Source organism: Cavia porcellus, unplaced genomic scaffold (genome assembly GCF_034190915.1).
Source record: "Cavia porcellus strain 051 isolate PalLab524CR breed Dunkin Hartley unplaced genomic scaffold, mCavPor4.1 scaffold_23, whole genome shotgun sequence".
In the NCBI taxonomy this organism is placed as follows: Eukaryota; Metazoa; Chordata; class Mammalia; order Rodentia; family Caviidae; genus Cavia; species Cavia porcellus.
In genome coordinates this window covers 42,942,191-43,083,621 of record NW_026947506.1, presented here as the reverse complement: position 1 = coordinate 43,083,621, position 141,431 = coordinate 42,942,191, and the positions used below count along the sequence as shown (strand labels likewise).

The following is a 141,431-nucleotide window of genomic DNA, read 5'->3' as shown; positions in this document are numbered from 1 at the left end:
TCAGAACAGAACAATGTAAGCAACACACTTCACCACAAGACAACCAGATATTAACAGTAGCTACCATAATGTCTCTTTCTTTGAAACAGTTGAACATACTTTCACATACAATAGTATCAAACATAACAAAATAGTATAAAAACATTCAAGAGAATAAAAATATTACAGGGCATTCAGAACCAAATAACAGAAAATAAACAATGGCTACTATAATATCTCCTTTTCCATAAAAAATTTGTTTATACTATCACACATATTAAAATCCAATGAAATATAACATGATAGAACCAATGGAAACAGAAGAACAAAAGCATGGTACAACTTCAAAGCAAGATGATATTAAATCAGCAATGGCTGTCACAATGTCTTGTTTTCTTCACAATAGCTGTTCATACCATCACACATAATAAAATCAAGCAAACCAGAATAAAACCATTCCAACTAATAAATGAAAACATTATAAGGCTTCAAAGCAATGTAATGGGGAATCATGATTACCATAAAATCTTATGTACTGTTAATATTTCTTGCACTATGGAGACTTTTTAATAGGCTAACAGCAATTAATAATATGACTTTCTTAATTGTTTTGTGTATTATATATATGTTTGTGTATATTAATTGATAATGATATGTCATATATATTAAATTATTTTTCTTTCTCTCTTCCTTATTTCTTTTTTTTAATTTTATTTAAGAGGAAAAAGAGAAAAACACAAAACAAAACAAAGCGGTGTAAGGGTACACGTAATACAGAACTACAAAAAAAAATAAATAACAGTAAGAAATCACCTGTTAATAGATTACATATTATGATCTTGAAAATAGTTGCTCAAATCACAGTATCAAAGAATACAAGGTGGACATTCAAACAGGGAGACTGCAAACAGCTGTGTTCAATGATCCAAAAACATTGATATAGTCAGCTACTTAACACCCCTAAACACACTTGCTGTTATATCCGTTAGAGCTCTTTTTTTCCCCCCTCTCTTTTTTACAACAAAATTTACACATTTTGGATTTTATTACTCCTTAGTTCTTATTACTTTTTGGGGAGGGGAGAGAATACAGTCAAATATGGCAAAACAAAGCTGTCAGTCAAAACCAAGGATAGACATAGCACATGGTGTAGAACAGAGTACAAGGTTATCAACAATGGTTATCAACGTTGTCTCTTGTTTCCTTAAAAAGAATTGTCTATCTCATTAGATATTATAAAGTTGGACAAAACAGTAGAGAACAAGACCAATAAAACTTAGGCATTGTAAACATTACAGGACTCTTCCTTATTTCTGCTTTCGCCTATCCCAGGTGCTCTTTGCTTTTGCATAGTTCCTTCTTGCATCACAGTAACATTCGTACATTTTCAATGTTACTTATTTTTTCAGCTGCTTACACTAGGGACACAGTATGATGATTATGCATGCAAGCCTGATTTACTTCACTTATGATTATGGTCTCCAGTTCATTAATTTCTGTACAAATTACCATTCTTTTTAGCTTAGTAATACTCCATTGTATAAAAATACCACTTCTTTTTTTATTCATTCCTTGGTCCATGAGCGGTTTTGGTTGTTTCCAAAATTTATCTAACACAAAAATTGTGATGCTATAAACATGAGGGGACATAGGTTGCTGTGATATGATGCTTATATTTGGAGGGGGGGGGGGAAATACCCAGAAGGGGAATAGCTTGGTTGAATGGGACCTCTCATCCTAGTTTTTTGAGAAATCTCCATACAGATTCACATAGTGACTGCACCGGTCCACATTGCCTCCAAAAGTGGAAAATGGTTTCTTGCCATCCACAGTTCCTCGGGTATTTATTATTGATTGATTTCTTGATGATAATTATTCTTACAGAGGTGACATAGACCCCAGTGTTTTTTCATTTTCATCTGTTGAATGACCGATGACTTTGAACATGTTTCCTTGTATTTATTTGACATTTGTATTTATTCATCTGAGAATTTTATCTTCATTTCAGCCACCCATTTTGGATTGTGCCTTAGAATTTGTGGAGTCTGAGTTTTTCTTGTTATTCTTTATACGTTCAAGATAGAACTGTTTTGTCTGAGGGACACTTGGCTAAAACATTTTCCAACCCTGTGAGTTGTCTTACCATTGAGTTGGTGATATCTATTGAAGTGCATAAGAGTTTAATAAGGTGAGTTTCCAGGTTCAGATTCTTTGAAATGTTTTCCTTACTATTTTGGTTTTGCTCATGAAGTATTTGCCTACCAATATGTTTCAAGATTTTTACCTATTTGTCTTCCAGTAGATTTAGTGTTTCTGTTTTAATATTTAGATCCTTGACCTATTTTGACTTTAATTTAGTGCATGGTGATAGACATAGGTCTAGTTTTATTCTTCAGCATGTAGTGAGCCAATTTTTCTATCACAATTTATTAAAGAGGCTATCATTCTATCATACTTTCAGTGAAAATATTGGTTGTTTTGTTCAAGCTAATGTGGCTGAGTATATCTGAAGTTGTGTGTGCATTTTCTTATCTGTTCTACTGGTCCTTAGGTTGGTTGTTTGCCAGTACCATTCTATTTTACAATAGCTTTGTAGTATAATTTAAGGTCCAGAATTGTGTTGCCTTCTGCCTTGCCTTTGTTGCCCAGGATTTGCTGAGCTATTCCAGTTCTCTTCTGATTCCAGATAAACCTTAGGAATGTTTTCTCTAAGTCTCTGAGGTATGTTAATGGTTCATTGATCAGAAATGCATTAAATTTGTATAACAATTTTGTGAGTGAGGCAATTTTCAAAATGTTTTTTACTCTCCATGAGCAAGGGGTCTTTTAATTTTCTGATCTCCTCTTCCATCTCTTTTTTAATACTATTGCAATTTTCAATATATAGTTTCTTCACTTTCTGCATTAGAATGATTCCTAAGTATTTTACTTTGTGGATGCTATTCTGAAGGATGAGGCTTCCCTAATTTCTCCCTCAGTGAGTTTGTTGTTTGTGTGCAATAATGCTATTGATTTTTGAGTGTTGACTTTGTATCCAATTATGCAGATGAATTTCTTTACTAAATCTAGGAGTCTTTTGGTGGAGGTTTGAGGGTCTTTTATGCAAAATATCATGTCATTGGCAAAAATGATAGTTCAACTTCTTCCTTTCTTATATGTATATTCTTTAATTTCTCTCTCTTGTCTAACTGCTCTGGCAAATATTTCCAGAACTATATTGAAGAGGAGTGGTAATATGGACATCCTTATCTTGTTCCTAATTTTAAAGTGACAGCTGTTAGTTTTTTCATTTAGTATGATGTTGGCTGTTGGTTTATTATAGATGGCTTTTATCAGGTTGAGGTAAATGCCATTTATTCTGATTTTCTGTTGGTTTTTTTTTATCATGAAAGAGTGATGGTCTTTATCAAAGCTTTTCTACATCTATTAAAATGATCATGTGATTTTGGTCTTTGATGTTGATATCATATGCTACATTTATAGACTTACATATGTTGAGTCTTTCTTGCATTCCTTGGACAAATTCTATTTTGTCATTGTCTATAATCTGTTTGATGATTTGCTTAATTCTTTTTGCTAGTATCTATTGAGAATTTTTCATTTATGATCTTTAGGGAGACTTCTTATAGTACTCTTTTTTGTTTGGGTCTTTTTCTGGTTCTGTTATCAGGGTAATATTTGACTCCACGATTGAGTTTGGGGTATTGCATTCCTTTGATTTCATTAAAGAGTTTGAGCAGTTTGAGCATTAAATCTTGTCTATATTTCATGTAGAATACAGTAGGGAGTCCATCAGAACAGGAACTTTCTTTGATGGTAAAGTTTCTATTACATTTTCAATCTCATTAACTGATAACAGGTTATTCAAAAATTTTATAACTTCTTGGTTCAGATTTGGCAATTCATAAGTATCTATGAATCTGTCCATTTTTCTTCTGTACTTTTCACCCCATGAGAGTAAAGATTTTTGATGTAGGTACTGATGAGCTCCTGAATTTCCACAGGATCCCTAATGATCTCCCCCTTTTCATCCTTCAGTAGTGAACTTGAGTCTTACTTAGTCTTTGCTCTTTATGATGAGGTTGGCTAAGGGCTTATCAATTTTATTTATCCTTTCAAAAAACCAGCTCTTTGATTCATTAATACTTTTTGGGTTAGGGTTAGGGTTAGGGTTAGGGTTAGGATTTTAGGCTTCAGGGTCACATTTCAGTGCTTCAAGCGAGCGTCTGTGTTGCCAAGAAGGACGGATGTGTCGCGGTTCACCCTAAAAACATCCACAGGCCCAGTTCCCCAATCTCACCCTAAAACACACACACATGCCCTGTTCTCCAGGCTCATCCAAAAAGTACACACATGCCCTTTTCCAGAGGCTCACCCTAAAAACACCTACATGCCCGGGTCCCCATCTTCGCACTAAAACACACACAAACCCTTATTCACATTCTCTCCCTAAAAACACACACATGCCTCATTCCCCGTCTTCAGCCCAAAAGACACACACATGCCCTCTAATCCACACTCACCCTAAAAATGCACACGTGTCCTGTTCTTCTAAAAAATCCTACATACACCATTCCCCAACTTCACCCTAACACACACACACAAGCGCTGTACACCATGCTCACCCTAAAAACAGAAATGTGTCCTGTTTCCAAGTCTCACCCTGAAAACACACACAAGCCCTGTTTCCCACACTCACCCTAGTAAGGCACACATGCCCTGGTCTCCAGGCTCACCCTAAGCTTTCACACATGCCCTGTTCTTCATGATCTCCCTGAAAGCACACAGAGTCCCTGTTCCCCAACTTCACTCTAAAAACACTCACAGAAGCCCTCTTTGCCATGCTCACCCTAAAAACAGACTCCTGTGCTCTCCCCCCAGCTCACCCTAAAGTCACACATGTGCCCTGTTACACAGGCTTACCCTAAAAATTCCTAAATGCCCCAGTCTCCAATTTCACTCTATAGCACACACAAGCTCTTTTTCCCATGCTCACCTTAATAACACACTTGTGCCCTGTTCCCTCAGCTCATCCTAAAACCACACACATGCCCCATTCCCCGACTTCACACTGAAACACACACACATGCCCTGATCCCCAGCTTACCCTAAAAACACACACACACACACACACACTTGCTGTTTTACCCATGCTCATCCTAAAAAACACTCCTGCCCTGTTCCCCTGGCTCACCTTAGAAACACACACATGCACGTTTTTCACAAGCTCACCCTAAAAACACCTACATGCCCCATTCTCCAACCTCACAGTAAAACACACACATACATACATATACATACACACACATACATGTGTCACATTTACCAGCCTCATCCTGATAGACACACACACACATTTCCTATTCCTTACCCTAACCGACACATGCCACCCCAAATATTGATGCAAGACTCTCTCCCTCTCTCTCAATCTTTCGTGACAGCATGTCTGTTTGTCTGTCTTTTTCTGGCCGTTCTGGGTGCAAAAAGCTTTGTGAAACATGGAAGAGCCACACTCAGTGAGGGAGGGAGAGAGGGTCTACGTTCCATGAGAAAAGCAGAATGAGCCTTAACCACACGCAGGAGAGAAAAATCAACCCACTCACTCCACCAAGGAAGCGGGAGATAGACAGAATTCAGTGTCAGACTCTCACTGAAACTTTCCCAGTGGGACATCTTGCCTTTTGGGGGTTCGCTGTCTGTTCAAAATCTTTGTGATTTTTTTTTTCTTTTCCTGGGCCAGGGCCAGCCACTCTCTGAGATTTTTGAAACCAGTGATCCAAGTGAGTGGTGGTCACTCAGCCCAGGTCAACTCAGCTCAGCTCAGCTCACTGGACTGCAAATGCATCCATCCTGCTGCTCAGATTCCTCTGTGTGTCTGTCATTCACCAACTCACTTCGGTCCCTGTGCCTCTTTTTTGCTCTCTGGCCCATGTTGTAGCTTGGCATAACTGACACCATCAATACTGAGCCCAGCATTTCATTTTACTAGTGCCCTGCCTTTGACCCGGGAGAATGGAAGATGACTCAGGGTACAAGTCCCATGATAAAAGCAGAATGATCTGTAGTACCTACAGATTGAGGGAAAAAATGGAAACCTGCTCACCCAAAGAAGCAGGATTCAAGTGTCAGTCAACTGAAAATGACTAAAAGATTCGAGCCAAATTGTTGCTAACAAGATGTCTTTTGTGATTCTCCCTTTTAAAGTCTCTGTCACTTTCCAGTTCACTCTGATGCTGCCACCGCCGCCTGTTCCACATTTTGGCCACCAGAGGGCGCAGCTTGCTAACCCAGCCACAGTGGAAGATTCAGAAGTCGACAGAGAGATAGAAGAGAAAGACATCACAGACACGCCCGGCATGTGACACATTCGTTCTGGGATGGACCTGTCCCGTGTTGGAAGGGGCACAGAAGGAAGGAGGGCACCCCCTTTGGGAAGGTTAGGCTTAGCTTAGGCTCAGAATTAGGGTTTTTAGGTTGTGGAAGCTAGGGAAGGTGCTCTGAACACCGCCTTCTCTGGGGACCAACCAGCATCTTCCCAGGATTGCCCGTGGCCTTGCATCCGAGGCCAATGTTTCTTCCTTGTCTCTCTTTTCAGCTGTAAGAGGCTGGAGCTAGCTGCCCAGAATGCTATCTACCCCAAGGATCACATCACCACTTTTCCTCCGGTGCCCAAGGCTCGTGATGTCTTGTGCTGCCGTATGCAACAAGTTCCGTGAAATGTTAATCACTGCCCTGCAAACAGGAACCTTGAGTGCTCGGCAGCCCTGGCTCGATATGCCCGGCTATACAGCACAGCACAGCACAGCCCTCCCTCCACTGCAGAAGTCACCTTCCCTAGGTATTGTCGTGCCCTCTGGGAGTCGGCAGGCTGGGAGGGGCTCCTTGGGGTTGTCAGAGAACCTGGATCCTGGCAGTGCCTCTGGGGATTATGTGCATGTCCCCTTTAGCCACCAGGGGGCGCTGTCTCGTTCGAGCAGAACAGGATGATGTGCGTGTCCCCTTTAGCCACCAGGAGGCGCTGTCTCATCCAGGCAGCAGAATGCCAGGGAGGGAAGCCGATGGCCTGGTAGTGAGGGCTCTCTCCCTTTTGCTGACGACCACTTGGTATAGCAATCAGTGCAGACCACGAGCATCTGTCGGCTCAGATCGAGGAGTGTATGCTTTGTGCAGGGAGGGCTTCCCACGTGGGGCTGAGGCTTCGGTTGGAGTCTGGAGGCCACTAGGCTCGGTTCCAACATCTGGTGGCTGCTGCTGAACACCAGTACCCTCTGAGGTGCCAGTACCCTCGGTTGGCTATAGATATGTATCCTGCCCATTTCTAGGGTGCACATGTTTGCGTGTGTGAGGGGGATGTTTTGCCCCAGCAGGGCTTTCCTCCATGGATGGGCCAAGGGATCAGGAGATCTGTAAGGAAGGCTGTGACCAAGGAAGGAGCCCATCCAGGAGCACCAGGTGGCACCCGCACGGGTGGCACACAGATGGACAGAGGGTCACCTGTCTGGCAAGTGAAGAAAGAAGAACTGTAGCGACACACTGACAGGCAAGTTGTCCTGGGGCCCGTGTCTTTGGAACCTGCAGCCCTGTCCCCATCTGTCTGTCTATCTGTCTGGCCAGGAGGGAGCCACCCTGATACCTGCTGCCAAGGGTGCCAGAGCACCCTTGCTGATGGACATGGGAAAGGTGGTGGAAAGTGCTTTCTGCTGTCTCTCTCTTTGGGCTGTAGGTGAATCAGGGTTGTGTGTGCACAGGGCTGGGTCAGCATCGAGTGTTTCCCGGGAACAGCCTCGGTCCTTCTGAAAAGGAGGCACAGCCCCTGGAATCCTGCTGTCAGTGGTTTGTCCTCCCTCCATGGGTTCTCCACGGTTGGGATTCTCTTTCCTGGACCCTTACCTTCAGTCTGGCCTCTGAGTGTATCCTTCAGGCTCATACAAGAGTCTGCATTGTGCCCACTACCGTTAAGGGCCAAGGCAGGGGTCAGCAAGAAGCCTGATATCCGATCCTCCCCTGAGGTTCAGGAGGGAGCAGGGCCAGTACTGCCCAGAGGGACTGACCCTCTCTCTGGAGCAAGCCTAGTGTGACCCTTTTGCCACCAGCTTTCGGGGGGGGGGGGGGAGGTACAGACTTCCGATGAGCCCATGACCAGTCAATGTCAGATGCTAGCTAATTCATTTCCAGCGGGACCGGACCTTTGGAGCCAGGCAAGGTGTTGTTTGTGAGGGTTAGGGGAGTGCTGGATGAGGGCAGGGGAGTGGACCCCAGAAGTTGGTTAGGCTTAGGTCTGGCATAGGGTGATGGTTAGCATAGGGGATGGGGTTAGCCAGCCAGTGGCTCAGAGAAGCCCAAGGCTATCCCTGTCAACTCCCCAAAAAGAATGTCAGCTCTGATGCGGGATTAGATGGCCCCCACCGGGGAGGAAGTTGCTCCGTCTGTTCGACCAAAAAAACAACTCGAGACTCTGGTTGAATTTTTCCTATGGAAAGGTTTATGCGTTTCTCTGTTCCAAAGGTGGCACCATGAAGCACAGAAAAATGGCTCACTCGTGGTAGAGTCCCAAGAGAGAAGCAGAACCAGCCCACGAGCGAGCGGGGTGAGCCATGCACCCTCTCCCCCACGTACACGCACAGGAGTGAAAAATCAACCCTCTCCATTCCCCAAAGGAGGTGCGAGGAGACGGTGTCTGTCAGTATGTCTGATGCTGAGTGAAAATCAATGTCAGACTCTAGCCGAATCTCATTTCTAGCGGGACATCTGTCTGTCTGGGCTGGTGGTTTTCGGATCCAGAACTCTGTGGAAAAACGGAAAGTGTTGAGGTTCGGCTCCTTGGCTTCCCAGCCTCCAGGACTCCCACTGGGCACCGTTCAGTGCAGGTTCACGACACACACACACGTGCTCCCCCATCCACCTGCACCCTGACTCTGACAACACACGCAGATGCCCGCATCATCACCCATAACCGTAGCTCAGGTGCCTGGGCTCTGCCTGCCTCGGCTCACTGAACTCCGAATGTTTCTCTCCATTTGGGGCCCCTTGGGCTGCCTCCCAGATCCTTCACCAGCCCACTTGAGTCCCTTTGCCTCTTTCTGCTCTCTCTCTCTCTCTCTCTCTCTCTCTCTCTCTCTCTCTCTGTTTCTCTCTGTCTGTCTCTCTCTGTGTCTCTGTCTCTCTGTCTCTGTCTCTCTCTGTCTCTGTCTCTCTCTCTGTCTCTCTGTCTCTCTCTGTGTCTCTCTGTCTGTCTCTCTCTGTCTCTCTCTGTTTCTCTCTCTGTCTCTCTGTCTCTCTCTCTGTCTCTCTGTCTCTGCCTCTCTCTGTCTCTCTGTCTCTGCCTCTCTCTGTCTCTCTGTCTCTTTATCTCTTTTTTTAAATTTTTTTTAAAATTTTATTTAAGGAGAAAAAAGAAAAAAAACAGAAAAAGGGTACAAGTTATACAGAATTTCAGAAAAAATAAACAGTAGGAAATCACTAGTTAATTACATATTGTCATCTTAGAAATAGTTGTTGAAGTTACAAAATTAAAGCATATAAAGTGGACTTTCAAACAGTGAGACTGCAAACAGCTTTGTTCAATGATCCAACAAAACTCAGTAATATGGTTATCTATCTTATACACTTAAATATATATGCAGTTATATCTTTTAGAGAACTTTCTTTTCCTTTCTTTTGTACAATGACAATTACACATTTGGGGTTTTATTACTCCCATAGTTCTTATTACTTTTTTTTCTGAAGAAAGTAAAACCAAATATGACATACCAGGACAGAGTCAGTCAAATCAAAAGGATGGACATAATACATACTGTAAAAACAAAATACAAGGTGATCAACAATGGTTACCATAATGCCTCTTGTTATCTTAAAAAGAATTGCCTATATCATCAGTTATAATAAAATTGAACAAAACAGTAAAGAACAAGACCAATAAAACCAAAACATTGGAGACATTAGAGGACTTCAAAAGAAGATAATGGTCAACCAGAATGGGAGTCACAATGAATCTTATTGTCTTCATAGTTGTTGCCTATACTTTCAAACTTGGTACTATCAAGCATAACAGAATAGAGGAAAAATCAGTCAAAACAAGATGGTGAGTCTGTCTATCTCTCTCTGTGTCTCTCTGTCTCTCTGTCTCTCTCTCTGTCTCTCTCTGTCTCTGTCTCTCTCTCTGTCTCTCTCTGTCTGACTGTCTTTCTCTGTCTCTCTGTCTCTCTCTGTGTCTCTCTCTCTGTCTGTCTCTGTCTCTGTTTCTGTCTCTCTCTGTCTCTGTCTCTCTCTCTCTGTCTCTCTCTCTCTCCGTCTGTCTCCTGCTTTTCTCGGGACCTTTGCCTACTTTCTGTTCTCTCTGCTTTTGTGCCCTCTCTCGGCTTGTCTCCGTCCCCTTGGCCTCTTTTCACTCGCTCTCTCTGTGCTTTTTGTCATGCAACGGGCCCTCGCTTTTAGCTGTGTCTCAGCTGTTTGGTGGCCCACTGTCTCTTTTCACTGTCTCCCTCCCCGCTTTTTCTCTGACCCTAACAACACACACACACACACACACACACACACACGCACGCACGCACGCACACACACACACACACACACACACACACACACACACACGCCTGCCCTGATCCTCACCCACGAGCCTAACACACACAGCTCAGCCCAGCTCAGCTCAGCTCAGCGGATTCCTAGCGCAGGCTCCTTCAGCACAGTGAGAATCACAAGAACTCTGAAAGAATTTCTTTCTAAGCGGGTTTTCAAGTTAGAATGTTTCCAATCGTAGGAGTGTGGGAATTGCCATCCCTCTGTGAGTTTTATGGGGAAAGTGTTAGCACAGGCTCTATGAGATAGTTGGCTTACCTTCCTAGTGCAAACTCTTCCAGTACCTAGAGAATCACGAGAACTGGGAAGGAATGTCACGTTAGCGGGTTTTCTATGTATTATATTTCCAGGCGTAAGTATGTGGGCCGAGGCTCTACTTTGTAGGTAAGCACTTAATTCCATCATTAATTTCACCAATGGAAATTGGGTTATTCAGCACTTTTACATCTTCCTGACCCAGCTTTGGTACTTCATATGTCTCTAGGAATCTATCTATTTCTTCTGTGTTATCAAACCTATGAGAGTAGAGGTTTTCGAAATAGGCGTTCATCATCTTCTGTATTTCTCCAGAGTCTGTAGTGATTTCACCTTTTTCATTCCCTATTGCATGAATTTCAGCTTTTTCTTCACTTTTTTTAATAAAGTTGGCTAGGGGCTTATCGATTTTATTTATTCTTTCAAAGAACCAACTCATTGATTCATTGATTCTTTGGATTGTTTTCTTAGTGCTTATTGCATTAATTTCTGCTCTGATGTTCATAATTTCCTTCCTTCTTTTGGTTTGAGCTTGACTTGCTCTTTGTTTTCTAAATTTTTTTTATTTAAAAAATTATTTAAAAGAAAGAGATTAAGATACAAGAGGACATAACAACATAACAACACAGGTCAGAACAGAACAATTTAAGCAACATAGTATTTCAAGATACTATGGGTTATTACAAGATAACCCGAAATAACAGTAGCTACCATAGTGTTTCTTTCCTTGAAATATTTAAGTATAACTTCATATATTATAGCATCAAAAATAACATGACAGTGTAAAACCATTCAACAGAATGAAAATATTACAGGGTATTCAGACCCAGCTAACAGAAAATGAAAAATGGTTACTATATTATCTCCTTGCCTATAAAAATTTTGTTTATACTATCACATACAATAAAATCCAGTAAAATACAGCATGATAAACCGATGGAGACAGAAGAACAAAACCTTGATGGGACTTCAAAACAAGATGGTATCAAGTAAGGACTAGCTATTATAATGTCTTGTTTTCTTCCAAATAGCTGTTCATACCATCACAGACAATAAAATCAAACAACCCAGAATAAAACCATTCCAGTTAATGAATGAAAACATTATAAGTCTTCAAAACAATATAATGGGGAATCATGTTTACCACATATTTTATGCATTCTTACCATTTCTGACAATAGGGAAACTATTCAGTATTGATACATGTGAGTTTGATTTATTTCACTTATGTGTATGGCCTCAAGCTGTATCCATTTATTTATAAATATGTCAATGTGATCATTCTTTATAGCTGAATAGCACTCCATTGTATAAAAACACCACATCTTTTTTATCCATTCCTCAGTTGATGGACACTTAGGTTGTTTCTAAGATCTGACTATTACAAATTGTGCTGTTATAAACATGGGTGCACATATATCACTGTGGTATGTTTTCAGTTCTTCTGAGAATATGCCTAGAAGTAGAATAGCTACGTCAAATGGGACTTCCAATACCAGCTTGTTCAGAAATCTCCAAACTGACCTCCACAGTGGTTGCACCAGTCTACACTCCCACCAAAAGTGCAGGAGAGTTCCTTTTTCCCCACAGCCTCTACAGCATTTATGGTTGATGGTTTTCTTGATCCCGGCCATTCTTTCAGGAGTGAGATGGAATCTCAGTGTGGTTTTCATTTGCATTTCTCTAATGACTAATGATGATGAACATTTTTTCATGTGTTTATTTGCCATTTGTATTTCTTCATCTGAGAATTGTGTATTCATCTCAGATGCCCACTTAGGGTTTGGATCTTTGAATTTTGGGGGTCTGATTTTTTTTTAATTCTTTATATGTTTTAGACAGAAGTCCTCTGTCTAAGGGCAGTTCACTAAGATTTTTTTTCCCAGTTTGTGGATTTTCTTTTCACTATACTGGAGATTTCTTTTGACGTGCAGAAACTTTTTAATAAGAGGTGATCCCAGTTATTGATTCTGGGAAGTATATCTCGTGCGGTTTGATTCCTGTTCATGAATTCTTTACCTACCCCTATGTCTTCAAGGTTTTTACCCAATTTGTCTTCCAATAGATTTAGTGTTTATGTTTTAATATTCAGATCTTTGATCCATTTAGATTTTAATTTAGTACATGGTGATTGGCATGTGTCTAGTTTGAGTTTTCGGCATATGGAGAGCCAGTTTTTCCAACACCATTTGTTAAAGAGACTGTGGTTCTTGCAGTGATTATGTTTGGCCCCTGTATCAAAGATAAGGTGGTTGAGTGTGTTTGTAGTTGTGGTTGTATCTTCTAATCTATTCCATTGATCTTCAGCTCTGTTTTTGTTCCAGTACCATGTTGATTTTACTACAGTTGTTTTGTAGTATAACTTCAAGTCAGATTGTGATGCCTCCTGCCTTGCCTTTGCTGCCTAGAACTCTTTGCTATTCTAGGTCTCTTCCAGTTCCAGATGAATTTTAGGAGTGATTTCTCTATATCATTGAGGTATGTTGATGGTATTTTTATTGGGATTGCATTGAATCTATATAACAGTTTTGGGAGAATGCCCATTTTCACAATATTTATTCTCCCTTTCCATGAGCAAGGGATGTCTTTCCATTTTCTGAGATCATCTTCAATTTCTTTTTTCAGTGTATTATAATTTTCCCTATATAGGTCTTTCACTTCTTTTGTGAGAATAATTGCTAGTGTGAAAGGTGTGGCTTCTCTTATTTCTCTCTCTGTGGTTTTGTTGTTAGTATATAGAAATGCTATTGATTTTTGAGTACTGATTTTGTATCCAGCTACATTGCTGAATTTATTTATTATATCTAGGAGTCTTTCAATGGAGTTTTGGGGTCTTCTATGTATAGTATCATGTCATCTGCAAATAATGATAATTTAACTTCTTTTCTTCCTATCTTTACCCCTTTTATTTCTCTCTCTTGTTGAATTGCTCTGGCTATAGTATTTCCAGTACTTTATCAAATAGGAGCAGTAATAAGGGACATCCTTGTCTTGTGCCTGATTTTAAAGTAAAGGCCTTCTAATTTTTGGCCATTTAGTATGATACTGGATGTTGGTTTGTCATAGATGGCATTTATTACATTGAGGTAAAGACCATCTATTCCAATTTTTTATAAGGTTCTTATCATAAATGAATGTTGGACCTTATCAAAAGCTTTTTCTGCATCTATAGAAATGATTGTGTAATTCTTACTTTTGGATTTATTGATATCGTGGATTACATTTATTGATTTATATATATTGAACCATCCCTGCATGCCTAGGATGAATCCCACTTGGTCATGGTGTATAATCTTCTTGATGATTTGCTGCATCCTATTTGCCAATATTTTATTGAGGATTTTTGCATCTGTGAGATTGGCCTGTAGTTCTCTTTTTTTGTTGGGTCTTTCTCAGGTTTTGGTACTAGAGTAATATTTGCTTCCAGGAATGACTTAGGAAGGATTGCTTCTCTTTAAATTTCATTGAAAAGTTTGAGGAGTGTCGGCATTAAGTCTTCTTTGCATTTCTTGTAGAATTCTGCAGTGAATCCATCTGGGCCTGGGCTCTTCTTTGTAGGTAAGCACTTAATTACATTATCAATTTCTTTTTTTTTATTTAAGGAGAAAAGAAAAAAAAGTGAAAGGGTACAAGTTATACAGATTTACAGAAGAAAAAAATGAACAGTAGGAAATCACTAGTTAATGGATTACATATTGCCATCTTAAAAATAATTGTTCAAGTCACAAAATTAAAGCTTGTAGAGTGGACATTCCAACAATGATACTGCAAACAGTTCTGTTCAATGATCCAATAAAACTCTGTGATATCATTTTCTATCTTATACACTTAAATATACATGCAGTTATATAGTTTAGAGCACTTTCTTTTCCTCTCTTTTGTACAATGACTATTACACATTTTGGGTTTCATTGCTCCCACGGTTCTTATTGCTTTTTTGGAAGAGAGTAAAACCAAATGAGACATAACAGGACAGAATCGGTCAAGTCAAAAGGGTGGATATAATAGATAATATAAAAACATAATACAAGGTGATCAACAATGGTTACCATAATGCCTCCCGCTATCTCTAATAAAATTGCCTATATCATTAGTTATAATACAATTGAACAAAATAGTAAAGAACAAAACCGACAAAACCAAAACATTGGAGACATTGTAGGTCTTCAAAAGTAGATAAAGGTCAACGAGAATGGGCGTTATAATGAATCTCATTATCTTCTCAGCTGATGCCTAAACTTTCGAACCTGATACTATCCATCAAAACAGAATAGGGGAACATCAGTCAAAAACAAGATGGTGAGAGTAATACAGGGCTTCAAATCGAGATAATAGAAAGTCAAAGTGGGTTACTATATTATATCCTGCTATTTTTTTCCCTTTAATTAAACGGATAAAAATAAAAAAGTAAATAATGGAGTGGAGATTGAGAAAAAAGAGGGCATAACAGCAAAACAGCGCAGATCAAAACATAACCATTTAAGCAGAATAGTGTTTCACCACCAGATAATTCCGATCTAAAAGTAGTTACCATATTGACTCTTTCCTTGAAGTCCTTGAGTACAACTTCATATACTGTAGCATGAAGTATATCAAAACAATGAAAAACCATTTAAGAGAATGACAGCATTACAGAGTATTTAGAATCGACTAACAGAAAATGAACAATGGTTTCTGTATAATCTCCTTGTCTTTGAAAGGTTTTTGCTTATACTATCGTACATAATAAAATCCAATAAGATACAACCTGTTTAGACCATTGGAGACAGAAGAACAAAAGCTAGATGAGACTTCAAAACAAGATGATACTAAATCAGTATTACCTATTAAGATGTCATTTTCTCTAAAATAGCTGTTCCTATCATCCAATCTTCTCTGTCTCATTTCTGTTGAGCTCTTTTTCTGTCAGTAGCTGTCAGTTTGTCTTCTTCATTTTGTTCTCTGCTCCATTCGTTGTGGCCTCCCCGCCACCATTTCTGGGTTCTTTGTATTTTTCTTTTTTTAGAATATTCTGCAATATTTTCTGTAGGGTTGAATTGGTGGTTGCAAATTCCCCCAGTTCCTCTTTATCCTGAAAGAACCTTGTTTTTCCATCAATTTCCAGGGACAGTTGTGCAGGATATCTCAATCTTGGCTGGAGATTATTATCTTTCAAAGCTTGAATTATTTCCCCCCATGCTCTTCGTGATTTGATGGTTTGTGCTGAGAAGTCTGCTGTAATTCTGATGGGTGTTCCCTTGTAAGTGGTCTGTTTCTTGTCTCTTACAGCTTTTAATATTCTGTTCTTGTATTGAATTTCTGGAATTTTTATTATTATATGCCTGGGTGTTTCTCTGTTAGGGTTGTAGGTATCTGGGGTCCTGTATGCCTCGTACGTCTGAGTATCTTTACCTTTTGCTAAATTAGGAAAATTCTCCTGGATTATTTCTGTGAGTAGCTTTTGTAGTTCACTTGTTTGTGTCCCTACTTCTTCTTTTATGTTCTTAATCCTTAAGTTATGGCTTCTCTTATCATCTTCTTGTCTTTGTATTATTGCTGTTTGTTTCTTTGTTATTTTTAAGAAGTTTTTCATTTCATTCTCCCATATTACAAGTCTGCCCTCCAGCTCAGATAGTCTGTCCTTAGTTTCTTTCAAGCTGTTATGCCAGTCTTGGATAGACTTCTTAATTTCTTGATAGTCCCTTTGAACCTGCTTCATGTACTCTATGCTTTCTCTGTTTTCTCCATCAAACAATTCTCCCCTCTTTTTCTGTTCTTCCATTCCACCATCTGTTTTTTCCTGGGGTGCTTAGCATTTCTCTCACTATTCTGCATACTTCTAGCTTCAGGTCGTTGATAACTTCATTCCTGAATTGGTCTATGAGGCTCTCTATATGGCACTTAATGTCTATTGGTGCAGTGTCTGCTATTGCCTGTTTCTCAGAATTGGGGGCCGAGGAGCCTTTCTTGTTGCTTCCCTTCCCCATTTTCTCCGTTCCTTATAAAATGCAAGCTTACATAGGAGGCCCAGCTTCCCTGCCTGTCAGCCACAGCCTGATCAAATTGCACTGGCTAGGTGTTCCCGCCCACCGCTGCGCACCAGGGAGTTACGGACTAGGCAGCCTACACGGGAGTCACCCCTCCGGGCCACCGTCAGGCTCTGGGATCTGGGTTAGACCAGCCTACCAAGTCCGCCCTCAGCATCACGCAGGCCAGGCACTTTTCACCAATCCCGTCCGAGAGGGGAATGTGTGGCTGGAGTCGCCACCGCGCGCTGCTCTTACAGGACTGCCCGAGCCCAGAAAGTCCTCCGCTGGAGTCAAACTGTGGTGAAGTGTCAGTTTCTCTCACTCACCTCACCACCAGTCAGTGTATGCCTCCTTGTCCGTCCTGTTTTTGACTCCGTTCGCAGACTCCCATTCCCAGAGCTTCTGTGTGTCTCTCCTTGCCGAGCCGCTGTGGAGGCAGTCAGCCGCCGAGCGGCGGGAAATCCAAACCGCGGTTTCCAATGGCACGGGGTCCAGCCTCCACACTGAGACTTTTCTGTTCCTATTTTAGCACCAGGACTGCATTCCAAGTTGGTTTCTCTCAGCCCAGTTCGTTTCTGAGTCAGCAGAGCATATCTCTACCGGCTCATGACTCCTTAGTCCGCATCATTCCTGATTTCTGAGCCGAGCCTTTCAGAGAGCCTCCGGTAGTTGCTGTTAACTATCCGCCATGTTCTCCCGGAAGTCTACATTATCAATTTCATCAATAGAAATTGGGTTATTCAGTGCTTTTACATCTTCTTGACCCAGCTTTGGTACATCATATGTTTCTAGGAATCTATCTATTTCTTCTGTGTTATCAAACCTATGAGAGTAGAAATTTTCAAAATAGGTGTTGACGATCTTCTGTATTTCTACAGAGTCTGTAGTGATTTCACCTTTTTCATTCCTTATTGCATGAATTTCAGCTTTTTCTTCACTTTTTAATAAGGTTGACTAGGGGTTTATCAATTTTATTTGTTCTTTCAAAGAAACAACTCTTTGATTCATTGATTCTTTGGACTGTTTTCTTCATCTCTATTGCATTAATTTCTTCTCTGATTTTTATAATTCCTTCCCTTCTTTTGGCTTTGAGCTTGACTTGCTCTTCTTTTTCTAGATGTTTGAGGTGTAGCATCAGGTTACTTATTTGTATTCACTCTCTTTTCCTGATGTGGGAACTCAGTGCAATATATTTTCCTCTGAGGAGAGCTTTCATTGCATCCCACAGATTCCCGTAAGTTGTATTTGTATTTTTGTTTGCTTGTAGGTATTGTTTAATTTCTTCTTTAATTTCCCCTGTGACCCACTGATTACTCAAGATTGTGTTATTCAGTTGCCATGTGTTTGTGGGATTTTTGCTGGATCTTCTATCATTAATTTCTAATTTTATGGTGCTATTATCCAATAACATTCAAGGGATAATTTCAACTCTTTTGCATTTATTTAAATATGTCCTGTGAGTTATTATATGGTCTATTTTAGAGAATGTCCCATGTACTGCTGAGAAGAATGTTCTGATGTTGTTGGATGGAACACTCAGTATATATCTATCAAGTCCATTTGTTCACAGTTGTGATTCAGTTCTGTAATTCCTTGCTGATTTTCTGTCTGGTTGATCTGTCCCTTGGTGGCAATGGTGTGTCAAGGTCTCCTGTTGTAATTGTGTTATTGCTAATTTGGTTTTTCATTTCTGTTAATACTTGTTTTATACAACTGGGTGCTCTGGAATTCAGTGCATATATATTTAAGATTGTTATTTCTTCCTCTTGAAGTTTTCCCCTAACCTGTATGTAATGACCTTCTTTATCTCTTCTGATCATTCTTGGTTTGAAGTTCACATTGTCTGCAAACAGAATAGCTACCCCCGCTTTTTGGGGGGGTTCCTGTTGCATGAAGTATTGTTTTCCTTCCTTACACTTTCAGTCTGTGAGTATCCTTTTGGGTTAGATGGGTTTCTTGTAGACAGCATATGGTTGGATGTTGTTTCTTGATCCATTTTGCCAGTCTGTTTCTTTTAATTGGTGCATTGAGACCATTTATATTAATGGTTATAACTGTTTTATATTGGTTTATTGTTGACATGTTATCTTTCTGCTGTTGCATCTTTGTCTTTCCATTCTGTTTAATTTTCTGCTTTGCTTAGTGGTTTTTTCCTCAGTGTATCTAATCTGTCTTTCAGTATTCTTTGCAGGGTTGGCTTGGTAATCATGAAGTTCTTGGGCTGTTGTTTGTCATAGAAGTATCTTTTTTCTCCATCCATTTTGAAGGACAGTTTTTCAGGGTACATCAGCCTACGTTGGAAATCATTTTCCTTCAGGATCTGAAATACTTCACTCCATGCTCTTCTTGACTTTATTGTTTGTGCTGAGAAGTCTGCTCAATTCTGATAGGTTTTTCTTTATATGTGATCTGTGTTTTCTCTCTGACAGATTTTAATATTCTCTTTTTATGTTGGATTTCTGGGATGGTGATTATTGTCTGTCTGGGTGTAGTTTTATTTTGGTTATGGATATTTGGAGTTCTATAAGCTTCAGTCTACCTGATGTCAGTTTCCATTCTCTTGTTTTGGAAATTTTCAACTATTGCTTATCTAAATATCCTCTTGACATCCTTTATATTGTCCCCTTCTGTTTCATTTATGCCTATCAATTTTATGTTGTTATTCTTTGCATCATCCTGCAGGTGTTGAATTGTTATTTCCTGATTGCTTGTTATTTTTAAAAGATCTTTCCTTTCCTGTTCACTAGCTGCAGTCTTGTCTTTGAGGCCTGAAATTCTATCTTCACTTTCATTTAGGCAGTTTTGACAACTTTCAGTGGAAGCTGTTAGAAACAAGAAACAGATCACCTATAAAGGAAGGCCCATCAGAATAACAGCAGACTTCTCAACACAAACCATCAAGTCAAGAAGAGCCTGGAGCAAAATATTCCAAGCCCTGAAAGAAAATAACTTCCAGCTCAGATTGATATACCCTGCTAAACTGTCTCTAGAAATTAATGGAGAAACAAGATGCTTCCAAGACAAAGAGGAACTGGGGAAATTCACAAGCACCAATCCAACTTTACAGAGAATACTGCAGGGAATTCTAGAGAGAAAGAAAAGTACTAGGACTCCAGGAACAGTGGCAGAAAGGCCTCAATGAATGGAGCAGAAAACAGAATGAAGAAGATAAGCAGACAACTGATGGCAAAAAAAAGAGCATAACAGAAATGAGACAGAGAAGGTTGGCTGTAACCTCTAATATAGATGGCCTTGATACACTAAATTTAAAAAAAAAACCACACATGGAGTAGATCAGGAGGAAGGGTCCACTGAGATGCTATTTATAGGAAATATAATTAATGTGAAAAAGAGTACATGGACTGAAAATCAAATATGAGAAAACAATGCTCTATGTGACAGAGAACTAGAGAGTAATAGGGGCAGTATTTGTGGATAGGCTGGAAAGACAGGCTTTAATAGGTAAAGGAATACAATTAGAGATCAAGGCCAGGAGAGAGGTTTGGAACCACTTAGGTAAATAGCAGGTTGACTCACCAATTTAAAACCAAGGTTCTTCATCAGAACCAAAAATGCACAGTGTACCCTGGGGAAGTGAAAGGGGAGGACGAGTCTTAAAAAAGATGGCAGAAGATATTGTTAATAGTATATCAGGATTTAAAACCCACATTACTCGCACCACTCTGCTTTGATAGATTTTATTCTTTTTATTGATAGATATTATTCTGTCCCAGTTGTCTACTTGCATTAGATTTGAGGACACAGACAGCTATCCCAAAAACATCAGGATGTAGCACAGTAATCATCTTTAATTTCATATTATCTTAATCTAGAGCCCTGTATGACTTATACTGTTCTATTATGACTGATCTTAGTTAAATCTGGTTTGTTTGATTGCTGTTTGGTATCAACAGATTTTATTCAAAACTGATGATTGATAGTATCAAGTCTGAGAGTATAGGCAATTACACTGAAGATTACAAGACTCTATGATACACATTCTGATTTGATAACTGCCTGCTTTTGAAGTTTTATACTATATACAAAGTTCTGTTTTTATTAATACTGTTATGTACTGATATATTCAATTATACTATGATGATATAGCCAATTCTATTGAAGATAACAAGAGACAACACAAGAACTATGGTAGAACACCTTGTACAACGGTCTTATATGTCTTTTTCATTTCATGTGTTTATAGGAATATGTTTTGTTTTGTCTTGCTTTGGTTTTTTTCTCCCTTTAATATAGAAAGCATAGAAATGCATGTTAAGACTCATGCAAGTATACAATCTATAAACAGTTTATGAGAACTGATCTTATGACACATGATGAAATGAACAGATACTTTGAATAAAAAGAGACACTAAAGTACCCAGTGCTGATCCTGGAGCATCATAATGTGAAACCCAGAAATAGTACTATTCTTTGTTCAGAGTGATATTAAACTGCTTTGGTTTGTTCAATCTCAACATAATTGAAGATACATATAACTGCATGTATGTTTAAGTGTATAGGATTGATAACCATATTTCTAAGTTTTTGTTGGATAGTTGAACAGAATTGGTTGCAGTCTCACTGTTTGAATCCCCACTTTATATGCTCCACTTTAGCATTTTGAATAACTATTTGTAAGAGGACAATCTGTAACCATAAACTAGTGATTTCTTACTGTTTATTTTTTTCTTTGAAAGTATGTATTATTTCTACCTGTTTTCTGTTTTTTTAGGCTTTCTTTAAATAAAAATTTTTTTAAAAAGACACTACAGTACCCAGGGCTGATCCTGGAGTGTCATAATGTGAAATGCAGCAATACTCTTATTCTTTGTTCAGAATGACTTTAGCCTACTTTAGTTTGTTTAATCCCAACATAAATGAAGATATGGATAACTGCATGTATGTTTAAGTGTGTAGGATTGACAACCATATTACTAAGATTTTGTTGGAAAGTTGAACAGAACTATTTGCAGTCTCGCTGTTTGGATTCCCACTTTATATGTTCCACTTTTGTATCTTGAACAACTATTTGTAAAAGGACAGTATGTAAACATTAGTGATTTCTTACTGTTTATTTTTTCTCTAAACGTATATATTATTTCTACCCATTTTCTGTTTTGTTTAGTCTTTCTTTTATAAAAATTTTTTTAAAAAGAGTAGGAATCAGGGGCTGGGGATTTAGCTCAGCAGCATAAGCACCTGCCTTGCAAGCAGGCAGTTGTGAGTTCGATCCCCAGAATTTCCTCACTCCCCATAGAAATCATAAATAGAAGCCTATATTAAGACACTTATTTATGTAAACTCCTAAGGTTATAGCAGTGAAATGCTTTTAGAGCTCTTGTGGTTCTCACTGTGCTGAAAGAACCTGCAGGAGGAATTGATTGATTCCTGTCTCCTAGAACTTGGGTTTCCTCATTCACCAAAGAAATTGTAAATGGAAGTCAATTGAACACACTTATGCATGTAAACTCTCAATCATAGAAAACCCACTTTGGGCTACATGAGCTTACAGTTCATGTGATTCTCACTGTCCTGAAAAAGCCTGCAGAAAAAATTGCTGATTGCTCTCTCCTAGAACCTGGGTTTCCCCATTACCTCATTACATAAATTATAAATTGCAAGCCTGTGGCAAATTACTTCTTCAAGTAAACTGTTAAGTGCAGAAAACCCACTTTGGCAAAAAGGTCTCTACAGTTCTTTTGATTCTCACTGTACTGAAATCACCAGTGGGAATGAGCCTGATATCTCCAATATCCTGTGTTTACTCATTTTGAATTGAAAGAATGACTATAACCCAATTTCCAGACAATTATGCTTGTAACCTGTTGAGAGTAGAAAACCCACTGTGGGAAAAATTCTTTTATAGTTCTTGTGATTCTCATTGTGCTGAAAGACACTACAGTAGAACTGGATGCCTTCTGTCTCTTAGACCCTAGGTTTTCTCCTTCCCCATAGAAGTAAAAAATAGAAGCCAATGTAAAGACAGTTAGACATGTAAACTCTTAGAGTAGAAAACACATTTGGGTGAAATGTCAGTGGTTCTCACTGTGCTGAAAGAGCATACAATAGCAATGGATGCCTGCTCTCTCCTAGAACCTGGGTTTCCTCATTCTACACATTAATCATAAATGGAAGCCTATAGCAAGTCACTTATGCATGTAAACACTGAAGTGTAGAAAACCTCCTTTGGGTGAAATTCCAAGTTCTTTTGATTCTCACTGTGCTGAAGGAGCTTGCAGTAGCATTGGATGCCTGCAATCTCCTAAAAACTGAATTTCCTCATTACCCATGGAAATTGTCAATGGAATCCAATGGCAAGACTCTTATGCATGTAAATTCTTAAGTATAGAATATCCACTTTGGGCAAAACGGATTTACAGTTCTTGTGTTCTCACTGTGCTAAAAGAGCCTAGAGTAGTAATGGATCCCTGCTGTCTCCTAGAACCTGGGTTCTCATTCTCCATAGAAATCTTAAATAGAAGCCAATGTTAAGACACTTATACATGGAAACTCCTAAGTGTAGAAAACCAATTTTGGGTGAAATGCCTTAGAGCTATTGTGAATCTCACTGTGCCGAAAGAGACTGCCATACGAATGTATTCCTGCTGTCCCCTAGAACCTGAGATTCCTCATTCCCCATAGAAATTGTAAATGGTGGCCAATGCAGACACTTATGCATGTAAACTCTTAATCATAGAATACCCTGTTTGGGTGAAATGCCCTTACATTTCATGTGATGCTCATTGTGCTGTAAGAGCCTGCAGTAGAAATGGATGCCTGCTCTCAAATACAACCTGGGTTTCCTCATTCCTCACATAAATCATAAGTGCAAGCCTAGGTCAAGTCACTTACACATGTGAACTCTTAAGTGTAGAAAACCACCTTTAAGTGAAATGTCTTTACAATGCTAGTTATTCTCAGATGGCTTAAAGAGCATGCAGTAGGAATGGATGCCTGCTGTCACCTAGAACCAGGCTTTTCTCATTCGCCACAGAAATCATAAAAGGAAGCCAATGGCCAGACACTTATGCGTGTAAACTCCTAAGAGTAGAAAATCTGCTTTGGGTGAAATGCCTTTACTTTTTAAAAAATTTTTTTATTTTAAAGAGATTAAGACAAAAGAGGACATAACATAGCAGATCAGAACAGAGCAATGTAAGCAACACAGTACTTCATGACAAGACAACCGGACATTAATAGTAGCTACCATAATGTCTCATTCTTTGAAATAGTTGAGCATACCTTCACATACAATAGTATCAAACAACAAAATAGTATAAAACCGTTCAAGGGAATGAAAGTATTACAGGGTATTCAGAACCAAATAACTGAAAATGAACAATGGCAACTATATTATCTCATTTTCCATAAAAAATTTGTTTATAACATCATGCATAATAAAATCCAGTAAAAGATACAACATGATAGAACCAATGGAAACAGAAGAAAGAAAGCATGGTAGGACTTCAAAGCAAGATGATATTAACTCAGTAATGGCTATCATAATGTCTTGTTTTCTTCAAAATAACTGTTCATACCGTTACAGATAATAAAATCAAACAAACTAGAATAAAACTATTTCAACTAATGAGTGAAAACATTATAAGGCTTCAAAGCAATGTAATGGGGAATCATGATTACCATAACATCTTATATACTCTTACCATTTCTTACACTAGGGAGATTATATGGTATTTATACATGTGAGTTTGATTTATTTCACTTTTTTTTATCTTTTTTGAGACAGGGTCTCGCTATGCAGTTCAGGCTGGCCTTGAGCTCACTTTGTAGCCCAGGCTGGTCTCGAACTCGCAACGATCCTCCCACCTCAGCCTCCCGAGTGCTGGGATTACAGGCATGAGCCACCACACCCGACTCTCTGTGGTACTGGGGATTGAACTCACAACCTCATGCTTGCCAGGCAGGTGCTTATGCTTCTGAGCTAAGTCCCCAGCCCCAATTTATTTCACTTTTTAGTGAAATAAAGTTGTGTCCATTTATTTATAAATATCTCAATATGATCATTCTTTACAGCTGAGTAGTACTCCATTGTATAAAAATACCACAAATTTTTTATCTATTCCTCAGTTGATGGACACTTAGGTTGTTTGCAAGATCTGGCTATTACAAATAGTGCTACTATAAACATGGGTGCACATATATCACTGTGGTATGATGTTTTCAGTTCTTTTGGGAATATGCCTAGAAGTGGAATAGCAGGGTCAAATGGGACTTCCAATCCCAGCTTTTTGAGAAATCCCCAGACTGACCTCCACAATGGTTGCACCAGCCTACACTCCCACCAACAGTTCAGGAGAGTTCCTTTTTCCCCACAGCCTCTCGAGCATTTGTTGTTGGAAGTTTTCTTGATCCTGGCCATTCTTTCAGGAGTGAGATGGAATCTTAGTGTGGTTTTAATTTGCATTTCTCTAATGAGTAATGATGATGAACATTTTTTCATGTATTTGCCATTTATATTTCTTCATCTGAAAATTGTTTATTCGTCTCAGATGCCCAATTTTGGATTGGGTCTTTGAATTTTGGGGGTCTGATTTTTTTAATTCTTTATATGTTTTAGACAGAAGTCCTTTGTCTGAGGGAAAGTTCATTAAGATTTTTTCCCAGTTTGTGGATTTTCTTTTCACTATGCTGGAGATTTCTTTCAATATGCATAAATTCTTTAATAAGACATGATAACAGTTATTGATTCTGGGAAGTATTTCCCATGTGGTTTGATACCTATTCATGAGTTCTCTACCTACCACTATGTCTTCAAGATTTTTGCCTAATTTGTCTTCCAACAGATTTAGTGTTTCTGTTCTAACATGTAGATTGCCTTTACAGTTCTTGTGAATCTGATTGCACTGAAAGAGCCTGCAGTAGGAATGGAGGCCTGGGTATACTCAAATATTTCAAAGAAAGAGACATTATGGTAGCTACTGTTATGTCAGGTTGTCTTGTGAAACACTATGTTGCTTAAATTGTTCTGTTCTGACCTGTGTTGTTACATCCTCTTGTATCTTAATCTCTTTTTTTAAAAAAAGGAATGGAGGCCTGCTTTCTCCTAAAACCTGGGTTTGCTCATTCCCCATAGAAAAAATGAATGGGAGCCAATGCCCGCACAGTTACATGTATAAACTCGAAGAGTAGAGAACCCACTTTGGGTGAAATGCCTGTATGAATGTAGGCCTGCTCTCTCATAGAACCTGGTTTCCCATTCCCCTTAAAAAGAATGAATGTAGTCTAATCCCAAGACATTTATGTGTGTAAACTCTGAAGAACGGAGACCCATATTGGGTGAAATAGCTTTATAGTTCTTGTGATTCTTACTGTGCTTAAGGAGCCTGCAGTAGGAATGGAGGCCTGATATCTCCTAGATCCTGGGTTTCCTCATTCCTCACAGAAACAATGAATGGAAGCCAATGCCAAGACACTTCTGCATGTAAACTGTGAAGAATAGGAAACCAGCTTTGGGCAAAACGCCTTTACAGTTCTCGTGATTCTCTCTGTGCTGAAAAAGACTGCAGCAGGAACGGAGGCCTGCTCTCTCCTAGAAGCTGCCTTTCCTCATTCCCTATAGAAAGAATGAATGAAAGTCTAGGTAGCATTACCCAAGTCATAGTGGATGCTGGAACACCTTGCATAACTTTAAGCGTAACAGTCGCTGAGAGAAATAAACATGTCTGTGCACTGAGAACTGTGTGTGTATGGAACAAGTGAAGATCCGAGCTTTTTGCCTGTGAATTGCAGTTTGCTTCTAGAGGCCCCAGGCTGCCTTTGGCACTGAAACAAATTGCCATGTGTTCCCATACTCAGAACTCCTGTGGAGCAGTGGAACACCATGTCCACAATGCTTCTGTTCTAAAGGCAGAGGCATGGGATATGCCATAAGTGCTGCTTCAGAATTACCTTTAGGAATGAATGGCAGGACACATGTCTGTAACCTATGAGAGTGTGAAGCCCCAGAACTTGACTCCTTTGGTATAAGTTCAGAGCAGAGACTTAAAGCTCACTGAACACTTTGACAGGAGTTCCTTGGTAAAGGTCCCGGAGGCACACATTGTATTTCTCACATCGCTATGGTAAAAGATGGTTTCCACATGCTGGGGGATGGAACCAGCTTAGGCTAAATGCCTTTTCATTTCTTGTGACTTTCCACAGAAGACTGCAGAGAGAAGTGTAACTTACTGTGCTGAAAGAGCCTGCAAGGAATGGAGGTCTGCTCTCTCCTAGAACCTGGGTTTCCTCATTCCTCATAGAAAGAATGAATGGAAGCCAATGTAGCGTTGCCCTGTTTGTAGTTGGAACTAAAACACCTTGCTCAACTTTGTGCATAAGAGTAGCCCAGAGAACTAAATATATCTGTGCACTGAGAACTTGGGCTTGTGGAGTGAATGGAGAGGTGAGGTTTCATTTCTTCCAGCATTTTCCTGGGAAATGCAGTTTGCTCATAGAGGCCTAAGGCCGCCTTTGGGAAAGAAACAAGTTGCAGTGTGTTTCCGTACTCAGCACTCCCAACAAAAAGTAGAACTCCACACCCACAGTGAATCTGCTCTAGGGACAGAGACGTGGAATCCACAATAAGTGCTGCTTGAGAATTTGCCATAGGGGTGAATGTCAGGATATGTACCACAGCACCTTGTCAGAATGAAAAGCTCCACACCTTGGATACCTTTGCTGTAAGTTCAGAGTAGAGGCTGAAACCAACTGAGCACTTTGACAGGAATTCTTCTGTTAAGGCCCCCGTGTTACACATTGTGTTTCTCATGTCGTTATGCTGAAAGGCAGTTTACATGTGTATGGTGACGGAACCCACATGGGGTGAAAGCCCTGTCCTTTCTTGTCAATTTTCCTCAGAAGACTTCATAGGAAGAGCACAACTCACTGTAACAAAAGATCCCTTGGTGGGAATGAAAGCTTACACTCTGCTAGAGCCTGGACTTCCTCCTTCTCAACAAAAATGAATAGAAGTCAATGTACCCATTGCCCTGTTCATAGTGGATGCTGGTGCATCTCGGTCAACTTTGTGAGAAAAGGAGCTCAGAGAACTAATCCTATCTGTGTACTGAGGACTGTGTCCTTGTAGAGCATACGGAGAGGCACAGGTTTTACTTTTCCCTGATTGTTTCCTGCAGAAGGCAGTTTGGTCACAGAGGCTTAGGGCCGCTTTTGTAAAAGAAGCAAGTTGTGGTGTATTTGAGTACTCAGAACTCCCCGGGAGAAGTGGAACTTCATGTCCACAATGATCCTGTTCTAAGACTGAAGCGTGTAGTATACAGTACATGCTGCTTGAGAACTGCACACAGGAGAGAATGGCATGACATGAACCATGGTACCTGGTCACATGAAAAGCTCCACAGCTTGGGCCCCTTTATTATAAGTTCAATGCAGAGACTGAAAGCTAACAGAGCACTTTGCTACAAGTCCCTCTGTAAAGGTTCAAGGTACATAATGTGTTTCTTAGCTTGCTATGTAGACAGGCAGTTGGCATGTGTACAGTGATGGAAGCCACTTACAGTGAAAGCCCCTGTTATTTCTTGTGAGTTTCTCTCAGAAGATTTCATAGGAGAAGCATAACTGACGGTCCTGAAAGAGACAATGGTAGGAATAGAAGCCTGCTATCTCCTAGAACCTGGGCTTCCTCCTTCCCCATAATAATGAATGGAAGCCAATATAGCCATTTCCCAGTTTATAGTGGATATTTGTGCAGCTAGGTCAACTTTGGCAAAAGAGCAGCTCAGGGAACTAAACATATCTGAACACTGAGGACTTTGTGCTTGTGGAGTGAATAGAGATGAGGTTCATTTCTCCCAGTTTTTGCCTGTGAAAGTCAGATTGCGCATAGCAGCTTAAGTCTACCTTTGGACAGAAACAGGTTGCAGTGTGTTTTAATCCACAGAACTGCCATGGAGAAGTAGAATGTCACATTCACAATGATCCTTCTCTATGGACAGAGGTGTGGAATCCACAATAAGTGTTACATGACAATTCCCCATTAAAATGAATGGCAGAACATGTACCACTGTACACTAGCAGGGTAAAAATTTCCACTGCATGGACCCCTTCTGTATAAGTTAAGAGAAGAGCCTGAAAGCTAACTGAGCACTTTGACAGGTGTTTTTCTGTGAAGGCCCCAGTGGCACACGTTGTGTTTCTCAGGTTGCTATGGTGAAAGGCAGTTTGCATGTGTAATGCAATGGAAACCCCATGGAGTGAAAGCTCCTGTAATTCCTTGCTAGTCTCCCTCAGAAGACTTCATAGGAGAAACTTCTATTCCTGCTCTCTCCTAGAAGCTGGGCTTCCTCCTTCCCCATAAGAATGAATGGAAGAAGGAAAAGGGGATTTTTGGCCTGCCTGTACCCTCAATTCTGGAAATTGGGCAGCCCGAGGTGTGTGTCCCCGCACCATCCCAAGCCCCGGGAATTTAAGACCATTGCTCCCACAGGCCAAGGAAATTCACAGTTTCCTGCCAACACTCCACTGGCTCCGCAGGTTTGGGGCCTGCCTGCACCATGCCCAGTGACCCTCTCTCACTCTGGGGAACTGGATGGCCAGAGTCCCAAGAGCTAAGAGGATTTCCAGAAGGCCCAGGGGAAGCATTGGAATAACACTTGAAACAAGAAAATACAGGAAAATGACAAAATGAAAGACCAAAATACAATCTCAAACCTCCAGCCCATCCCAAGAAACCCTAGGAGCTATGTACACAGAAGAAAACATATGCCATATATCTGAAATACCTGACATAACAGCAACTGAAATGAAGAAGCAACTTTGGGAAGCTTTAAGGCAATTCAAATTAGAAATAATATGCCAGATAAAAGAAGAAATGATAAAAGAAATTAAAGAGATGCTGAACATATCTAAAGAAGACACAGTTAAAAAATTGGACAAACGAAACAAAAAGGTAGAATCCCTGGTTAACAATATAAGAAACAAGAAGAATATATAAAGTAGATGCAAAGAGATATACAAGAAATAAAAAATTTCATTGAAAGTTGTCAAAACTGCCTAAATGAAAGTGAAGATAGAATTTCAGGCCTCAAAGACAAGACTGCAGCTAGTGAACAGGAAAGTAAAGATCTTTTAAAAATAACAAGGAATCAGGAAATAATTCAACAGCTGCAAGATATTGCAAAGAAAACCAACATAAGATTCATAAGCATAAATGAAAAAGAAGGGGACAACATAAAGGATATCAAGATGATATTTAGATAAGCAATAGCTGAAAATTTCCCAAACATAAGAATGGAAACTGACATCAGGATCAGTGAAGTATATAGAACTCCAAATAGCCATAACCAAAACCAAACTACACCCAGACATATAATAATCACCATCCCAGAAATCCAATATAAGAATAAAATATTAAAAGCTGTCAGAGATAAAAGACAAATCACCCATAAAGGAAAACCTATCAGAATTGAGCAGACTTCTCAGCACAAACAATTAGGTCAAGAAGAGAATGGAGTAAAGTATTCCAGATCCTAAAGGAAAATGATTTCCAACCCAGGCTGATGTACCCTGCAAAACTGTCCTTCAAAATTTTTGGAGAAATAAGATACTTCCATGACAAAGAACAGCTGAAGAACTTCATGATCACCAAGCCAACCCCACAGAGAATACTGAAAGACAGATTAGATATACTTAGGAAAAAAATCACTAAGCAAAGCAGAAAATTAAATGGAATGGAAAGATAAAGATGCAACAGCAGAAAGATAACATAAACAACAAACCAACATATAACAGTTATAGCCATTAGTGTAAATGGTCTCAATGCACCAATTAAAAGAAACAGACTGGCAGAATGGATCAAGAAACAACATCTAACCATATGCTGTCTACAAGAAACCCATCTAACACAAAAGGATACTCACAGACTGAAAGTCTAAGGATGGAAAACAATACTACATGCAATAGGAACCCAAAAAAAAGCAGGGGTAGCTATTCAGTTTGCAGACAATGTGAACTTCAAATCAATAATGATCAGAAGAGATAAAGAAGGTCATTACATACTGGTTAGGGGAAAACTTCAAAAGGAAGAGATAACAGTCTTAAAGATATATGTACCAAATTCCAGAGCACCCAGTTAGATAAAGCAAGTATTAATAGAAATGAAAAATCAAATTTGCAATAATACAACTATAACAGGGAACCTTAACATACCACTGACACCAAGGGATAGATCGACCAGACAGAAAATCAGCCAAGAACAGAACTGAATCACAACTGTGAACAAACGGACTTGATAGACATATACAGTGTTCCATCCAACAACATCAGAATACACATTCTTTTCAGCCGTACATAGATCATTCTCTAAAATAGACCATATATTAGCCCACAGAACATATGAACATATGAAATATGAACATATGAAATAAATGCAAAAGAGTTGAAATTATCCAATGCATGTTTTCGGATCATAGTGCCATGAAACTAGAAATTAATGATAAAAGAAACCGCAGAAACACACGGAAATTGAATAATACACTCTTGAATAATCAGTGGGTCACAGGAAAAACTAAAGAAGAAACTAAACAATGTCGATGTCCGCTCCCGGCCGGCAGGAAGGACACACGACAAAGTCTGGTAGTGGACAACCTTTTCTTTTTATTTTCCTTCTCCGTACAGCCTGCCCTGGGTTCTCCCAGCTGAAGCCTCCTCTGGTCCGCTCCCCGCGGCTCCTTTTGTGCTTCAGTCTGCCCCAAAGCCTCTACCGGTCCGCTCTCCGCGGCTCCTTTTGGGCTTTTACTTCTGGGCTTCTACCTGGCTTCTTCTTCCGCCCAGGGGTGGCACCGGTATATATACGGGTACAGTGTCCAATCATGTTAAAGTAAGCAAGGCAAGCTGATTGGCTAACATCATCAGTTGCCAGGCAGACTATATTGTTGAGCGGGTTGCTTACGCGGTAAGCAGGAAACTAACGTGCTCGATGGGAGGGGCAATCTACCTCAGGCTTCACTCTTTACTACAGGCCTCACGTCCGCCAAGTGAGGCGACCGGGCTCGGGGCTGTGGCTCCCAACATCTCCCCCTTTTTTATTTTTTATGAATGTGCGCATCGTAGCCCTTTCTGGACTGGGTGCAGAGGCTTATGCCCTATGCGTAGGCCCACCGTAGGTCCTTGGCTTAGACCCTGGTCGGCCGTCCCATGGTCCGCCAAGGCCCTGAGGCCCTCGTCCTTTTTCTAGGGCCAGGCACAAACTGGACGGAACCTGGATGCACACAAGCTTGCACTCATTTCCTCTCCGTAAAGAAATCCCCTCGGAGAGAAATTTAGACCTGGGCAGCATCTAACAGTCCAGCGGCTTACGTGCAGGATGGGGTAGGGCCTGGCTTAGGTCGAGTCGTGCTGGGGAGGCACGCTCTTACCCGTCATTGACTCACCTACCCTGCTGTGTATTGTCACCTTATGGAGGAGAATGAGGGATGCCCGCCATATCTAGACTCGGTCGTGGGCCAATTGAGCAAGCCATGCATATGCCTGAGGATCTTCTTGTCCATTTCGGGCTACCGCTATTTCTATTCATCTTATTGGTTGGTCTGTGATGGATCTCCAGTAGGGCAGGTCTGATCTTCAGTCGAGGGCTTTGTTGCCCGTGTCAGTCTCTCCGGTATCCACAGTGGTTCTCGTCCCGGTTCCTGTGGGAAAACACAAACCGCGCCTCGGTTCCAGCTGACCACTGGATCCGGGCCCATCCATTGTCATGCCATAGATAACCGCGCCTTTGGAGGCAGGCCTTGGCTTACTCCCCCTTTTTGTTTTTTATTTTTTATTTTTTATTTTTATCTTTTTCGTTTTTTTTTTTGTTTTTTTTTTTTTTTTTTTATTGGTACCAGGGATCGAACTGGCGATTGCCTGCTTACAAGGCAGGCGCTTATGCCGCTAAGCTAAATCCCCAGCTCCCATTTCCTCGACCGGCGTTTTTCTCAGCCTGCTCGGCAGAGAACTCTGCGTACCAGGCTCGCCAATCCAGGTAACTGCCCGAGGGCAGACACGCCTTTGCCAGCTGAATCCAGTCCGCGGGGGTGAGGGGCCCAGAAGACAGATTCTCCAGCATGGCAATGGTGTAAGGCGCAGTCGGCCCAAAGGTTGTAACTGCATTTTTAAGTTCTCTAATCTGCTTTATCTCAAAAGGCTCCCATACATTGCGTCCCTGGCCCATAGCTACTTGTACAGGAAATATCTCGTAGGGGCCACTATCTATCCCAGGTGGATGTACCTCATGAGACAAGCGTCCCCCCTGCCAAAGCCGCCTGTAAAAATACCGACCCGCCGGCGGCGGAGCATAAGACGGCGGCCGTGATTGGGCGGAAAATGGGGGCCCGTGCATCACTTCCTGTTCTGGCGAAAGGGGAGGGAGCTCCCAGGCGGCCGCCTCGTGGCGAGGGACCGCCTCCCTCTCGCGCCGGGGCGCACTCAGGAGCTCTCTACTCCTCCGCAGACCAGGTTGAGCAGAGCGCAATTCGCGGCGTGACGCTGGAAAAGAACCCTGCGACTCCTTATTGAGCGACTTAGGCTCCTGACAGCTGGTCTCTTTGGCCTCCTTGCCATTCAACTTTCCCTCGTCCTCGGAGTCAGACGACTCCGAGGCTAGAGCCCCGTCCTCCTCCTTAGCATCCTTGTTCCCCTTGACGGACCCCTCTCGGGAGCTCCCCGACTGGGCCTGCTCAGATACCCTGCGTACTTTTGTAAGCTCTTGAGAGCTTTCTCCACAACCACCCTCGCTCTTAGTGCCGCTACCTAGCATGTTTCCCATTTTTTAATATGTTACTCACCGCGTGAGGCCCAAGGAATCCGCCACTTACGCGTGAGCCTGAGGGGAGTCTAAAAGCCCTGTAGGTGCGCGCCACCCAGAGCCCAGGCTTATCCCCAACTCACCTGTCTCGCAGCTCTGTACTGGAGCGTTGTCCACTTCCACGTCGCGGGGGTGATCAGTCCCCGGGCGGGCCTCCAAATGTCGATGTCCGCTCCCGGCCGGCAGGAAGGACACACGACAAAGTCTGGTAGTGGACAACCTTTTCTTTTTATTTTCCTTCTCTGTACAGCCTGCCCTGGGTTCTCCCAGCTGAAGCCTCCTCTGGTCCGCTCCCCGCGGCTCCTTTTGTGCTTCAGTCTGCCCCAAAGCCTCTACCGGTCCACTCTCCGCGGCTCCTTTTGGGCTTTTACTTCTGGGCTTCTACCTGGCTTCTTCTTCCGCCCAGGGGTGGCACCGGTATATATACGGGTACAGTGTCCAATCATGTTAAAGTAAGCAAGGCAAGCTGATTGGCTAACATCATCAGTTGCCAGGCAGACTATATTGTTGAGCGGGTTGCTTACGCGGTAAGCAGGAAACTAACGTGCTCGATGGGAGGGGCAATCTACCTCAGGCTTCACTCTTTACTACAGGCCTCACGTCCGCCAAGTGAGGCGACCGGGCTCGGGGCTGTGGCTCCCAACAAAACAATACCTACAAGCAAATGAAAATACAAATGCAACTTACCGGAACCTGTGGGATGCAATGAAAGCCGTCCTCAGAGGAAAATTTATTGCACTGAATTCCCAATTAGGAAAACAGAATGAATACAAATAAACAACCTTATGCTACATCTCAAACATCTAGAAAAAATGTATATAATACACTGAAAAAAGAAATTGAAGAGGATCTCAGAAAATGGAAAGACATCCTTTGCTCATGGATAAAAGAATAAATATTGTGAAAATTGCCATTCTCGCAAAATTGTTATACAGATTCAATGCAGTCCCAATAAAAATACCATCAACATACCTCATAGATCTCAAGAAATCACTCCTAAAATTCATCTGGATAGAAGAGACCTAGAATAGCAAAGACATTCCTAAGCAGTAAAGGCAAGGCAGGAGGCATCACAATCTCTGACTTTAAGTTATACTACAAAGCAACTGTAGTAAAATCAACGTGGTACTGGAATAAAAACAGAGCCAAAGAGCAATGGAATAGATTAGAAGATACAACCACAACTACAAACACACTCAACCACCTTATCTTTGATACAGGGGCCAAACATAATCACTGCAAGAACCACAGTCTCTTTAACAAATGGTGTTGGAAAAACTGGCTCTCCATATGCCAAAAACTCAAACTAGACACATGCCTATCATCATGTACTAAATTAAAATCTAAATGGATCAAAGATCTGAATATTAAAACAGAAACACAATCTATTAGAAGACAAATTGGGTAAAAACCTTGAAGACATAGGGGTAGGTAGAGAATTCATGAACAGGACTCAAACTGCACAGGAAATACTTCCCAGAATCAATAACTGGGATCACCTCTTATTAAAAAGTTTCTGCACATTAAAAGAAATCTCCAGCATAGTGAAAAGAAAATCCACAAACTGGGAAAAAATCTTAGTGAACTGTCCCTCAGACAAAGGATTTCTGTCTAAAACATATAAACAATTTTTAAAAATCAGACCCCCAAAATTCAAAGATCCAATCCAAAAGTGGGCATCTGAGATGAATATACAGTTCTCAGATGAACAAATACAAATGGCAAATAAATACATGAAAAAATGTTCATCATCATTACTCATAAGAGAAATACAAATTAAAACCACACTGAGATTCCATCTCACTCCTGAAAGAATGGCCAGGATCAAGAAAACTTCCAACAACAAATGCTCGAGAGGCTGTGGGGAAAAAGGAACTCTCCTGAACTGTTGGTGGGAGTGTAGACTGGTGCAGCCATTGTGGAGGTCAGACTAGAGATTTCTCAAAAAGCTGGGGTTGGAATCCCATTTGTTCCAGCTATTCCACTTCTAAGCATATTCCCAAGAGAACTGAAAGCATCATACCACAGTGATATATGTGCACCCATGTTTATAACAGCACAATTTGTAATAGCCAGATCTTGGAAACAACCTAAGTGTCCATCAACTGAGGAATAGATAAAAAAGATGTGGTATTTTTATACAAGGGAGTGCTACTCAGTTATAAAGAATGATCACATTGAGATATTTATAAATAAACGGATGCAGCTTGAGACCATACTCATAAGCGAAATAAATCAAACTCACATGTATAAATATTGAATAGTTTCCCTAGTGTCAGAAATGGTAAGAATACATAAAAGTATATGGTGATCATGATTCCCCATTATATTGTTTTGAAGTCTTATAAAAATGTTTTCATTCATTAGTTGGAATGGTTTTATTCTGGGTTTTTTATTTTATTGTCTGTGATGGTATGAACAGCTGTTTGGAAGGAAATAAGACATTATAATAGCTAGTCCTGATTTGATATCATCTTGTTTTGAAGTCCCACCAAGCTTTTGTTTTTCTGCCTCCATCGGTTTTATCGTGTTGTATCTTCTTGGATTTTATTGTGTATGATAGTATAAACAAATCATCTATGCAAAATGAGACAATATATTAGCCATTGTTTGTTTTCTGTTATTTGGTTCTGAATGCCCTGTAATACTTTCATTCTCTTGAATGGTTTTATACTATTTTGTTATGTTTGATACTGTTGTATATGAAGTTATGCTCAACTATCTCAAAACAAGAGCCCTTATCGTACTTACTGTTAATTATGGGTTGTCTTATGGTAAAATGCTGTGTTGCTTACATTGTTCTGATCTGATCTGCTTTGTTATGTCCTCTATTGTCTTAATCTCTTTAAAATAAAAATAAATAAATAAAAAGATCTATTAAGTAAAAATTACAGTAATCTGAAAAAAGAAATTAAAGAGCATCTTAGAAAATGGAAAGACATTCCTTGTTCATGGACAGGAAGAACAAACATTATGCAAATGTCCATTCTCAGAGCCAAGGATTTAGCTCAGTAGCATAAGTGCTTGTTTAGCAAGCACAAGGTCATGAGTTTGATCCCTGGCATCAAAAAAAAAGGCCATTCTCCCAAAATTGTTATACAGATTTAATTTAATTCCAATCAAAATACCATTTGCACTCATCACAGATCAGAGAAATCACCCCCAAAATTCATCTGGAACCAGAGGAGACTCAGAATACCAAAGGTAATCCTGGCCAACAAAGGCAAGGCAGGAGGCATCACATCATAATATGACTTGAAGTTATATTACAAAGCTTCTGTAATAAAATCAGCATGGTACTGGAATAAAAACAGACCTGAAGATCAATAGAATGGATTAGAAGATACAACCACAAAAACACACTCAGCCACCTTATTTCACACAAAGGGACCAAACATGTTCACTGAAAGAAAGATAGCCTCTTTAATAAGTGGTGCTGGGGAAACTGGCTTTCCGTATGCCAAAAACTAAAACTAAACCCATGCCTATCGCCAAATACTAAACTAAAGTCAGAATGGATCAGAGATGTAAATATTAAAACAAAAACACTAAATCTGCTGGATACAAAATAGGTAGAAATCTTGAAGACATAAGAATTGGCAGAGAATTCATGAACAAAAATCAAGCTGCACAGGAAATACTTCCCAGAATCAATAACTGGGGTCTCAACTTATTAAAAAGTTTTTGCATGTCAAAAGAAATCTTTAACAGAGTGAAAGGAAGACTCACAAGTTGGAAAAAAATCTTAGTCAACTGTCCCTCAGACAAAGGACTTTTATATCAAAAATATAAAGAATTTTTTAAAAATTGGAGCCCTGAAATTCAAAGACCCATTCCAAAAATGGGGATCTGAGATGAATACACAGTTCTCAACTGAAGAAATACAAATGGCAAATGAATACATGAAAAAATGTTCAATATCATTGGTCATTAGAGAAATGCAAATTAATGCATTTGTGTGTACACTGAACCGCACTGAGATTTTATCTCATTCCAGAAAGAATAGCCAGGATCATGAAAACCAACAACAACAAATGCTGCAGGGAAAAAGGAACTCTCCTGCACCGTTGGTGGGAGTGTTAGACTGATGCAACCACTGTGGAAATCAGCGTGTAGGTTTCTCAAAAAGCTGGGATGGGAGGTCCCATTTGACCCAGCTATTACACTTCTGGGAATATCTGAGAAGAATTGAAAACATCATTCCACAGTGCTATATGTGCACTCATGTGTATAGTAGCACAATTTTTAGTAGCTAAATTTTTTTTTTTTTTTGTCTTTTTCATTTTTATCGGTACCGGGGATCGAACTCACGACCGCCTGCTTGCAAGGCAGGTGCTTATGCCGCTGAGCTAAATCTCCAGCCCCAGTAGCTAAATTTTGGAAACAACCTAAATGCCCATCAACTGAGGAATGGATAAAAAAGATATCGTACTTTGATACAATGGAGTACTACTCAGTTATAAAGAAGGATCACACTGAGGCTTTTACAGGTAAATGGAAGCTACTTGAGACTATATTCATAAGTGAGGTAAATCAAATTCACATGTGTAAATACCATATTGTCTCCCTAGTGGAAGAAACCATCAGAGTAAATAAGATACAAAATCCTCAATAAATATTGTGAAAGGGTAAGAAGCTGCTCAAAAGGGGGAAAAGATAACTCGGGGAAAAGGAGAGGAAAAAAGAAAAATATATAAATGTGTATTTACACAGTTAAGATAGCTAGAATAATTGTGCTACTAATTCTATTAGGTCTTGGAACAAAACAGTTAACATTCATAGAATCTATAGAGCAAATTTGCGTGTTTGTATTTGGTAATCTGAGGAACTCTTTTGAAGATTGCTATGCAAAATAACAACCTTAATTATGTTCCTACCACCTTGTTTTGAAAGCCTATACTGTCTTTGTTTTGGGCTCTTTGTTATAGTTATTGATTTGTCTTCTTTGTTTCTCATTTTTCTAGTAATTTGCTTTGTTTTGTTTTGTTGTGGATAGATGTACATGTAGAGGCTTATATATGCCTCTGAAGAGTTTACTCTAAGAGTTCCTTCTAAAGAGGTTTCAAGAATTGATTGTATTATGCAAGGTGATATGAACAGCTACTTTGAAGAAAAAAGAGGCTATTATGATAGCCACTGCTGATTTCCTATCATCATGTTGTACAGTCCAGTAAAGCTTCTATTCTATGTTTAGATCAGTTTCAGTCTATTTTGTATGATTTAATTTCAGAATATATGAAGATATGGACAGCTACTTTGAAAAGAACAAATGGCATAGTAGCCATTTTCCTACTGTCTGGTTTTGAAGGCCCGTAACACTTTCAATCTTTTGTGATCAATTTTGTACTGTCTTGTTTTGTTTGAATTCATTGTGTGTAAAGATATGGACAATTAATTTCAAAGAAAACAAGACACATTATGGGGGCTGGGGATTTAGCTCAGCGGTGTAAGCACCTGCCTTGCAAGCAGGCAGTCGTGAGTTCGATCCCTGGTACCGATAAAAACGAAAAAGACAAAAAAAAAAAAAAAAGACTTAAGACACATTATGGTAGCCACTATTGATCTCTTGTCGTGTTGCTTTGAGATCCTGTGTCATTTGCATTGTTTTGTTCTGATTGGCTTTGTTCTGTTTTGTTCTACTCAGAGAGAGAGAGAAGAGCTCAATGTTCTGAATGACCCTGCTATAGGAATTCAGGCCTGAAATGTACTATGAGTGGTGCCTTATACTTCTCCATATGAATGAATGGACACATAAATGATGTGCTACATGATGATGGAAGGTTGCATACCTGAGTAAAGTTCAGAATAAGTTTAACTGAGCAAATCCATCATTCGTGGAGACTTTGGGATGTGTGCTTCCATGCATAACTGAAATGTAATGTTCTCATTTCTTGATTTTTGCTGATAAAAGGCAATTTTTGAATAAAATGTTTTGCAGCCCTGGTGAAAAGAAGCAGCTGGTTGTGTGTTTTGCTAAGAACTCCAGAGGAGAAGTGTACATCCATGACCAAAATTATCCTGCTCTACAGAGAGGCCTGGAGCCTACAATAAATGGTGCCTCCAAATTCCCCCTTAGAAGTGAATGGAAAGCAATATACAGTGTCAGCACTGTGGCTGAAGCTTTCCCAACTTAGCTTTGCTATAAGTTCGGAACAGAGTTCTGAACCTAAATGTATCCTTTGGTTTGTCACCTTCTGCAAGTAACTGAATGGCACAGTTTGTGATGGTCCAAGGCATACGTATGGCTATGCACCCTCATGGAATGAAACACCTTGCAGCTGGTGTGTTTCCCTGATAATAGCCCTCAGAGAAGAGTACCTCAAAGTCCTGCATGACTCTACTGTAGGAGTTTGTGTCTGGGATGAGTATAAATGGTACCTTATATTTCCACAAATGAATGAATGGATGGTTAGATATCATTTTGCATATCACCATGGAAGGTGCACCACCTCAGTCAAGTTCAGGAAAAGTCTAAGTGAGCAAAGCCATCACTTGTGAAGTCTCTGGGGTGTGTTCTGGAATATATAACTTAGATAACAATGTTCTTATTTCTTAGTTTTTCTGGTAAAAGGCAGTTTGTGAATAAAAGGCATTGCAGCTCTGGGGAAAATAAACAGTCTGCACCTTGTTGTGTATTTCTCTGAGAACTCCAATGGACAATTGTACATTCATAACCAAAATGATCCTGTTCTACAAACAGAAGCCTGGAACCTACCATAAATGGTGCTTCCGAAGTCCCCCATAGAAGTGATTAGAAAGGGGATATACAGCTGTAGTGCTGTGGCAGGGAATCTTCACCAGCCTAGTTAGCTTCCCTCTAATCAGAACATGAACAGAATCTAACTGTATCCTTTGGTTTATGAGCTTCTACAAGGAACCGAGATGCGCACTTTGAATCTCACAGTTTGTTATGGTTCAAGGCTGTTAGCATGTGTATGGTTATTCACCCTTGTGAAAGTAACCACCCTGCAGCTTGTTATGTGTGTTTCCCTGATGATAGCCCCCGGGACAAGAGCACCACAAAGCCCTGAATGTCTCTGCTGTGGAATCTCAGGCCTGGAATGTAGTATGAGTGGTCCCTTATATTTCCCCATAAGAATGAATGGATGGATACGTATCATTGTGCCTCATCACCATGGAAGATGCCCCCAGCTGAGCCAAGCGCAGAATAAGTCTGTGAGAGTGAAGCCACCACCTGTGAAGACTTTGGGGTGTGTGCTTCAACATATAACTGGGACATAAGTTTGTCATTTCTTGGTTTTTGCTGGTAAAAGGCAGTTCGTGATTAAACAGCTTTGCAGACCTGGTGAAAAGAAACAGCCTGCAATTCATGTTTCCCTGAGAACTCCAGTGGAGAAATGTACATCCACAACCACAATCACCCTGCTCTACAAACTGAGGCCTGGAACCTACAATACACTGTGCTTTACAATTCCCCGATAGGGCTGAACGAAAGGTGATATATATTGTCAGCACTGTGTTAGGGTTGTTTCTCCCACTTAGTCAGTTTCAAATTATGTTCAGCATAGAAAACAAAGCCTGTCTCCTTTCATTTATGTGCCTCTGCAAAGAACTGAGATGTGCACATTGAGTCTCTCAGTTTTTTATGGGGAAAGGTAGTTTGCGTAAGTATGGTTAGCAGTCCTTGTGTAATGAAACTCCCTAAAGCTTATTGTGTTTAACTAATAAGGCCCAGGGGAGAAATGTAACTCTACGTCTTCAATGATCCTGTTTTAGGGAAGGCAGACTGTAAACTAGTGTAAATGTTGATTTATAGTTCCCCATAAGAATAAATGGATGAAGGGCATTGTAACTTATCAACATGGAAGGTGTCCCAGCTGAGTGAATTTCAGGATAAGTTTAAGGGAGAGAACCGTTGATTTGTGAAGTCACTGGAGTGTGTGGTTCTGTCAATAACCGAGACAGGCACATTTTATTTCTCAGTTTTTTGCTGGTGAAAGGCAGTTTGCAAATAGAGAGAGAGGTATGCAGCCCTGCAATAAAGTAACACCCTGCAACTCCTAATGTGTTTGCCTAAGAACTCCAATGGAGAAATGTAAATCAATGACCAGAATGATCCTGCTCTAGGCAAATATGCATGCATACTTCAATAAGCGGTGCTCCCAAATTCCTCATTTTAGTGACTAAGAAGGGGATAATAATTTGCACCAAGTGGCTAGAGATTTAGCTCAACGGAGTAAGTGCCTGCCTGGCAAGCACAAGGTCATGATTTTAATCTCTAGTACCAAAAAATAAGCAAACAAATTTGCACCAATTCGGCATGGAATGCTTCACAGCTTCTCCACACTGGGTATGAGTTAACAGCAGAGAACCCAAGCTACCTGAACGCTTTGGAGTGTGTGCCTCTGTGAATAACTGAGAAGCAAGCTTGGGTTTCTCAGTTTCTTACCCTGAAAGACACTTTGCTTATGCGTGGTTATGCAGAGCTCATGCAAATAAACACCCTACATCGTTCTCACAAGAACCCCCGTAGAGAAGCATAACTCAATATCCAGAATGAGCCAGCTCTAAGAGCAGAGCCAAGGAAGCTACAATAAGTGGTGCTTCACCACAGGAGTGAATGGAAGGCAATCTACAATTGTATCATATCTTCATGGAAGGGTCCACAGCACAGCCAACTTCAGTATAAGTTCAGAGCATAGGAAGCTTCCACAGCTTCAACAACTTCAGAATGAGTCCAAATCAGTTAACCAAACATATCTGGAGACTTTTAGAGTGTACTTTTCTAAAAAATTGAGATTTGCACGTTTAACTGTCACTATATCCTGGTGAAAGGCAGTTTGCATATAGATGGCTATGCAGATACAGGGCAAAGAAACATCCTGTAACTTCCTCACCTTCACCAAAGTTAGTATAAGTCTAGATCTGGGGACCCAACACATGTGAACACTTTGCTTGCAATGTGTGCTTCTGTAAATAACTAAGATGTGCACGTTTAATTACTCAGGAAGTCCTGGTCAGAGACAGTTTGCACATAGATTGTTATTCAGCACAGAGCAAAGAAAAATCCTGAAACTTATTTTGTGCTTCCCTAATAAAAACTCTATGAAAGCAGTATAACTCACTGTCCAGAGCGATCCTACTCTATGTATAGAGGGTTGCAAATGATTGCATAGTGCCCCTTAAAGCAGGGGTAGCTATTCTACTTGCAGATAAATTGAATTTTAAGGTAAGAGTGATTAATGGGGACAAAGAAGGTCACTACATCCTCGTAAAGGAAACAATCCAAGAGGAAGAGATAATAATCATAAATATATATGCAACAAATATCGATGCACCCAATCATATAAAACAATTACTAACAGACCTGAAAAATCAAATAAGCCCTAATACAATTGTATTGGGAGAACTCAGTACATCACTGTCACAAAAAGACAGATCAACTAGACAAAAATCAATAATGAAACATTAGAACTGAATCAAACTTTTGAACAAATGGACTTAGTAGATGTCTAAAGAATGTTCTACCCTACATCATCAGAATACAATTTCTTCTCAGTTGCACATGAAACGTTCTCCAAAATGCATAACATACTGTCTTATAGAACATGCTTAAGTAAATGCAAAGGAATTGAAATTTTCCCAGACATACTATCAGACCACAGTGCAACAAAATTGGAAACCCATACAGTGGAAATCACAAGAATTTCATAAACACGTGGAAATTAAATAGCACCCTACTCAACAATCAGGGGGTCTCAGATGAAATTAAAGAAGAAATTAGACAGTTTTATAGTTAAAGTATAATGACAATACAACATACTAGAACTTGTGGGACACAATGAAATCAGTCTTAAAAGGGAAATTTGTAGCAGTAAGTGCCCACATCAGGCACTTACAAGTGTGTAAACACATAAACAACTTAATGTTGAACTTTAAACTTTTAGAAAAAAAGAGCAGGCCAAGCCAAAAGCTCAGATAAGGGAGGAAATTATAAAGATCAAAATAGAATTTAACACACTGGAGACTAAAAAAGAACAATACAAAGAATCAATGAAGAGTTGGTTCTTTGAAAGATTAAATAAAATTGACAAACCCTCGGCCAACCTTATCAAAAAAAAAAAAAAAAAGGAAACAAAAGACTCAAATCCAGGCAATTAGGAATGTAAAGGAGGAAAAACTCCCAAGAGTGGAGAACCAGTGCTCCTGAGATCCGGCCATGGTGGGACTCAGGCAGCTTATTCGCCCGCCCTCTTGGTAGGCACCCCTGGCATGGGCCAGGAGAACCAGTGGCTCCCTTGGGCCTACCGGCACGCAGGCTGAGAATCAAACACCTCCCACCCCCGCCATAGCTACTGGGGATAGATGTCTCACACCTCTTGGGAGGATGATCATACGCAATATAGCAAATATGGGGCATTTCCTTCTACCTTCTGTTTGAAGGCAAAGGTTGTTTTCATTGTTTTGTTGTGTTGCTCTATTCAGTACTCTCAAGTGGTTTTATAATGTTCTGGTTTTGGTTTGACTTCACTATACCTAATTGACTGGACAACTATTGTGAAGATAACGAGATATACCCTAGTACCTATTACTACCATCCCAGTACCCTGCTGTGAAGTCCTGTACCACTTTTGCTGCATTGTCCCGATTGACTTTGTTCTGTCTTGTTCTGTTGTATTTTTACTACTTGAAAATAAAATCAAAAAAAGAAAACTCCAAAAGAAAAAAAGGAATGAAAAGGAAAAAATCACAACAAACCCTGCAGAAATCTAGAAAATCACCTGTATCTACTATGAAAACTTATATTCCAATAAGATGCAAACTACAAAAAAACTAGATTCCTAGATACATACAAATTACCAAAGCTGAATCAAGATTTTAAAATCCTAAATAACCCAATATCAACAAATGAAACTGAAGATGTAATTAAAAACTCATCAACATAGAAAAGCCAAGTCCTGACTAATTCACTGATGAATGTTACAAGACATTTAGAGAAGACCTAACACCACTACTTCTCAAACTCTTTAATGAAATTGAAAGGGAACAATACTTCCAAATTCATTCCTGGAAGCAAGTATTACCCTGATACCAAAAGGACCTACCTAAGACAGAATTACGGGCCAATTTCCCTAATGAACATTGATGCAAAAATCCTAAGTAAGATAATGACAGACTGCAGCAAATCATCAAGAAGATTATACATCATGATCAAGTGGGATTCATCCCAGGGATGTAGGGATGGTTCAACATACACAAATCAATAAATGTAATCCACCATATTAACAGAGCTAAGGACAAAAATCATACGATCATTTCAATAGATGCAAAAAAAAGCTTTTGACAAAATCCAGCACCCATTCATGATAAAAACTCTACAGGAAATTGGAATAGATGGTCCTTATCTGATAAAAGCTATCTATGACAAACCAACAGCCAACATCATACTAAATGGACAAAAATTGAAAGCTTTCACTTTAAAATCAGGAACCAGACAAAGATGTTCACAGTCTCCACTCCTATTCACAGTCCTCGAAACTTTAGCTGGAGCAATTAGACAAGAGAAAGAAATAAAAGGAATAAAGACAAGAAAGAAAGAAATTAAACTATCGGGCTGAGGATTTAGCTCAGTGGCATAAGCGCTTGCCTTGTAAGTGTGCAGTTGTGAGTTCGATCACCGATATCAAAAACAAAAAAAAAAAAAAAAAAAAAAGAAAAAGAACTTAAACTATCATTATTTGCAGGTGATATGATACTCAGAAGACCCAAAAACTCCACCAAAGGACTACAGGATTTAATAAGCAAGTTCAGTAATGTAGCTGGTTACAAAGTCAACATTCAAAAATCAATAGCCTTCCTATACATGAATAACAAACTCACTGAGAGAGAAATCAGGAAAATAATACCTTTCACAGTAGCATCCAAAAAAATGAAATACCTAGGAATCAATCTAACAAAGGATGTAACAGACCTCTATATTGAAAACTACAATACTCTGAAAAAGAAGATTGAAGGGGATATTAGAAAATGGAGAGGGGGCCAGGGGTTTAGCTCAGCGGCATAAGTGCCTGCTTGGTAAACTTGAAGTCGTGAGTTCGATTCCCAGTACAAAAAAAAAAAAAAAAATGGAGAGATAGCCTGTGCTTTTGCATAGGAAAAACCAATAGTGTGAAAGTGGCCATACTTCCAAAACTGTTATACAGATTCAATGCAATCCCAATAAAAATTCCAATAGTGTATCTCACAGAATTAGAGAAAAAAGTCATAAAACTCATCTGGAAGCAGAAGAGACCTAGAATAGCAAAGGCAATTTTGAGCAACAAAGACAAGACAGGGGCCATCACAATCCCTGACTTGAAATTATACTACAAAGCTACTGTAACAAAAACAGTTTGGCATTGGCAAAAAGGAAAAAAACCTCAAAAATCAATGGAACAGATTAGAAGATACAGAAACAACTGTAAACACACTAAACCACCTTACCTTTGACAAAGGTGCCAAACAGATTCACTAGGAAAGAGAGGCTTTTCTATAAATGCTGCCAGAAAAAATGGCTCTACACATGCCAAAGATTAAAACTGGATCCATATCTTTCACCATGTACCAAGCTAAAATCAGAATGGATAAAAGATCTTAATATTACAACAGAAACATTAAATCTGCTGGAAGATAGAATAAATAAAACTCTTCAAGACATTGGAGTAGGCAAAGACTTTATGAACAAAACTCCAACTGCACAGGAACTATCATAAAGAATCAACAACTGGACTCTCACCCTACTGAAAAGCTCTTGCACAGCAAAAGAAACCAACAACACAGTGAAGAGACAACCTACAATGTGGGAGAAAATGTTTGCCAGCTGTACCTAAGGCAAGGGTTACTATTAAAAACATAAAGAACTCAAAAAACTCAGTCCTCCCAGAGTTAAAAATGGGCATCTGAGAAATACATACTTCTCAGATGAACAAATATGAACAGCAATAAAGTGCATTTAAAAATGTTCAACGGGACTGGTCATTCAAGAGATGCAAATTAAAACAACACTGAGATTCCACCTCACCCCAGAAAGAATGGTTATTATCAAGAAATCAACCAATAACAAATGTCGGAGGGGCTGTGGGGAAAAAAGAAACCTTCACTATTGGTGGGAATGCAGACTGGTACAACCCACTGTGGAAATCAGTGTATAGATTCCTCAGGAAACTAGGACTAGAGGTCCCATTTGACTCAGCTATTCTCCTTCTGGGTATCTTCCCAAAAGAATCAAAAACATCATATATGAACCCATGTTTAGATGAGCACAGTTTGTAATAGCCAGATCTTGGAAACAATCTACCTAAATGCCCATCAACTGAGGAATGGACAAAAAAGATGTGGTATTTTTATACAATGGAGTACCACTCAGCCATAAAGAAGGATAAAGCGGAGACTTTTATAGCTAAATGGATGCAACTTGAGACAGTACTCATTAGTGAAATAAATAAGATGCATATGTAAACACCACACTGTCTCACTAGTTTAAGAAGCTGAAAGTAACAACATATGTATGTGTGTGTGGATCTATATAAAATAGTTAAGATAGTTATACTACTGATTTCTCTGAGCTCAGTGAAGAGAAAAATTTGTGCTGGTATTGCTCAGACAATTATAGATATGTCATGCTCTGGGTGAATGATTTGGGGATGGCAATGTGCAATGTATGTACCGTTGTTGCCCCCGATTGATGTGTTTTGAGATTTTTAGATTTTTCTTCTTCTCCTTCTCCTTTTTCTTTGAAATAAAATGGATTTGGGGGGGGGGGGATCCCCTTTGGTTGTAATTTAGCTTTCTGTCTTATTGCCTCATCTCAAGGCTGGGGCAGGCAGTATATGAGGTGTGATCAAACCTACATAAATATTTAAACTAGAAACTTATAGAAAGGACACATTGCCATGGATTCTCCCTCAGAATATCCCCCTCACGTCCAGTGAACTCAGTCTTGTTTTCTGAAGCAATTCTGAAGTCATCTTTAGTGAGGGTCTGTAGTTTCACTGTCATGAACCGATTTCGAACATTTCCTTCTCAGGGTCATTTTGAGTCACACACAGCTAGGTCCAGCGATCGAGTGGAGGAGGACACGGTGCTGGTTTTACAAGCCTGCCTCCCATCGGACGGCACTGGGCTGCAGCAGTGCCTGTATTTGTGGTCACACATTGTGAAGACCCTCCTGAAAGAGCACTTCCCCACCTGCTTCAGAAAGCGGCAGGAACTGTGGGAGTCCGTGTGCTCAGAGAGGGGGGAGCGTAGAGCTACAGGGGGGTTCAAGGCAATGTGTCTTTCACTATAATTAATTTTGGCTTAAACATTCATTGTATTGTTTACTCACATCTCACACAAGATGAGTCTGGCCACCGTGCCAAAAAGTAAGGAAGTGCCCCAAAAACAAAACGCTGCCACTCAACCTGGGCAACGAGAACTGTGTCTCAAAATAAAACTTTAAAATATTTTAAAGACTATAGGTGCCTAAAAAAAAAAAACTATAGATGCCTCAGCCTCCCTGTGCCTCGAGACCCGGCCCGTGTCACTTAACCCAGTACCGAGGTCCTGGTCACACGCTGACCCGAGGCCCGTCCTGGGTCAGCACTCCGCGCGTTCTGAGCTGTCCTTTCCACCCCCGCTCAGCCTCATGGGGAACCGGAGAAATGGTGTGGCCACCAACTGTCACGGACTAGAGGTGACCAACGTGAAAGGATGGGAAAGAGGGGAAACTGGACCAAAAAAGACGTTTGTGGATAGACAAGAGAGCGGCATCCGAGTGAAATCCACACAGCGGGATGCAGAGGTCATGTTCTCATCTGACGCTTGTCCGCTGGTTAGGCAAGATTGTGCCGCTAGGGGGAGCCAGCGAGGAGAACGGGACCGCCCGTCCTAGAGGCCAGCAGTCTCCTGCGGATCAGAAAGGGCAGCCCCCGGGCTCTTTCAGCTTCCAGTGCTGGAGTTCCGGTGTTTGCTTTGTTCTGCTGTACCGGAGATTGAACCCAGGGCCTTCCCACTGAGCTGCATTCTCAGCCCTTTTTACTTTTTGGAATAGGATCTTTTAGAGCTAAACTGCCCGGACTATGCTCAAATTTGCCATCCTCCTGCCTCAGCCTCCCAGAGTGTTGAGCTCACCGATGTGCCCTTCTACGCAGGGCTCACAAGGCCAGACTTGCTGTTTCAGATGAGAAACGGAGGCAGGAAAGGGGAGTGGGGCAGCGTGCTTCAGCCCATAGCTGCCAGCTGCCTGGCTGGACTGAGCGTGTCTAGACCCTAAGCTCCCTGGGGAGCAGTGCTGAGCCCGGACTTGGTCCCCAGGGCACCTCTGGAGGGCACAGCTCGTGCCCTCAGCTCCCAAGGCCCCGTCCTGTCTACCCATATCTGCCTGCACTTCCTGTGTGCCCAGCCTGGGCAGCTGAGCACTTGGGCAGCTGCTTCCTGGGCTGAAGGCCCTCTGCCCACCCCAGCCTCAGCAGCTGCCTGAACCAGCCCTAGGCTCTGGCATGCACCCAAAGCTACCGGGGTCTCCTTCACTGTCCCTGCCAGACCATACCTGCTCCTCTTCCTCTTCCTCCAACACCAGCAAAACAAACACTCGAGGGTCAAACTCAACATCTGTATCTACTAGAAAAGTGCTCTGCCACTGAGCTCTACCTGCAGAACTTTGGAAATTATTTGATTTTGAGACATGTTCAAGGCCTCGTTCCCCAGACTGGCCTCAAACATGTAATCCTCCTGCCTCAGCTTCCCGAGTACCTGAGATTACAGGGGCGCGCCTATTGGCAGATCTTTGGATTTCAAAGTGCTGGTTGGTAAAAATTAAGCCTGAAAGAGCAGACAGTTTGCAGGTTTAGTTTCCTCGCTGATGGCTCATGATGGAGACAGCAATGACAACCCTCACCTGGACCTGCTCCAGACCACTGTCCTGGGCCACGTAGGGCTGACTCCTGGCTCCTGCAGGCTCTCCTGGCATGGTGTCCTCTGGAGGTGAGCATCAGGAAGGCTAGGGGAGAGGCCAGCATTTGCCCCTCGGCACCCTCCTTGCAAGCCACACTGCTGCCAGGACCTCTGTGTGACAGGTGTAATCCCAGCTAGCCAGGAGGCTGAGATAGGATAACTGCAAGTTTGAGCCCAGCCTGGGCAACTTACAGATCCTGTCTCAAATCGCACAAACAAAAAACAAGCCTTGTACCGACTCCTACACAGGCAGCCAGCCTTGAGACTGGGAACACACACAGCCTGCTGAGCCTTTACCGTTCATGAGCCCCATGGGAGCCAGGCTCGCTGTAGCAGCCGGAGTCAACTCCGGAAGATGTAAACGTTTTCAATGAGCTCCACTGTGTACCAGCAGATCTGCCCCATTTTGTATCAGGGTAATTTATTTCCCCCAAGGTCCAACTGCACCCCTAACAGATTCAAGTGCAAAGCCCAAGTGTCCTCGGCATCTCTCCTGCCTCTAACAGTCATTCTGTTTGTAAATTTTGAGACAAGGTCCCAACAAGTCACTAAGTTGCCCGGGCTGGGCTCAATCTTGTAATCTGCCTGCCTATCTTCCAAGTGCTGGGGTTTCAGGCATGCAACACCGCACCCATCTGTCCCATCGCTGATTCTCTGCTGAGAATCCTCTCACAGGCTTCAGTGCTCATTCCTCTCAGGCTCTCATCTCTCATTAGGTAAAAGTGGTCAGTGGATTTAAAGACAACTCCTTTGGAAATGATTTGATTTTGAGACAAGTTCATGCTTAGTTCCCCAGACTGGCCTTGAACATGTAATCCTCCTGCCTCAGCTTCCCGAGTAGCTGAGGTTACAGGGGTGCAGAGATTACATGGGACAGAAGTTCCTTGGAAGCCCAAAGCATTACAGAGAGCAGCACCAACTGCAGGAGTCCTGCACCTCAGTCACAAGCTTTATTGTCCCGAGCACGGACTCGCCACACTTCCACAATTCCACTGGGGGGAGGGAAAGGGTTGGGATGGGGAAGGCGCACGCGGGGTGCAGATGCTGCTGCTGGGGAAATGGCTTCATGTGTCCCTGGCGCCTATGAGGGGTCCCCGCTGTGGGGCCTTGGGCTATGAGCTGTCCTCAGTGCCCCAGAAGGGGCAGCACTGACTAGATTAGGCCACTAAAGCAACATTTCTAGGATGCTGTTAATAGACCCACATGCGAGAGCTGCTAGCTGCAGGCTCGGGGAGGCAGATTGACAAAATGGGGCCACACCACCAGTCCCCTGGTGGCACTCACAGCAGTGGCCCGGGCACACCTGTCCCCTGCATTCCAGGAGCCCCCTCCAAGTCACAGAGGATGGACATCAAGTCCTGCACCACTCGGACCCAGGGGCAGGGTGCCCGGGACACAGGGTGCGGCCTGCTCAACCCTGCCACCTACAGGGCTCCCCTGCTGAGGACACAGTACAAGCTCTGCGGGTGTGTCAGCGTCCCCGGAATCGCCATAATCGGCAAACACGTGGCGCATTCCAAGTCTGCAAGAACGCTGGGGACCGGAGCAGGAAGGCCTGAGCCTGAGTCTTGGCCCTGGGGACACAGTCCCGGCCGCAGTGCCAACCCTGGGGCTCCGACCCTGCCTGTCACCCTCAGGCCAGCGATGGCAGCAGTGTAAGGGGGTCATGGTGGGCCACAGAGGTCACGGTCCCCTCACACCTTAGAGCCTGGTCGTCTCCCGGCCGCAGGCGGAGGGGAGCTCGTACTGCTGCATAGAGGTTCAGCAAGCAGGACAGCAGCCTGGGGCCCACCGTGGCCTGCAGGGGACCCTGGGCTCTGCTCTGGTCCCCCCGGGGTCTACAGGGGACCTGGAAAGGGAGGACAGGAAGGGTTCAGGGCACCTGGCCAATCATGGGCACGGCTGGTTCCAGTCTCCGCCAGCAGCAGGTGCAGACCCCAGAGTGGTCCCGGATAAGCGCGTCCCCGGCCAGGCCACTGCACCACCCCCCACGCGGAGGAAGGCTGTGTAGAGGACGCCTCAGCAGGGCTCCGGAAGGGGGATTGTCCGCGGTGGTCAGTTCCGTTACTGTAGCAGTCTCCAAAGTGACAGTTCCGGCCCCTGCCTGGAAGGGGCGCGGCCACGCAGCCTGGCAGGGCTCTGGTGTGAAGGGCAGCTCCACAGTGTCCCTGGGATCAGTGCTTGTCCTGGGAGAGCAAGGGTCTCATCAGCCATGAGGGATGGGTAGGAAGAGGGGAGCTGGGGGCGGGGGAGAACCATGTACAAAGGCCCAGGGGCAGGGAAGCTATCTTGGTCATCTCAGGGCAGAAGGGCTACTGGTGGTGTTTTATTTGTATTGCTTCTAGAAGCTTCCTCACAGGCATGTATTGCTTTACAGTGTACCAGGGGAAAGAAACAAGATTGAGAAGGTCAAAGAGCGCACTGGCACTCTTCTTGGCTCTTGTGCATTTTAAGCGATGTTTCGAGGTTCTCCTGCTCCCCTCCCTCCCCAGAGCACCCTCACCTCTTGCTTATGAGCCTTGTCCTGCTGGTGGATGCCGTTGGGGGAGGCGGAGCTGCCCACGGTCTGCGAGGTGCAGAGGAAAGGGGCTGAGGCGGTTACACGAGGCCACAGTCCCACAGGCGACCACTAGGTGGCGAGCACGCCCCGCGGGTCCACCCCGCCTCCCGCAGTGGGATCCCGCACCCAGGAACGCGCACACCCCAACCCAGGCGGCCCGGCGCGCTCACCTGTGCCCCGCCGCTCCGCAGCGCCTCCACCAGCGCCTCCACGCGCTGCGCCTGCTCCAGCGCCGCCCGCAGCGCGTCCTCAGTGCCCGCCAGCTGGCGCTGCAGCCGCAGCATCTCCTGCGGAGCCGCTGCCGCAGGGTCAAAGAGTGAGTGGCGCCGCTGCTCCAGGCCCTTGTCCTTGTCTTTGTCTTTGTCCTGGGGGAGGTGGGAGTCAGTGCATCTGTTGTGCGTCCCTGTGCACGCCTCCCTCTCCCACCTGCCTCACCCAGACAGATAAAAGGACCGTGCCTAACTTCCCAGCTCCACCTTGGCCAGTCCCCAAATCCAGGACCTACCACCCTGGAGACGCCTGTGACTCCTCGGGGTCACGGCCTTGAAGGTGGAGCTGGTGGTTTCCCGTTGATTATTTCCCTGCATCGTTGGCCCAGCCGGTTATGAACAGGTCACACCATAGGGAAGTTCCCCTGCACGCTGCACAGCCCCAACCACGTACCAGCCCCATCAGCTTCTCACGCAGGCCCCGTATATCATCCTTGAGTTTCTGCTCCTTGAGCCGCCACTCAGCCTTGTGCACTTCACGGCTCAGGTCGCGCTCAGACCCCTGCGAGTGTCGGTTGGCTTCCAGCAGCAGCACACGCAACTCGTTCAGGCTCCTGGGGGTTGGGGAACAGGGCATCAGCTCCCCTGGGTCCCACAGTGCAGGGACACCACCGAGGAGACACTGGCCGCTTGTGTGTGAGCCACAAGAGCCGGGGTAGAAACAAGAGGCAGGGATGTGTGGGACACAGTCTCGGCGTGGCATACATTTTTACTGGTCTAATTTACTGTTTGAGGAACACCCCGAGTCCTCACCAAAGCACCCTAGCTGACCGCCCAGCTGGTCATGACTGCAGTGGGGTCCACTGTGGCCTTCAGCAATCAAGAAAGGCTATCAAGACAGGCACCCCCAGGGAATCTGGATTTCTTTCTTTCTTTTCTTTCTTGGGGCTGGGGACTGAACTCAGAGCTTTGTGCTTGCTAGGCAAAGCTCTACCACTGAGCTATAGCCCTAGCCCCTGGATTTGACTAAAACAACATTCAAGACATTTGCAAAAATATAAATGACGCCAATCTTCTTACTAAACATCTTCTGTTTCAGAAAACATTTACTTTTTACCAAAAGCGTATTCTCTGCATTACACACGACTGGCTTATTATTTTTGTTTTGTTTTGTTTTTTGAGACAGGATCTTACCATGTAGTCCAGGCAGGGCTCAAACTCACTATGTATCCCAGGTTAGCTTTGAACTAGAGACAATCCTCCTGCTTCAGCCTTCCAACTGCTGGGATTACAGAGGTATACCACCATACCCAGTTGGCTTATTATTTTTAAATGGGTTCAGAAATACTGTAAAAGTTCTCATTGTAAATTTCTAACATGATCAGCGCAGACTGGACAAGAGCTCCTTTCAGAAACAATAATTTTTATATGAAATCAAAAGGGCTCTCTGAGACCACAAGGTTCCAGGCCCACACCTGTCATCGCAGCTAATCAGGAAGCTGAGGCAGGCAGACTGCAAGTCCCAGCCCAATCTGGGCAACTTACCAACTTAGTAAGACCCTATCTCAAAATAAAAGTAAGAGCTAGAGGTGGAGCTCAGGGGCCAAGCACCCCCGGGTTCAGGCAAGGCTTGGGGAGGGGACACCCAGCCACCTGTCTCGGGGTCTGGGGACTCTGCACTTGCTCACCGCTCCTTGCGCAGCAGCTCCTGGCTGATGAGCAGCAGCTGTCCCGAGGCATCATGCGTCTTGCGGGACACAGCCTCCAGCTCGGCCTCCAGGCGCCGCTTCTCCTTCAGCAGGGCATCCGCCTTCTTCTCCCCCGACTTGCACTTGCTCTCCAGCGCTGGGCAGGGCAGGAAGCTCAGGGTTTGGGAGCCGCCTGCTGCCACCAGGGGCCCGGGCTGGCTTTGCCAAGTGTGTGACAGCAACACACTCGATCATGTCCCTCCCTTCACTCTCCCTCTGTCTTTTTTGAAACAGGGTCTTAATATATAGTCCAAGCAATCCTTTCTGTGTCAGCCTCCTCAGGGCTGGGACTACAAGCTTCAGGGGTGTCTGTGGTCCTTAGGGACAACCCAAGCACAAAAAATGCCCACAGCCAGCATTGGGTCCTGGAGATGGGGACAAGGTATCCACACTGGTGGCTGGACCAGAAGGAGCCTCATCTGCCGTGGCCCTAGGGGGTGAGGGCCTCTGACCCTTGCTGGGCCTTCAGGCCATAGAGTATGACAGAAGAGAGCAGTGGCACCCCGGGGAGGATGCCATCTCGAGGACACCACGGCAGGCCTCTGGCAGACAGAAGCAGGGCTGGTTTGTCTCACAGTCACTCACCACAATCCGTGCCTCTCCCCAGATGTCCAAATTGGTGACCGCTCTGGGCCGTGGTTGGTGCCCATCCCCAATTCTGCAGTCCCTCACCCAGGTGGGTGGCAGATATAGAGTGTCCAAGTAGCCTGGCAGAGCTAGGTGTGATGCTGCACACCTATAATCCCAGCACTCCAGGAGACTGAGGCAGGAGGATCGCAAATTTGTGCCCAACCTGGGCAATTTAGGACTTATGCAGACCTTGTCTCAAAAAAAAAAAAAGTGGTCCAAGAGAAAACAGACTTCAGAACCTGGGCTGGGACCTCTGGTCCAGGGACTCAGTGGGTGACTGTGGGGACGGACCAGGGACACCTCTTGTGGCCCCACAAGGGAGACTTACCACTTACTTGGGCCCTGAGCGCCTCGGTCTGGGACGTCAAGGCTGTCACCTCTTTGTCCCTCTTGTTCAGCTTGTCCTGCAGGCCTGGGGGTTGGGGAGAATCCATCAAGACTCCAGCCCCAGTCGTGGGGACCCTGCTGCAGGAGCCCTCGCAGGGGCACCTGCTCAGCCCCCAGGGTCTCTGTCCTTCCTCCTGCCAGCTCTGAGCAGCCACCCTGGGGCTGGGGACTCGGCCTGCATGGTCTTGGGAAACTTGACTGTCGTCTTCAAGTGCTAGAAAGAGGATTCTGATAAAGGTGCCTGTTGAGTATGGTGGCACATGCCTGTCATCCCAGCACCCTAAGAGGCAGGAAGACTTCAAGTCTGAGCCCAGCCTGGACAACTAAGCCACAAAGATCACCTATGAGTTCAACAACAGTGCCTCCATAGTGAGTTCAAGGCCAGCCTGAACTCAGTGAGATTCTGTCTCAACAACAACAACAAAAAAAAGGAAGTGTGGAACTGATCCTTCACTGTAGGCCCTTTGAGGCATTTGACTTTTAAACCTAGCATTTATTTGTATTTTCATTTTGTTTTTGTGGTGCTGAGGACTCAAACTCAGGGCCTTGTGTAAAGGCAAGAACTTTTACCACTGAGCCACATCCCCAGTCCCTACACCTAGTTTATAACTAAAAAATAAGTAGCCTCTGGCTACTCCATCCTGCTTGGCTTTTTTGTGGTTCTGGGAACTGAGCCTATGGCTACCACACTGAGCTACATCCCCAACCCTTGCTGAAAATTATTTTTTGAGACAGGGTCTCGCTAAGTCACCAAGTTGTCCAGGCCGGGATTGAATTAATGATCTTCCTGACTCAGCCTCCCACAGTGCTGGGATGGCAGGCGTGGGCTGCCTCTGTCTTTCTTTATTCCCATCCCCTTTCTCACTCCCAGGCCATGGCCTGGGCTTCTCCCCTGGATGTTCTGCATGGGGATGAGAAGAGGCCCTCCTGCAACACCTATGGGCTCTGCTCAGGGCTGCACTGTCTCCCTGTCTGCCTATGGTGCCTGACTGGTCCCCAAGCCCAGGAGGTGGCCCTTGCAGCAGCTCAGCCTCACCTCCTTCAGGTTGCAAGCATCAGCATGCATCCTTTCTGCGTGCCTACAACCAGCTCTGGGTATTAGGCTCCCTCTCGGAGAGTCTAGCCCTTGGTTCCATCACGGCCCCTGCAGGGACCTGACAGCTGCCCAGGACAGGCAACTGCAACAGCCAGATGTGCCCCAGATCCCACCACTCACCCTCCACCGTCTCCTTCACCCTGATCTTCTCCTCCGAGAGGTCATCTGAGTCAATCACCTGCAAGGACAGCCCTGTGAGAGCCAGGTCGTCTTGGCCCACACACCTGCCCATCCCAACAGGGACCAGGGCCAGGTGGTCCCTGGCCTCACCTCCTTGGCCAGAGGGGCCCCAGACTCCCAAAGGCCACATGTGAGGAACTGGTCACCTGGCCCTCTTCCCTCTGCTGAAAACACTTCCTGCATGACACCAATGTCCCTGCCCTGCTGCCATGGCTGGACAGGACTACTGGCCTTGGTTCCCACTAGTGAGGTCAGTGCCAAAGCTCTGAGCCACCGGTGTGTGCCCACACCCAGTGCCACCCCATAGCAGCTCCGGTAAATGCCCAGCACTGCTGGGTACAAGCCCAGAAGCCAATGACAGGAGAGTCCGGCAAACATCACTGTAAGTGCAAAGGCAGCCAGCAGACTCCTCACTCTCCTGGCGGGAGCTCCTGAGACCACCTTCAGAGCCTGCAGGCTGCCGCCTAACCATGTGCACCATAGGGCAGCACCAAGCTCAGCAAGTAGTCACCTGCACTGTCCTGCCCCTCATACTTCTGTTCATATATTCCAAGCCCCATTATCGTCTTAATATTTTGGCAATTAACAAAGCCTCCTAGCTGGGCATGGTGGCACACTCCTGTAATCCCAGCACTCGGGAGACTGAGGCAGGAGGATTATTGTAAGTTCGAGACCAGCCTAGGCTACAAAGTGAGCTCAAGGCCAGCCTGAATTGCATAGCAAAACCCTGTCTCAAAAAGATGAGGAAAAAAAAAGAAAAAGCCTCCTTGTTCTTATACATAGTGCAGTGATGAGGAGAGACACAAAAAAGGGAAAGAGATTAAACTCTCGTATTATAGCAAGACTTTGAAAAGTCCAGTTATCCCTCAACCTAGGCTTCTCAATCTGGGGGATGTGTGGGTCTACACGGGGGCCCCAGGGTGTGTGGGAATCAAGGCCTGGGCCTTCACGGGTGGCTACATACTCCTTGCCCAGGAGCACCCAAGAAGGGACGTGCTCATGACCCTGGCCAACAGAACTGAGGTCCAGGATACAGATGCCAGCTGCATGAGCAGCTTCAGGGCCACAGCTGGGCTGGGCCTCCTGCTATTCCTCCTCTGCCAGGGCCTGGAAGGAGGGAACTCAAGGCCAGCACAGGCTGGCTCACATACTTCTTGTCCCAAGACTCTGGGAGGCTGAAGCAGGAGGATCACAAGTTCCAGCCCAATCTAGGCATTTAATAAGACCTGTCTCAAGATGAAATATAAATTTAAAGAGGGATGGGGACGTGGCTCAGTATACTCAATCCCCAGTACTAGGAAATAAATAAATAAATAATTTCAGATAGGCGTTCAGCCTCAGAGCTGCAGAAAACTGACGACCCAAATACTAAACCCTGGGCACAGGAAGCTCCTGTTGTCCAGGGGCAGCAGGGGACACTGGGCAAGACACTGGCCACACTGCAGCTAATCCTTCAGCTGCCTCTGTCATACCAGGTCTCCAGGCACAGGTTGGGTACCTCCATGACACTGGCATGGGGACCACCCCTCAGAATCTGCTTACCCAGCAGCTGGGGCCAATGTTGACCTCCTGGAGTGACTGTGATACAGGGCACCACCAAAGGCCCTCTGGGCCATGGAGCCAATGTTGCCCCAGGGTCCCTAGGGGCCAGGAGGAGTCACAGTGCTGAAGGAAAGAGGGCAGACACTGGGATTTCTATGCTCGGCGAAAAGCTGGTGCTGCAGGCAGTGGCCTCTCCAAGGCCATTCCAGTCTTACCTTCCAGACCCCACACCCAGGACACAGCGGTTCTCCAGACTCATATCTGTGCAGGGTCCTGGGGAGATGGAGGATCCTGCCTGGAGGTCATGCCAGAGTGACTCAGGGTCTTAGAGACTAAGGAAGCCTATGCCCCAAACTGCGTATCTCTCCAGCCAGGTCATCAATAGCCACCTCAGTCCTCTCCATCACCACCAGGGCTTGACAACCCTTCTTTTTTCCCAGTAGTAGGGATTGACCTTTGCAATGAGATACTCCTCAGCCCTCTTTTTATTTTTTATCCTAAAACAAGGTCTTGCTAAGTCTCCCAGGCTGGACTTAAAACTTGCAATCCTCCTGCCTCAGCCTCCCGATTGGGATGGCTAGTGTGTACCACCACACCCAGCTTGCCACCCATCTGACAGAGAACAGAGGCTCCTTGTCTGAGCTTGGTGCCCCGATCCTCACAGGCCACTTCCAGGGACAGGCGGAATACTCAGGCACATGCCTGGCCCTCCCACCCCTCTGTGCCTACGTGGCTGTGCTGTGCCGAGCACTGGGCCTCGGCAGCCTGAAGTCTATTCTCAGCGACTAGGAGCTTCTCTCGCAACCGCTCGGCCTCCTGCTTGCTCTGGGCCTCTGCCCGCTGCAGCCGCTCATAGTCCAGCATCTTCCGCTCAGCCAGTGCAATCTGCTCCTTGAGGAACTCGATGGCCTGTGCCTGGCCACGGTACTCCACATCCAGCCCCTCCAGCTCCTGCGCACGAAGCTCGGCATCGCGGCGCCCATCTTGAGCCTCCTGCAGCTCCAGCCGATGCTGGGCAGCCTGCGCCTCAAGCTGGGCATGCCAGTGCTGCCGCAGCCCAGCCAGCTCCTCTCGTGCCTCCTGCAGCTTCTGCCGCAGGCCCTCCTTCTCCTTGGCGTGCATGGCCGTCTCCAGGTCGTGCTTGGCCTGCAGGTTGCCCAGCTCCAGCTGGTGCTCCATCTTGATGCCCTCCAGGACGGCCTTGAGCTCCCCAATCTCCTTCTGCTGGGCACCGGGACCAGAGTTCAACGTGGCCTTCAGGTCCTCCAGGGACTTTTGGTGGTCAGAGGCCAGCGAGTCCAGCTTGGACTTCCAGTTGTCCATGAGGCCCATGTTCTCACTGGTGGCCTGCTGCACCTTGGCCTTGAGGTCGGCCACCTCTTGCGCATACTTGTCATTAGCGGCACGCAGCTTGTCCACCTCGGCCTGGTAGGCCTTCAGTGCCGCCTCATACTTATCTCGCAGTGCACTGCTTTCTCGCTGCTGCTCCTGGGAGGCCGACAGCAGCTGCTCCCGCAGCCGCAGAGCCTCGGCAGCCTCGGGGTCATTGGCGGTTGGGGGGCCAGCATGCAGCAGGCACTGCTGCAGCTGCTCAATCTCACCGCGCCGCAGGCTCAGCTCCTCTTCCAGCTGCAGCACCCGTGACTTCTCGGCCACCGTGGTCAGCTGCAGAGAGAGGGACACGGCGTCAGTGACCCTGAGGGCAGAGGGTGGGAGGAGCAGCGAACAGTACCCACTCCCACCCTTGTGCACCCCAAAGTCTCGGGAGCCACATGTTCCCGCCACCGTAGGTAAAGAGACTCCCTATTTGAGGTTCTGGCTTTCCGAAAGCTGGTATTATTTTTATAGTGCTGGGCATGGAACCCAGGCCCAGCTACATCCCAGTCCTTTTTTCTGTTGATTTTTTGCGACAGGGTCTTGCTGTATAGTCCAGGTTGCCCTAGGCAGCCCAGACTGGACTCGAACTCACAGTGAACCTCCTGCTTCAGCCTCCCAAGTGCTGAAACTGTAGGCACACACCACCCCAGACCTTTTAAAATTTTTTTAAATTTTGAGATAGAATACCACAAAATTGCCAAGGCTGGGCTAAAATTTCTAATTCTCTTGCCTCAGCCTCCTAAAAGCTGGGATTATAGGTATGCACCACACACTTGGCTGGCCAATCCTTTTATTTTAACTGTCGGCAATGCTGGGGATTGAACCCTGGATTTCTTGCAATGTAGGAAAGGCTCTACCACTAAGCTACGTGTTCTTTTTAAAGGTCAGAGGCCGAAGTGAATTTTTCCTGCTTTCTCTCCAGTGAGGCACTGGGCAGAATGGGCTGAGTCCCAAGGAACCAGTTCAAGGAGGAAACCAGAAGAGGTGTAGACAGAAGGCACCCAGCCCACCGGCAGCACCACTGTCTGTAAACCAGCCCCATCCCATCAATGTCATAGATCTGGAAACTATACTTTACCATTTCAAAACTTTTACAAACTTGAGTTTGTTTGTGATTATTAAACTATGACTTAATTAACTATTTTTTTCTTTCCAGTACTGGGGATTACACCAAAGTCTTTGAACTGAGCTATATCTCCAGGCCTTTCTGAGGGCGGGCTCTCACTAAATTGCCCAGGCTGAGTTGGAACCCAGGATCACCTGGGGTTGTTTTGTTTTTTCTGTAATCTCACTGAGTTTAGATCAAAGCACCTCCACTGGGGGCTCCTGTCTGGCTACTGTGGCTGGATATGTTCCTATATGCAGCCTTGGTGCACACGAGCATGCACTGTGTGAGCACACACAACCCCTGGGTGACAGCCAATGCATACCCAGAGATCCGCATGTCTCTAGGAACCCACTGGCAGGCACTTGCCACTCATGCGCTGTGGCCTCCAGGCTGAAACAGGGCTGCTCATCCCTGCCTCCTGCGGTCTATGTGTGGCCTCCCTGAGCCAGGAGCCACACAGCCTGCTGTTGGGAGCGGGGTTCAGCCTCATCGCATGTGCAGTGGACACGGAGGGGTGCTGGGTGGGCAGTGTGGGACACAGACCACGCCTGGCCCTCAGAGATCGCACTTCGGGCAGAGGTCTCCTAGGGTTCCCCAACCCCATCCACTCAGGACACCCATAAAACTTCCCCAAAGCCTCACTTTTTCCTTTTTTTTTCCCCCAATACTGGAACTGAACCCAAGGTCTTCACACTCAGCTATATCCCAGCCCATTTATTTGTCTGTTTATTTATATATCTACTTATTGACAGGGTCTCACTAAGTCACTAAATTGCCCAGGCTGTGATTCTCCTGCCTCAGCCTCCCAGAGCACTGGGATGACAGGCGTACACCACCACACCTGGCAGTCTCAGCTATTTCCTGAGCCCAGGTCCTTAGCCCTCAGGCTTCCATGGATAGGGCCTGCTGGGCAAGAGAGCCCTGGGTCTGCAGGTCCCATCCTCCTCCCCTTTCTAGACTCCTCAGACTGGAGGCTCAGGAGGCAGGGACTGATGGCCTGGTGCCTGGGGACATCCCCTTCAAGTAAACCAAAGCATGGCAGGGAGATAGGGAAGGGTCCCCAGGGCCACCACAGCAGTGGGGCACCAAGTCCCAGAGAGGTAAGCCCATATAAGCATCACGTCGCGATGGAGCGTGTTTCCAAACCTCCACTTCCCTCCTAGATGGGGCACAAAAGAAAAAAGCAACGATGACAGCAGCCAAAGATGAGTCACTCATGACACAGAGGCCGAGGGGCGGGAGGGCCGCACGGGCGGCTGCGGGCGCGTTACCCTGTTGTCCGCCAATTCTCGGAGCAGCCGCTCCGCCTGCGCCTTCTCCAGTAGCAGGCTCTGCTCCAGCTCCCCAATGCGCGCATGCTCCAGCTGTGTCTGGGTCTGCTCCGCCCGCAGGACGGGCAGGGGACGTGGGGAGGGGCACGGGGAAGAGGGAGCCGGAGACGGAAAGAGGGAGAGGGAGAGAGAAAGAGGAGGCGTCATCTTCAGTGCACCAGACTAGAGAGAGGGTCACCGAGCCAGAATCACTTGGGAAAGAGAGGCGTCTGGGGTTGGAGAGCATGGGAGGAAGGGGGAGTTACGGGAACCCCTCCTCAGAGCTCGCACTGGGGCGGCGATGGGCACCCCGATTTCTCCCTCCGCTCCCAGGCTCCTCCTGCAGCCCTTCGGGGAGCTCATTTTAGACACAGGCCGGGGCCCCAGTGGGAAGGGAGAGATAAAGGATCCCCCAACTCCTGACCTGCCAGGCCTGCACAGGACAGGAAGAACCCAGGGAATGGAAGATTTTCAAACAGAAACCGAGGCCATCTTGAGCTTTCCACCACCCTGGTCAGAGCCGGGCTCTGTCGCTGCCCACCCACCTCGGGCACTGCAGAGACTGCCTGGTCTCCAGCGAGCACAAGGGCACTTTTGTCCCCACATCACAACGCCTGCTTCATCTCTAACAAAGCCCCCCATTCTCAGGGTGTCCGTGCTGGCATCCGCCCCTGCCCAGGACAAGCTCTGGAAGACAAGAGGACCCTGCCCGGGTACTCCCAGCTTGGAAAATGGGGTCATCTTGGGGCTGGACACTCTATGAAGATGTGGTAAACTGAGGCACAACACCCATATCCCTGGGTCCCACATCCCCGGATTTCATCAACAGCAGAGGGAAAATGTTAAAAGAAAATTGCGTCTCTGCTGAGTGCAGCTGGAATTTTGTCCTTGTTGTTATCCCTAAAGAACACAGCATGAAGCTGTTTACCCAAGGTCTATTCATTCCAAGGATTCTGGGATCTAGGGGGTCACGGAACCAATTCCTCAGGACACCAAGGCACAGAGACAACTGTACTATGCTTGCAGGTCATAAAGAGCTAAGTGATGTTAATGTTGTTTGGTCTATGGACTTATTTCTTGATTTTTTTTTTCCCTCCTAAAAACACTGCAGTAAAGAACAAGGAAAGTCCAGCACAGCTCAGAGAAGATCGGTTGGTCCAACAAGGGAAAACCAAAGGCTCGAAATGTCCCACAGTTTCAGGAAGAGCGAGACCCAGGATGGACTCTTCCACATCCTGGAAGAGGTGCTTTCTCCGCTCAGCCTGAGTCCACACACCTCCTGCAAGTAAGCTTTGAAAGGGGGAAGGGGGACTCCTCGTTTTATAGCCCCAGTGCAAATCCTAGTGGCTGGATCAAGCCTTGCCTGCACCCTTGGCAGGCAGCTCTTTCCCATCTCTTCATTCTCATGGTGTCTGCCCCTTTTCTGCAGCACAGAGCAACTAACTGCCTGGGGACACCTGTCAGGTAACCAAGGGCTGGAGTGTGTGTACTAGGGAAAAGGTCCGGGGTCTCCCATCTGTTAGGCCAGTGCTCTACCACTGAGCTATCTCCCCGTCCATTGGAAAAAAATGTCTTTCTTTAGACTGGTCTTGAACATGTGATCTTCCTGTCTCAGCCTCCCAATACCTGGGATTACAGGCACGAGCCACCACATGTAGTTCAGTGGCTAGTATGTGTTCTGTTGTTTTCTTGAGACAGGTCTTGCTAAATTGCCCAGGCTGGCCATGAACTGTTATTCTCCTATCTCAGCCTCTCCAGTAGCTGGGGTCACAGGCATGTACCATTGTGCCCGGCACAAGGTCTTGCTTATGTTTAATTAGTTAATTATTAATTAACTTGTGTGGGGTTTTTTGAGACAGGGTCTCAGTGTGTAGTTCAGGCTAGCCTCAGACTCTTGGCAATCCTCCTGCCTCATTTTCTTGAATGCTGGAATTACAGGTGTGTGCCACCATGCCCAGCTGGAGCTTATTTTATTAACGACAGGCGTGTCCTCATGACACTGGAGGCTCCTGAAGGACAGAGACATATCACACACCCCTTGGCTACCCTAAGGTTTTACTCACTTTCAGTTTTCAACGAACAGTTGATTCTAGTTCATAAAACAGGTTTGTCCTGGTAAAATGGGTTTTCCTATATCAGGGAAGTAGTAAAGTGGCACCATGTAGGTAACAAAGCACACAAAGCCCAAATGACAGAATAAGACCCAAAACACGTTCCCAAATGAGTGTGGCACTGTGGTGCAGTCTGGGAGGCTGAGGCAGGAAGACTCCAAGTTTGAGCCCAGCCTAGGTAATGTAGTGAAACTCGGTCCCAAAATAAAAAATAAGCTGGGCATGTAGCCCAGTGTGATGGCCTTGGGTTCAGTCCCAATTCTACAAAAAGCCTGTGAGCCAGAAATTCCTCTTGGAAAAGCACATCTCCTTCCTGTCATGTTTTGTCACTGGGAATCCACAGGTGACCAAGACATACTGGGGCCCCACCCTCAAGGGGTGAGGTTCTAGGAAGGGTGCACGTAGTAAGTGCAGAGTGGAGTGGATCCAGAATGCAACTTGAGCTGTGAACAAAGGCTGAGAGAAACGAGATCTCCGGCAACCCTGCAGCAGGGAAGAAGAGCTGTCCACCCCTACACAGCAGGGGTTTGGGGCAGGAGGCCGGCAGGTGCAGAGGGTAAAGAGGCAGGACACAGTGTCAGGGAAGAAGCCATTCTGCAGTGTCACAAAGAAGGGGCGAGGATGGGTATGAGGGGGCTGGACAGGGAAGGGTTTGAGCCCTCTGGGCCACTGTACAAGGCCTGGGTGTTCCTCAGAGTCATGGCCCTGCTCATGTGAGCTGGGAGGGAGGCCGCCAGACCAGACAGATGTTCTTAGGTTTCCCTCCTTCCTTCTCTCCTTCCCTTCCTCCCTTTCTTCCTGTGACCCTGGGAATTGAACCCGGGTCTCTGCACTGAGCTATACTGCCAGCCTTTTATATTTTTTGAGACAAGGTCTTGCCAAATCGCTAAGTCACCTAGGCTGGGCTCAAACTTTCTATCTCTTGCTGCTTCAGCCACCCAGAGTGCTGGGGTGACAGGTGAGCCCCACCCCACCTGGCTCTCATTTCTGTTTTTAAAAGCTCTGATCACAAGAAGCCTAGGACTCAACAGGGGGCAGCAACTGAAGGTAGCTGAGCCAAGGTCAGCCACGAGCTGACCCTCGCTGAAGCTGGGTGGTACATGGGAGTTCCTCAGGCGGTCCCTCTGTTTCTCTGTGGGTTTCAATCTTTCCAACATTATACATTTATGAAGCTATTTTTAAAAAGACCTATCTGGCTTCAGTGTGGGGAAGACACTGAGGAGCGAAGAGGGCGAGAGGGCCAGGCAGGGGCCGCCAGAATGGCCCAGGGAGGTAGCAGTGGCAATGGAGATCCCTTTGGAGTGGGATCAAGAGGCTTTCTGATGGGCAAGTAAAGGAAGACAATTCTCGATGAGTTCTAGCCAGTCCCACAGACGGGAACCAGAAGGGATGAAGCCAAGGACAAGGAATGGGGAACAGAGATGTGGCTAAGACATACTGTGCCTGGGACACCACAGTGTACTCAGTGGCACCCTACATTTCACACCCACACAGGATCTTGGAATAGGATGTAGCTGGGAAAAGGCTCTATGCTCCCGTGTGAGAAGGATGTCACAATGTGGTAGTGTGGACCCTAAATCCCAGAACTGGTATGCATACAAGGCCGCCATGGGAGCAGACACGGGAAAAGTTGTCAGGTGGCCTCAAGCAGGCAGCAGCAGATGGCATGAAGCTTAGGAACACCTAGAAGCTTAGAACACCTAGAAGCTTAGGAACACCAACACCACTGGTGATCTTTCCAGAAACAGGGACAGATTCTCCCTCAGATGCCACATGATACCAGCCCTGTCCAGCAACATCTGGATTTCAGATTCTGATGTCTAGAACCATGGCAGCAGAAATGTGGGTTGTTTTCAGCTGCTCGCCAGAGCAGGGTTGAGGGTGGCCCTGGCCTCCACGAGGTTCACTGATGTACACTGGAAACCACAGACTGGATGAATGCCCACCAGGTAAGTGTGGACAAGAGGCTACAGGGCCCAGCACTCAGAGGCCAGGAAGTGAGTAATGCCAGCCATGGAGGCTGAGAAGGTGGGACAGGGACAGCCAGTGTTGATGGGAGGGAGGACAAGTGGGTCACAGTTAAGTTTTGCTGTGAGATCATCAAGAGATGGACTGGTATAGCCCAAGGGACCCAGAAAGTCAAGAAGCAGTTCTGTTCTATAATTTTGACTTTACGATAGGTGGAGATAAGCAACACTTAGGATCGATTTGCTTCCTGGTTGCCATGAATAAGGTCTCAATTAGGTTTGTACAATAAAATGGCCCTTCAGGATGAATTAGCTGTCACAGGATGTCCCACCTCCTGCCTCTCCCAGTCAGACCTGATTGGATCAGGGTGGACACCTGACCCAGAACCAGACAGCCCACTGGTTGGCCCAGAACCAATCAGATTCACTCATGAGGATAACTGGTAAGTGATGGGTAATGGTTCCTAGGCTGCCTAAAGAAAGGAGTTCTATATGCGAAGATGTTAGGAGACAGGGAGACAGACAGACAGACACACAGACCAGACAAAGAAGGCCTGGAGGGAGGGAAAGAGGCATGTGGGGCTCCTGGTACTGTTGCTGAATCCCCTGCCTTGTGGAGCTGTAGACTGCGCTGGTGGGAAGGGATGGTTCTGGCAACTACCTGGAAGCCCACCTGGCCCCTGCAGGAGACCGGCTGCCCATTAGAAAGCCTGCAGACAAACATATGACCTGTCTCTTTGGCTACAATGGACACGTAAACCAGAAGAGTCTGCACCAGCCTGAGGCCCTGCATGTGGCATCAGAACCTCCTGCCACAATGGAAGCAGCAGGAAGGACCCTAGGCAGCTCCACATCCCTCCCTGGGCAGCCTCTCCCACACCAGGGCCTCCAGGGACAGAACACCCGCCAGTGGAGAACTGCAAGTTGCAGGCCCTTTCTGTGGCTCTCAGTGTCAGAAACTACAGATTCTGATCTGAGCCCAGAAATGATCTACTATGGTGACCTCCTAAAGTGGTCCCAGAGGCAGTCACCAGGGCGCTTGGTAGAAATGCAGATTCCTGGGTCCCACCCAGATCTGCTAGCCAGACCTGCTAAGGTTCAACCTTTTCTTATTACAGGTGAGGAAACAGGTCAAGGGAAGAGAAGAGGCTGCCCAAGGCCTCCTGGGACTAGAACCAGAGTGTGAGGACCAACAGACCTCACTGTCCTCTGCCCCATCAAGAACTCAGGGTGTCCTCAACCTATAGCATCTCCCAGGAGTATCAAGGACCTCAGCAGGAAGATATCTTGTGGTCTCTGCATAGTTGGGGACAGTTTCAAGAGCCACTTAGGGCACTCCAGCCCCTGGCTCAGAAGGGTGCTCAGGACAGAGAGGGGAGGGTCCCCACTGTGCCAGCCCCATGTGTGCAGTGACAGAACCCAAGGGCTCTGGCATGAAGTAGCCTATGGCTAAATCAAGAACAAGAAGTCCAGTCCCTGGTCCCTGAGGCTGTTAGCTGGCCCAGGACTCTGGTGATCTTGTCTTCCTAAGCCTCAGCTGTCCCATCTATAACCTCTGTGACTCCCCAGCTACTTCCAACCACATTAGACCTGGAGAACAGGTGAAGCAAGGCCCAAGGGATACCTTTAGGAGCAGAAGGGACAGGGAGCCCAGCAACTATATCCTCTAAGCCAGCACTGTGTCCTTACTGCCCCACATCCACCTTGTCCCTTCCCCAGCCCCCGACACAGGGCCCCTCTGTGCTCCCAAGCAAAGCCTGTGACAATTGCCGGTCCCCTTCCCTCTCCCCTATGCTCCCCAAGTGTGACCTTTGACCCCAGACTGACCACCTGGACCTCACAGCCATGTGTGTGGCAAGTGGGCCTGGGATGCAGCACGAGCCCCGCCCCTGGTTACCTCCAGGTCTCCCTTGGTGATGGACTCCTCCTCCACCCGGAACTGCAGGTCCTCCACCTTCCTGCAGGGGAGATGGGGCTGAGTAGGTGCTCTAAAGGTGACCACATAGAGGGGATTGGCCCAGCAGAGCAGGACCCTCCCCAAGTCCTGTGATTGAAGGGGCAGGGCCTTCTGGAAGCCTCCAGATCCCCACCTTCCTACCCATACTCTCAGCAGGACCCTCTTCTTCCCCCAGGGTGGGCGTGGGGAATAAAGGACAGTGGCTTAGGGACAAAAGCACTAGACTCTGTTGCCAGGATATATTTTCAAAGCTGTTCTGAGGCCTCCCCACATCTTGCAGTATATCCATAAGAAAACATGGCCAGGCCCAGAGAGGGCCAGCAGCCTGTCCAAGGTCCCCCAGCAAGACCAGGGCAATAGGTGGCACTTGCACCCAGGCCCTTCCTGAACACAACTCCCACACTGTCTTAAAGAACTGTTTGTTGGCAGCGGCTGTGTCACCATGGGAACCAGATGTGTGGGCTCAGGCAGATATAAATAAAACCTATGTCCCTGAGCCGGACGGTAACAGCAGTCTGGGGGCCACGCTCGGCAGAGCACCCTAAACCCCTAAATTTGCCCCCTAAATTCAAGAAGGGGGGTGAGCAGGGGCCGGGCCAGTGTGGGGAGAGGAAGACACCAGAAGCTGCATGTGGTCTGGATAGTCAGGACGCTCTGTCCCACTAGGTGCCCCCAGCCTGGGTCAGGCCAGAGTCCCCCATATCCTGGGCCCCACGGTGTCCCATGGGCATCTTTCCATGGTTCCTGGGGTCCCTGATTTAACCATGAAGCCTGAGGGAGAAGCAGCCTCAGAAACACAGACGGACACAGTCACAGCCTGACACTGTGGTGAGAAGATGAGCCAGCCACCTCAGCAAGTCCCTTCCCTGCTCTGGGCCTCAGTTTCTCCTTTGTGACCATGACAGTGGCCACACCTGCCTCACCAAATGATGGGTCTGGTAGAGACCAACAGGGAAGCACCCAGTGCAGGGCCATTTCTGGGCATGTGAAGGGGAATGAAGCTTCAGGACAGGGCTGGGAACCCCATGCTGGGGGGCTGTGCAGGGGCTGCTGCAGGGAACTGGCACACATGGGGGGACACCAGGCCTTGTCCCATGAGTGGCTCCCCAGGGGCATCTGGTACTCTGCTGTGACAAGCCACTGGCCAGACCAGGGACAGTGATCTTGTGTTTAATACAAAGGCTTCACTCTTGTATGTTTCTTTTGTTATACTGGGGACTGAACTCAGGGCCTTCACCCTGAGCTACCTCTCCAGCCTCTTTTTTGAGACAGAGTCTTGCTAAGCTGCTAAATTGTCCAGGCTGGGCCCAAATTTGCCATCCTCCTGCCTCAGCCTCCCAGAGTGCTGTGATTCCAGGTGTGCCCCATCATGCCCAGCTTGTCATCTTGTGAGTCTTCCCAACCACCAGCAAGGATGGGACCTGCCATCCACTTGGGAGGCGAGAGGACCAAGGCCCACAGCTCTGCACACACCTCCGCTCCTCCTCCAGCTGATTGGACAGGTCCACTTTCTCCTTGCGCACGCTGTCCACCAGCAGCCGCGCCCGCTGCAGCTTTTCCTCTGCCTCTGCAACATACTGGGCCCCCGAGGGCCAGGGCAGGGTCAAGTCAAGGGCAAGGCCAGGCAGCATCCCTAGGGCATGAACAACAGCCCTCTCCCACAAGAAACCCAAGAACCACCACCCAACTGCTACTGCTGCCCTCAACCTAAGGGCCCAAGAGCCATCGTTGAAGAGCACCTCTCTCACTGCACACCCAAGGGCCTGGCTTGTGGCGGGTATTTTTCTTTGGGATTGAGGGCTGAACCCAGGGCTTCTACACTGAACTACATCCTTGCCCTTTTTATTTGATGAGACAGGGTCTCACTAAGTCATGGGCTGGGCTCCAACTTGCTGTCCTGCCTCAGCCTCCCACAGCACCAAGCTCCTCTGCACATGCATAGAAGGGCCTTCAGGGAGGGGCACAGGGTCTCTTTCAGCAGGGTGTGGGTGCCATTCAGTGTCCTCTGCACACTGGGACCCCTCCATTGACCACACAGGGCGAGGCGCCCCACTGCTCCCACCTGCTCATGCTGCGCCTTGAGCAGTGCAATCTCCTTCTCCACTTCACAGATGTGGCTGGTGGCCTTGGCCACCTCGGCCCGCTCCAGGTCCCGCTCTGCCAGCAGCTGCTCGATGTGTTGCTGCTTCTCCTTCAGTGCCTCCTGCAGGGCCGTGGTGCCCGAGATCTTGCGGGTGTAGCGTGACGAGGTCTCCGTGAGCTGCGGGGATGCCATGGCTGGAGCTCAGGGATCTTCGGCCACAGGGACCCAGCAGGAGACCTCAACCCCAAGTATTCAGGTTGCCCTAGCCCCACCAACCCAGCTCAACAGGGACAGGGACACTGGAGACACAGGGACACTCCCAAAGGACAGCTCCTGATGGTGAGTCAGGGAGCTTTGGTATAGTCCCCTCCTGGACCTCTGCCCACCCGGCCCTCTCCTTATGGCCCCTCTGAATGTCCTGTGCCTATACCACCCTCCCAAATGCCCCAGAAGGGCGTGGTTGCAGGTCAGTAACCTAAAAGTAGCAACAGACGTCCATGGGTTCATTCTTCCTCCAATAATGACCTGAAGCCCAAGCAAGCCGGGGGCAGACAGGGACCCCTGTAGCCCCCGGTGCCACCCTTACCAGGCCGCTGCGGCTGGGCCGGCCACCCACTGAGGAGGCCACGGAGCTGACAGAGCTGATAGAGGAGCTGCTAGGGCTGTGAGTGAGCGCAGAGACGCCCATGGCCATGCGCTTAGTCTTCTTGGCCTTGGCCGGGCTGGTAGATGGGAAGCCGATTCGGATCACCTTGTGGATGGGTGCAAAGAGGCCAAACTTGGGTGGGCACTGGAAGTACCTAGGGAACAGGTGGCAGCTCTGTCACAGCCTGGTGGAGGGCAGGACCTCAGGGGCCCCACTGCCCACACCCAGCCTGACAGGCAGGAGTTGAGCACAGTCTGAGGGGAGAGGACAATCACCAGACTCGCTGCACCGGCCCTCATGCAAACATTTACCACAACCCCCAACACTTCCTCCATCACAGTGAGGAAATGGGGCTCAGAGGCCTAGACAGCTGCTCACCATCACACAGCCAGCTCGGTGGTAGAGCTGGACCACCTCCTCATGGGCCACACAGCCACACGCAAAGCCACACGCAAGGACACACGGCTCATGGGCTCCCCAGCCCCACTGACCCAGACACCTCAGCCGCTCTTGGACCCAGATTCCCTTTCTCCACAGGCAGTAGGATACCCAAGTCCCTCTGCAAAGCCTGCCTTGGGCTGGGCAGGGGGACACAGACTGATGACTCCATGTGTCATCTAGGTTCCTTCTTTATTTTTTGAGACAGAATCTCCCTAAGCTGCCCAGGCTGGCCTGGACCTCAAGATCCCCCCTCAGCCCCCTGATGGCAGACTGGGGTTACAGGCAGTTCCGCCACTCTTGCCTCTGCCTCTCCTTCCTGCTCAGCCACAGGTGAGTGGAAAGGGAACACGGAGACAGAGGGTGCTCCTACATTCACCTGCCACTGTGTGAGCTTGGGAACAGCCACTCTGGCCTCTGGCTTTCATCAGTCTCATGGCACAACAATCCCACCATCCAGCACAGCCACGAGAAGGGACAGGTACCCCAGACATCCTTTGTTGCCCTCACACACACCGCCCCCCCCAGAGAAGCCACCTACCTAGTGCCTGCCACCGCCCCATCATTCTTCCCCAGGGGCTCGTCCAGCTCCACACCGCACCACTCGCCCTTGGCAAAGTCCGTCTCCCCCACGTACCGCACCACACCAGTCTTCGTGCCGCCCACCTGTCGGCACATGCAGAGGTTCAGTACAAAACAGAGGTGCAGAGAAGGTATGCACCTGGGGGATCAGGACCCAGAGGGGATAGCCCAGAGAACACAGGTTCCAGCGCCTGTCCACCCCACCCAGGTATGCAGACAGACACTGAGCTCTGCATTCAAACTCTGTATTCAAATGCTGTGTGGGCTTGGGCAGATGACCTAACCTCTCTAAGCCTAGACACTTGTACCTGTGGGAAGAATTTTCAGGAAAACTCAGTAAGAGTTCTCCTTCAAATGGGTTTGTTTTTTTTTGGGGGGGGGCTTTTTCCTTTTTATCGGTACCAGGGATCGAACCCACGACTGCCTGCTTGCAAGGCAGGCGTTTATGCCGCTGAGCTAAATCCCCAGCCCCCTTCAAACGGGTTTTAAAGGCAGCTTCCAGGGTCTAGTGAGGAAGCAGAAACAGGGAGCTACTCTTAATGGGTCCAGAATTCCAGTTTTGCAACATGAAAAAGTTCTGAAGATCTAAAAATGGTTCAGATGGTTCTATAATTTTTTTAGCCATAATTAAGAAAAAAAAGAATCTCTAAGGGTAGGACAATAAAATGTGTGAATACAACCACAAAAATAGTGTCAAAAATTTACAGCCAAGACATACATATACATATATTAAAGCATCAAATTCTTGCAAAAATTTCAAAAGCCCAGAAGTCTCTCTGCTCTCCCCATAAACAACACTTTAAACTTTTTAAGTGGAATTATTGGATACTTAGGTGCACATCTCTAAACAGCAAGCAGTGCTATGCTTTAGTGCCCCAACCCAGCCAGTAGTGCGGTTGAACCCAGGCCCTTCACACTGAGCTACATCCCCAGTCCTTTTTCATATGTTTTATTCTGAGATAAGGTTTTGCAGAATTGCTAAGTTACCCAGGCTAACCTTGAGCTTGGGATCTTCCTGCCTCAGCCTACAGGTGTGCCCCAGCATGCCTGGCTCACAAGAACTTTGTACCAGGTCTGCAGTTTCATGACAGAGGACTGTGGTGTGTGTCTCTCCCCACCTTCTGTCCCAGGCTCCTTCATCAATCCTGACGAATTTCCCCGATTCCTTACTAGATTCCCAGCTTTCTTCTCCGGTTCTCTCCTCCCCCAGCCGGGCAGGGGTAGACCTGCTGGACACACCCTCCTCTGCTCGCCTCCTCCTGTGCCATCCTCTTTTGCTCTACTCTGTTCTAGGTTTCCGGAACCATGTCTTCTAATCTTGTGCAGTTCCTATTCCGCGGCCACATTTTCCACAGCTCTTTGGTCTATGAATATTCACATCTGCATAAATGTTCCTATTCCTGTATTTGGCAGCGTTTTGCTCATATTTAATGCCTCGGACTGTTCAGAGGACTGCCTGTTCCCCAAGAAGGTTCTCCAGCCACTGCCTGGAGAAGGGGCTCAGCCTCCAGAGGGCTTCTTTCTCCCTTCCTCAGCCTCTCTGCCCGAGATCCTGATCAGGAAGTTCTGCCTAGGTCTTTTAGGAAGCCACGAGGCCTCACCCACACAGCACTGAGCTCGGCCCCTCCCAGTCTTGTTTTATTTTGCTCTGTGGGACTGGATATTGAACCCAGCACCCTCACACTGAGTTGCCCTCCCCAGCCCTTAATCTTTTAATTTCAATGCAGGGTCTCTAAATCAGTCTGAGCTGGAACTTGCAGTCCTCCTGCCTCAGCCTCCCGAATGCTGGGATTACAGATATAGAAGGATGAGATGTTTAGGATGTGCCTGATTCAGCACATCTGGGGACAAGGACAACAAAGGCATAGATGCAAAACATAGTTGCAAGCTCAAGACAGCCCTGCTGAGAGCTAAGAGAGGTTCAGAGCAGATTTGTCCAGGGACCTTCAAGAGCCAGGCCTTCCCAAGGAGCTCCACTTTGGACTTCCGGCCTCCGGGCTGTGGGGGTAAATTCCTGGCAGGTTAGGCCTTCCAGTGTGTGGCACTTGTCTCAGGTGAGGGCTGGAGGCAGCATAGGATGGATGTGCTGCCCAGGTGGCAGCTGCTGAAGTCACCTGGCCCAGGTGGCTCCTCAGGGCAGACGAGCGCAGGCCAGGAGCTCTGAGCATGGTGGTGCACACCTGTCATCCCCACACTCTCAGAGGCTGAGGCAGGAGTATGGCAAGTTTGAACCCAGACTGGACAACTTAGTGAGATCCTATCTCGAAATACAGAAAAGAAAAGCCAGGGATATAACTCAATGCATAGGCCTGGTGTCCAATCCGCAACAATGGGGGAAAAAAGTCCTGTTTTATGGCTGGGCCTCAGACCAGAAAGGCTAAGACATATGCCCAGGGTCACACAGCAACAATCGGCAAAGCTGGTACGAACGACCTGCCCGGTCACTCATGCATGGTGCCAATGAGAACCAAATGTCCTGTCCACACCCTTGTTGGGTTGGGTCCCCAGGGTCCCCACTCACCAGCACTCGGTCTCCCAGGCGCAGGTCCTTGTCACCCCGCTTCACAGAGCCGCTGTCAGAGAGGTTGGAGCCCGACTCATTGCCGGTCTTGACGGCACTGCCGAGGACGCTGTCCCGCAGTGGGAGGACACGGCTGGCCAGTGGCGGGGTGGCCGTGCCCGAGTGCAGCGACAGATTCTGGGCCGTGAGGGACTCAACAGAGTGGGCATCGCTACCTGAGCCCTCGGCCACCAGCTGCCGGGTGAGCTTGGACGGCCGCGTGAAGATGCCCTGCAGCGCCGGGCACTCGAAGTAGCGCACTCCGCCCACCGCACCGTCGTTCTTGCCCACTGGCTCGTCCAGCACCACCCCGGCCCACTGGCCTGGCGCAAACTGCGTCTCGCCCAGGTACTGCACCACGCCTGGCTTCACACCATTCACCCACACGCGCTCGCCCACCACAAAGTCGCCCAGGAAGTCATCGCCCACCTCGGCCACCTTCGGGCCTGGCTTCTCGGGGGCGGTGGTGGCTGCAGTGGTCAAGGAGGACAGGGAGCCCGACGCCTGCTTGTGCAGCGGGGAGCCTGTGGACCAGGAGGGGCTTCAGTTAGGGTCAGCCTGGGAACTGGTGGCACAGCCTGGGCTGGAATAATGGGGAAACTGAGGCAGAGGAGGCTAGCAAAGTGCTCCTGAAGAGGTCTCCTTGCTGTTGGCCCCTGGGCACCCCAGTCCTGCCTCACTCCTTCAACCCCCTGGAAGTTCCAGGTCAGGAGTGGCCTCCTCATAGAGCAAGGTGTGCAAGTCTCCCAGGCACAGAGCCCTGGGCAGAGCCAGCAAGGTGGCACATACCTGTCACCCAACACTCTCGGAGGCCAAGACCGGAGGACTATGAATTAAACCCAGCCTGGGCAACTGGGCAAGACACTCTCAAATTTTAAAATGACAAAACTAAACAAAGCAAAACAAACCAGAGGTTGGGGATGCAGCTCTCTTTGAAGTTCCCAGGCTCAACTCCCTGTAGCACACGACCAGGTGCTGAGCAAAGTGTCTGGCTCCAGCTGTTCCTCCCCACAGCTCCTTCCCCTCTTCAACCCCAAGAGCCCATGGTGGGAGCAGGCACTTAAGCCTGCAGTGGCCTGAGAGGTCCTCTGACCATCACCCCCAATAGGAAGAAGGAACCTGAAGCTCAGAGACGTGCAGGTCTTCCTAGGGGGACTTTGGCCCAGACCCAGGCTCCAGCAAGCTGCAGGTACAGGACAGGAAGCAGCTTGCTCTAGGTCACCCGGCACAGCAAAGCAGGGCTCAAGCCCACTGTTCATGTCTCTCAAGTGTCTAGACCCCAACTGTACTGGGAGCCACTTGGGCAGCACACAGTCTCACTGTCCCCGACCTACACTAACCCTCCTGCCAGGCCTGGCCCATGGCAGAAACTCCTCTGCCATGATGTGCTGCAGAGACAGCATAACCATGTCCCCTCTCAAATGCAGTTTCTGATTCTCTCCTGGAGCCGCCAGGAGGGCTCACAGGCCAGAGGGCTCCACCAGCAGCCCCCAGCCCAGGACTGACAGGATGCTCTCTTGGGGCCTCCACTAGGACCCTGCCCTGCAGGGCCAGCCAGCTCTCAAAACCAGAGCTGCAGGAGAGCCCTACACCCCAGGACATGGGTGGCAGGATGGAGGCCCCTGCAGGGCGGGCTGCCTCCTGCTTAGGGGCCAGGTGGGGCTGTGAACCTGAGCAACCTCGGATTCCAGCCCTGTGCCAGGTGTGTAACTTAAAGGAGCTCACTGGTCCCTCTGCTGCCCCATTTTACAGATGAGGAAAACAGGCTCTGAGATACCAGGTGCTTTGCCTAGCTGCACACAGAGGAGGGGGCAGCAGAGCAGGGCTGTGACAAAGGCCCCTGGTTCCTGTGGACATTACTTTCACTCCTCCACCTCCAGCCCATTCATCTGTCACCCCAAATCCCAGACTCCATAAAAGGACCCATTTCTCGAAAGCAAGCTTACAACTCCCTACGGCAGGGGATGGTTTGACTGTGGTCCTTCCAGGATAGGGTCACCCTCTCTCTCTATCAAAAAAGGATCTAGGGTGGGTGGCCCCTTAGGCTTCTCTCCCACCCTGAAGACCCTACAAGAGAGGGGCCATAGCAGCTAAATAAGCAAAGATTTTACTCCCCCCCCAGCTGCACCCTCCCCACTGCGATCAATTTTGATGAAATTATCTAACACCCCTGCCTCAGTTTCCCCATCAGTGCCTCCACCACAGATCTGTCCTAGGAGAACAGACATGAGTGCTGGACACAGTGCCCAGTCCATCCCAGTAGACAATAAACCAGTACCATGGTTTTGATGAGATATTTACACTCAAACTAAGAGATCCAGAAAGAATGATAAAATATACAAGATCTGAAGGAGTCTGTCTGGACTTCTAAGTGTGGTAACCTTGGCCAAATCTCTGGTGCCATCACTGGGGCCAGAGGTCAAACAGGTACTCTGCAGTGGCCACACAAGCCCACATGTAGGCACTGACAGTGATGCTGGCACACAGCTCCTGGTGGCCAGTCCTGAGCTAGGACAACACTGAACCACAGGCAGCCTCTACTGTGAGAGAGCCAGGAACACAAATGCTGAGGCCACACTGGTGTGCACACACGCCACAGCCTGGGGAGTTCTGCTGCACACCCCTCTCAGGAGCTCAGCACCTCCTTCCTTAAGATAATGAGGGGGCTACAAACTAGATGACACTTCATCCCATGCCCTCTCCTGTCATCACCAAGTCCCTGTCACCACTGCTGACAAAAGCTGCAGTCATTAGAACAGCAGCTGCCCCTATGGAATGCTGGCTGCATCCTGAGGCACCCTGGGAGCTTTCATGTACTTTATCACCTCATGCACTGATCAGATCGGAGACAGGGTCAGAAGCCATTCAGGCTCCCCCTCAGGCTGGCGGGGTCCCCAGGGATCCTGAGCACTTTGCAGTACAGACGCCGCTGTCCCCTGCACAGAACAGGGCTCAGGCATAGAGCACCAGCACAGCTATTCTCGGAAGAGGCTACTGCCAGGCTTTCCCTGCCAACCTAGGGGGACCCTCAGGTAATCTCTCCCTGCTGCCCACCCCAGGCCAGTGGATCAGTTGTTTCAACAGCTGCTAAAATCCAGGTCACAAGCCTGTGGCACCAGCTGTAGTTGCTTTGCTAAATTTTTCCTCCTCACTGTGGCCTCTGGCCTCCTGGGACCACACCCTCCCCAAAGTCCTCAGCTGCTGAGGCTGGGAAGGCACAGAAAACAGGACAGTGTCCCCGTCCTTCCAACGGTCACCTGCAATGGCACAGTAAGGTGCCTTGTCTCCTCATGAGACCACCAAAGGCCAGGTCAGAAACAGCTGGATATCCCTTCCCTTCCCAGGGGACCTGTCTGTCAGAGCTCTGGGACTAGACCGCATTGCCCTGCAACACAGACCAAACCCTGTGAGCAGCTGGTCCTCCCCAAACAGCGCTGCTAAGAACAGACAGGATGTGGCTCCTGTTCAAAGTAGAATTTTGACAGAAAGGGCCAAAGAACTCCATGAGGAGGAGTGGCAGCTGGTGATTTCATCCTATGCTGGGGGAGGAACCAGGGTCTCCCCACCACGGACTAGGATGGGGGCCCCCAGGGACAGGCCTTTGCCATTGCTGCCAAACCTCGGCCATCAGGGGCCCCAGTCACTGGGCACCTTCTCAGGGCTGGGGACAGAGCGAGGTCCAGCAAGGGCCCCACACAGGGTGGGATGGAAGTGACACACTGGACCAGAGTGCTGGGGGAGCAGGGGTGCATTGCCATGCCAGGCCCCCAGAGTGCAGTCTTTTTTCAGCCACTTAAGCCTCCTCCTCCTCAGTGGTCTAAGTCTCCAGGACCCAGCACAGGGCCACAGGAACTCCATCCCCACTCCCTGGGCAGAGCTGCAAGGGGTCCCTGCATCCAACCATGGTGTCCTTCCCACTTCTCAAACCTCAATCTCTTCTCCCCACACCCCACACCCCATTCCTTCCTGGTCCTCCTCCCCTTTTCATTTATTTGCATAAAAAGTAAGAATCCCTTTCTCAGCCAGGTGTGGCAGATATCCTGACTACTCAGGAGGCTGAGGCAGGAAGATCTGCCTGGGAAAGGCTGTGAGACCCTGGGGATAAAAAAAGATCTGGGGGGCACAGTCTGTGTGAAGGCCCTAGGTTCAATCCCCCAGTAAAGGAAAAACAAACAGAGGCTCCCTTCCCCCACCAACCCCTTCCAGCTCAAGGCCAGCCAGACTGCATAGTGAGACCATCTCAAAAACACATAAAAAAAGAAAAAAATTTCAGCTCTCATGATGAGCTCACATAATAAACATGACAGGCTAGATTAAGTAGGATAAACATGAGCTAAAATCTTTTTCAAAATAAAAAATGTAATCAACTAGGTATGGTAGCTCATGCCTGTAATCCTGACACTCTGTAAGACTGAGGCAGGAGGATGGCAGGTTTGAGCCAAACCTAGGCAATTCAGTGATTAGTAAGACCCTGCTCAAAATAAAAAATAAAAGGGGCTGGGGATTTAGCTCAGCGGCATAAGCGCCTGCCTTGCAGGCAGGCGGTCGTGAGTTTGATCCCCAGTACCGATAAAAATGAAAAAGACAAAAAAAATAAAAAATAGAGCTGGGGATGTAGCTCAGTGCAAATGCCCTAGGTTCAATCCTCAGTATACACACACAAAAAAAAAATCAATCAGTCAAGTAAAGTAAAACCAAGGAAACGTAATCATTGGCCAATTTCCCAAGGAAATGATTCAGAAATATAGGTGTCCTGAAATCACAAGTAGCTTCAAATACGTGGTTGACAAGTCACCGTCCCAGTCTCCCTCCCTCCCGGCCTTTTAGAATAGTTTTTTTCCAGGTCAGATGGGAAAGGGTTGTTCAAGTGCTACCCGCAGGAAAGCAGGGTTCAAGAGCACTCAGGGTCAGCTTGGAGGATGGGGACAAAGGACGGGGCAAGGAATCACTCAGAAAAACCGGTGAGGGCCTTTCCAGGACCCAGGACAACCCAGAGGAGCTCTGTCTCTGCTCCACCGCCTATGCAGGGAGGGGTCCTACCCAGGACCTGGCCCATGACCGGCTCCACGGAACACAATACCACTAGCCATTCCTGGTTATTGTGAAAACGGAAATTCAATCTCTCCGTTCAAACTAGAGTAAGAGAAACAGCACCTCGACCTAAGCGGAAGCTATTTCCCGGAGGGATTCTCAGGGCCTTTGCTATGCTAATGACAGCGGAAGAGGGGAGAGTGTCCTGGTCTAGGCGAGCATAGGCCCAGCCCTGCCCTGCCCTGCCCTGCGACTGAGCCTGGGACACCCTGGAACTGGGATCTGAGCCCAGAACCTCTGCACTTAACAGCACCCCACACCCCCAGCCCTTTTAAAAAAATTTTGACAGGATATCCTTAAATCACTAAGTGGCCCAACTGGGCTGGAATTTGCAAACTCCTGCCTCAGCCTCCCGAAGTGCCGGGATGACAGGCGTGCAGCACCGCGTCCCAGTGGTCTCTTGGGACTGCGCGAAGCAGGCAGCCAGGAAGCTGGCTCTGCTCTCCACACCTACTCCCCTCTCCATCCCATGGCCGACTTCCACGTCTGGTGACCCCAGACGGAAATATCCCACAAACACGGAGCAGCCTCCCGGCTGAGCCCCTCCACGTCCCAGAAACGCTCCAGGCAGGTCTCCGAGGAGACTTTGCTGGGGCTCCATAGCAGCCCCCAGGGAGCTCCCTAAACCCGGGAACGAGCGCCCCTCGAGGGCCCCAGCTGAGGCACCACGTCCCCTCCCCGCCCTAGAGCCGGACCAGCGGACGGTGACATGGGGCGGGGTCCTCACCCGGAAAGAGCAGAGCCAGCAGGCCGTGGAGAAGCCCCAGGCTGGCCGCTGGGCAGGCAGCGCGGCCTCGGCCACCACCACCCCCCATCAATAGCGGAGTCTGGGCACTCACAGGCGCCCCACCCGCACCGCGCAGCCCCACAGGAGGGACTCCCTCCGTGTCCGCCGCCTCCTGCGCCCAGAAAAGGGTGGGGTGTGCTCAGGGAAGGCGAGGGCGGGGCGGGCTTTCAAGGGTCGCCAATGATCTTGCAGGCCCGCGCTGGGAAAGAAAGCGCCGAATCCCCGACAGGTCACTCTGGGTGACGCTCCTGGTGCACTGGGTAGCGCTGGCCTGTGATCTCAGTACTCCCTTAGACTGAGGCAGGAGGCACCAAAGTCAAGTCCAGCCTGAGCAACTTAGTGGGGCCCACCTCAAAATTAAAAAAAATTAAAAAGGACCTGAACGTAGCTCGGTGAGAAGCCCTGGGTTTCACCCTCAGTGCGCTGAAAAACTTAACAAAATCCCCCAGGCCTATATTCCCCTGTATCCGGCTCAGGGCAGAGTCCAGCCCGGTCCCCCACCAACCCCTGGGGCCAGCGCTGAGCTCACGCTTTGGGAGGCAGCCACCACGCCACTTCCCAGGGCAGATGCCAGCACACACCACACACAGGGTTCCCAAGTCCCCCACAGTCCCGGGGCTCCCAAGCCTAGTTTGACAGGGGAGGGGCCCTGTGCTCCAAAGCACAAAGCCAGCTCCATGGCAGGCCTGGCAGCCTGGGGACAATGGCCAGGCCATGCATCCTGGCACTGTCACCTGCCCCTCCCCCAGGCTCTGGTCACTCAGACAGGACCCAAACAAAGGCAACCTCCTACCACGTCCTCTCAGCCCCTGGGTCTGGCATCCACCATGAAGGTGGCAGTGGGGGTGGGGAGTGGGGAAATGGTGCCAGGGCACCTTTGCTATAGGCGTCCCCAGGCCAGCAAGCCAGGTGGCTCCGTTGACACCCCCTCTCTGCAGGAGGGGCCAGACAGTCAGACCACCCAGCTCCCACCCTGGGCCTGCAGTCGCACAGCTATGTGACCACTATGTGGTCCCTGGGTGGCTCCTCCGAGTACTGTCACAGTAGTACCCAAAGTGATATCCAACACCACTTGGCCCCAACACTAGGACACTGCCCACAGCATGCAGAGACTCATAGAAACCAGGCAGAGAAACTGCACGAAAAAGACGCTTCAAACTGACACTGAGCCAGGCAGCAGCATGCCTGCAATCCCAGCACTCCTGGGCAACTTAATGACTTACAGAGACTGCCTGATAATAACAACAATTTTTAAAGGGCTGGAGAAGTATGGAGGCCTTGGATTCAATCCCCACTACCAAACAAATGAAAAAAGACAAAACCTAGCCTGAACTATGTAGCGAAATCTATGTAGTGTCTTTTTTAAAAAAAGGGCAATAAACAAGAGTATCTTACAGCCAAACAGAGGGCACTTAAATTTCTCATGACATGAAAAAATGTATCTGATGGTATTTATTAAAATGCAAAATATAAGCCTTCAAATTGTTTATACTGAAGAAGTAGAAGAAAATATTCCAATATCATAATACAGTTGGCGTTGTGTATCAGCAGGTTCCATATCTGCCAATTTAATCAATGAATCACAGATGGAAAATATCTTGGGGGAGACGGGTGGGGCATACATCTGAGCCAGACAAAATGAAGCACACACCTATAAGCCCCACAGTCTGGGAGGCTGAAGCAGGAAGATCACAAATTCAGGCTTAGCCTGAAGTACATGTACCAATTCCCTGGGATGAATGTAACCATTATGTACTGTTATGTGTTGTGTCAAGCTGTCCCCTCAAACCTCATGCATTCATGGGGCAGGCTTCTAGAGTTTGTGATTAATTCATGGTCCAATGCTGGAATTATGGGTATGAGCGCTATACCTATGGTAGGGTGGGTGTGGCCTACATATAATATAAGGGACAGAGTCTTCTCTGAGCTCCTTCTTTTTTGCTTGTTGTTGCTTTTACTGTCTTCCACCACCATGAACTGTTGCCCTCTGCCATGAGCCACCCTGCCTCAGACCCAACAGATAATGGACTGAAACCTCCACAAACTGCAAGCTAAATAAACCTTTCCCTCTTTAACACTGGGTGTTGGCGAGTATTTTGTCTCAGCAACTGAGAGAAAAGTAACCAAGACATATATACTACAATCATAGACCATTTTTAAAAAATGCGTAAAGGCCCTGGGTTTAATTTCCCATATTCTCAATTTTAAAAAAGTAACATACAGAATCAAAAACCAGTTGCATCCCTACAGACTGTATTCAGACTTCTCCGTCATTGTTCCCTAAGACACAATGTAATGAGTACTTGCATCACATTTACAATATAGCAGGGACTGATTTAGAGAGCCTGGGGTGGTGTGGGGAGCATCCTGGAACCAGGGCACCATTTTACTGGAGGGCTTGAGCATTGGAGGAATCTCGGAATCTTGGGTGTAGGGGGATCCTGAACCCATTCCTACAGACAGCAGGCGGGACTGGCACTGTCTGGGGAATGGGACTGCACTAATTCACCTGGGGCTTATGTTTATGATCATGGTCACCTCCACCTCCTGCCAGTGCTGCTCCCGCCTGGCACTGGGCTCTGCTCCTGGCTGCAGGCACCTGTGCTGCTCCCCCTCCAAGACAAAAGTAAAGGGCACGGGCAGCGACAGAGGTTGGTGGGAAGATGGAGCTGGCCCACCTCAGACAACACCTGACCCTGAATGGGAGGTGGACCGTGCATCCTGGCTGAAACTCAGTGTGCCAGTGAGCCTAAGAAAGGTGCCTGAACCCTCTGGAGCTTCCTTTCTCATCACTGGTGCCCTCTTCCCAGAGCTGTGGAGGAAAGAAGGGGATAGAGAAAGAGCAGCCCAAAAATGCCTATTCTATAGCTAGTTGTTAAAGAATTTGCAGCCAGGTGTGGTGAAGCATGCCAGTAATCCCAGCACTCTGGGAGGCTGAGGCAAGAGGATCACCAAGTTCAAGCCCAGCCTGGGAAAATTATCAACTTATGGAGAGTGTATCTCAAAATAAAAAAAATAAAAGGACTAGGGATGTAGCTCAGGGTGAGGTCTGGTTTTGATCCTCCATACAAAAAAAAAAAAAAAAAAAAAAACCAAAGGAATTTTAAGTGGATCACAGGCCTCTGGGCTGGCACAGAGAACCCTTGTCCCCAGGCAGCCCCATCTCTCTGCCCTGTCCCCACGCACCTTCCTTGGAGCCAGTAGTTGCCACTGTGGCTGAGCCTGAGACTGACCCAGTGGACGTCCTGCCCATGGGGCTGGAGTGTTTGCCCCCTCGGCCTGGGGGCTTCAGGCCACTGGGCTTCTGCATGATGGCGCCGGTGACGAGTGGATGGGCACAGGTCACATCCTCTCAGCCATCTTCACGCACCTGTGGATAGGGGACAGAGGCATGGTGAGGTGCAGCCCCAGCAGCAGGGACAGCACACCCCACTGTTGACACAGCCGAGGGATCCCAGTGCCCCAACCCTGAGGGGCGGGACTGCAGTCCTCCCATCCAGTGTGGGAAAGGCAGGCACCGGGCAGCCAAATGCATGGGATGGAGGGGCTCAGTCTGCTGGCTACCAGCCCTGGCTACTCCGGTGCCCACTCTAGCCAGGTGCCCCAAAGCAGAGATGAGGATGACAGCTGTGTCCCTGCTGATTCTAGATGTCACCCCAACCAGACACTTCCTGCCTTCCTAGTGCTCCTGGTCTTTGCCACCTCCTTTTATACCCAACACTCCCTCCTCCAGGAAGCCACCCAGGACCTGTGGCCCTTGGAGACCTTAGAACACAGGCTAAGCCAAGGAGGGGATTCCTCTCCTCCGCGCTCTGTATCCTGCCTCCTGGGAGCTCAAAGGACCCTCAGATGGTGCTGCGTCTCTGCTCTGAGGATCAAGCCTTGGCCTGGTGCCTTTGATTCAGAAATCCCCAGGAGGGCAGTGCAAGGGACCAAGTCCACGAGGGCCGCAAGTCCCCAGGGACATTCCTTCAGGGGACACTGCCACGGGTGCCCTCCTGGACCTCCACGAGCTTAATGTATGCCAGGCTTTTTTTTTTTGAGCAGGGTCTTGTAATGTAGCCCAGGCTGGCACTGAAATTTTGGCAATTCTCCTGCCTCCTGGCATGTAGTTACCTACATGCTGGACTTGCAGGTATGTGCAACCATACCCAGCCTGCCAGGCCCCTTTCTTCCTTCCTTCCTTCCTTCCTTCCTTTTTTCTTCCTTCACCTCCTCCCTTCTTTTTTCTCTCTTTCTTTCAGTACTGGGGATGGAATCCAGAGCCTTTGCTCTGAGCTACACCCCAGCCCTTTTTATTTTTTATTTCAAATCAAGAGCTTATGATCCTCCTGCCTCAGCCTCCCATCATGCTGAAATTATGGCTGGATGCTGGGCTTTGCAGGAACGTGGCCTCGATGTCCTTTGCAGGCCCCTGAGGAGATGGCAGCCATCCACCAGAAGACACTGGAAACACAGAAAGACCGGCAGCACCAGAACAGCACAGGGCTGACCCCCTCCCTCCAACAAGCCTGGGCCTGGAATAACATTTGTGAGACTCTGGCCTCTGGGGACGGTGCCCGCTTGCTGAGACTGACAAAGGACAGCAAAGAGCTGTTGAGAGGAAACCAAGGCACCATTCAGCCAGGCCTGGCCACCCCAGTTGGGGGACGGGAGGGGACTGAGTGGAAGCAGCCCTGCCCCAGGCGCCCAGAACAGACAAGGGCAGAAGAATGTGACAGGAGGAGGGGAGGACGCCGTGGCCCCTCTGTGACTCAGCCACATTCAGGGGGTGGAGGAAGGGGGGCGCCTGAGCGCCCCAGGGGATGGAGGAAGGGGGACAACTTGGCTCTGGGCCACACTGCATCTGACAGTGGGGGAACACTGCTGCATCTCTTTCAACCCAAGGTTCAAACCCTGGTTATGAAAGGCTGCAGGATCTTGGGCCAGGGATGACAGGGCCGGGATCAGCAGGGACACAGGTTCACCCCTCTAAATGGGACGCAAGTTGGGCTGTTTCATGGGGCACAGAGAACAGAGACGCCCAGGAACATGCAGGGTCCAGGCACTGTCAGCCTCTGCAATCTGCATGCAGTCACCCTCTGGGGACCCGGGTGGGCGCCCTTCACACCAACGGGCCCCCTTTGTGTCACAGGCACTGCCACTTCCTGCAAAGGAGCCACCATACTCAGGTTTCCTTTTCAGCTTCCGGGGGTGGGAGACACACAAGGCCCCCAATCTCTGCCAGGGGGCACCCCTTTGCTGGGACAGGTGCCAAACAGGGCAGTGAGAAACCCATCTTCGGCTCAGGCGGGCGCACGCCCTGGGAGGCGGCCACCAGGAAGCAGGGCCACACCTGGAGATCAGGGACGTAGCTGCCGGCCACTGACAGCAGCAATCCTGGCATCCTTCTAGCCCCCACCAGCCAGCAGGGATCCCAGCAGTGCCCAGAGGCCCAGCAGGCAAAGCCCCAGCCCAGCGGCCATGGCCAAAAGCACAAGCCTTAGAGAACACACATGGGACCACAGGGATCTGGGGTGCAGCACTGTGGGACAGGAATGGGGGAGGTGCAGGTTGAAATGGGGGTGCACGTGCAGAGGCCGGAAAAGACCAGGTGGGACATGTGTAGTCACCCTCAGGGAGAGGCTTTGGGGACAGCAGGAGGTGGAGGGGCCACATCAGCAAGGGCTGCACGTGGACAGAGCCAGCTGCAGACGATGAGTCAGAGACATTCAGCAGACGCAGAGGCCCAGGTGAGCCGGAGGTCAGGTCGGGCTCCCTGAGATGTAGAGGAGTCTGGGTTCCTGGGAGCCAGGGTGCCCCCACGTTTCCCACACATGTGGGCAGCCTGGCCCATGGAAATGGAGGTGCCTCACTGGGGCTGGACATGGGGCATAGTGGGCATGGGCTCTGCTGGCCCCCAGTGGGGATGGCATTGTGCCATCCTGGGTGACAATAGGTTTGTGGGAAGAGGGCACTGGGATGGCTGGGGTAACCGGGCTGCCTTTCTGTTTGAAAGTTTGTGGCCTGTCCCGTGGGGCATCTCCATAAACACTAAATGTGTCTCATTTCTTCCTTCTTTGCAGTGCTTAAAATGCTTTGATCATTTTGTTTACTGAAAGGTAAATCAGGCAGACATGGTGGCATACATCTGTAATCCCAGCACTAAAGAGGCTGAGACGGGAGGATTGCCAATGAAAATCTAAGCTCAACCTGGGCTATGTAGTGAATTCAGGGCCATCCTGAACTGCAGAGTGAGACCTTGTCTCAAAAAACCAAAACCAAACAAAAAAGACAGAGAGAAGTGAGAAAATGGGCCCACTCCTCCCACAAGAGTTGGGGATAAGCCCTAGAGTGGACCCATAGATGCTCTCAGGCTAGGCGCCCCAAGCCAATGGTGGGCCTTCTGAGGGACAGATGTGGGCTCTCCAGCCTGCTCCACCAGACACCCCAATGCCTCACCCACAACCTGCACAGTGACCTGCCCCAGCCCCACACTGTCCCCTGCAGTGTGGAGGAAGGGCCACCCTGACTGCACTTGACTGAGGCTTGGGAACTTGAGCAGCTTGACTTAGGTCACCAGTGGTGACCCTAATGTCCCCATAACCCCCACATCCAGGACAAGCAGTGGGCAGGACAGGGATGGCCCCTCATGTGAGTCTCCTGCCAACTGCCCCAGGCCAAGGAGAGCAGGAAACGGTGCCTGTCTGCCTGAGCCATGGTCCCCACCATGCCCTCTGCTCACTAGCTTACCCTGTCACTGGGGTCACCCAGGCCCAGCAGGAAGCTCCTGGGTTCTGCAAACACCACAAGCCCAGAAGCAGAGGTGTGGGGAACCTGGAGAGAAAGGGGGTAGGGTGGGTCCCACTGAGGTCCCTGGTCCCAAGAGCATCAGTGGCCTGATGGCCAGCAGGGACACCTCAGCTCCCATTGAGCTGGGAGAGACACTGGTTCCGGGGGGGAGAAGGTGTGTCAGAAAATGTAGACAGCTGTACTCACACTCAGGTGGAGGGAAGGCGGACCCCCCCAAGGGCCAGTGCCAACTACCAGCTTTGCTCTCAGCCATGGCCAGGAGGTGGGGGGCTTCCACCACTCCCACAGTCCTCACCGCCCCACTCTCCCTAAGCTAGGGCCAAAGTTTCCCATTGTTTATTTTTTGTGTTCTTTGCAGTACTGGAGGGTGAATCCAGTGCCTTCCCACTGACCTACATATCCTGTCCCTTACTTGGAGATAATGTCTCACTAAATAGCCCACCTTGGGCTCCAACTTGCAATCTTCCTGCCTCAGCCTTCCTCAGTACCGGGATGAAGTTTCCCATTGTAAAGAAGGCACTTTCCCGGCCTTGCCAACAATGCAGGATGCTGGCAGAGGCAGACTCAATCCCCCCTACACACACATACACACACAAAGCTGGCATCACCAGAGCCAAACCCCAGCCAGGCCTCAGAGCCTGGCCTTAGTGGGTAGCAACCCACAGCCTCAGGAACTGGACGCTGAGCCTCCACTACTGACCTAGGACTGCTGGTTCAGGTCCCTAGGTCTCCACCCAGCTGGGCACAACCACAGCACAAGAGTCACTGGAACCTTGATTCCCATTTCTCAGAATGAGAAGAGATGCACTGAGGTCACACAGCAGGTGACCAAGACAGTGAGAATCAGCTCCTCACACGGACAGAGGCTGGGCTGGACAGGAGGGTCCCAAAGACCAGGCAGTTGGGAGGCCAGGAAGGTTAAGAAGTCTGCTGAGGTCACCCAGGGAGTGGGCAGGACAAGGGGACACAGGAAGGACACTGGCTTTCACCATAGCCCCCTTCACTTCGGGCTCCCTGGGCAGCACCCAGGTCTTGGTTTGCACCCGGACATCCTCCAAAGCTTCCAGGGTTCAGAGGCGGGGCCTGGGAGGTGCACCCTCCTGGTTCATCTCTCTCTGTCTCTGCTTCTCTGTTTCTGCCTGTCTGTCTGTCTGTCTGTCTGTCTGTCTCTCTCTCTCTGCTTCCAGCCCCCATGTACAGCAGGGGGCAGCTGGGCCCTGCCCACCACCCCAGCTGAGCAGGGACCATATCCCCTGAATCCTGAGCAAAAGAAACCTCCGCTGCTTCCAGTCGTGGATGTGGTTACTGTGTCCCAGTGACAGGAAAGTGACTAACACAGTTCCTCTCCTGTCCCAGCCACACAGTTGGTCAGAATTATGCGAGCAGCCAACTATCATCAAGTTGAAAAATCCTAAGTGAACCATCCTCAGTTTTTTGGGGCCAGCTGGGTTGACACACAGGGCAGCGGGAGGTTAGAGATCAAATTGCTAATCAATTGACTCCAAGAAGGCAAGATGATCCTGGGCCCCTGGGGCGAGCGCAGTGTAGCACAGGGTCCTTAAAGGAAAGAAGAAGCAGAGACGGACACACTAATTCAACACTGCTGGCTTTGGAAGTGGCGGAAAAGGCTGCAAGCAGAGAAAGGTGGGGGTCACTTACTCCCGGAAAAGCCAGGGACACAGATTTCCAGACCCCAGCAGAGCAAGGCCCTGCTGACCTCTTGATGGCAGCCTCATCTGTCTGACCTCTGCGCTACAGAACAGAGAGACAGCAGGTGTTTTCAGCTGCAGGACTGTGGGCATTTCTTAGGGCGCAAAGGGAAACTGGTAAGTCACACACGCACGGACACCTCTAGAGGACGGCAAGCTAAGCCCGAGAGGCAGAGACACACATGCCTTTTAGGTCTGCCGCCACTACAGTAGGCAGATTCCTCTAACAAGTCATAGAAAGTACTAAACTAGATGACAAGGGCTTCTACGAACTGGGCGTGGTGGTGCACCCCTGTAATCCCAGCAGCCGGGAGGCTGAGGCTGGAGGATCACTGGGTTGGAGGCCAGCCTGGGTTACACAGTGAATACAAGTTCCACCTGAACTACATAGTGACACCCTGTCTCAAAACATTGGAAAACAAAATAGTGAAATGAGGTTTAAAGACAAGCAAAATTCATTTGCTAGCAGTACAGATCAGGGACTTCTGTTGTGCACCGAAGGAGGTGTCCTGCTCCTCACGCCCAAACTGCCAGTGACACCAACACCCGCCCCAGCACAAGGAACAGACGCCTCTGGTTTCTCCATGCAGTGGCATAAAATACAGCAGTGAGAAAGGTGAACACAAATACACACTACGGTAGGTACCAACCTGCACTCGACGTCCTGAAACAAAGCTTTGTTTGTTTCCCACTTAGGTAGGACTGCAAGTTCAAGAACAGCCTGGACAACTTACCAAAACCCTGGGACAAATAAAATATAAAAGGGCTGCTAAAACATAACAGAACAAAAACACCCGGTAACACTCACAAGGCTGAGGCAGGAGGGTCACTGAACCAGACGCTACCTTGGGCTACATGGTAAGTTCAACACCAACCTGCACTGTTGTTCAAAACAAAACAATAAATTGCCTCAGTTGAACTCAAATCTGCCATCTTCCTACCTCAGCCTCCTAGGTAGCTGGAATTATGGATATGTACCACCAACACAGCTAGGACAAGAGCTGCGGTGTGGCTCAGTGACAGAGTGCTTCCTCACATGCATGAGGCCCTGCACTTGATCTGTGACAATTCCACACACACACATAGCCTACCGTGGTGGCTTATGCCTATAATCCCAGAACTCTGGGAGGCTGAGGCAGGACAATCACAAGTTCAAGGCCAGCCTAAACAATTGGGCAAAACTTTGTCTCAAAATAAAAATCAAAAAGGCCTGGGATGTTGCTCAGCACTCCTTGGGTTCTATCACCTGTACTAACAAAAACAAAAATAGTATCTGGTATCTGCCAAGCACCTGCAGCCCTACACAGGCTGGTGATCTTGGGGAGGGGCAGCCAGCGTCCACACATTTCTCTGCTCACAGGGATGCCCAGTGCAAGGTCACAGGACCCAGAACCCATGGGGGTATATGTGGAGTTGGGGGTTCTGACTCAATTATACGCATTAACTCATTTAATCTTCACGGCCATCTACAAAGTGGTGTATTATGATGTTGAGGTGTAATAACACCTGTATTATTATGACCCCCCCACTCTACCAATAGCCATCAAGCCACTTGCCCGGGGTCATACAACTAACCAATAACATAGCTGGGATTCAAACCCAGGACCCGTGGCCAGCAGGAAGTGTGTGCCCTGAACTAGAAGTCCCCTCCAGCTTCCTTTAATGCCAGCCACCCTGGCTGTTCCCTGGCCTCAATTTTCTTGTTCATTTTTAATCTTTTTTTTTTTTTTCTGTCTTTTTGAGACAGGGTCTCACTATTCGGTTCAGGCTGGCCTTGGGCTCACTTTGTAGCCCAGGCCAAATTTGAACTCCTGGGCCCCCAGCTTCAGGCTCCGCAGAAGTGGCATGACAGGTGTGCAACACCTGTGCATGTTTTCATGCTCAGAAAGCTGAGTGACAGGTGGCATAGTGGGCCTGTCATCCCTGGACTCTAGGAGGCTGAGGTGGGAGGACCACAAATTGGGTCCAGCCTGGGCAACTTAGTGATTTAGGGAGGTCCTGTCTCAAAATAAAGAGTTGAGCTATAGCTCAGTGCAAAGGTCTTGGGCTCAATTCCCAGAAAAGAAAGAAGAGGAAGTGGAAAGGAAAAGAGAAGAGAAAAAAGGGGGAGGAAAAGTGAGAGGAGGGGAGGGCAGAGGAGGGGAGAGGAGAGGGAGAGGAGAGGAGAGGGGAGGGGAGGGAAGGAGGAGAGGAGAGGAGAGGAGAGGAGAGGAGAGGAGAGGAGAGGAGAGGAGAGGAGAGGAGAGGGGAGGGAAGGAGAGGACAGGAGAGGAGAGGGGGAGGAAGGGATGGAGGTATGGTTCAACAGCAAAAGCCTGCCTGGCAAGTGAGAGGTCCTTAGCTCTATTCCTAGTACCAAAAAAAAAAAAAAAACCAAGACAGAAGGGAAGGGTTGGTGTCTGCCCACTCAGTGCCATCTGAGGGCTTCTCTGGGCTGGGTCAGGTTGGCCAAGCAGTGGTCTGGGACACACACAGGGCTGGAAACCTCCTGGAAGCCTGACCTTCTGCCCTCCAATGGTCCTGGGTGTTCCGGAAGGTGTAGGTCCAGGCCTGAGGCAAAAAACGCTGCCCCTGGGATTTAGCTCAGCGGCATAAGCGCCTGCCTTGCAAACAGGCAGTCATGAGTTCAATCCCTGGTACAGGTAAAAAGGGAAAAGACCAAAAAAAAAAAAGCAAAAAGCTGCCCCGGGAGAGGGCAGACAGAGCCCTGCATTAATACTGCATTAACAGAAGCAAAGAAACTAGCTCATTAGGATCAGGTTAGGATCCTGGCACTTCCTGGGGGATAGGACAGACAGGACTCAAGAGGTGCTGTTTTCAAGGTAGCAACTAGACCCCAGGCTCCAGATGCTCAGACCATCCACCTCCCCTCAACCGAAGGACAATGCCCCAGGTCAGGCTCCAGAGGCAGCCAAGTGCCCACTTCAGCCTGTGCTGCCCCTCCCCTCGGTGGGCTCTCATGGACAGAGACTTCAGCTCCTCACCCAGCTCCCCCAACCCTTCGCACCTCCAAGATGCAGTGCCCCATCCGCGGGCTGTGCCCAGCCCAGAGAGCAGAGCCTATTCCCCAGAACAGAGAAAGTGACCTCGCCTTTCCCAAAGAGCTCATCACTGGTGGCCACACTCACAAGCCGGGAGAGGCCAAGATAGGACAAATGCACCAGCCTGGCGGGAGAGGAGAGGCAGAGAAAATGAAACCACAGCCAGAGAGGAAGCGGTGGAGGAGGGGTTGCTTGCCAGCGGCCTGCAACTGTCGTGGGCCAAGTCCCCAGCTGCTTGCTCTTAAGTCCCTTTCCTTGTCCCTAATTGGAGGCAGCTCGACGAGCAAAGCACACCCCACCACCACCACCGACGTCTCCCCAAGCCAGGCGAGTCCACAGAACAAGCCCGAGAAGCGTGCGTGTGTGCGCGCGCGCGTGTGCAGCGCCACGTGGGAGGACAGCTCCATCGGACTTTGAACCTGAGCACCTGGGTGGAGGTGTGTGCGCTGGGCGGAACTGCAGGGGTAAACCAGGCCCGGCAGGGGGCCGGGGGCGAGCCTCCCCTGCAACCCTAGCAGCTCAGCTCAGCTCAGCCAAGGGACGCCGGGCAAAGAGCGACCTCTGCCCTACGACGCCCCGCCCTGCCCCGCCGGGTCCACCGCAGCAGTGAGGCTGCACAGAGCGGGAGCACCGTGCGCGCGCCGGAGCCGCCGCACACACCGAGCGTTTCACAGGTGCGCGAAGGCGGACGCTCTCCCAGGTGCGGAGCAGAGGGGCAACTCCCCGCGCCAGGCACAGGCCAGACTGGAGCAGGTGGCATCGACTTTCTGGGTAGCAGGCCCAGGGAGAACCTGTAGGACCACACAGGTGGAAGCTGGGACGAGGGGAACTGTGGGGACAGTGACTTACTATGGCCAAGGAGCGCGGTGGCTGCAGGCCCGGGCAGGCAGGCGGGCAGGGCCGCCTGGAGGACACATGGCTTGGGCAGAGGCTGAGCCTCCTGTCACCCTGAGTGTGAGGAGCCGTCTGCAAGGTCACTAGTGCAGCAGCTGCAACAAATACGCTGTCACGGGCGTGCGTTGCCTCGGCAACCGGAAGTTTCTCTGTCTTACAGAAGGGGAAATCAAGGCAGCGAAGTGCTGGCCACACAGATGAAGAGTGGGGCAGGAATTGAAACCCCAAGGTGCCCACTGAGCTGCGGAGGCACTAGCGCCCCGCCGTGGGCCTCCCCAACAGGATCATGGGGTCAGCATGCAGATGCCCCGTTTGTGCTTGCGGGGCTCCCGTTCCCCAACTCCACCCCCAAAACTGGACCCCAACATCACTGCCGTGGACGCCGCATATACCAGCGCAGCCGGTGCTTGAGAGCGCCTACTGTAAGCAGGACACATTCCCTCCCCTCCGCGGGGTCCCCTGGCCTTGAACCCCGCGCGCGACACTCACAGCCCCTCCAAACTCCCGACCCCGAGTCCTCGCCCACGTGCGTCCCCAGCGCGAAGGCCCGCTGTACACCCCGGTCGCGAGCATCGGCCCGGGCCTTCTTGGGGGGCCGTCCCGCACCCCATCATCGCGCTCGCCAGGCTGGTCCTCCAGGCACCCGGCTGTCCGGTTCTGGGGTTCTGTGGACCCGCCGGCCCCTGGCAGTGCCAGACCAGGTGACCGCAGCCGATGAATGAAGGGCTCATTGTTTACATTCGCGAATGCCAGGGAGAAGGCTTCCGGCACACGGCGCGCTGCCTGCACCCCCGCTCTCCTTTCCCCACAGCCCGGGCCGGCCCCACCCCATCAGCCTCCGGGGGGCGTCTCGGGAGAACGCAGGCGCCTCAGCCCGGCTCCCATCCACAAGGGCAGGGGATCCCCGCCTCGGGGTCGCGATGCTGGGCGTGCGGCTCCCCGCCGTCCCCTCGACTGACCTTCGCAGGGTGGGGCCGGGCCTGCGTGGCAGTGCCACGGGCACCGCGACCACAGGCGGGGCCTGCCGGGTCCACGAGAGCCGCATCGCCGCGGCCCCTCCCGGGGACACAGGGGGCTGGGGACAGATTGCTGCCTCACGGCCCGCGCCCCCGCCCTGCGGCCGCGCCGCCACCAAGTTTCGCAGAGGACGTCGCCCGCCAGGAGACCCCAGGCGGCGGGGCAGGGCGGGGCCGACCGCAGACCCGGCAGCGTCGGGGGCGGCGCCCGGGGAGGGACCGGGGCCTGGAGCTCCGCGGAGGGGCCCCGCTGCCCGGGAGGCGCGCAGACCTCGACCCCGGCCCCAGAGGGCGGCGGCGAAATTGGGGGAGCAGCGCGGCCGGCCCACGCCCACGCCCACCCGCGGCCGAGATTCTCCCGCCTCGGCCCACGCCCCGGCCACGCCGCGCCCCCCGCGCCTCCGCGTCCTTTGTTGCCCGCGCGACCCTCGGGCGGCGCCTACCTGGTTCCCGGCGCAGGCTCGCGGCCGCTCGTTCCGCCCGTTCCGGGGCCAGGATGCTGCGCCCCCGCGCGGCGCGGACCCCCCAGACCGTGGGCTCCGATGGCCGCCCGCCCGGCCTCGCGCCCGGCGGCCGCGGGAAGGGAGGCGCCCGCGAGCGAAGCCCGGCGCCGCTTGCGCCCCGCGCCACCGAGCGCAGCCGACCGCTGAGCGAGCGCCGGGGCTCCGGGAGGGAACAAAAGGGGCCGGCGCGGGGGGCGGGGCCGGGGCGGGGCGGGGGGCGGGGCCTGCGCGCCTAGCGGGGCGGGCGGCCTCCGGGTTCTCAGGCCGCGGCTCTGTGCGGAAGGGGATGGGCGGGCGGGAAACGCGCCTGGTTTGTAGCAGTCCAGCACTCCCATGGGTGTTCAGACCGTGGTGGAGGGATGAAAGCATGTTGGGCCGTCCTCTGCTGGCAGTTGGTCCGGAGTATCCGGAGGGTTAAACTCGAAAGCAGGGTTAGTGATACTCCCCTATAATCCTAGAGATCTGGGAGGCTGGGACAGAAGGAGCACAAGTCTTAGTCCAACCTGGTCTATTTAGAGAGACCCTCTCTCCCACATAAATAGTACTTTTATAAAGGAGGCTGAAAATGTAGTCAGTGTAAGGGCCCTGGGGTTAAATCCCAATACCGAAATGGGAAATAAAGGGGAGACAGTGCTATTAGATGAAAACTTCAGGTATCCCCTGAGGCCAGAGCAGGTGTGGAGCCACGTGGCTCCACGTGCCACGTGCCTCCTGGATGGATCTGTCTCCTGCTCTATGGAAGGAGAGAAAAGCGCTCTCAGCATCCTCCTGGGTGGGGAGAAGCCAAGTACCTGCTCTGGTACCAGGAAGTGACAGATTCCAAAGTCTTGAATGCCCCTGGCTAACCAGGCCTGCGTGCCTCGGTTTCCCTTTGTGCCTTTGATAAGCAGCTTCCCCAGCAGCATTCATGCCTTCTTCATGGGGGAACACAGTCCCCATGGAGCTCACTAGCAGAGGGGCCAGGTGTCCCCTCAGCGTGGGACATGGCTGTGCCCTGCAGGTGTGGCCTGCACAGAGATACCACAGTGAGCTTGTGCAGAGTGCAGAGGCTGCCTGCAGAGGGCACAGGTTCCAGAATGTTTGTTGAGTGAATGAATGAACTTGCTGTCATCCTCCACTGCTGTAGTGTCCATAACTTTTGTGAATGTCTTACCTCAGTTTCCTTATCTGTAAATTGAGAAGAGGGTTTCAACTCAGTTTGGCAAAAGTATGATGGTGTTGTGGAGACAGTGGAGCCCTGGGCACAGCTGAGAGGGCCAGGGGTTGGGGGACCCCAGAGTGCAGGGGGGATAGAGGTTCAATGCAACAGAGGGTGGGGGTGGCACCAGGAAGCAGCCCATCCCTGCATGTGGCCAGGGTGTCATGGTGCAGCCGTAAGAACCAGGTCCCGGCCTACAGTGAAGGGGCAAGTCACCCAGCCTCTTTGGGCCTCAGTTCCCCCATCTGTAAAATGGAGTTGATTGGCCACCCTTTCTGGTTGTTGTCAAGGGTGAACTATGTGTGGTGCCCTGGACAGTTAGTCAACAAGAAGTTATTGATGGCAATAATAAAAAGTCAAGATGGGCATGATAGTGCCTGCCTATCATCCTAGCACTCTGGGAGGCTGAGGTAGGAAGATCACAAGTTCAAGTCCAATCCAGTAATTTAGTGAGACCCTTCCTCAAAATTTAAAAAGGGCTGGGAATTGTAGCTCAATGGTAGAGAACCTCTTAGCATGTATGAAACCCAAGCTTGAGCCCCAAAACTGGCAGAGAAAGAAAAGCAACAAGCAAGCAGGAAAAAAAAGAGAAAGAAAAGAAGATCAAGCTGGGCGTGGTGGCACATGCGTGTTTCCCAGAACCTCAACACTCAGGAGGCTGGGGCAGGAGGACCGTGCAAGCTCAGAGCTAGCCTGGGCTACGTAATGAGTTTGAGCCATCCTGAACTGCACAGTGAGACCCTGTCTCAAAAAGACTAGAAATGAAGGGCTGAGGATAGTGCTCAGTGGCCCAGCGCCTGTCTGGCAAGGGCAAGGACCTGAGTTCCATTCCTAGTACTAAAGGGTGGGGGACAGAACAAAAAGGAAAAAAAGGGGGGGCTGGGGATTTAGCTCAGTGGCATAAGTGCCTGCCTTGCAAGCGTGTGATTGTGAGTTTGATCCCTGGTACCGGTAAAAATACAAAAATACAAAAAAAAGAAGGAAAAAAAAGGTGATTATAAATGTTTGCCTAAAGGTAATTAAAAAAATATTTATGTAAACTATATAACTGCATGTATATTTAAGTGTATAAGATAGGAAATGATATCACAGAGTTTTATTGGATCATTGAACAGAACTGTTTGCAGTATCATTGTTGGAATGTCCACTTTACAAGCTTTAATTTTGTGACTTGAACAATTATTTCTAAGATGACAATATGTAATCCATTAACTAGTGATTTCCTACTGTTTATTTTTTTTTTCTGTAAATCTGTATAACTTGTACCCTTTCTCTGCTTTTTTTTTCTTTTCTCCTTAAATAAAATTTTTAAAAAATATTTATGGTAGACTTTAATAAGTCAAGGGTGCATCATTTAATCCTGAGGTAACTATGCTCAATTTTTTACATGATTGTTAAACCAGCGAACTTTTTTTTTTTCAATCGGTACCCGGGATGGAACTCACGACTGCCTGCTTGCAAGGCCTGCTTGCAAGCTTGCTTATGCCACTGAGCTAAATCCCCAGCCCCTAAACCAACGAACTTATGGAGGGAACAATGGATAAATGAAAACCATTAATTCAAATAAAGCCAAGCACAGTCAGAGAGGGTGTTAACTGACTTAAGGACAGAGTAGGAATAATTTCAAATCTATCTTATTTCTATTAATCTTATGGCCACCAAATATTCGTTTCTTTTTAACGGCCAAGTGGCATGTTGCACAGAATTCAGAAGGGATTTTTTTGGACATTCTTTTATTGCTGAGCATATAACAGTTTCTAATGTTTCTTGAATCTAACCCAGGACCTTGTACTTGCTAGGCAGATGCTTATGCCACTGAGCTATATTCCCAGCCCCAGAACTGCTACTCTTATATCTGAATAAAATATTTAAAGTGCCTAAGCGTGGGGAAAATAAAACATGGACAGTGCAGATTGAAACTGTGAAGACCACTTGGCACATACACGATTAAACTTTGGTCTTCCTTGCCTTGCCTTGATTTAGCTCAATGGGGTAAGTACCACATACCTGGCAAGCTCGAGGTTGTGAGTTCAATCCCCGCTACAAAAAAAAAAAATTCACTCTTCCTCCAAGGATCACAAACAGTCTCCAAAATCCACATGCACCCGCGTCTTTTGATTGTAGGTATTTAGTTATTTGTTTAGGTACTGGGGATCAAACTCATGACCTCACATTTGCTAGGCAGGTGTTTATGTCACTGAGCTAAGCCCTAACCCTACACCTGTGTCTTTAAAGAAAATAGGAACACTTTTCCAAAATATAAGATCATACAAGGCCTTGAGTGCAAGCCAAACTTTAGAGTTTGGACTTTTAGCTGGCTGTGCCCATCTGTCACCCCAGCACTCTGGGAGGCTAAGGCAGGAGGGTTGAAAGTTACATCCCAGTCTGGGCAATTTAGTGACTTAGGGAGACCCCATCTCTAAATAAACCGCATAAAAAGCGCTGAGCATGGGGCAGCTCAGTGCAAGGTTCTGGGTTCCATTCACAGAACCAAAATAACAAAACAAAACAAAACTGGCTTGCGCACAGAAGCCTCGCCTCACACCCACAATTTTGCAAACAGGCTCCAGTGATTCGCAGGCCCCTTGAGGCCTCTGGTCTGCAGCGCAGATTCTGAACAGAAGGGAATTCAGGGACCAGAAGCCGTGCCCAGGGCATCTCAGCCCTGGCACAGTGCCCTTCCTTCTCTCCAGAACCTCTAGAACCAAGCAGAGTTTGGAACATGGCCAGGGTCCCACAGATATCAGCCAACGGGAAACTAAGCTGTCAGCTAGCCCCGGTCCGGCCTCACTCAGCTGGGGAAACTAAGTCCTAAGAGGGACAGGGACTTGCCCAGGTAGACCCATTTGGGGCTTGCTGTGATGCCCCTGAGCTGCTCGGGCCTTGCCCAGATTGGGCCTCCACCTCCTGTCCCCACCCCAGGGTGACCTGGGGCAGCACTGTGGCCAGAGCTGGTCACTGCCCCTTGGATCCTCTCACAGCTACCGGGAAGGTGCCTTTGGCCCCAGCCCTGGGAGGAGACAGGCTCTTCTGCCCTGCTCCTCCTGCAGCCGGGCCCCTGCTTCTTGGAGGGGCCAGGAAGGGAGGAGGTGACCAAAAGGGACTGGTCCCGCCCAAGACCTGTCACAGACCTTTGTCCCCACAGAAAGTGCTGACTTGGTCATTCATTCTCTTGCTACACAGCCTGAACCTGCAGCCCCACAAGTGGGGGAAGTGACCCAGTATGGCACTTTCGCAGTATGGGACTATTTGGGGAGCTCAGCTGCAGCAGGGACCCGGGCTGCTCTCTGACTTACATTTATTTATTGAGGGACCTATTTCCATGTTTGTTTGTTTGTGGTGTGCTGGTGACTGAACTCAGAGCATATTAACTAGGCTCCGTCTCCAGGCTTTTTGAGACAGGGTCTCCCTATGCAGTCCAGACTGGCCTTGAGCTCATTTTATAGCCCAAGCTGGTCTCGAACTTGCAATGATCCTCCTGCCTCAGCGACCTGGGTCGTGGGATTACAGGTGTGCACCACCATGCCTGACTCAGCCTTTTTTATTTTGAGGCAGGGTCTCTAAAAATCGTTGGGGTGAGATTCAAACTTGCAATCCTCCTGCCTCACCCTCCTGCAGTACTGGAATTATAAGCACATGGTACCATCATGTCTGGCTTACTTATTTATTTCACATTTTTATTTTTACTTTTTTATTTTGGTTCTGAGGATCAAACTCACAACCTCGAGCTTGCCAGCAGGCACTTATGCCTCTGAGCTAAATCCCTGGCCCTTATTTTTATTTTTTGAGACAGGGTCTCACTACAAAGTCCAGGCTGGCCATGAACTCACCAGTCCCCCTGCCTCAGCCTCTGAGTGCTGAGGTTGCAGGCATCTGTCGGGTTTACTTTGTTTTTTACCTTACAACAAGCAACACCCACGTGATGAGATCTTTTATTTTATCTTTTGGGCCCTGGGCTTGGAGCACACTAGGCGCTAGGCCAGTGTGCTACCCCGGGGCACCCCGCCCAGCCCAGTGATGAAGATTTGCAGCCTCCGGTTTGCTGACTGGGGGAATTCGTGACAGCACGAGGACGCCTGTGCGTTTGCGTCCCATATAACGTGGTGGCTACGTGCAACATCATCTTATGATCTGTAAAGGGAAAAGACTGGCCCGGGTGGTGTATCTCTCCGCTTTTCCACTCTTTCCGGCAACAGCCATTCATTTCTTTTAAGAAAAATAAAAGAAACAAACCCACGCGGGGTCCGTGCATGCTGCCGCGTGGGGGCTGCCGGCCGCTCTGCGCAGCAGCGCTGGGTGGGGTGGACAGAGTGGAGTTGGGCGTCTCCATGGCGACCTCCCAGTGGCAGCCACGCCCCTGCTTGCGAAAGGCGACCTGACTGGGCCCAGCTCGATACCCGCTGGGACAATGGCGGGATGGTAGGGGGCAGCGACGCGGAGAAGCCCGGGGCTCTGCTTTTGAGCGTCCTGGGCGGCTCCCAGGTGGGCCTCCCGAAGCCCTGAGGCTTCTTGCTGCCTCTGGGTTTCCTAGGGCGTGGAGAGAAGGTAAGGCCTCCCTGGCCTCCCTCTCTCCCTCGCTCCCTCTCTTCCTTCCTCTTCTTTCTTTTTTCTCTTTTCCAATACTGGGGAATTCTCCTGCTTCAGCCTCCCAGAATGCTGGGATTATAGGTGTGCACCCTCCCACAGAGGTGCTCCCAGGCATTTTGACTGCAGTCATCTCTGTGTCCTAGAGACTGTTGCCGGGACTCTGGGTGCCAAGTGGCATCCACCCCTCAGATAGAGGGAGGCTGGGACACTCCAGGTGACCCAAATCCAGAAGCACACATGGAGACACACAAACCCACATAGACACAGACACACATGCATGGACAGGGACAGAAACACACAGAGGCACACACAGGAATTGGATGGGCAGCAGAAGCGGGCTTAACACTGGAACTGAGATTGGCACAGACACACACGGATACACAGAGAGTGACACACACACACACACACACACACACACACACACACACACAGCTGGCCTGAAGTTGGGAAAGTCTGATGCCTCTTTCTTTCTGGGAATGTCTGACTTCCTCTTAGGTTGCTGTGAGTGATCCTACCCACAACTTCCTGCCATAAAATCAGCGTCTTCAGATTACCGACTCCAGTGAGATTTTTGAAAACAGGGAAATCAGAACACTTTTTATTTGGATCCAAGTCCCCGCAAGGGGCTGGGTCTGGAGCCCAGGACTCAGCACTTGCCTGGCCAGTGAGGGACCATGTCCCCTCCCCAGCGGGGAGTGGGGGCTTTAATGCAGGCTTTACTTTGTAAGGGTGTATGAATCAGTATGTATTTGTGAATTGTGATTTATTTATGTAGTTTTGCAGTACTGGGGACTGAACTCAGTATCTTTGTACTGAGCTACATCCTATCCTTTTATTTATTTATATGTTGATTTAGAGACAGGGTCTTCCGAGTTGTCCAAGCTGGGTCCTCTTGCCTCAGCCTCCCAGAGTGCTCCGATCACAGGCACGTGCCACCAGGCCTGACTTGGTTCATCCACTTTAACAAATGTAGTAGGCTAATGCAAAGCATCCCTAACACGGGAGACTGTGTAAAGAAGAAGGCTACAGGGGCACTGTCTGCATCCTCCGGTTAGTTCTTTGTTGATCGGAAGCTGTTTGGACAAAAAATTCAATTTTTAAAAATGACTTAAAATATTTGCATGCACAGATAGTGTGACGGAGCAGCAGGGACCCCTGGGGCACTGTCAGGGCTTCTCTGGGAGTCCCTGGGCCTGCTCTCTGCCGTCCTCCCTCCCACCCAGAACTGCTTTGTGAGTGAGTGAAAGCATCGCTGTGTTACCTCTAAAAGTCCTCCTCTGCCTAAGTACCGAGTTGTTCGGGCTTGATTTTAACAACGTCTCAGAAAAAATGAAACAAAGTCTTTGCGTTTCTCAGGAAAATGAGCCATGAGTAAAGCTTGCTGGCTTCATTGCTTGTAATTCAGTAGTATAGAAAATGGGAAAAGGAAAAAAATCTCGTCCCTGGTCACCTTGACCGACTAATTAACACATCTTCCAAATACCGCGCGCGCGGCGACAGCAACTCAAACATTCAGCTGCCTCTGGTCCCGCTAGCCGGCTGGGGTTTTCTTCCCTAGCAGGGCCGGCCTAGAAACTCATATTTTATTCATGAAAATCGAGGCCTTGGGAGGCCTTGGCGTAAACAGGATGTAAATATTTGCGGGCAGTGAGGAGCGGTGGTGTAGATCGGGGGCTGTCCAGAGCGGGACATCCAGGACAAAGCTAAGTGGAGACCCGCCCACCCCCCTTCCCGTCCCAGCACTGGAGGACTGATGGGTGAGGGCTCGGGCCTGGAGAGCAGTGGGGCTGGGACCCCAGGGTCTTTAAATGGAGTCAGGTGACACTTCACCTTGCACGAATTCCATTCCCCTGATCCATGGGGGTCCCTTTGTTCCCGGCCCCCTAGATTTAAACCTAGAAGCGGAGCACTGGAGGCTGAGGCAGGAGGATCTTGAGTTTAAGGTAAGTTTAGACAACTTTGGAGACTCTGCCTTGAAATAAAAAACGAAAAAAGCTCGGATGGAGCTCAGTGCAAAAGCCCTGGTTTCCATCCCCAATGCAGGGAAGGGCGTGGGGAGGGGGGAATCTTTGATTCTCTTCCAGACCCTCTCCTGCTTCTGTGGCCCTGGGCATCCCCCTTCCCCGTCCCCTCCAGCCCCTTGCCCTAGCCTGCAAGGGCTAATCCCACTTTTGGTCTCTCTCCACATCTCCCCCAGGCTTCACGCTTCTGGAACCCACACTGGCTCCGTAACCAGGGCCTGGCCTCGGCTACAAGAAGCTGTCCCTTCTGCCCACACCAGGGTCTCAGATTTGTGGTTTTAACAATGTCCCATCCTCCTGCCTCAGCTTTCTGCAGTGCAGAGATTACAGTGTTTGCCAACCATTCCTGTTTTTCTTTACTTTGGGACTTTCGTACTCACTAAATGATGAAGTTGCAACCCTGCTGACAGCCTCCCAGGGTGATAGAATGGCAGGTCTGTGTGTCCGGCTCATTTGTGCCCTGATGCTGTCTCAGTTTGCAAACTTAGGCCTTCTGGTTCCACTCCTCACCTAACAGCCCCGGGGGCCCAGTGAACTGCAGTGTGGCTGCTGCATCTGAACTGCAGCTATGATTTGTCCAAGTTGGGCCCAGTGCTGAGTCCTGAAGGAAGAAAAATATTCCTACCCAGAGGAGTCACAGCCTTCCAGGAATCGGCACCCTCGGGGCTTACCCAAGACTGCGGTGAGCCAGAGCTGCAGGAGCAGACAGGCAGGGACTGAGCCCTGTGCTAGGAGAGCTGAGATTTGGTACCCATCCAGACAGGAGCCTGACTGCACCACCCAGCAGCTCTCCCAGAGGCTAGAAGCAGCAGGCAGGTGTGGCTGAGGTTGCCACTGGAATTTAGTCACCCACTCGCAATTGATCGGTGTGACAGTTTTCATTATGGAATTTCTTAGCTTGCTAGGTGTGGTGCACACACCTGCATCCCCCACACTCAGGAGGATGGTCAGGATTTGGGGACCAGTCTGGGCTACACAGTAAGTTCAAGGCCACCTGATCTACATACCCACACTGAGTCTAAATAAATATTTGCTGAGCATGGTGGTTTATCCCTGTAATGCCAACTACTTGAGAGGCTGAGGCAGAAAGATTGCAAATTTGAGTCCAGCCTGGGCAACAGAACAAGTCTCTTTAACTCTGGGACAGGACCTCAGTTGCTCAGGTCTTGAACTTGCAAACCTCCTATCCTGGCCTCTCAGGTAGCCAGGATACCAGCAGCATTTCGAATCTTAATTTGTCAAATATATAAAGATTGTATGTGTGTTTCATCAAAAATAATACAGGGGCTAAGGCATGGTACAGCATTTACATAGCGTGTATAAGGCCCTAGATCCAATCCCCAGGCACACTAACACTCCACAGCCTCTACCCAAAACACACCTAACAAACTCAAAAGTTGGATTCATTTCATGTATCTGTACTCTGCACACCACCCCCTCCCCAGGGAGGGTCTCATTCTGTAGCCCATGCTGGCCTTGAATTTGTAGTGATCCTCCTGCTTGTTGGGCTGTCCTGACTCTCTAGTTGCAGGGCCTTTACAATGCTTGGCTCTTGGCAGATGCTGACAAATTTGTTAGTAAATGAATAATCTGGCACTTTTAAAAGTATAGGTACAGAACTGGGCATGGTAGTGCACTCCTGTAGTCCCAGCACTCGGGAGGCTGAGGCAAGAGAATCGTTTGCAAGTTTGAGACCTGGCTGGGCTAAAAAGTGAGCCCAAGGCCAGCCCCAACTGCATAGCAAGATGAGACAAGACCCTGTCTCAAAAGAAGAACAAATAAAAACAATAGTAGTGACATGTAGGAGCCGAGGTTATAGCCCAGCAATACAGTGCCTGCCTGGCAAGTGCAAGGTCATGTGTTCAATTCCCAGTATACACACACACACACACACACACACACACACACACACACACACAAAGTAACATGAAGTGAAAGAACAACAGGTTACAAAGTTGTACACAGGATGATTCAATTTATAAAAGATTTAAAAATTCGTCAGATTGTAGCACAGCATATTGACAGATAACTTGTATCTTTTTTATTTTTTGTAACCAGAAGTTTAATCCAAAAAAGTCTCACAAAACACAGCTGGGATATATAACTCAGCAGCATGAGTGCCTACCGGGCAAGTGCAAGGTCCTGAGTTTGATTCCCTGGTACAACAACAACAAAAAAAAGGTTCCAGAAAATATACTGCAAAAGACAGCATGAAAAAATCTTGACCCTCATTGATGTGCTTTGAAATTTTGTTACAGTTTTTTTCTTCTTTTCTATGTATATTTAAATAAGATGGATCTGAAAAAAAAAGAAAAAAGTCTTGCACAGTAACTCAAAAGTTCAGCTCTACAATGCACCCTTAACCTGGTATTATTCTCAGGTAGTTCTAAAAGTGGCTTTCCAGCTAAACATTATCAGGTTCTGGGTTCCATGCCTCTCCTTGCAGTTGAAGAACCCAGATTCCAGGTTTTTCTTGTCTCCAACATATTTGGATAAGCAAAAACAAACAAAAAACCCAGTGAGTTTATTCAAGAAAGTAAAAGTTAAGGCTGAGAGTAGTGGTGCACACCTGTGAGTCCAGCACTGAGGCTGAGGCGGAGGATTACTGCAAATTTGAGATAGTCTGGGTTACATAGTGAGTTCAAAGCCATCCTGAACTACATAGTGAAACCCTGTCACCCTATCTCAAAGGAGAGAGAGAGAGAGAGAGAGACAGAGACAGAGACAGAGACAGAGAGAGAGAGAGAAAGAATAATGAGGAGAAAATGTCTCTGCAGAGCGAGGTTGAGCTCAGTAAAAAGTAGAAATAAAAGTACACACTGCACGTCAGAAATGCAGCAAGCGCTACGCTGAAAAGTTACCTCAGCAATCCGTGGCTCGCCTGTCCTTGTATGCTGTCCAGATCTCCAGGACACCCTGAATTTCTGCATCCAAGGCCCGAGAGATGGTGCGAGGACCCACCACTCAGGCTATCCTATTGAAAATCTGCTTGAGTTCTCTAGAGAAGTCCAAAGGCAAAGCTTTGACAACTTTATAATCAACAGGTCAGTTCCCCAGCCAGTTTCCCATGCCCCAGTCTTCCATCTCAGTACAGCACTTTGTAATCCCAAGTTTGCTAATGAAAACTGTTAGAAAAAGTGATGTATTCATATATAGCACTACAGGGTTGGGGATACACAAATGCCTGCCTGCAATCACAGGTCCCGAGTTTGATTCCTGGTACCAACAAAACAAAAGATATACAGTACTATAAAGGAACTGTGACCTCAGCAAAGGGAAAAGTTCATGAAATCTATCAGATTTTGTGTCAAGGAGGCAGCCTCTGCCCAGGAACAAGATGAGTTCCATGTTTGCAAACCAGTTTGACATGGAGCCTTTATCTTTGCCTACTGGTGTGTTCACAGCTGCTTTTTTTTTTTTTTTAATGTTTGTTTTTTCGTGGGGCCAGGAATATGACTCAGTGGGATAAGTGCCTACCTGGCCAGCACAAGGTCGTGAGTTCAATTCGTGGTACAAAAAACAATTTTTTAAAAAAAATTTTTGAGACAGGGTCTCACTCTGTAGCCTAGGATGTGGTTCTCCTCCTCCAAGTGCTGGGATTGTAGGAGTGGGCTACCAACCAGGCTAGCACTGCTTTTTCTTTTTCCTGCTGCTTTTACAGATTAAATTCACTCACAGCTGCACATTAGATCCCAGCTATGAAAAGAAATCTTCATTCAATTTTTGCTAGTTTTATTTATATAACATTAAAACCTCACACTTTAGCTGAGCAGAATTTAGAGGTTTATTTTCAGTCTTCACAAGACTAAAATTCAAAACAAAATTTTTTTTGGTACTGAGGATCGAACTCACAACCTTGCGCTTACCCCACTGAACTAAATCCTCAGCCCTGAAAATTTAATTTTGTGTAAGGGAACACTGTACAGTAACAATTCTTGACATTACAGACCTTATGTGACCCATCTCAAATTATAGAGAATGACATCCTATGTGTCACTGTTTCAAGGGACACATTTAAGCAGCATCTCAAAAGCTGGTCATGGTGCCACACTCCTGTAATCCCAGCACTCAGGAGGATGAGGCAGGAGGTTTTGGGACCAACCTGAGCTACAGATTTGAGACCCGCCTCAGAACAATAATATCTCAAAAGTGTCCCAAGCTTCTAAAAGTCTCGAACTTGAATCTTCTGTATCTGATCCCCTCAAATGACGTGAATTCCTGTGACCACTTCTCTTGCAAACCTAGAGAAAAGGATTCGACGGCTTGTGGTTTCGCTTCTTCCTCCCTAGACAAGGAGGGATCCGCAGCCAGAGAAGCTTCTCCTGGGATAGTCACCTCCGGACTGCTCTGCTCACTGCTCTGCATGGCGGTGCACAACGCTCTCCATCCAGCTCCAGGATCCTCAGAGTCAACCAGAGTGAAGCCAGGAGCCTTTCCTGTAGCCGCGGGCCAGCGCTGTTTGTCTCCAAGGTGACCCAAATAAGCCCCACAAGCCCATGGACAGGAATCTCCGAGCCCTGAACTCCAAGGGGAGAGATGCAGGGCTTCAGATCTTTACCTCCAGCAGGCCTTCCGACAGGCTCCTGCAGGTGTCAACAGCCAGGGAAAAGGGGACCAGTGTCTCAGCAGTGGGAAAACGCACAGAGACAGCTGGGCTTGTACCACTGTCCTCATCCAGACCCTGCCTCCGGGAGACTGCCCTGTGCCGCAGTTTGCTCTTCTGTCAAGTGGAAGAGGAAAAGGGCGAGGAAAGCATAGGGTGAAGAAGTTCGGCAGGCCCATGTGTTTCTTTTTCTAAAAGAGAAACAAGGCCCTGGGGTGGTGCACACCTGTAATCGCAGCTCTCCAGAGGCTGAGGCAGGAGAATCTCTACAAGTTTTAGGCCAGCCTGGGCAAACTAGTGAGAGATCCTGTCTCAAAACAGACAAACTAAACTAAATACTTGGAGTAGAAGGTTTTTTCCTTTCTCTCTCTCTCTCTTTTTAGACAGGGTCTCACTATGCAGTTCAAGCTGGTCTTGAGCTCACTTTGTAGCCTAGGCTGGTCTCGAACTTGCAATGATCCTCCTGCCTCAGCCTCCCAAGTGCTGGGATTACAGGCATGTGCCACCATGCCCTACTTGCTTGCTTGCTAGCTTTCCTTCTTTCTTTCTTTTTTGTACTAGGGATTGAACCCACAGGCTTTACACTGAGATGGGGTCTTGCTAAGTTGCTAAATGGCTCAGTTTGGGCCTAAATTTGATAATTGTCCTGCTGCAGCCTCCTAGAGTACTGTGATCACAGGTGTGTGCTATCACACTAGTTGACGAGATCTGTGTGTTAGCGTGCGATATAGTCCCAGATAATTCAGAGGCCGAGGCAGAAGGACTGCTTGAATCCAGGAGTTCCAGACCATCCTGGGCACAGGAGCAGAGTCTGCCTCAAAATGTATAATCAAGGCCACAAAGTAAACATGAACCTTTACATGTATTTCCCATGTTCCCCTTGAGTCCCTCTAGGCTACCTGCCACTCGGGAGACATGGTGATCTAACACGCAAACTGGGTCACTGCTTCTGCTTCCGCCTTTCTGGGCTCCCTGCTGCTCTTAATAGGCCACCGTGTCCTGCACAATCCGTCCCATGGGCCTCGGCTCTCCCAACCTGCTCCTACCCAGTCCCAGTTGATCCAGCTACTGAGTGCTCCTGCTTGGTTGCCGCTGAACGCTTGATTGGTTCATTCATCCCTTCATGAATTATGATTCTGTTTGTTGATTTGCTAGACACAGGATCTCACCATGTAGTCCAGGTTGGCCTTGAACTCTCAGTGATGATCTTGCCTCAGCCTCCCAAGTGCTGAGTTTACCAGTGTGCACCATCATGCCTGGTTTTTTTCTTTTCTTTCTTTTTTGAGACAGGGTCTCACTGCATAGTTGAGGCTGGTCTTGAACTGTGTTGCCCAAGCTGGCCGAAAACTCACAGAGATCTTCCTGCCTCAGCCTCCTGCTGGGATTACAGGCATGCTCTACCTCACCTGGCCCCTTCAGGAAATACGGAGCTGCTTCTCCGGATGCATCACTCAGATACCATGGGGAAAAGGACAGAGAAAGTGCCGTTTCACACAACTGTCCCGAGGGTAGAGGCAACTGAAGAGAAGGCAATAAATCCAGATAATTCTCAATTGTGGATCCGAGCAAGAAAAAAGAAATGGTGGGTGGGAGAGATGATGATGACAGGGTATGGGGCCAAGAACTCCTTCCAGGAAAAGCCCACAGCCCAGGAAATCCTGGACTCCCTTTGCCACTCCTTTGTAAAATTTCATACTTTGAAACAGGGTCCCACTAAGTTGCTTAATTGCCCAATGAGGCTCCAAGTTTCAATCCTCTTGCCTCACCCTCTCCGGGTGCTAGCATTACAGCTATGCCCCATCACGCCCAACAAGATGATTATAATGACGTAAGCCTCTGGTTGCTACTTGGATTGGCTGTTCCCTCCCTAAAGACAAAGAGAGGCTGCGGGCCTGGGGTTAACAGGTTAAAGGCAGAAAGCAAAATTTGGGCTAATCTCTAAGCAGCTTCCAGTTAATTCCAATCAGAACAATGGGGGGGGGTCCCCACCTAGAGAAAAACCCTTATGCGGACGATATAGGAAATACGTTCTTTCCCTTTCTAATGAGCTTGTGATGTTGAAAAAGATGAACATGAATGTTACATAAACTAAACAGCACGAACCTCATGTGTCAAGAAGAAACAAATGGCAGGGATTTAGCTCAATGGCACAAGCACCTGCCTGGCAAGCTCGAGGTTGTGAGTTCGATCCCCAGTGCCACAAAAGAAGAAGAAGAAGAAGAAGAAGAAGAAGAAGAAGGGGAAGAAACATGTATTCTGGACACAGCATCACCAGATGAAAACAATAAAATAAATAAATAAATAGCTAACACTTGTCATTTTTTCCTCAGTTGTCATTTTAACCAAGATTTATCATCTATCCTATCTGAAAACTATTGGAAGCCCCTGGTTTGGATTGAGTTCAGTCTACTTTCTTTCCTTCTTTTCTTTTCTTCCAACAGCTTGCTGTTTTCTGTGAGAGATCTGGGAGCTGAACCTGGGGGTGAAGCCAATGTCCTGGGGTTTTCTGGATGCCAGGAGGAATGTGCAGCCTTGCTGAGGAGCTTAAATTCCCTGTACTCCCTGGTCCCCATCATCGCGGTCAGTGGCTGCAGATGTTAAGATCTGATCTCTATCTAGGTCCAAGTCCAGCTGGTCACAGAAGATTTAGTTTGGAGAAAAGCACAGTTCTACCCCCAGGTCCCCTGCCTCGGGCTCTCCTGGCCCCAGGCTCACATAGGACAGCAGAGTCCAGGCAGTACTCAGGGTCTGGGGTAGGGGGAGCTGGAGCAGCACTATCGAAGGAAAAAGGGCACACTCCATGTTCTTGACAGTCTGAAGCATTTTGTTTTGGCTGTTTTTTCAGACAGGGTCTCATTATGTAGCCCAGGCTGGCCTCAAACTCATGGGGATCCTCCTACCTTGGCCTCCTGAGTGCTAGGATTACAGGCGTTTGCCACCACACCCAGCTGGACAAGGTTTCTTGGTGGAGTGCGGGGCAGCAAAAACTAAAAGGATAAAAATAGGTACAAGATCTTTTGCAATATAAATTCTGGAGCCCATATTTATTTGGATCACCAATCAGCTGCCTCAAGGTCTCACGCCTGTAATACCTACAGATTCTCATAGATTTGAGGGCTGCAATCAGTGATCTGGTGAAAGTCAGCCCATTACAGCTGACCCAATGGTTAGGGAAGCGTGGATTTTTTTTTTTTTTTTCTTTTTCCTTTTTTCTTTTTATCGGTACCAGGGATCTAACTCACGACTGCCTGCTTGCAAGGCAGGTACCTATGCCGCTGAGCTAAATCCCCAGACCCAGGAAGTGTGGATGCTTGATCGCTAGACAAGTGGGAGGCGGGGCTGGGATGGCCGCCGGGGGCGTGGCCTGGAAGGGTGTGCTTTGTGGTCTCTGATTCCTGGCCTATCTTCTCGCTGCCTTGAGGTGAACAGCTGTCCTCTGCCAGGTCCTTCCAGTGGTCTGTTTCTGCCTTGGAGCTGCCTGTCATGGACTGAATCTTCTAAACTATGAGCCAAAACAAATGTCTCCTCCTTTAGGTTGCAGATATCAGGTATTTTGTTCCAGAAACAAGGAAGTGACTACAAGATGGGAGCATTTATAGTGCTCAAGGCTTTGTGCTAAGCCTGGGGAGAAGCAGGTCCCAAGCCTTGTCTTCAAAACCGACTTGACGCCAACCATCCATTTCTACTTCATCCTGGCTAGGGATCCAATCGGGGCTTCAAGTGAGCTAGGTAAGTGCTTTTCCACTGAGCTATGCCCTCAGGCGCTGCCAGCACCAATTTTCGCCCTGAAATTAATTATATAATGTAGCATGCTAAAGGCAATAGAACAAATTTTCTATAAAGACCTTTGAAAACATATCAGGGAATGAATCTTGGCTCTATCATTTATAACTAAATGACATTGGACAAATCATCTAGTCATTTCTAAGCACACTTCTTCATCTGCCTAGGGAGAATATAAGTGCCCACTCAGTTCTGTATAGTAAAGGAATAGACAATGGTTTTTCGCTATTATGACATTTCAAGTACAAGAGAAAAGACTGAAGCCAGGTGTGGTGGCACACACCTGAAATCCCGGAATTCTGGGAGGCTGAGGCAGGAGGATCCCAAATTCCAACCCAGCCTGGGTAATTTAATGAGACACTGTGGCAAAGTCAAAAATAAAGGGCTGGGGTTGCAGCTCAGTGTGAAGGCCCTGAATTCAATCCCTTGCACTGCAAAACAACGGCAAAGAAACAAAAGGAGATCAGTTCAACAGAAAAACTTTAATTCCCCAAACAACGTTCACTGTGAATATGAAGTCCCTATTTTTCTGGAATATGTACTTTTTCACATCTGTCAGAGGGACAGTTTCCTCCTTTGCAAAAAGTGGCAGCAAGGGCACCGTCTTGTAGGACCGGGAAAATTCCCTGATAATACGCAGCACGGCGGGACGCAGGTAGCCGCCGGAAGGCAGCTGATCCTGGGGGCACCCCATCCCAGCACAGCCTCGGAGGGCCGCGGTGGAGAGGGTCTCCGCTAAACCACACAAGCGTAAAATCCCAGAGAGGCCGAGAGGATCGCGCCACACCTCATTTAGGAACCGCCAAATTTAGGCTAACTGGAGAAGTGTGCGCAGGCGCGGAGAGGCCAGGGGGGCGTGGTTTCCGCTCGCTCCCGACGTCCTTCGGGAACCGTAGGTGGGGCTCTGCGTAATGGCGTCACCGTGCGTAACCTCCGGCGGGAAGAGGAGGCGGGAGAATGGAGGTTCAGACGAGTTCCGAGGGCTCCCGGGAGCCAGGGCCACAGGACGCCGCGCCTGCTCCCAGCAAGGCATCAGGCAGCGCCAGCCACTACGAGCTGCCGTGGTGAGGGCGCAGGCCACTGATGATGGGCGTGCCTGGACGTGAGGCTGGCGGGGATGGGCCTCGCTCCGGGGCTGGGGACCCTGCCCGGCCCGGTGACATCGTGGAGGCGAGGGTTTGCAAAAGGCGAGACGTGCAGAAGGCGAGGCGAGAGCCCATCTGGGGTCTTGGGGTGACTAGGGTGATCTCGCTAAGCGGCGTCTCGCCTAGCCCTAAGTACTGAGGACTGTGGGACCACCTATTCTCAATAAGTATTTCTGTAATCTGTCATTTCTTGCTTTATTTTGGGCTTTTTTGTTTGTTTGGTTGGTTTTTTGGACCGGTGAGTGAACTCAAGACCTCGCACCTGCCAAGCAGGCACTTTGCCGCTAAGCTAAATCCCTATTCCTTTTTGAGGCAGGGTTTCACTATGTGGTTCAGGCTGGCCTTGGACTCACTGTCATTTCTTACATTGATTACACGTAGCAATACTATTTTTTTTTGGTAGGAGGGATCGAACTCATGACCGCGCGCTTGCCAGGCAGGCGCTTATGCCGCTGAGCTAAATCCCTAGCCCTCAATACTATTTTGACTACTAGGATCAACAAACTATTACTAAAATTAATTTCACCCATTTTCATTTTACTTTTTAATGTGTGTGCCAGAAATTTAAAAATTACTTTACAGCTTGCATTTTATTTTTCTTGCACAGCGCTGCTCAAAATGATCACAATCTGTCAGTAAACAAAGATAATTCTCTGCTGCCACAGAGTTTACTTTTTTTTTTTTTGTCTTTTCATTGGTACTGGGGATCGAACTCACGACTGCCTGCTTCCAAGGCAGGCGCTTATGCTGCTGAGCTAAATCCCCAGCCCCCACAGAGTTTACATTTGATAAAAACAAAGTGAAAAACAGACACATAAAGGTGAGTGTGATGGCACTTGCCTGTTCCATCACCCAGAAGACTGAGGCAGGAGGATTGTGAGTTTAATACCAGCCTGGACTACATGTACATAGCAAGACCCTGTCTCAAAAACAAACAAAATAGACAAGGACTGGGGGCATAACTCAGAGGCAGAGTCCATAAAAGACAAGGTGGATGGGCTGTATATTTGCCCTTATGTTTGATGACACTCTGGAGAGAAATAAAGAACCCCCATGGTTGGAGAAGGCTGGTGAACCTTGTTCAAAGTGCAACTCCAGTTTTACTGCTGATGTTGCCAGCTGCCGATTCTCTGAGTTTGTAGGACCCTTAGTTTAAAGACCCAAGCTGGCACTGTGTGGGATGTGCCACACCATCTCCCTGAGAGTTTGAAAGTCAGGGAGGACTAGGAGCTCTGCTGTCTGTGCCTTCTGCTTTCCTGAAGAGCTTGAAGCTCCTTTCCTGTTGCCTAGTGCCTAGAAGGGTGGAGAATAAAAGACAAGGAGCAAATGTGCTCCATCTGCTGGCCTTGGAGGACAGCAGTCTCTGTGTCCTGTGACTTTTAGAGAAAGCAGACGTCTTTGCACACAGCTCCTCATGTAGCCAAGCCAGCAGTTACCTGAGCAGGTGCAGGCTGAAGGCAAATCAGAATCTAATAGAGGGCAAGCTGGGGTGTGGCTCTGGTACAGTGCTTGCTTTGAATGGATGAGGTTGAGGCTTCCATCCCCAGAGCAGAATTGAAAAAAGGTTATAAAAGGAGTTTAAGATGGTCAGATCATAGCAGATCTACTACTTCTATGCTGAATGTTTGTGAAAGTGATTTTCTGACACGTATTTATTTATTGAGAGACAAAGGTCTTGCTATATAGTTGAGGCTGACCTTGAACTCACTATGTTATATAGTCCAGGCTGCCTCAGCCTTCCGAGTGCACCACCACACCTGGCTCCCATGAATGTAAAATGAAGAATTATAGGTGTGACCAGGCCTCTTGTGTTGTGCTAGGATTGCAAGGTAGGCCTGGGTTCCTGTGTCATTAGCCTGTTGTGTGCTTGGCACATGAGTCTGCAGATGGCAGGTGAGAAACAAGGGTGCCCAGGGGACCAAGGTGTGGCACTGGCTCCAGGTGGCCTTTGCTGGCTTCTGCAGCAGCATGGGTGTTTCTGTGCTGTGGTACATAGGAAGCCTGTGACAGTTCTCCTGGACTTTGCTTTCCTGTTGAGTCTTCAGCATCTCATTAAATTACAAACTTGTATCTCTTTGGTAGAGAGTTATTGATGTGTGATCCTGCACAGCTCCTAGGATTGTCCTAAGTGTGTTTATTTTTCTGTAGTACTGGAGATGGAACCCAGGAAGTGCTGAACTGCATCCCCACTATTTTGTTTGTTTGTTTGTTTTTGGTACCAGGGATTGTACTCACAACTTTGCACGTGTGAGGCAGGCGCTTATGCTGCTCAGCTAAATTCCCAGCCCCTTACCCTTTTTTAGAAAATTTTATTTGGAGATTGGATCTTGCTAAGTTGCCCAGTATGGCCTCCAATTTGCAATCTCTTTGCCTCAACTTCCAGAGTCACTGAGAGTACAGACCTGTGCCACTGTGCCTGGCTGACTGACCTTCTTTAGGGTAGTGTGAAGATTATCAAGTCAACATTCTTTTATTTATTTATTTATTTATTTATTTATTTTCAGTTAGTCAAGCATGGGTGTAGGGGCAAGTCAACATTCTTATGCATTTTTTTTTTAATACAGGGTTGAAAAATACAGGCCTATAAAGCTGAATGAAATTGTTGGAAATGAAGACACCGTGAGCAGGCTGGAGGTGAGTGACTTGTTTGTTTACTTCCTGTAGTGCTGGGATTAAACCCAGGCCTTTGGACTCAGCTACATGGTCAGTCCTTTCTAAATTTTTATTTTGAGATAGGGTCTTGCCAAATGGCTGATTTGCCCAGGTTGGGCACAAATTTATGGTCCTACTGCCTCAGCCTCGTAAAATCCTGGGATGAGGCAAAACTTTCTCTCAAAATAAAAGTTGAAAAAGGCCTGGGAATGTAGCTCATGGTAGAGTACTTTTTGGCTGGCCTTAGGCACTGGGTTCCATCTCCAGCAAACCCCACCCCAAATAAAAGTTTGGGTTTCACAGCGAGGGCAGAAGGCAAGCTGGGGTGGAGCAGTGTCTTTTCTTTCTTTTCTTTTCTTTTTTTTGAGACAGGGTCTCCCTATATAGTTCAGGCTGGCTTTGAACTCACTTTTTAGCTCAGGCTGGCCTTGAACTCACAATGATCTTCCTGCCTCAGCCTCCCAAGTACTGTAATTATAGCTGTGTACCACCATGCCTAGCCAGGCCGTGGTTTCAGTAGGTAAAATATTTTAACAGGCGAGTACTTTAGAGACACACAACAAGTGGGGCCACACTGGAGGCCAGTTCCAGGCTGGTTGTCTGCCATCCAGGCATCGAGGATGGGCTAGGAAAGTGGGGTGGGAGAAAGACTCGGAGGCCAAGTGGAGCAGCAGCCCAGCCTATGGGACCGGGGCCCAACCGGAGGGCTCAGCGTACTCTGGGTTCCTGCCATGGACAGGGGGTTTACTGGTGTGTGCTGTGCGTGGATGACAATCGTGGGCGCTCAGGTTTATATGGAAAACGAGGAGTTCGCTGTTGCGTGTGCTGCATGGCAAGCACCGTTCGTCCTATTCACACCTGCATGACACCACACTGGGTGCTCTAGGCCTGTAGATTAGCCAGGTTTTGATTTTACTTTTTGTGGTCCAGGATTGAACCCAGAGCTTCTGCACTGAGCTACATCTCCAGCCTATGTTTTATTTCAAGAGAGGGGCTTGATAACGGCCTAGACTGGGTTCAGACTTTTAATCGTCCTTCCTCATCCCCCCAAGTAGCTTAGATTACAGATATGCATTGCCAGGCCTGGTTCTAACAGGTTTTTAATTAATTAATTAATTATTTTTGGTGGGGGGTCTTTTTGAGATAGGCTCTTGCTATGCAGTTCAGACTGGCTTTGAGCTCACTTTGTTTTTTTGGGTTTTTTTTCTTTTTTTGTCTTTTTCCTTTTTATCGGTACCGGGGATCGAACTCACCACTGCCTGTGCTTGCAACGCAGGCGCTTATGCTGCTGTGAACTCACTTTGTAGCCCAGGCTGGCCTTGAACCTGCAACCATCCTCCCGCCTCTGCCTCCCGAGTTCTGGAATTATAGCTGTGTACCACCATGCCTAGCCAGCCCATGCTAGCCACCATGCCCGGCTAATTAATTAATTTTTGGAGTGTGTTTTTCAAACAGTGTCTCACTATGCAGTTCAGCCTAGCCTTGAGCTTACTTTGCAGCTCAGGCTGGCCTTGAACTTGCAACGGTCCTCCTGCCTCAGCCTTTGAACTGCTGGAATTACAGGCATGCACTATCCAACTCTACTTTTATTTACTTATTTATTTAGAGATAGGTACTTGCTTAGTTGCTCAAACTGGTCTCAAACTTGTAATGCTTTTTTTTTTTTTTTGAGACAAAGTCATGCTATGTATTGGCCTAGAATTTGTGGTGATCCTTCTGCCTCAGCCTGTAGCATACTGGGAGCATAGGTATGTATGCTACCATACCCAGCTTCTAACCAGTTTTATTTGACTGGATTTTCAAAAAGTTATTTATTTTGAGACAGGATCTCGCTCTATAATTCAGGTTGGCCTTGAAGTCATTATGTAGCCCATGCTGGCCTCAGACTCACAATGATCCTCTGCCTCAGCCTCTTGAGTGCTAGCATTATAGGCATGGGCCACAACACCCAGCCTAACCTTTGTTTTTGTTTTTGCTTGTATTTTTCCAAATCTATTTTATTTTATGGAGAAAAAGAAACAATAACCAGTTTTAATGATATCTTTCACTCAGGTCTTTGCAAGAGAAGGGAATGTGCCCAATATCATCATTGCTGTGAGTACGGGGCCCTGCAGGTTTCCTGGCCTCTCATTTCCCTGCCTGTTTTTTCTTTGGGCCCTGCCTCCCCTCCCATCAGCAGGGAGCCAGAGGTGCTTGGCGAATTGACATGGGTGCTGGGGGCAGCAGCTGCACCCAGATCCTCCTGGAGGCGTCAGGCACTTACCAGAACCTGTCGCCAGGGGCCCCCTGGAACCGGCAAGACCACCAGCATCCTGTGCCTGGCCCGAGCCCTGCTGGGTCCCGCGATGAAGGATGCGGTTCTAGAGCTCAACGCATCCAATGACAGGTATGTCCGGGTATGGATGGCATTCGGGGCTGTTCCTCCCCATAGCGGGAAGTGCTTGCTTGCCCCCTTTCTTTCGGAGGCAAAAATGAAAGGATCACTTTAAATTGTGGTACACAGCTGGGCCTGGTGGTGCACACCAGAAGTCTGGGGGTCTGAGACAGGGATCATGAGTTCCAGCCAAACTCGGGTAACTTAGTGAGCCCTGGACTCAAAAAAGTAAAACAAGACTGGGGCTGGAGCTCTGTGTGGAGACTGTCAAAAACCTGGTACTGGGGAAAAAGTGGCAGGATATATGGAATATTAAAAAATTCCATCTTGATCTTTTTTTATTTTTTTTTTCTTGTAGTAATAGAGATCAACACATGACCTGAGCTATACCTCAGTTCTTTTTTTTTTAATTGGTACCAGGGATTGAACTATACCTCAGTTCTTTTACCTTTTTTTTTTGACACAGAGTCCCCCTACATTGCCCAGGCTGGATCCTCCTGTCTCAGCTGCACACAGTGTAGGAACAGCAGGTGCATGCCACCATGCCCAGCATCACACAGTGTTCATCTGTGACTGCTTATTTCACTCAGTGTAATGTCCTCAGGGTTCCTCCATGTCAGGTACCAAGATTTCCCCTGTGTGTGTGCTTGCATGTACATGGCCATGGGCACACACTCCTGCCAGGGCTTTCGGACTGAGCTGCACCCCGTCTTGTTTTGAAAGAGGTTCTGTCTAAGTCACTAAGGTGTCGAGACTAGGTTTGTCCTGCCTTAGCCTCCGGAGTGCTGAAAATTCCAGCATGGGATGCAGCCTGGCTTTGCTGCCTGTTTCTAGCTGAGTGACCCTGTGTGGCCGGCTGCCTTCTATTTATTTGTGTGTCTGTGCTGCTTCTGTCTTTCGGCTGTGATGACACTAGTGATCACCGCCTGTTCAGCCTGTGACTGCAGTCTCTTAGGTGCATACCGAGAGAACTTCAAGTCCAAGGCTAATTCTTTCATTTTGTTTGTTGGTGGTACAAGGAGGTCTTTCCTGTTGAGAGTCTAACTAAGTAAAAGTGCTTTGTTTTCCTTAGAAAGACATTGCTTGGCTGGGGATATAGTTAGTGGCAGAGCATTTGCCTAGCATGCACAAAGCCCTAGTTTAGTCCCTGGTGCCACAGGAAATTAAAAAGGATGTGTTGAGCCAGGCATGATGGTGCACACCTGTAATCCCAGCACTGGGAGACTGAGAAAGGAGGATCAAAAGCTGTAGCCTGGCAAACTTAGGGACTTAGCGAGACCCTGCCTCAAAATAAAAAAGGCAGGGAGTGTCCTTCAGTGTGAAGAGCCTGGGTTCAGTCTGCCCAAGGCCGAACCTCCCTCAGGAGGTGGTCGTCCTGTTCTGACTTACTGTTTCAGGGGCATTGATGTTGTGCGGAACAAAATCAAAATGTTCGCCCAGCAGAAAGTGACGCTTCCCAGAGGCCGGCACAAGATCATCATCCTGGACGAGGCTGACAGGTGGGTGCTCACCCTGCCCACCCCTCCCGCGTGCCAAGTGCCATATCTGTCCCAGGTCGTGTTCAGTCAGTGCCCTATGGCAGTGTCCTTACCACGTCCTCTGGAAGCAATTGCAAATAATCCAAATGACAGATTGTGACAGTAACTCATGTCCTTTGAAGACAACTTAGGAAGTACTAATATCTTGTTTTATTGATTCCCTTTTTACTAAGCATTTTTACTTGGACAAGATCACATATGTAATTTTATACTTTTTCCATTTTGTATTTTGGCTTTTCCTCTTTTTTTTTTTTTTTTTTTTTTTTTTGGTATCAGAGATGGAATTCATGACCTTGAACTTGCCAAGCGCATGCTTGTGCCACTGAGCTGAACCCCCGGCCCCAGGCTTTTCTTTTGTAGTCCAAGACTGGTGTCCAAGTTGAGGCCCTCCTGTCTGAGTCTCCCAAGTGTTGGGAAGACAGGCATGTCTCACCTTGCCAGCTTTTGTGTGCCCATCTTGATCATGCAGTTCCTAATCCCCTGTATTTGCTCTTACCACACATCCGTTTATGCATCTTCCAGTCCATCCACATCATCCTTTTTTGTTTGATTTTGGGTGCATTTCAGAGTGAATTGGCAGCATCAGGAGGTGTCTCTGAACATGCCAGTGTGTGTGTGCCCTCTTGTTAGGGTGCTTTCAGAGTGTGGGACACTGGCCACATACTGCCTCATCCTGTAGGAGGGGTGTCTGTGGGCCTGGGTCGTAGCTGCACAGTGCATCTCTGCTGCATTTCCTTCCCAGCATGACAGACGGTGCCCAGCAGGCCCTGCGGAGGACCATGGAGATCTACTCCAAGACCACCCGCTTTGCACTGGCCTGCAATGCCTCGGACAAGATCATAGGTGAGCAGAGCTTATGCCACCTCAGGTGCCCACCTGGCACCTCAGCAGCAGGCAGGACTCACTGCCAGCCCTTCCTAAGCTGCCTTGTACATTTTAGTTTGCAAAGTATGTATATTTATCACAAACAGTGTGACATTTTGAAATGCAGTTAAGTTAAATTTTTTACAACACTTGGGATTGAACCCAGGGTCTTTGCACTAAGCTACATCTCCAATCCTTTTTAATTTATTTTGAGATAGAAGCCCATTAAATTAACTTGGGATCCTCCTGCCCCAGCCTTTTAGAGTGTTGAGATTACAGGCTGGTGCTACTGCACCTGGCTAAATTTAATCTTATGTAATTATTTATGAAGCATTATTAGCTGGACTCTTGTTTTTCTCTCTTCTCTCTCTCGCTTTCTCTCTTGCTATCTTTTTTCCAATACTGGGGATTGAACCCAGGGCCTTACGCATGCAAGGCATGCGTTCTACCGCTAAGCTGCACCCCAAGGCTTTTTGAATTTTCATTGTAAGCCACTGTTGCTAAGTTTCCTAATGTAGCCTTGAATTTGCCTTCCTCTTGCCTCAGCCTCCAGAATACTGGCTACAGTGTGTGTGCCACCTCACCTGGCTTAGCTTCACTTTAATGATGAGAAGCTGGAGTCAGAGGCCGAGTGGTTTGTCCAGAGTTGCACAGCAGGTGGACAGCAGAGGCCACAGCCACAGGCCCGTCTGCCTCCTATGCTGCCCAGTGTCACCATCAACCCCGTATGTTCTCCCTGGTGCTTTTGTTCTCCCTGAGTGCATAGTACAGACTACATCCTGGCCTTGCCCTGCTCGGAGTCACCCAGCTTCTGGTCTCTACCATATCAGGCCTGTATTTGACCTTAGTCGGTCTTCCCTGGCCACCTCCTGCTGGTGTCACATCCTCCTGCATGGACGCACTACAGCCCCAGTCTCCAGCCTGCTGCCCTGCGCCTCCTCCCCACACCCCGGCTCCTTTGTCCGCTTCCCTGTCTCACGATGCTCAGCAGATCATCACGCAGCAGTCATGGGCTCAGTCCAGCACACAGAAAAACCTCTAGGGAGCCCAGTACAGCAAAGGGTTGGAGACCACACGGCATGGACAGCAGAGAGAAGCTGTTGTGTTAGTCTCACCTGAGAGACGGGAGAGCTTCTGAAATTCTGTTCATGCTGGGTGTGGTGGTACATGCCTGTAATCCTGGCTCTCAAGAGGCTGAGGCAGGAGAGTTTGAGGCCAGCCTGAACTACCTAGTGAGACCTTATCTCAAAAAACAAAACAAAATAAAACAAAAGAATTCTGTGTTTGCCTGGTATAGCAGACCCTCACTGTGGGTCAGAGAAGCTCCTGTGGAAGCCTGGCATGGCACCATGCACCTATAAAACTGCACTCTAGGAGGCTGAGGCAGAAGGATTGCAAGTTCAAATCCAGTCTGGACAATTTAGTGACTTAGACTCTGTCTCAAAATAAATTTGGGCAGGGGGGCACTACCTGAGATCCAACTCACGACCTCATGCTTGCCAGGCAGGCACTTAGGCTACTGAGCTACATATCCAGCCCCTCAAAATAAAACTTAAAAGGATTGGGGAAGTCTTTCAGTGTGAAGACCCTGGATTCAATCCCCAGCACTGGGGCAGGGGGTAGGGGGTATCTATGGAGCTGTGAGGTGGTCACAGACATCCTGGAGCCAGGGTGTCACTGTCACCTGGCCAAGCTCTGACCTGACGGAGGGTGCACTGTCCAGCCGGTACCGTGGGCGGCAGGGCTGGCCCTGCCCTGTCAGTGGCCGTGTGGCTCATGTGTTCTCGAGCTCCCAGCCTCCCTCCCCCTGGCCTCCCAGAGCCCATCCAGTCCCGCTGCGCTGTGCTGCGCTACACCAAGCTCACCGATGCGCAAGTGCTTGCGCGGCTCCTGAGCGTCATTGAAAAGGAGGCTGTGCCCTACACAGACGACGGCCTGGAAGCCATCATCTTCACGGCACAAGGCGACATGCGGCAGGTGCGTGCCAGGCGAGGTGGGTGGGCGGGGCAGGCCCGGGGTGGCATCCTCACCTGTGTGGGTCTGGTGCCCATTCCTCCTGTCCCTCTGCAGGCACTGAACAACCTGCAGTCCACTTTCTCGGGTTTCGGCTTCATCAACAGCGAGAACGTGTTCAAGGTGCCAGGCCTCGTGGACCGGGCTGTGCCCTGCGATGTTCCTGGGGAGGGTGCAGGGAGCCACCCCATGCCTGTGTCTCCGCCTTAGAGATGTCCCCTTCTCGTGGAGCCAGAATGCTGCTGGTGCTCAGGCATTCTGGGCTCGGCAGCTGCTGCTACTTTTGTTTTTTCCCCCTCAAAACTAGGGATCGAACTCAGGGCCTTCACACAGAGCTGTATCCCCAAGCCTTTTTTTGTTTTTTGAGACAAGATCATGCTATGTGGCTCAGGGCAGGCTCCAACTTGGCAGTCTTCCTGCCTCAGCCTCCGGAGTGCCGGGATTAATCTCCCAGCTTTTACCTGATTACTGTGGCTGTGGGCACAGCCCCCTCGGGGGTCTGGTACAGATTCCATACCACACCTTGCTTGTATTCTGGTCCTTCATTGTGTCTTTGAGGAACTGGTAATCAGGAATTGGTAATAAGGGTTTCATAAACTTCCGAAGGGCTCCGTAAGGCCGTGGGGCATTCTTAGGCCTCGTCCTGCTGTGGGAGAAGCAAGTGAAGACAGCAGGCTGGGGAAGAGGCAGCGCAGGTAGCTGAGTTTGGTCCTCCCACCCCTCCCACACCTCGGTGTGCAGGTCTGCGACGAGCCGCACCCACTGCTGGTGAAGGAGATGATCCAGCACTGCGTGAGTGCCAACATCGATGACGCCTATAAGGTGAGCTGCCTCACCTTCCACCTTCAGGTTCTGGAGCTGTGGGGCCAGGACAAGCTGCACCGAAAGAGGTGCTCAGGGCCTGGGGATGGGGGTGCAGGTGACCTGAGTCCTGTGGTGGGCTCTGGCTTGATGTGGCACTGGAGTTCCCAGCAGGGAGACTGAGGCAGGGTATGTGGCCTGCAGCTGTCACCGTGTGCACTTGTCAGCAGCCTGCAGGTTATAGACAAGGCTCCCACCTGCTGAATTCACCTAGCAGTGGTGAGACCAAGGCAAAAAACATCCGCTCCAGACCTGAATGCAGACAGGGTGAGTGGGATTGGTGCTTGGCCTAGCAGTCTGGTATCAACTGTGCCGTCCCTGCTCAAGGGCTCAGTGGACTTCCTCAGTGTTTTAAGAGCCCCGGGTGAGTCAGGGACACTGGCACATGCTGTGATTCTAGCATGGGCGAGGCTGAGGCAGGAGGGTCACTGTAAGTTCAAGACCAGTTTGAACTACATAACTAGACCCAGACTCAAGAGAAATAATCCAGGCAAAGACACTGTGGGCCACCGTAGCAGGCCCCCCAGAAGGCCAGTGGAAAGTTTGGCAGTGCTGACTCTGCCCCGGAAAACGAGTTGATCCCACTTGACTAGAGGATGTCAGGCTGTGGGTTTCATGGGCTCCCTGCAGCTCATGGTTGAGGTGACCCCCAAACCACACGGGGTGTCTGGATGCACCATGCCTCAGGTTCCCACGGCCTCATTGCATCCCCTCTGCGCAGATCCTCGCCCACCTGTGGCACCTGGGCTACTCGCCAGAGGACATCATCGGCAACGTGTTCCGTGTGTGTAAGACTTTCCAGATGGCCGAGTACCTGAAACTGGAGTTCATCAAGGTGCGTGCTTCTAACCCACCTCCCCACGGCATGGGCCAGCTCTGCTTCTTCCGGCCTCTCACTGACTGACTGACCGAGGTGTGGGGCAGGGAGACCAGGCCCTCACAGTGCTGGGCAGGCACATGCGCAACTGCAGTCATGTCCTGCCTTTATTGTGTAAAGTCTGCTAAATTGAGATGTAATCACTTCCAGAAAAATTCAGTTGTTTTTTTTTGTACTGGAAATCAAACTCAAGATCTTGTGCTTACCCGGCAGGCGTTATGCAAATTCATGTTTTTTAATTTTTTGATGGTGTTGAGCTACATTTCGCACCCTTGTCTGCCGTTTGTTTGAGGCAGGTGCTCATGGGGCACTAAATTACCCAGGCTGGACTTGGACTTGTAATCCACCTCCTTCAGCTTCGCAGAGAGCTGGGAATACAGCTGTGCACCACCACCCCTGACTTTTTAAGGTCTTTTATTTTTTTCAGTGGTACCTTTCAAAGAAACAAGAGTCCTTTCTGGAAACCAGTTGACCTTTAGTTCAGCATAACGCATTCTATTTCCCTGTTTCCTGCCTGGGATTGGTGTCTGCCGTGTCGGTTTCCAGTGCTGCTATTCAGATCAGCACATGTTAACTAGACATGTGTTGCCTGTCCGCAGGAGATCGGCTATACCCACATGCGTGTGGCGGAAGGTGTGAACTCCCTTCTGCAGATGGCGGGGCTGCTGGCCAGGCTGTGTCAGAAGACGATGGCGCCGGTGGCCAGTTAGAGCAAAGACGTCACCAATGCAGCCAGAGGACCCCCAGGGCAGGAGGGCTGTGGCCTCTGATAGGAAGATGTGCCTGACTTGGAATTCTGGTGGTGTCCAGGCCTATGACACATCCCACTCCATGCATATCCAGGTGCTGTTGGCATTGTAGCAATAAAGCTAGACCATGTTTGTCCTACAGCGTTTGACATCGCCAGGCTTGGAGGGACACCTGCATGCCCGGGCTGTGCAGGTGACTTGGATGTCAACCAGGCAGCTGGTCTGGACTCCTAAGAGCTTGGGATCTCCAGGGTCACCTGTGGTTTCCAGTCTAGGACTCAAGCACAGCAGATGGCCTGGATGAAATCATCACTGAGGGCCAGCTGGGAGTGGCCAGGGCAGTGGCTGGGCCTGACCACACAGGCTTGTTCCTTTAGGATTCACTAGTGGGTTTTTCTTCTCCCCGTTTGGTTGGTACTGGGGATGGAACCTACTGCTTCCTGCATGACAGGCAAGTGCTGTCACTGACCTACCATTCCCAGTCCCTTTCTATTCTGAGACAGGGTCTCACTAAATTATTTAGGCTGGCTTCAAACTTGGAGTCCTAGGCTTGGTATGGTGATTCCTGCCTGTAATCCCAGGATTTGGGAGGCTGAGACAGGATTGCCATGAGTTAAAGGCCAGCCTACGCTATATAGCAAGACCTTGTGCCCTCCCCCCCAAAAAACCCCTTTCAATTCTCTTGCTCAGCCACCAGAGTATCTGGAATTATAGAGTGTACTATCCACCCAGCTCCTTTTTAAGTATGAAAAGTTTCAGTGATGTTTAAAGTACCGGGGAGATACGGTGACTCTTCACCTGTTCATCACATACCTGGACAGTGTCACCCACGTGGCCAGGCACATTTCCTGTTCCCCACCTGCCGCTCTACCCTCTGCCAAAGGATTCTAAAGCAAATGCCAGTTTTATTTACAGTGATGGTTTTGCTTCCATGACTAGTGCTTTTGCTGAGGGCATTGGGGCTTGAGGGGTTTTTTGAGGTGCTGGGGATGGAACCCAGTACCCTCCCATGTTAGGCAAGTGCTCTGCCACCGAGCTGCACCCTGGCCCCTCATGTGGAAACTGAAAGGTTCTTGGGAGCCTAGTGTGGCATTGTATACCTGTAAGCCAAATACTCCTTGAGGCAGAGGCAGGACAATTGCAAATTTGAGCTCAACCTGGGGAACTGAGCAACTTATTGAGAGCATGAGGGGGTCCCAATGGGACCCCCTCCTGTCTCTCAGGAGCTATTCCTGTGCCCTATTCCTATCCTCCAATAAATTTTCCTGTTCTTAAGTAAATAAATAAATAATAAAAAAGGAGATGAGGACTGGGGATGTAGCTCAGAGCAAAAACCTCTGTGCTAAAAAAAAAGAAAAGAGGCCTTTGTGTGCCCTGCAGGCTCCCAGACCAAGGCCACCCAGGTAAAGCTGTGCAAGCCCTACCGCATCAGATGCAGCAGGCAGCGACCTGGAGCCCAGCTGTGGTCACAGGTGGCCAAGTACACACAGGCCTGGGCAGTGGGGAGGACAGGGCATGTGGTACTCACGCTCTGCTGGCCCTCTCCCCAGCTGTGTCACTAGCGCAGACCACAGTGGGTGGGGATACGGTCTGGCCCATAGACAGGAAGGGTCTGAGGTTTCCGGCCCTCCAGGTTGGGTTTCAGGGCAGGGTTGGGGAAGTGAATAATTCAAAGGCCTCAGGTGTCACTTCACACCACAGCCACGAGGAAGCCTTCTAACCCCTGAGAGGCACAGGATGGTCACCAGCAAGTGAGGCTTCTGGTTCCCATGGCTGGTGACACCTGACAGCAGAGACTGTGACGCCTGACACGTTCTCCAGCATTAGAGGCCACATGGCCCCTGCACCTCCAGCCAGGCCTCTGTACAAAGGCTGGGTGGTTCTAGGTATTTTATTTCCTGACTGGTAACATTAATTTCTCCCAGGGGAAGAATCACATGGCATTCTAGGGAGAGGGGTGGACACAGACCCAAGAACATGTCAGGTCAAGTATGGTGGCACAGGGCCACCAGTGGTCTGGGAGATCATGGCAGAAGGATGTTCAAGCCCAGTCTGGGCAACTTAGTGAGACTCTGTCTCAAAAGGCACATACTGGGCCAGGTATGGTGGTGCATGCCTGTAAATCTCAGCACTTAGAAGGCTGAGACAGGAGGATTACTATGAATTCAAGGCCACCTGGGCTATATAGTAAGATTCTGTCTGATAACACAACCACAATGGGCTGGGCTGTAGCTCAGTGCAGAGGCCCTGGGTTCAACCCTATGCTGGAAAACAAAGCTGTCCACAGCCTTCTCTAGGCCTTGGGGACCTTACTGTTCAGCGGGAGACTTGGTCCTTTGGAAGGGCTGTATCTGAGCAGGGACAGGGAAACAAGGCTGTCCCTGCTCCCTGGCTGACATGGTTTATGAGGAGCCTTTATCCGGGTGGAGGGCTCTCTCTCCCCAGCTCTTTCTCCCCTACCCCCTGCCCTGCAGACACTGGCAGCCTGTGCCTCAGTCACCTTTCAGCTTAGCCCAGCAGCCCTTAGCCACTAGGCCGAGCACCTGGAGCACCTCGGCTCTAACCCGTAAGGCACTTTTGTCCCCAGCAAATGATGTTTGCATCAGAGACATCACCATGGCTTGGCTTCATTTCTTCGCCCAAACCCAGGAGAGCCCCAAGTGGTATGCTGCGGGCAGCTCAGAGGCTGAGGGTTCAGTAGGCCTCACCGTGCAAGTCCCCTGCACAACATGGCCGGTGTGTACAGCTGCCCAGGAGCCAGCGCGGTAAGCAGTTGGGAATCCAAAACAGACAAACAGGAAGCCCGGTGTTCGACAGCGTTTTACAGGACAGGTTTGGAGATGGCAGCTTGCCCTGGATTCTGGGTGTCCCATCACAGTGGAGGCCAGGTGACACTAGGCACTTGTCCTGCCCCAAGGAAGCCCAGGCTGGGGCAGAGGGCACAGTTGGGATGATGCCACCAGTGAGTGTCTTTCCCAGGCTGTTCCATGGCCAGCCAGCTGGTCCCCAGGATGCTGGGCCCCTTCAAGGAGTAACCACACAGGCTGAGGAGGAGAGTGCAGGCACAGCAGAACCATCCACAAGTCCAGTGGTTCCCTTCGGCCAGGTGTTGGCCTCTTCAGTGCAGGTTTGTCACCAGGAAAGGGTTGGCCTCAGCCGCTGCTCCTTGTGTTCCCAGAAACAGTGGGTCAGTTGGGAGTCAGGGTTCAGCTGCCTCCGGGTGGGAACAGCCTCTCCCAGACCCCAGCCTTGTACCTCCTGTTGCAGGCGCCCTACTCTGTTTGACCTTGACCACAGCTTGGCCACAAAGCTGTGGCCGGGAGACTTGGACCACAAAGCACCTAGTGGCCCACACTGCCCTGTGTACCAGTCAGAGAGGACTGTCCAGCCCAGCCCTGCCTCCTGCCGGCCAGCGGACCCAGGACTGAGCCACTCTACCTGGCACACTGGCCTGCACTATACTCACTGTTCCCTGGCTGTGCAGGGTCTCCCAGCTGCAGCCTGGCCCAAACTTACACCTACTGAGGGTGGCATCTGTCAGCATCTTCCCAACCTCTATGACCACTAGTTCTGCTCCCTGTTACCACTTCCCTCTGAAGCAAAACTTTTTCTTGGTTTTGTTTTTGTTTTGCTAGTGGGAGTTAAACTCAAGCCCTTTGCACTGAGCAACATGCCTAGCCCTTCTTATTTTTTGAGACAGGTGCCTCAAACAGGCTGTGACCCTCCTGTCTCAGTCTCCCCTTTGTGCTGAGGTGTTAAAGGTGTGCACCCCTGTGCCTGGCTGAGGCATCCTGGTATTTACTCTCCAATCCTTGCAACTCCCCTCTCCTCCCACCCCGTCACCAAACTGCTCTTCTCACCAGTGACCACCTACAGGGCTCTTGACTTCTGTGGTCAGTTGTACCCTCACTGGTCACTCGACCCTTTGTGGGAGGACACCCTATGGGGTGGACACTGTCTCCCCATCTCCTGGCCTCAGCAAGGCCCAGGACTCTGTGCTGGGTCCTCAATACTCCTCCCTCCCTTGGTGACTGTCCCCAGCCCAGCTTTCTGAACCACCTGTGCAATATGCAGGGTCAGTCCCCAGGGCTGGAGGTGACTCTGCCTGACCCTGCCCCAGGTTTGGACCTCTGACTGCCTGGTCCATACCATGTGGTTGGGTGACCCGAGCCTGTGTCCCCAACTAAGCCTTGGCTGCCCCCAGCACATCTGCTCCCTGGCCTGTGCAGATCTCACTGCTGAAAGTTGGCTTCCTGTCACACTGCAGCAGCCATGGACCTTCAACTCATCTGTATCCCACCAGGTCTGTCATTACCCTGGGTGTGGGTTCTCAGGTCACCACTCATGAACACCAATTCCCCCTTCAAACCCCAGCGCCCTTGCCCCCTGCAGCTGCCCCACCTGGCTCTGCCCCTCCCCTGCACTCAAGGTCCCGGTATTCAAGGTGAGGTCCCTGTTCAGACTCAGCCAATGACCTGGTCTGCGTAGCTCTGCCCCCCAGCCTGCCTAGGGTCCACAAAGGCAATCCTGCTTCCCAAGCTGGGGACACGGGCTGGACTATGCATGCAGGCTTCCTGTCCTCTCCTCCCTGTACTCCAGCTGTGGCCTTGGGCTGCTCTGTACCTCCTGGGTGCAAGGATGAGGACGGAGCTGTGGGTGCCCTGGCTCCACGTATGTCAGCCACCACTGTGCCTACGCCGTCCTGTCCCAGCCCCCTGTCACAGGCTGTAGCATGGGTGGATGGAGCTCCTGCTGTCTGCAGTGTCCTGCTCACAGCCGGGGACCCTGGCTGTGCTTGGTCAGTGAGGAAATAGAGTCTGGGGCTCAGCCCCAAGTGTGAGGTTACACAGACCCCCCTGGCCAAACTTATTTGCCCAATACCTCAGTAACCTCAGACCTGTCACCTCACCTACCTATCACCTTGGCCACACTTGCCATGTGGTCCTAGCCCCACAAGAGGTAGAGCAGGACACAGGACAACTATGCTGTGTCCCCCAGCACCCATGGGCTTCTCCCCTCCCCTAGATCCTTGGAGTCTTGGCCAAAGGTGGTGGAAGGGACTGTACCTCAATTCCAGTCTCCCCTAGGCTTCCCTGGCTGCCACATCCCCGTTCACGTAGTCTGGCTCTCCCTCGTCCTCATCCGGGCTCCCCGCTGGGGACAGATGTGCTGCTCTGGGGACTTGCTCTGTGAACCAGGGAGCAAGGAGGGTGGGGTTGGCCACACACACCCTCTGCTGCTGTTCCCCAGCCCACACCCCAGCTCAGAGCCTGACTCCACTGCAGCCCTTGGGGGATGTCACTGCAGGGGCTCTGTTGTCTGTCTGTCTGCCCCTGGGGTTTGCCAGAGGTGGCCCTGCTCAGGGAGTTGAGATGGTGTGGCCAGCCCAGAAGGCTGCAGTGCTGGCAAGGAGAGACCTGGTGGAGCCTGGGACACCCGCAGCCTCCGGGGCAGGAGGGGAGCCCATCCCACCTGGTCTCCGGGCACCTACCCTGAGCCTGCATGGACTTGTGCCATTGGTGGATGGATACTGAGTTCTGATAGTCCTCGGAGTCCTCTCCACCTGTGGGACAGGAACAGTGCAGGAGGGCGGCCACCAGCGGCCAGCCCTGGGCAGCACACGCTCTCCCAGGATGTTTCCCGGGACACTGGCTGGGCGACACTTTGCTCAGAGGCCCAGAGACACCAAAGCCCTGGGGTCCCCAGGCAGGAGAGGCTTGGGCCACAAGGATTTCCGCGCAGAAGCCCAGGTGGCCTGGGAGGAGGACAGGTGCCCTTCCACCCGCCTGCCCGATCGCAGCTCACCTGACTCTGTGTTCCTGCTCCGTGGCCCACAGAGGAGCACGTTCTCATAGGAGTTGGTGTCGTCCTCATCTGCAGAGGGGAGGCCCACAGGGGCTGCTGGGGCTCTGCTGCATGGCCTGTTCCTACCCCCTTCACGTCCCCCATGCCATGTCCTCCTGCCCTTTGCTGGCCCATCCTGCCCAGTGCCTCCAGCTTTTTCCTGCTAAGTTTTGCTTTCCTGGTTTCCCTGTTTTTCCCAGTGCCTTCATCCTGAGCTGCATTCCCAGCCCTGTTTTATTTTTTATTATGAGAAAGGGTCTCATGAGGCAGAGTTTCCCAGGTTGGGCTTGGACCTGGGATCCTCCTGCCTCAGCCTCCTGAGTGATCGGATTACAGGTATGCACCATATGCCAGACATATCTGATCCTCTCTCTGGGAAGCAAAGGTGTTAAAAGCCAAAGGCTCAGCCCAGCCCAAATGACCAGCCTCAGGGTCCCTGCCTGCCATCTGAGCACCCCCCCATCCATCCTCTGCCTTACCTTCGGGGGGCTTCCAGGAGCACCCCCAGTTGTAATACTCCATGACAATGGGGTCTCTGGCGAAGGAAATGGACAAGGACAGGTTGGGGATGTCAGGGACATGAGGGGATACCAAGGCTAGGGCAGCTCCTTCACAAGCCTGGGGGTGAGAGGGGCTCTGCCGTGGCCCCCCAACCTCTCCCTCTGGCTTCCTTGAGCCACTCTGGGGTGTGGGGGAACAATGCAGGGGCAGCCTCCCCGAGGATGTCCATTCCTGTCTCACAGAGCCACATCTGTGTCCCCACAGAGTCCCTACCACCTGAGAGAAAGCAGTGCTGCTGAATAGAGGAGTGTTTGGCTCAGAGATGACAAGCAGGGAAACCGAGGCAGGGGCAGGTAGGGCGGGCCAGGGTGGCCACTCACATGTAGGCATCCGACTCGCGCCTGCTCCCTGGAGGAGGCAAGAACAGTTAGCCCCGAGCTGGGCAGCAGCCCCACCGCCCCTCGCAGCCCTCTCACCTTTGCTGAAATTCTGGTACCGGGCAAACTCGGGTTCTGGAAGAAAGGCCTGCGTGGTCCCCTCTGCACTCCTCACAGGCCATCCCACAGCCTGGCCTTTGCCCACCAGGTCACCCACACTCACCGTCCTGCAGGGTGGAGAACCGCAGCAGTTTGTCCTTCCTGTGGGTGGTGACAGGGTGCTGAGGGATGGCTCTGCAGGCCTCTAGGGCTCTGGGACCCGGGGAGCAGTCAGGTTCCAGCCAGGCTATGGCCCCCTTACTCAGGGTGCAATGGGGACCATACCTACCCTGTTGGGGCCGCGTCAGGGGCCATGTCCATTCGGGGTCCTGGCCACGCCTGCCTGACCACTGCAAAGGTAATGAGGGTTTGGTGGGTTGAGGCCAATCCCTACCCACACCCTATACTCCCGCCCAGGCCTGGCCATGGGGTCAGAAAGGATCTTTCTCGGGGTTTTGTGTGTGGTCCTGGGGATTAAACCCAGGGCCTTCACACTGAGCTACAACCCCAGCCACTTTAACATTTCTCTGAGACAGGGTCTCACTAAGCCATTAAGTTGCCCAGGCTGGGCTCAAGGTTGTGACGCTCCTGCCTCCCAGAGTGCTGGGATGACATCACCACATCTGGTTCCTGATACGAACCCTGGCCCCAAGCCCAGTCCCTACAGCCTGGGGACTCACAGGAATAGGTCCGAGAAGCCACTGAGAAGCTCTGCTGATTCTCTTGCCTGGAAATTCAGGATGCCATGCTGAGTGGGGCTTGGCCCCCAGAGCCCAGGGACATGGGGACAGGAGAGACAAGAACAAGAATCCAAGAGAGGAAGGGCAGAGGAATGTTGTTGCAGGGACAGGCTGTTACCCTTTTAGCCTCAGACCCAAGGCCCCTCCTCTACTCTGCACCACATGGGGTGACATCCTTTACATGGCTGTCCCCAACACCTCACGTCTTGTAGGCTTCAGGTGCCTGGGGAAGAGCAGGACTGGGCAGGCTAGAGAGGCAGTCAAGGGCCCAGGGGGAGGCGGCTGCTCAGGGCCCACTGGTGACTTGGGCCAGTAGTAACCATGAGCCTGTCTGCCTGCACCCCAGGCTGCGTCACTGTTCCCAAGGGGGCTCAGCCTGCCATGGCCACAGCTCCCTGGAGGCTCAGCAGAAGCAGGCTCCCAGTGCTGGTGCTGACTGTCCTTCTTCTCTGGCAGAGCCTGGTTTATTATTACTTTCTTTTTAGAGCCAGGGTCCTGGAGCTTGTGACCCTCCTGCCTTGGCCTCTTGAGTTTTGGGATTATCCCTGGATAGAAGCCTCAGTAGCCATGCGTCCATCTCAAAGACTATTTCCCAGCCTTCTTCACACCTAAATAACCATGTGGACAGGCTCCCATCAGGGAGTTACAACCAAGCTTGTTGGTATTTCTAAGAAATCTCAAGGGGCACAGTTGACTGGAGTGGACCCTTTATGTCCCTATCTCTTCTTGCTTGCTATTGCTGGGCATGAGATAAGGGATGGTGTTCAGCTGCCATCTCAGGCCATGAAGTTCCTAGAGAATGCAAGACCCTCTTCCATATTTGGGGGAGCCAATTAGCCAGTTGTTCAAACAGGTTCTGGGGCTCCTCCCCTTGACTAAAGCAGGCCCCTGGGGGGTTGGGGGTCGGGGTGACCTGATTCAAGAGGGATGACCTGATTCGAGAGGGGGATGCCCTGAGGGCCCAGTAACAAGTCAGATGTGGCTTCCGGTTGGGGATGTTTTGTGAGCAGGGCCAGGTGCACACGGGGGTCATTTTCTGCAGGCTGGTGGGCCTGAGCCCAACTTTGGTGACACCTAGGGACAGGGAAAAGCATCCTGGGGAAAGGAGCAGCCTGAGTGGCCTGCACCACCTCAATGTGAGGTATGTGGCTTCTGGCCCTCACCTGCATGCTCCGGGCCCATCAGGAGGAAGGGGGTGCCAGGTACTGCACAGGGCCAGAAAACCCCAGTGGACTCCTGCCTGGCCCATGATTGCAGAGATTCTATTTTCAAATGGCAATGTGGTTTTTCAGTTGCAAAAGGAAATGGGGAAGGATGTGTGTGTGCACATATGTGCGCATGCATGAGAGCCAAGCTATAGGTGCACTGTGCACTTGAGCAAGTGTGTGACAGTATCTGTGTGTGCACGTGGGGGTGACATTGCCCCGGCCCCCAGACTCGCCCCTAAGCTCCAGTTCTGCATCAGCACCTTCGCCTTTCTCTGCTGGCCCACTCAGCCTTCCACAGTCCACCCAAGGGACACGCCAGTCTGCGCCCCATGTTTTCCAGGGACACCCTAGCCTGCACCCCATGTTTTGCAGGAGTTGCGCCACCATCCCTACTTCCCAGGAGTGCGGGGCTCCCTGTCTGTCAGCAGGGTGGGGACCCTGCAAGGCTGTGGGGTGGTTGTCGCCGTCACTGTCACTGCTGGGACCCGCAGAGCCATCCATAGGCAGATGTGGCTCAAGGGCTGAAGGACCCCACGCCCAGGTCACGTGGAGACCTCAGGCTCCAAGCCAAAGCTACTCACAGATTTCTCTGCTCATAGATTTTCTCCGTCCTCTTTGCCCCTGGGAAGAACAGGCTGGATGAATGTGTGTCCCTGAGTCAGGTGGAGATTGAACTCCGAGGTCTCTGCAAGGCTCAGACAAAACCTCTCCCCTCTCAGCAGGAGATGAGAAATCAATAAGGGGTCATACAGGGGGCCTAGCCATCCACTCCTGGCAGGAGGAATCTCCTGGCCCAAACATCACACTTTTTTCTATTTTTAGTACTGGGGATGGGACCCAGGGTCTTTGCACTGAGCTACATACCCAGCTTTCTTTCTTTTTTTGAGACAAGGTCTCACTGAGTTGTTAAACTGCCCAAGCTGGGTTCAAATTTTCAGCCCTCCTGACTCAGCCTCCTAGAGCACTGGGATTATAGACGTGGAGAGATTACACTAGCCCAAGTGCAACCAAAAACCCCAGTGAACAAGATTTAGTGTCCTCTGGGTCAGCTAGGGGCCACCACCCAGTGGTCCTGGCCTGAGGGCCATGAAACACCACACCCTGGCTGGAGTCTCCTCCCTAGGCTCTGAGGTCCCCCTTACCTGGGCGGGAGCAGCGCACACACAGCCCGGCCACAGCCCCCAGTAGCAGCAGCAGCAGCGCAGCCCCCGGCCATAGCAGCTCAGTCTCGTTGCCCATGTCCTCAGTGTCCCCACCTGCAATCAGTGTTGAGTGTGAGCCCATCAACCGCTAGCAATCTCAGCACTCTGATAGGCTGGGGCAGGAGGGTCATGAGTTCAAGGTCACCATGGACAACTTGGTGAGACTGTCTCAAACAGAACAAAACAATGGCCCTAGCCCATGACCCCAACCCTGGCCCCACCCACCATGCCACACCTGGGCGCCTCTCTGCCTCATAGACACCTGAAAACGAGTTTTTGTCTGCACCTGCGAGCCCAGATGCTACCTCTTGTGCAAGTGGGGAGGAGGAAGTTGGGGAAGGCTTCCTGGAGGAGGCAGCTCAGAGGTGAAAAGGGTGCCTTGGCCAAGGGTCTTCTGGTGGTAGCTGTTAGAGAGAGGAGCTGGGGACAAGGTTGGCTGACATGGGGCTACTTCATGGCAGGTGGCACAGTTTGGGGAATAAAATAGAAGTTCAGCCCTCTGGAGTACCTCCAGAAAGAGTCGTGGAGACTCTAAAAAGACTCAGGCCCATCCTGGCTGGGCTTGTTGCTGTAATTCTAGTATCCTAGGAGGCTGAGGCAGGAAGGTGGCAAATAATAACAAAATAAAAAGGGCTGGGGACACAGCTCAGTGGAAAGGCCTGGGTTCTGAAGTTCCCAGTATGGAAAAAGAGAAGGAGAAGTAGAGGAAGATGGAAAAAGAGAGGCAGAGAGATACTCAGTCCCTGGACACAGTGAGGGGCCAGTCCTGTGGGGCCACCCTGTGCCCCAGTTCTGCTCTGCCAGACGAGTCCCTCCCATCTCCCTCTGGGGAAGAAGAGGCTCAGGGCGGAAGAGGAACTCACACTGCCCACCTCCTGCCTGGGCTGGGCCTGTATGGCCACACTGTCCCCTCCCTAGCTGCGTGGCCTGGGGTAGCTCTCCGGAGCTCTCTGAGCTTCCAGAGTCACTGAGTCAAAGGGGACACAGAATCCATGCATGCCACTGAAGCCCCCTGGGCTCCCTCTGGAGCCAAGTGAGTCAGAGGAACCAGGGACTTTTCCTGCCTGGTGACTGTCACTCCCTCACCACCAAGCCTCCTCTCGGCCCCGAGCTCCTGTCCTGCCACCCCAGGCTGATTTAATGCAACCCCAATCAAAATACCAGCAGCACTCCTCACAGACCTGGATAAAACAATGCTAAAATTCACAGGAAACCAGAAGAGACCCAGACGCAAAAGCAATCCTGGGTAACAAGGACAAGGTAGGGGCATCACAGTCTCAGACCTTGAGTTACATTACAAAGCTACTATGATTAAAACACCACGGCATGCCTTCCCATGAAACAGGCTCCACCATGCTGATGGGTAAGAGCCTCAGCCAGAGGAAAAACCACAGCCTTCTGTGAAGCAACCAAAAGAGCATCCCCATGCACCTACCCCCCCCACACACACTGATTTGGAGGACTCATGGTGAAATGAAAGGAAGGGACAGGAACAGCCCCATGCTTGTATTGTTTGGCTGACTTTGCAGGCCTGGGGGTGGTGCCTGGGCATCCACTTGGAGGATGGCAGTGTGCACTGTGTCAGCTGTGCGGGATTTCCTCCTGTCTTGTTTTTGAAATCCAATGTTTTGTCCCATTTTACTGTTTTGTTTTATCCCTGCATCTGGTAACCTGAGCAACTATTTTGAAGATAACAATGTGTAGTACTGATCTCACTGTTTTATTTTGTTACAATTTATTGTTTTGTTTTATTCAGTGTTATGTTTCAATTATTTTATCCTGCTTTGTTTGGTTTGATTTTGCTGTGTCTGATGGTATGGACAACTATTGTGAAGATAGCAAGATACATTATGGCAGTCATTGTTGATTTCCTATTATCCTGTTTTGAAGTTCTGTACCAGTTTCACTGCTTTGTTTTTTTTATTTTTTATTTATTTTATTTTTTAATTTTTTCACTGCTTTGTTTTGATTAACTTTATTCTGTTTTGTTTTGTTGGGGTTTATTCTCTTTAAAAGAAAAACAAAACACGGTATTGACACAAACGCAGACCTGTGGGTCAGTGGAACAGCAGAGGTGGAAACAACCCTACGCACCTTTGGCCACTAAATCTTTGACAAAAGGGACAAAAATGCGAAAGAAAGACAATCTCTTTAAAAAGTGGTGCTGGGGCCAGGCATGGTGGCTCACGCCTGTAATCCCAGCACTTGGGAGGCTAGGGCAGGAGGATCGTTGCTAGTTCAAGGCCAGCCTGGGCTACAAAAGTGAGCTCAAGGCCAGCCTGAACTGTACAGCGAGATCCTGTCTCAAAAAGACAAAAAAAAAAAAGGTGGTGCTGGGGCCAGGGATATAGCTCAGCAGCGCAGTGCCTGCCTGGCAAGTGCAAGATTGTGAGTTCAGTCTCCAGTACCAAAAAACCTCCCAAAATAACAACAACAACAAAAAAATGGTTCTGGGAAAACTGACTATCCAAGAGCAGAAAATTGAGTCTAGACTTCTATCTCTGAGCGTGCACTGAACTAAAGTTAAAATAGATAAAAGATCCAAGAGTTAAAACAAATATTTAATCAGCTGGAAGGTAAAACAGATATTACGCTTGAAGGCACAGTCATAGGCAAGGATTTTCTGAACAGAACCCCAGTGCACACGAAATAACACCAAGAATCAACAAATGGGATCACATCAAGTTTAAACCCTTCTGCACAGTAAAAGAGACCAACAGAATGAAGAAACAGTCTACAGAATAGGAAAAAAATGTTGCTAGCTACTCCTCTAAGGACTAACATCTAGAATATACACAGAACTAATAACGGAGAGACCTCCCACATACACCGTAAGAAAAGACCCAGTCAAAACAACGGGCAACTGAAATGAACAGACACTTCTAAGGTAAGTAGAGGCAAGTGGTGGTACACACTTTTGAGCTCAGCACTGGAGGCTGAGGCAGGAGGATCACTGTGAGTTTTAAAGCCAGGCCGGGCTTCATAGTGGGTTCAAAGCCAGCTTGAACTACACAGTAAGACCTTGTCTCAAAATAAAAACAAAAATGACAAAAAGAAGTACAAATGGCCAATAAGTAAACGAAATAAATATTCAACATCTCTGGCCATAAGGAAAATGCAAATTAAAATACCAACAAGATTCCATCTCTCTCTAGAAAGAATAGCTATTTTCTAGAAATTAAATAAAACAGCACATGCTGGCAGAGCTGTGGGGAAAAGCTTCTTTTCCGACTTTTACTTGGCCCAAGCTTGCTGTGCAGAGCCTGGCTCTTTTTCTGCCTTTAATAAAACTTCTCTACCATAAAAACAAACTAACTAACTAACTAACAGCAGAAATCCCATGTGACTCAGCTACCCTATCACAGTGACCCCTGCACACCCATGTGTACCATTGCACAACTCAGAGCAGCTGAACCTCGGAAGCAGCCTATGTGTCCATCAGCAGGTGACAGGATAGAGGAAGCACAGTACTTACACACAGTAGAGTACCACTCTGCCACAAAGAAAGACAAACGTGAGTCATTCATAGGAAGTGGACGCCCCTCGAGACCATAACGCTGACTGAAGTAGCCAGACATACAGGCTTAAATATTATGTGGTTTCTCTGCTATAAGAAACCCAAGTATAAATAAATTAAAGAGCAAAGTAGCTCTCTGCTGAGGACCAGCCTGACATGGTGCAGAGCAGGCAGTGACGGACATTCATACATTGGCATAAAGTACATCGAGTCTGTCCTAGTCTGACATAGAGACAGAATTAATCCTCAGACCAAACACTAAAGCTGAGACCAGCAAACAGTCTTCAAAATCCAGGTGCCTCAAAGCAAGAGAAGCACCACTGCTGGGTGTGGTGGTGCACACCTGTAATCCCAGCACTCAGGAGGCTGAGGCAGGAGGATTGCCTTGAGTTTGAGACCAACCTGAGGTGCACAGTGAGACTGTACCTCAAAAATAAATGAATCAATAATAAGTACCACAGCTGAGGACTTTGTAACTTATGCCCAAATTTCTCTCCCAGCTCAGTAGCTGGAATTAGCAATAAATAGGTTACTAGTTAACCATGATCTATTCTGGTGTGCTTTTCTCAAGAATGCATTGTTCCTCAATTCTTGAACCTTGGCCATGTCAGCAGTTTGCCCCCACCGCTTCCTGCAGCCCACTGGCACCCGCAGTCAAGCTGCGCACCCACCAAAGGCTGGCATGCTATATTTCATGTCTTAGTCCTTCTTTGCCTTTGACCTTCCCGGTGCCCCTTGTAACTGACATACCTATCTGGTCTGAGTAGGAGATGCCGCCGACAGCCATCTGCTTCCTGTAGCCTTGACTTGAGCCCCCACCATGCTATCCTCGAACCCTAGACTGGCTCACCCGAGTGTGAGCCAAAATAAATCTTTCCTCCTTTTTTTTTTTTTTCAAAAGAAGCTGGGTGTGGTAGTGCACACCTACAATCCCAGCCCTCAGGAGGCAAAGACAGGAGGATTGCTGTGAGTTTGAGGCCATCCAGGGCTACAAAGTGAGTTCAAGGCCAGATTGAACTGCATAGCGAGACCCTGTCTCAAAAGACAAAAGAAAAAAAAGCGAACTAAAAAAGACAGTAGGAAGCAGGGAGATTGGTGTTTCACAGATGAGAAGGGGGCCAGGAGATGGAGGGAAAGGGGCAAGGGTGGGGAACCAGAAGGAAAAAAAGGATCAAGTGAGTCGTGCATGCACACGTGTGTGTGTGTGTGTGTGTGTGTGTGTGTGTGTGTGTGTGCATGGACCAACTTCCCATGATGAATATAATCATCATACACTGCAAATGTGTACTAGTAAAAACAAAAATTTTAAAAATAAAAAGGGATCCAGTCTGTAAATCCTAGCACTCTGGGAAGCTAAGGCAGGAAGGCTGAAACTTTGAGGCCAGCTTGGGCAACTTAGTGACTTAGTGACAGTCTCCTGCCCAGGCTGGAGGGACTGGGTGTCCTGCCCCATGCCCTCCCACTTGCCATGCGGGGGTAGTGACACCAGCCCTTGCTTGGGTTTGTCATCTGCACAGTACTGCAGTGGAGGCCCGGCCCTGGCTAGCGGTGACTCTTGTCACCATTGTCCCTTAGGCCCTGTGACATGGGAAGCACAGTGCTGGCTGGCAGCACAGTGCTGGCTGGGAAACACTGAGGTGCCCAGGCTGGGCAGACACCTGCTCCTGACATGAGGTCAGGCCTCAAGCCTCTGACCCTCATGGGGACAGAGAAGCCAGGACCCAGGAGGGGTTGTGGCCTCACAAAGAGCAGGGCCAACTCCTTGACTCCTTCAGTGGCCCTTCCCTGAAGATAGTATCTCCTTGGAGACACCTCCGGTCCAGCAACAGAAGGCTCAGAGTGGTGTGAGCTGTATCACAGGGTCACACAGCGGCCTAAGGGCAGGCAGGGTCCAAAGCCAGGGCAGGGAGATTCCAGATGCCACTCTTTATCTTCCTCCTCTCTTTTTCTCTGTTTTCCTTTCTCTTTCTTTTTTTTTTTCCTTCCTTTCCGCCCTTTTCTTTTTTTGTTTTCTTTTCAGACAGGGCCTCAGTACGTGGCCCAACCTGGTTTTGAACTCACTACATAGCCCAGGCTGTCCTTGAACTCTCAGCAATCCTCCTGCCTCAGCCTCTTGAATGCCTGGATTATAGGCGTGTGCCACCACAGCCAGCCCACGCTCCTTTTCAAAATTAAATTTGAAAATGCGATATATGTAGCTCTATCCCTGAGCTATACCCCCAACCCTTTTCTTTTCTCCTTCCTTTTCTTTGTTTTAGTTTTTGAGGTAGGCCTCGAACTGGCTGGTTTGCCCACGCTGGCTTCTCCTACCTCAACCTCCCAAGTGCTGGGATTACAGGCCTATGCCACCGTAGCTGATATCATTTCCATTTTTTGAGATAGCACTTCACTGAATGGTGCAAAGTAGCCTCAAATTTAGGATCCTCCTGCCTCAGCCTCCTGAGCAACTATGATTAAGGCTATGCGTCACCATGCCTTGGCAGTCACAGAATATTTTTAAAAAGAGAGACTAACAGGCACTGGTGTCTACCCCTCAGCTGAACAAATTCTGTGTTGTCTCCAACTCACTCTTGGAGGTGGTAAGAGGTGGGGGAGCGGCCACCCGGCAGTCCCCAGAGGCCCCAAGGGCCAAGGGAGCTGGGTGGGGCCACCGCAGCCTCTGCTCTGCGGCCAAAATAGCTCAAAGGGAAGTGGGCAGTTTTCTTATGAACACATCTCTTGAGAACCACTGGGGAAGTCGCAGGCCTGGCCCAGGCTCTGTGATCACCCAGGCTGTGGCTGGGGTCCCAACCATGGCAGCTTCAGGAGGCCTTTACAGGAGGCGCCGGGCGCTCAGGTGGCAGAGGACAGCACAGAGTGGGGGCAGTGATAGGAGTCCGGGGGGGCAGACTGCTGCCAGTGCTCCCCTCAGACCCTGTGGCCTCCCGGGTCCCCACAGCCCATGGCAGAGGCTGCATGATCCCAAGCTACGGATGTGATACTGAGGCCGCCGATCCCCAGGCTCTGGCAGTGACAAGGCCTCCCTGCTGCTTCCAGGGCAGGGCAGCTGGGAGGGGATGTGAAGACCAAAAGTGGCTGGAGCAGGGGATCAGACTGTCCCTGAGCCCCGCAGCCTGAGTGCCAGGGCAGGCAGTGCCAGAGGGTCCATACAGGGTCACTGCGGGACAGGGCACAGCGGGGACCCTGCCCCAGGGGCTCTGGGCGCCTAGGAATGGAAGGCTTACCTGAGTTGGGCTCCTCACTGCAGCCGCCCCATGCCCGGCACCTGCTTGAGCGCCGGCGCAGCTGCCTCTGGAGGGCAGTCAGCAAGGCGGCAGCTTCCTGTCACCACTGAATCATCCCTCACACATCCGCCGGACAGGCCCGCCGTGGGGGGGAGAGGACAGCAGCGCACAGACACACGCTGAATACATACAGATACACAGCAAGTCACAGGCTGGTGTGGCTGTCATCCCAGCACTCTGGGAGGCTGAGGCTGGAGGGCCGCAATTTCAAACCCAGCCTGCCTGGGGAGCTTAGTGACTTAGTGAGATCCAGTCTCAAAGCAAAGAATAAGAAAGAGCTGGGAGTGGAGCTCAGTGCATAGGCTTGGGGATCACTTCTCAGCCACACACCACACAAATGTCACTCCCACAGGAAAGGGCACACACTGAGGGACAGGGAGGAGGAACAAAGTTGAGGCAGAGTGCAGGAAAACACGGAGACGCACACGGATCCCTGTGCACAGAAACAGGAACACACACCCGGGGGTGGGGAATAGAGACAGAGACGGAGAAAAAGACGCGGGCCAGGACCCTCCATCTCAGACAGATGGTGATGCAGACAGAGACACACGGAGAGGTGGGCACCGGAGAGCAGGGAAGAGAAAGGTGCAGAGGACTGCGGGGTACAACACAGACAGATATGGAGGACGAGGACACGGGACAGGGGCAGCGACAGAAATGCAGCAGAGGCCCCACGAGGGCAGGGAGTGGGCAGCCAGGCCCCAGAGTGGGGCAGGTAGGTCTTGCCCGATGCCAGGGAGTTGAAGCCAGGCGCCTAGAGGCCGAAGCAAGGGTAGATAGGCTTGGCACAAACAATATACCTGCACGTCGTGGCGCCACCCGCTGGGCATTAAATATCCTGGCCAGGGCCACTGAGCCCTGGGTGGTGTCCTCCTGCTAGGACACACGGGGGCACGAGCCAGAGGGTCCCTGACCCGCTGGCAGTTTGGCATCTCAACCGCATGTCCGCCCTGGGCGCCACTGGGAGGGCGGGGAACACTGGTGGGGAGCCCGCACTGGCCTTTAGACCCCGGGGCTGGAGACGCAGCCAGGGTGGGGGTGGGGTCATTGCTGCCACCCGGCGGGGAGGCGGGGAACGCGGCACGGAGCAGGCGGAGGCGCTGTGGGCGCGGGGTTAGAGGCACGGCCAACGCCTGGGGTCCAAGAGTGGTGCCCGCCGTTCAGCAAGACCCTGCCTCAAAATAAAAAATAAAAGCAGGCTGGAGGTGTGCACAGCACAGCGCAAAGGCATTGGGGTCAACATTCTCTCCCCGTGTGCATGCCCAAGTGCTGCTGGACAAAACCGCTTTTCCGGAGCGAACTGTGCCTTGCTAACCACTCCCAGGGCCCGGGACGCCCCCTGCCTGAGCACACGTGCTCTCTGGCTGTCACTCGCGTACTTTTAGAAACCGGTGGATTTTATGTGAGGAAAGCGCCACATCACGCTGCGCCTCAGCTCCCAGACCGCTCTCTTCTCTGCAGCTGCACTGAGGGGAAACCCCATTTCCACGCCCAGAGCCGGTTGCGAGGACCCTGGGGC

The 141,431-nt window shown here is 49.0% G+C and overlaps 3 protein-coding genes and 1 long non-coding RNA gene across 20 annotated transcripts; 2 read left to right on the top strand and 2 right to left on the bottom strand.

Annotated features, from left to right (window-relative positions):
* Positions 1 to 50,479: 50,479 nt before the first annotated feature.
* Positions 50,480 to 94,007, bottom strand: Clip2 (CAP-Gly domain containing linker protein 2). Of its 5 annotated transcripts, none has more exons than XM_063234321.1 (17): positions 93,816 to 94,006; positions 83,107 to 83,290; positions 74,004 to 74,566; positions 71,442 to 71,566; positions 70,403 to 70,616; positions 69,796 to 69,993; positions 69,207 to 69,310; positions 67,674 to 67,734; positions 61,660 to 61,764; positions 58,633 to 59,568; positions 56,302 to 56,359; positions 55,027 to 55,110; positions 54,009 to 54,165; positions 52,775 to 52,934; positions 52,282 to 52,476; positions 52,055 to 52,117; positions 50,480 to 51,737 (listed from the first exon to the last, which is right to left on the bottom strand). In XM_063234321.1, exons 2-17 carry the CDS (start codon positions 83,228 to 83,230, stop codon positions 51,726 to 51,728), a joined length of 3,159 nt encoding a protein of 1,052 aa, XP_063090391.1. In that variant the 5' UTR covers positions 83,231 to 83,290; positions 93,816 to 94,006; the 3' UTR covers positions 50,480 to 51,725. The 5 variants fall into 5 exon arrangements, with proteins under 5 accessions (XP_063090391.1, XP_063090392.1, XP_063090394.1 ...); XM_063234322.1 differs by lacking the exon at positions 93,816 to 94,006 and adding an exon at positions 93,316 to 93,454; XM_063234324.1 differs by lacking the exon at positions 52,055 to 52,117 and having other exon boundaries at positions 93,816 to 94,007.
* Positions 94,008 to 101,184: 7,177 nt separating this feature from the next.
* On the top strand, positions 101,185 to 108,598 carry LOC111756924 (uncharacterized). 4 transcript variants are annotated; one of them, XR_010042391.1, is made up of 4 exons: positions 101,185 to 101,603; positions 104,584 to 104,725; positions 105,971 to 106,151; positions 107,575 to 108,598. It is a non-coding gene; the product is annotated as an uncharacterized LOC111756924 (long non-coding RNA). The 4 variants fall into 4 exon arrangements; XR_010042389.1 differs by having other exon boundaries at positions 101,858 to 104,725; XR_010042390.1 differs by having other exon boundaries at positions 101,858 to 104,725; positions 105,927 to 106,151.
* A 1,139-nt stretch (positions 108,599 to 109,737) lies between these two features.
* Rfc2 (replication factor C subunit 2) lies at positions 109,738 to 123,279 on the top strand. Of its 3 annotated transcripts, none has more exons than XM_063234316.1 (11): positions 109,738 to 110,013; positions 113,777 to 113,846; positions 115,917 to 115,958; positions 116,144 to 116,250; positions 117,636 to 117,737; positions 118,519 to 118,619; positions 120,460 to 120,617; positions 120,711 to 120,776; positions 121,395 to 121,475; positions 122,236 to 122,349; positions 122,991 to 123,279. In XM_063234316.1, exons 4-11 carry the CDS (start codon positions 116,210 to 116,212, stop codon positions 123,099 to 123,101), a joined length of 774 nt encoding a protein of 257 aa, XP_063090386.1. In that variant the 5' UTR covers positions 109,738 to 110,013; positions 113,777 to 113,846; positions 115,917 to 115,958; positions 116,144 to 116,209; the 3' UTR covers positions 123,102 to 123,279. The 3 variants fall into 3 exon arrangements, with proteins under 3 accessions (XP_063090386.1, XP_003469987.1, XP_063090387.1); XM_003469939.4 differs by lacking the exon at positions 109,738 to 110,013 and adding an exon at positions 110,955 to 111,131; XM_063234317.1 differs by lacking the exons at positions 109,738 to 110,013; positions 113,777 to 113,846 and adding an exon at positions 115,589 to 115,612.
* A 746-nt stretch (positions 123,280 to 124,025) lies between these two features.
* On the bottom strand, positions 124,026 to 140,911 carry Lat2 (linker for activation of T cells family member 2). 8 transcript variants are annotated; one of them, XM_013152680.3, is made up of 13 exons: positions 139,853 to 140,182; positions 133,052 to 133,165; positions 132,491 to 132,530; positions 130,642 to 130,688; positions 130,251 to 130,311; positions 130,086 to 130,123; positions 129,962 to 129,997; positions 129,866 to 129,893; positions 129,464 to 129,519; positions 128,946 to 129,014; positions 128,632 to 128,703; positions 128,207 to 128,327; positions 124,026 to 126,305 (listed from the first exon to the last, which is right to left on the bottom strand). In XM_013152680.3, the coding sequence occupies exons 2-12, from the start codon at positions 133,146 to 133,148 to the stop codon at positions 128,224 to 128,226; spliced, it is 648 nt and encodes a 215-aa protein (XP_013008134.1). In that variant the 5' UTR covers positions 133,149 to 133,165; positions 139,853 to 140,182; the 3' UTR covers positions 124,026 to 126,305; positions 128,207 to 128,223. The 8 variants fall into 8 exon arrangements, with proteins under 8 accessions (XP_013008134.1, XP_063090388.1, XP_013008132.1 ...); XM_063234318.1 differs by lacking the exon at positions 139,853 to 140,182 and adding an exon at positions 140,713 to 140,910 and having other exon boundaries at positions 129,962 to 130,089; XM_013152678.3 differs by having other exon boundaries at positions 129,962 to 130,089; positions 139,853 to 140,627.
* Positions 140,912 to 141,431: the final 520 nt, after the last annotated feature.

Bases quoted from the DNA above. Each gene is read 5' to 3' on its own strand.
- Lat2 (XM_063234318.1), bottom strand. From the start codon at position 133,148: ATGGGCAACGAGACTGAGCTGCTATGGCCGGGGGCTGCGCTGCTGCTG. The intron at 132,531-133,051 runs GTAAGGGGGACC...TGTTCTTCCCAG, and splicing joins TGTGCGCTGCTCCCGCCCAG to GGGCAAAGAGGACGGAGAAA. The intron at 130,689-132,490 runs GTGAGTAGCTTT...CTGAATTTCCAG, and splicing joins ATCTATGAGCAGAGAAATCT to GCAAGAGAATCAGCAGAGCT.
- Clip2 (XM_063234321.1), bottom strand. From the start codon at position 83,230: ATGCAGAAGCCCAGTGGCCTGAAGCCCCCAGGCCGAGGGGGCAAACAC. The intron at 74,567-83,106 runs GTGCGTGGGGAC...CCTGGTCCACAG, and splicing joins AACTACTGGCTCCAAGGAAG to GCTCCCCGCTGCACAAGCAG. The intron at 52,477-52,774 runs GTACGTGGTTGG...CACCTCCCCCAG, and splicing joins GTGAGAAGCTGATGGGGCTG to GACAAAGACAAAGACAAGGA.
- Rfc2 (XM_003469939.4), top strand. From the start codon at position 111,025: ATGGAGGTTCAGACGAGTTCCGAGGGCTCCCGGGAGCCAGGGCCACAG. The intron at 111,132-113,776 runs GTGAGGGCGCAG...TTTTTAATACAG, and splicing joins AGCCACTACGAGCTGCCGTG to GGTTGAAAAATACAGGCCTA. The intron at 121,476-122,235 runs GTGAGCTGCCTC...CCCTCTGCGCAG, and splicing joins ACATCGATGACGCCTATAAG to ATCCTCGCCCACCTGTGGCA.